Source organism: Equus asinus, chromosome 13 (assembly GCF_041296235.1).
Source record: "Equus asinus isolate D_3611 breed Donkey chromosome 13, EquAss-T2T_v2, whole genome shotgun sequence".
Taxonomy (NCBI): domain Eukaryota; kingdom Metazoa; phylum Chordata; class Mammalia; order Perissodactyla; family Equidae; genus Equus; species Equus asinus.
The window spans coordinates 56,697,234-56,829,184 of record NC_091802.1 but is presented as its reverse complement, the minus strand read 5'-3'; the positions used below and the strand labels follow the sequence as shown (position 1 = coordinate 56,829,184).

Sequence of the window (131,951 nt, the reverse complement as noted above, 5' to 3'; positions counted from 1 at the left end):
TGGGGAACACTAACTGAGAGACACACACAGGTACCAAAAGTACAAAGATATGGACTGGATGCAAGCACATTTATGATAGAGGGTGCTTCCGGGAAGAAAGGAGAAGAATGGAAATAGGAGGGGAACAGAGGATTTCAAGTTAAACTCTAAGGTGTGTTTATTTCTATAAAATGCATGTGTAGCTGAAGCAAAAATGACAAAATAGGGACATTTTAAATGTTGAGTATTACCACCTCACACCCACGAGGATGGCTATTATCCAAAAAAACAGAAAGCAAGTGTTGGTGAGAATGTGGAGAATTTGGAAATTGTTCTTTCCTGCTGGGATGGAAAATGGTGCAGCCGCTATGGAGAACAGTATGGCTGTTCCAAAAAAATTAAATGTAGAATTACCATATGATCCAACAATTCTACCTCTGGGCATATACTCAAAAGAATTGAAAGCAGGGACTCAAACAGATATTTGTACACTCGTGTTCATAGCAGCATTACTCACAGTAGCCAAGAGGTGGGAACAGCCCTAACATCCATCTGCAGATGAATGGATAAACAAAATGTTGTGTATCCACACAATGGGATATTATTCAGCCTTAAAAAGGAAGGAAATTCTGACATATGCTACAACATGGATGAACCTTGAGGACATTCTGCTAAGTGAAATAAGCCAGACACAAAAGGACAAATGTTGTCTGATTCCACTTTTATGAGGTTCCTAGAAGTCAGCTTCATAGAGACAGAATGTCGAACGGTGGGTGCCAGGCACTGGGGGTGGGGGCATGGGGAGTTATTGTTTAATGGACAGAGTTTCAGTTTGGGAGATGAAAAATGTCTAGAGATGGATGGGGGGATGGTTGCACAACAGTGTGAAGATGCTTAATGTCACTTGCTTAATATACTCATTCACAATACATATTAATATACTTAAATACATATACATAATAATATACTTAAAATGGTTAAAATGGTCAATTTTATGTTATGAATATTTTACCACAATAAAAAAGTTACACACAAAAAAATTCTGGGTATTATGTATCGAGATGTTTTATTCTCTATTTTGAATTGCAAAGTAATATCTCTTAATAAAAGAAAAGATCATGAAAAGTCTATGAAAATTTATGGAAGCAAAGGCAAATGGCCAATAAACACATGAAAAGATGCTCAAACGCACAAGCAATCAGAGAAATGTAAATGAAAGCAAGAATCCTTTTGCTTCTTTTACGTACTCAGAGTAGCAAAATATTTAAAGGTTGCACATTTTGCAAAGGTATGGGGAAAACAGTATTTTTACGTTCTGCTGGTGGAGATATAAATTGGTCGAGAAATTTGGTAAACTTTCTTAAAATTTAGACAAGATACTCTATAATGCAATAACCCTACTTCCTGATATGTACCCTAGAGAGATGTTGAGGGACACATGGATGTGTGCTCAGCAGCATCTGTGTGGTCACGGGACATTAGAAACAGCCAGGGACTAGGCAGTATTATGTAGAAGTTAAAAGGAATGAAGCCATTCTACGTACCGGCAAGGAAAGATCCCTAAGACACATGGTTAAGAGAAGCAAGCCATCGCAGCACAGTAGTATAGTGTGTTACACTCAGATATATTGCCCACAGAGTTCAATGGAGAGAGGGATGCATACCATACTATGAGCAGGTGGGATTGATATGGTCACTAAGAAGGGCTTCAGCTTTATCGTTAGTGTTTAAATGTTTTACTATGAGAATGTAATTCTGTCTTATTTCATCATTAAAATGAAGAAATTTCAAGTGTATTCTGTGCTCTCTCTGTCTCTTTGGAATATGCGTGGATTCCTGCACTGTGCAGTGGCCAATGAGTAAGGTATAAAATGACCCTTCCGTTGGAGACCCCTGGACACTGTGGGTTCTCTACCACCAGTAGGCCATCCCAGTTCACCACCAGTGAAAGCTTTAACGACTTTGGGCTATCGGTTTCCTACCTAGAATTAGGGATGGGGTCCTCGATGTCAGAGGGTGATCCAGCTCCTGATCCCACTTTATAGAGCCTGCTTCTCAGGTCCACTCCTGGTACCCAATTGCTTTTGCTTGAGTTCCTAGAAATGGACCCTGGGAAGGTGATTTGTGAGACAGGGTTTATTGGGGAGTGCACTTGAGAACAACACTGGTAAGGAGTAAGGCAAGCAGAACGGGGCAGAGGGAGAAGCTGGGCCTCCGTGTAGCTATAACAGAGGCCTCAGCCCAGCCCACCCCCTTCAAAGCTGGGATGGCCTCAGTTGTCCGCGCGGAGGAGAGAGGACCAGGTCTTTGAGATTCCTCTCAGACCAGTCCTTGAACACAGGCTGCTCCTAAGGAGGGAGCCATAACCTTGGGCAAGGCGATACCCTTGGGCAGAGGGGAACTTCCAGAGAATGCTTTTAGCAGCTAACCCCACAGCAGCGGGGGAGAGGGATGCCTCAGTCCTGAACGGGGATCTGGGCAGCCCCATGGTGACGCACTGCACTCTCACCACGTTTCGTGGGTGTGCTTTGTGGGGAGACCACTAGGTGAGCTTTACAACCGCCCAAATGCTCAGTAGGAAACACGTCCAGGACAAACACCTTCCTCCTGCTTTTTGTCTGTCTCTTTGGGTGTGACTGTCTCCAAGACAGTCTCTGTCTTTCTTCTCCCCTTCCCAAAGACTCCCAGCCGGGAAGGGGAGTGGAGAGAAAAGAAAATGGTGAGAAGAAACCTCCTGCTACAGGTGAACATTAAAAATCATTCTATGGCAAATAGATGATCAAAACTGAAGAACAAATTTTTGTTGTGCAAACGTTAGTAGAATTTAAATTTTCCTGCTTATGTCCAAACTATTACTTGAGACGTGAGTATAATGTTTAAAGCTTCTGTCCAGGGTTCATCTGGTTTTTCCAAATTTTTCATTATGAGTTTTCTGTTTTCTTTATTTGCTGTTTTATGTGAATAAGTTATAGGGTTTGGTAATAGATTTGTAGGAATTGATTTAAAGGCTTTTATACGGAGAATTACAAATGTGGAGGAAATCATGTAATAAAACCTTACACACTCGTTGCTCAGCCTCAGTGATGACCCACGGTTTGCCAACTTTATTTCATTTCCTCTCCTCACCCCTAGCCAGCCATTAAGCCCAAGCCAGACATTATGTCATTTCATCCATAAACACATCAATGTGCATCTTTAACTAATAAGAGCATTTGAAAAAAAACATAATCATGTAACATTGTCACTCAATAAAATTAATAATTCCTTAATATCATCTAATCTCTGATTGTCTAAATAGCTGGTTTGTTCAAATCAGAATCTAAACAAGAGCCACGCGTTGCAGTTAGTCATTGTGCCTCTGAATCTCTTATCATGTAACAGTCTTCACTCCTTTTTTTTTTTTTTTAGTGACATCGATTTGATAGAGAGACAAGGTCATTCATATGTCTTACAGGATATTCCACCTTCTGGATGTGGCTGATGGTGTCCTCAAGGTATGGTTTTCCTGTTCCCCTGTACCCCACATTTCCTAATACAGGTAGTTTGCTATAGAGCCTCAACCATATTCAAGTGCATCGTTTTGGGGCAGGAATTCTCCGTAGGGGGTGCCTCTCATCGAGAAGCACATTCATAGCTCCACATTAGTGGAATCAGGTGATGGCAGCCTGACCCCTCCATGACCTTCACCTCCACCTCATGGTTCTAGCGTTCATGGATGACCATTGCCTTTGGGGTTGCTAAAATGGTGGTTTTCTGATTCTACTATTTCTCCTGCACTTATTGTCGCAATTCTATAAAGAACTTCCCTAACAGCTCTGTGCTTCCTCTAAAATAGTTTTATAAGAAAGGGAGTCTTTTATATTGGCTCCTATGAGCTTTTATCTCCTTTGGTAATTTCTTACAGAATAGTTGCAAGAATGGTACAAAGAACTCCTGTATACCTTTCGTCCAGATTGCCCAACTGTCAGCATTTCATTACCGTGGCTGAATCATTTTCTTTCTCGTTGATATAACTTATCAACCACTTAGAGTGAACCGCACACATGATGATCATTCCCCTGAGAACACTATGGTGTATGTTCCTAAGAACAAGGACATGCTCTTAAATAATCACGAGAATGATCGATATCAGAAAACTAACACGGACACAATTCTATTGTTTAATCTATGACCTTATTCACACTTTGCCAGTTGTCCCAATAATATCTTTGATTTGAACAAATTCCATTTCAGGATCCCATCCAGGACTGAGCACTGTTTTTCCCTTCTGTCGTTCTCTTTAGTTTCCCTCATCTGGGATGGCTCCTCGGTCTCTTTGTCTTTTGTAACCTTGGCATTTGGAGGAGGACAGGCCAGTTATTGAGTCAATTCTGTGACCCTCTGACGTGAACTGTCTTTGACAGCTTCCTTGCTTTCTGGCACAACAAGGTGCCAAATTCATCTGTACATTTCCTGTTCCCAGTCTTAATCGGCCATTTCTCAAAGATCCCTGGTTTCCTTCAGTGGGAAATGATATTTAGAGAGAAGAGCTGAATTCCAATGATGCTGCTGTTGACTGGGACGAGAGGTGAGTGGGACTGGAGATGCACAGCACCGGGCTGGAGCAGGGCTGGCTCTCTGGCTGTACTCGAGACCCCTCCTCTGGAGGAATGGCAGTTTCAGGCTGGCCTTTGTGGACCAGTTTTTCTGAGCAGGAAAATCAGGGGGCCATGTGGACCTTGTCCACTGGAACGGCTTTGGGTATGACTCACCCAGCATAATCCCTGGGTTCTTTTCCGACTCATTTTTTTATGACAGACTTTATTTTATTTTATGGCTTGGGAGGTTTATTTGTTTTCTCTTATCAAACATTACTGATTTACTATAGTCTTGGAAATACAAACACAGAAGTGGAACGGCAGGAGGCAGTCAGGGAAATGTCAGGATCCCTGTATAAACATAAGGTGACTGAGTAAAACGGAACTCCGATTACAATTAAGCAGTAAATACACAACGCCACAGAGGACGCGCTCCGTCCCGGGCTGTCCAGTACTCCCGCTCACCCCAGAGGCAACTGTTCTGGCAGAGTCCTTCCCGCTGTGCTCAGAAGGGTCCCTGACTCGCGGAGAGAGCTACTCTTAACTCTCAGCAATCCTCCCTCTTGTTCTTATGAATTCTCTAAAAGAGCAAACTCCTTAAGTCATGTGCGATCTTGGGTCCTGGCTTCCTACCATTCCTCTGTCCCTGGGGCCACAACTCCCAGGAAATGGAAGTCTGAAGTAGAGGGACAAGAAGAGCAGTGCCTACCTCGTGGTGCACATTTGGCCTCTAAGCTTTCCAAATGTGTTGATATTTTAAGAATCTAGAGAAATAGCACTTTCTTCTTATTAGGCATGGCTCAAATGGGAAGCCTGAAGGGATCTTTCTCCTCTTTCATAGACGTCTTCCTATGGTAAAGGCCTTATCATATGTACAAGTATGTCAAATAAAAGACCCTTACTTATCCTTTATCTCCTCATGAGTCCTTGTTAAGGGTCTGGGGATAAGAAAGTTTAGCGTAACATGAAAAAAACCCTAGGGAATACCAGATGCATGGAATGGCCACATTGCTGCAGGTAATTCACATAGAATTTCCATCCTGTAGGAAGTTTTGGGTGTCCAAAGTAAATAACATACCCAGAGAGCTTTAGTTCATTCTCTCCCGAAGCCCTTTTCCTGGACTAGGCTGAGCGTCTCTTTGCTCACATCTGATTTTGGCATCTGGGTTGAAAAAGCGGTATCTGATATTACCATGTATTTGTTTTGTTTTCATTCAACTGATGTACCACACATTTACTAAACACCTACTATGTAAGAGCAAGTGTGCTAGGGGATGTACGAATGAGTTGTGGCCCCTGGGCTCAAAGAACTCACTGTACAATAGAAGCAGAAACAAATAAGACGTGTAATAAAATGTTATTGATCAAATCTTGGTAGGGTGCATGTGAGTGCAAAGGACAGAGAGGTCAACTCTACTTGGGGTGTAGAAGAGCTTAACTTACTTCGGTTTCATTTAACAACCCAAGAACCAGTCAATTCCAGAAGGTTTAGGGAGCTTATCTGACATGAGAGCTTTATCTAGTATACAAATGATGACACATGACAAGACGTTGACTGTCAGACATAGGAGAGCTCCAGGAAGATGAATCCCACTTGGTTTCTCCTGCCTTTAGTGGTTTCTGAAATTGTATGCTGGCATAAGTTTTGGTGGATGAACAGAGCTGATATGGGACATTCACACACTTAAAGCAGTGAGCCGCTGAGCACCACAGACATGTGCAGGGCCAGTTGGGGCCTAAGAGGTATGGTCAACCAGCTCGTGTTACAGATGATGACACTAAGGTTTAACTATTCCCTGTGGCCATATAGTGTAGTGGTGTGGGTGCCTAGACTCCCTGGGTTCAAATCCTGTCTGTGCTACTTCCTAGCTGAGTGGTCTTAGGCAAGTTACTGTGAGTCTCGCTTTCTTTATCTGTAAAGTAGGGATTTTAACGACCAACTTCATTGAGTTGTTATGAGGAATAAGACGAAATACGTGAGTGCTTAGCACAGAGTCTGCACCCTCGTGAACTATTATTATTATAACCATTATTGAATGATTTGCTAAAGGTATGCAGCTAAACCGTGGCAGGGTGTAATGAGGGAGACGGGAGGCAGAAGAAATGCACTCTGCATTGCTGGCAGAAGGAGCCTGCTCGCTGTAGAACCCACTGATGCCCGGTTAGAGCCACGGGCTGCAGAAAACAGCTTTCCCACCTTGAGAAGGGAGAGGATGGCCCAAGGATCAAAAGACTTTTGTTCCCAAAGACACTGGAAGGTCGCATTTGTTATATGGCTTGGTAAACAGTTGCCTTTATGAGTGGCAGTTGTGCCACTAATTAGGTGATAAATGTTTCCTTTGTAGAGAGTGAAATGTGCATTTCTGAGAGCCAAGGGCAGCTTAAAACAGAACAAATCTTTCTTGAGAGGGAGGGAGAAGATGCAATGAGCTTCTTGGCCAGTGCTCCAAAACAAGCAACAAAGAGCCGGAAAACGAACGAGAACAACGGAAACAAGCCCAAGGGGTGCTCGAATTCAGGGGAGCAGGTTGATCTCAACAGGGAGGAATTAGCTCTTGGCCTGGAAAGCGGGGAGAAGTCAGAGCACCGTCAGTGTCTCCTGCTCGTGACTCTATGCCGCACGCACGAAAGACGCTGGATGTAATTAGTTTGCTTCTTTTCAGAGACCTGTTTGTTGAAATGGAGTGTTCCACTGGCAAGCGGTTACATAAAGGACAACGTGGTCACAAAGGACCCAGGTGGAGAACCTGAACTAACCCTTCTTTGGGTCTGATTTGGGTAGCGCCCCCGTCTTTGTTCGCTGCGTCGGGAGCTGGTGCATGCCAAGCCTCGCCCTGCGGTTGCCCACGGCACCCGTTTCTGTCTATCTTAACTTGACTTTGCTGTGCCTCCGTTTGCATTAGCATCTCTTTACTCTTCCTGCATTGTGTTTGTGATTTTTTTTTTTGACATCGAAAAAAATAGCTCGTCAGAATTTGTTTCCCAAACCTTTACTTTACTTCCAAGTTTCACGGAGAAGTTTGAAATGTTTGAGAGACATTGTCCTGGAGAAAAGACCAGAAAAGCGGGAAAGCGATGGATGTGTTTCTATAATAACCACACGACACTCGTCGTACAGCAATTCAGGGCTCCAGGAACGACACAGAGAAACACATGTGCTTTCCGCCACCCGTGCTGTGTTTAGCACACCCACCTGGCTATTCGGCAAACCCCGTGAAAGGAAATCAGCACCATCCTCAACCTTCTGGAGCCTCCACGGTCCCCTCCTGGCTGTGGGGGCCAGGCCCCCATTCAACACCCAGACTGAGCCCTTAAAACCCTCTCCAGCTGAAGCCTTCCTGTGGCTTCTCAGCACACTCAGAATAGACCGAAGGTCCTCACCCAGACTTACAAGGCCACGAGCTCTGGTTTTCCACAGTTAGGGCAAATACAAGTGAGAAATAAGAGGCTTAATTCCCCCGTTGAAAATAAAGGACGAGAGTTCCCTCCCCTTCCCTTTTCTAAGAGCATTTGCTTTAGAAAATGTCTACATTTTCTCAGTCTCTTTGAGATGTATGTGAATCTTGTTAACGCTAAAGAATCGTCTTGCCAGAATGTCTTTCTCAAGGACTCAGGAAGCACCTCTTTGAAATGTCACCATCAAGGATGATAAGTGCCCCTGTCTCCCAGCCTCTCTGGGGGTGAAGTTAGGATGGACTCTGTGTGGCAAATGGTGCTGTCGAGTCCCCTTACTTGAGGACTACTCGTTATTTATCTTGCGAACGTGTTTGAAATGAGTTGTATCCACTGGGCTGCGTAGAAGGGCGAGAGTTCTTCCTGTCTGCAGGCTCTTGGTGGCTTGCCTGTGGTGCACCCTGAATTCTGGCTTAGTGCTTATTCATTAGTAAAATTGTTTTCTTTCTCTTCTACCTATGTAGAGAGGTTTTTTGGGTCGGAAGAAGATTTTCTTTTAATGCTATTTCTCCAAAGCTAGCTACCCCTCCACCCTCCTTGTTCGCTCAGCTCCAGCCACACTGGCTTCTGTATTCGTCTTAAAAAGCGTTAAGCATGCACCTCACTCGGGGCCTTGCGTTTCTTGTTCCTTAGGCTTAGCCTTGTCTCTGCCCACGTATTCCTTGTGGCTCGCTTGCTTCTTCCACCCGGTCCCTCCTCAGAGAGGCCGTCCCTGACCACAGCTCTCCGTCCTCTTCATGTTTCCTCCTGGCACAGTCACTGTTTACTTGATTCTAGTCCGTCTCTCCTCTAGCAGCTCGCCTCGTGTGGGCAGCACGTGGCCTGTGTGCTCATCGCTGTGTCTGCAGCCCTGACTGTGCCTGGTGTTGGAGAAACAAAATTAAAAATGTCTCCTGCCAACCCAGAACGCCTTTCCACAAAGGTGCCTTCCATATACCAATTATTAACATTGCAGGTGGACTATAGTACGATTTGGCCATTAATTCTTGAGCCTTCCTCTCTGGGTACTGGTGGAAATCTGAGCCAGATGTGGCCAGGGTGGAGTTTTCCTGCCTGAATCTCATCCTCAGCCTTCCTAGGGCTGCCTTGTATGTGTCGACGTCCCGCGTTATCCTGTGGGCCTCACTGGCCACGTCGAGAACACGGCATGGGACACCTTCTTGTACTCAGCTGCTCACATCCTCTTCCTGTGTATCTCCAGTGGCCCCAAATGTCTTCTTTGAGACAAGCACACACCCGTTTACAGTTCCTACTCCAGGAGGCCAGCATGTAGTAATCTCTCCATAAATGTAAAATAAACAAATTCACCAGCAAAAACTTTGCTTTCATGTCACATTTCTTTTCAATGGCACTTGTTGCCATGACACTGGGCTATGGTGCACATCTACCTTAGCTTCAGACTAATTCCTCCAAAAACAGAGTAGATGACTTCCCGTGTCCTGGGGAAGGGTAAGCTATGATCTTAGAGAATGAACCAGGGTTCTTTTGTTGATATTGGGGTCTTAAGAGAGCAGGAAATACTGTATCGAGATACTGAAGAAATGTCATCAAATAAGTCTATCAGGGACCACCTGGCCTTTCCAGCCGTCTCCAAGAAGAACACCACAGCTGCCCAGAGGGCTCTCAACAGGTTGTCCGGTCCAGATTGTGTTCCAAGACTAGCACACCTGCTGACCATGACCTCCAGGAAGTAGAATGTTCTGTACGAAAGAAGGGCTAGAAAGGCAACTTAATGTTGAGCCGTTGCCTAGGGCATCCTTACCCATCGACTCCTTCACTAAACTACAGAGTCATTCATTAAAGTTCTATTTTTTTCTTTTCGCCAAATGGCATTATTTTTGCCTTTGTGTTTTTGTGAGAGACTTCTATGAAATGAATATGTCCTTTGAGCCTGTTACAAAGACAAATACTGTGTCTTTAGGAACCAGAGACTTTCCAGCTTGAAAAAAAAAAGTTGGCCAAAGAGAAGTATAGGATGGTATCAGCTTGAGACATGGACAAGAAGAGCCCTTTCCCTGGACCCCACACTTTAGAAGGCTCCACATCGCAGACATATACGCCCAAACTTACTAAAGGCCTATGTCACTTGGATCTGGTCCTCAATGCTGGCGCAGCACGACCCATAATCGTCAGCATACACTTTTTTTTTAAAGATTGGTACCTGAGCTAACAACTGTTGCCAATCTTTTTTTTTTTCCTGCTTTTTCTCCCCAAATCCCCCCAGTACACAGTTGTATATTCTACTTGTGAGTACTTTAGTTGTGGCATGTGGGTCACCGCCTCAGCATGGCCGGGCGATTGGTGCCATGTTCGCGCCCAGGATACGAACAAGTGAAATCCTGGGCTGCCAAAGTGGAGAGCGAACACTTAACCACTTGGCCATGGGGCTGGCCCCAACATACACTTTTATGATTAACACAGTTCAGGCCCTAGAGAAAAGCTTCCCCACATCCTTTTCTCTATGTCTTCAAAATCAAAGGCAACAAAACCAAAGGCTATGAAGATGTATATGTTCTTCAGAGACGGCACAATCTGGAAAACAATTAAAAGGGGTGGTAGCTCCATGATAATAGTAGAAACAAGCAAAATGGCAGACCAGCCGGATGTTTAACAGAGAGAACCATGGAAAGAGGCAGACAAGAAGAATCCTGCCAGGATCCCACTCATTCCCAGGGTTCCTAAAGGCATATGTGTATGTGCCAGGCTGCACCCACGCAGGAGCAGTCAGAGAGGGACATGGAGCAGACTTGGGAGCACTCCCCACACTACACGGATCCATCAGGGGAGGGCGGGAGCACAATTCTGACCAAACACTGGCTGAACAGGCAGCTGCTCTGACCCAGGGTGACTCCTAAGAAGTCAGACTTAAAAATAAAACCACACGCATCCTTGGTGGTCTGGAAGACCGTGCAAATGCCCAAGGCTGCGCCCCCTCAGAAGGGGGAACTTTTGGGCTACCGGTCCTCGGACGCACATGGAGCAAAATTGTAAACTTCTGAACAGCCTCCAAGCCACACACCCATCCAATAGTAAAGAAATCAAAATCCAAATGGTTACAGGGGCTTAAGCACAACCTTTAATCAGTAAGTGACTTAAAAAAAGAAAAATTTGAGCAGAGACACCAGAAGCTGCCTGCAAACCAGGAAACAGACTTCACAGAGCTAGTTAAAAATTAAACAAACAAATGCCCAAACAGACAGCAGTTACAAGAACAAGTCCCCCTGGGTCTTGGAGGCCTGAAGGCAGTGGGACGACAGGAGGGGATTCAGTACGTCCTGTTGCTGAGGTATATCATTTAAAATGTCCGGTTTTCAACAAAAATTATAAGATGTGCAAAGAAACAGGAAAGTGTGATTCACACACAGGAAAAAATATCTAGCAATAGAAACTGCTTTGGAAGGGGGCCAAATGTTGAATATATTTGACAAAGACTTCAAAGCAGCTATTATGTGTGTTTTAAAAACCCATGGAAACTGTATTTAAAGAATTAAAGTAAGGTGTGATAGTGATGACTCATGAAGTAGAGTGTTAATAAAGAGATGGAAAATTTTTTCTTTTTTTTTTTTGCTGAGGAAGATTGGCCCTGAGCTAACATCAGGGCCAATCTTCCTTTATTTTGTATGTGGGCTGCCACCACAGCATGGCCTCCAACAAGTGGTGTAGGTCTGTGCCCAGGAACTGAACCCAGGCCACCAAAGTAGAGCACACCAAACTCAAGAGATGGAATTTTTTTTTAAAGGCCAAATGGAAATTCTGGAGTTGAAAAGTATAATAATCAAAACCAAAAATTCACTAGAGGGGTTCAATAATAGAGTTGAGTTAGCAGAAGAAAGAATCAGCCGACATAAAGATGGATCAATAGAGATCGTGCAACCTGAAGAACACTAAGAAAAACTAATGAGGACAAATGAACAGAGCCTTAGAGAAATGTGGAACACCATTAAGCACACCAAAACATGAGTAATGGGAAAGGATGCAGGAGCAGAGAGAAAAAGCATTTCAAGAAATAATGCCTGAAAACTTCCCAAATTTGATGAAAAACACCAATCCACACATCCAAAAAGCTCAACAAAGTTCAAGTAGGATAAATACAGAGAGATCCACACCCAGACGTGTCATAGTCAAAATGTTGAAAGCCAAAGATAAAGAAAATCTTGAAAGCATCAGACAAAAAACAGCTAGTCCAGTACAAGCATTAACAATGAGACTGACATCTGACTTCTCTTCAAAAACAATGGAGGCCAGAAGGCAGCGGGACAACATACACAAAGTACAGGAAGAAAAAAATAGCAACCAAAAATCCTACATTGGGCCAAGCTAATCTTTCAAAAATAAAGGTAAAATAAAGTCATTACACATTAAACAAAAACTGATAGAATTATTTGCCAGCAGACTTTATTTACAAGAAATACTAAAAGAAGTTCTTCAGGGGCCGACCTGGTGGCGTAGTGGTTAAGTTCACGCACTCTGCTTTGGCAGCCCGGGGTTTGCCAGTTTGGATCTTGGGCGCAGACCTACACACCACTCATCAAGCCATGCTGTGGCGGCATCCCACATAGAAGAACTAGAAAGACCTACAAATAAGATATACAACTATGTACTGGGGCTTTGGGAAGGAAAAAAAAAGAGAAAGATTGGCCACAGATGTTAGCTCAGGGCCAATCTTCCTCACCAAGAAATAAATAAATAAGTAAAAAGCTACTATGAATTCAGCAACAATTTCATTTAAAAAAAGAAAAAGTTGTTCAAGCAGAGGAAATGGACCCCAGACAGTAATTCAAATCCACATGAAAAACCAAGAGCACCAATAAAGGTAATTATGTACACAATAATTGAAGACAGCTTACTTACATATTTATTTTTATTCCTTCTCTTAACTGATTTAAAAAGCAATTGCACAAAATGATATCTATAAACTGTATTGTTGGTCCAATAACACATAGAGGTGTTAATATACTTGACAATAACCTCACAAAGGAAGGTGGTGTGAATGAAGCTATATTGATAAAAAGGAAATGACACCACCTGGCAATGCAGATCGACAAGGAGAAACAAAGAGAACTAGAAATGATTAAGAAGATTAAACTTTTTTAACTCCGTAAATACATTTGTGCTTTCTTTTTCCGCTTTGCTTCCTTAAAATACATGACTATATAAAACAATGATTATAATAATGTATTGTTGAGTTTGTAACGTACGTAGACATGAAATGTATAACAAGAAAATCACAAAAAGAGAGAGGAAAGGGGTCTATAGAGGAATAAAGTTTCTGTCACTCACTGGAATGAAGTTAGCATACATCTCAAGAAGTAGATTCTGATATGTTAAGATGTGCATTGTAGGCTGTAGAGCAATTTTAAGTCCTATATCAACCACTAGAAAAATAAAACAAACAAAAAATAGTTTAAGAGCATTAAAGGAATTAAAATGGTATGTTAGAAAATATCTACGTAAGTTGAAAGGAAGTGGTAAAGGAGGAATAGAGGAACAAAGTAATCATGAGACGCAGGAAAAAGCCAAAAGGCAAACGGCAGATATAAATCCACCATATCAATAATATCATTAAATGTGAGTGGTTTAAATAATCTAATCAGAGATTATCAGACTGGATTAAACAAATAAGATTCAACTATACACTGTCTGTAAGAGACACTCAGATTCGAAGACACAAATAGGTTGAAAATAAAAGGGTGAAAAAATTATGCAATGCACATAGCCACCGTGAGAGAGCTGGAGTCACTATGCTAATGTCAGACAGATAGGCTTTAAGATAAAAACTGTTCCTAGAGATAAAGAGGGACATTTTCTAATGAGGAAAAGGTCATTATACCAAGAAGATATAACAATTATAAACACATACACACCTAACAATAGACCTCCAAAAAATATGAAACAAAACCTGACAGAATTGAAGGGAGAAGTGGACAATTCAACAATAACAATTGGGAACTTCAAGATCCCACCTTCGACAATGGATAGAACTATTCAGCAGAAAATCAACAAGGATGGAGAAGATTATAAACCTACTCAACCCAACAGACATCTATAGAACCTTCCACCCAACAGGGCAGAATACATATTCTTCTTATGTGCACGTGGAACATTTTTTAGAACAGATCATATGCTAAGCCATAAACACCAATAGATTTAGCATTGAAATCATACAAACTGTATTCTTCAACCAGAAGGAATTAAGTCAAAAATTAATTATAGAGGGGCTGGCCCCGTGGCCAAGTGGTTGAGTTCGTGCGCTCCGCTGCAGGCGGCCCAGTGTTTTGTTGGTTCGAATCCTGGGCATGGACATGGCACTGCTCATCAAACCACGCTGAGGCAGCATCCCACATGCCACAACTAGAAGGACCCACAACGAAGAATATACAACTATGTGCCAGGGGGCTTTGGAGAGAACAAGGAAAAAAATAAAATCTTTAAAAAAAAAAAATTAACTGAGAAAAGAAAGTCTCTTCAACAAATGGTGCTGGGAAAACTGGACAGCCACATGCAAAAGATTGAAAATTGACCATTCTTTTTCACCACACACCAAAATAAACTCAAAATGGATCAAAGACCTAAAGATTAGGCCTGAGACAATAAGTCTTTTGGAAGAGAATATAGGCAGTACACTCTTGGACATCAGTTTCAAAAGAATCTTTTCGGACATTATAACTCCTCAGTTGAGGGAAACAATAGAAAGAATAAACAAATGGGACTTCATCAGACTAAAGAGCTTCTTCAAGGCAAGGGAAAACAGGATTGAAACAAAAAAACAGCTCGCTAATTGGGAAAAAATATTTACAAGCCACTTATCCGACAAAGGGTTAATCTCCATAATATACAAAGAACTCACACTGCTTAACAACAAAAAAACAAACAACCCGATCAAAAAATGGGCAGAGGACATGAACAGACATTTCTCAAAAGAAGATATGAATATGGCCAATAGACACACGAAAAGATGTTCATCATCGCTAATCATCAGGGAAATGCAAATCAAAACTACACTAAGATATCACCTTACACCCGTTAGATTGGCAAAAACATCCAAAACCAAGAGCGACAAATGTTGGAGAGGTTGTGGAGAAAAAGGAACCCTCACACACTGTTGGTGGGAATGCAAACTGGTACAGCCACTATGGAAAACAGTAGGGAGATTTCTCAAAAAGTTAAAAATAGAAATACCCTATGACCCAGCCATCCCATTACTGGGTATCTATCCTAAGAACCTGATATCAGAAATCTCAAGAGTCCGTTGCACCCCTATGTTCATCGCAGCATTATTTACAATAGCCAAGACGTGGAACCAGCCTACATGCCCAGAAACTGATGATTGGATAAAGAAGATGTGGTATATATACACAATGGAATACTACTCAGCCATAAAAAAAGACAAAATCGGCCCATTCACAACAACGTGGATGGACCTCGAGGGTATTATGTTAAGCGAAATAAGCCAGTCAGAGAAAGACGAACTCTATATGACTCCACTCATAGGTGGAAATTAGTATATTGATAAGGAGATCTGATCGGTGGTTACCAGGGAAAAGGGGGTGTGGGGGGAGGGCACGGAGGGGGAAATGGTGTACCCACAACATGACTAACAAAAATGTACAACTGAAATCTCACAAGGTTGTAATCTATCATAACATTAATAAAAAAAAAATTAACTATAGAAAGACATTTGGACATGTGGGGGATCAGAATTGGCCACCCCAAAATCTGTCTCTTTGCCTTGCCTTGATTATTTTTACAAACAAAAGACTCTGAAAGAAACTTTGACCTTCGCCCTAATTTCCTAAAAGAAATTTAAACTAAAGCCTATCTCCAGGACAGGGCATCACCGTAGATAATTCTGGGTGTGGGTAGACTGGGAGGGTCCTTGCTAAGCCCACTCTCATCAAAGTTCTATTTACCAAACATTTGCTTTTCCATCTCCATGTGAATTGCCTTCCTCCCCTTGGAAGCCCCAAACCACCACTGCCAACATCCTCCTCTGTCTTTACCTGAAGATGGCATTTAAGATGAGAACTTCTGCCGTTTTGGTGAGTTATTCAGTTTTCCTGAGTCTCTCCCATGTATACGTGTTATAAAGCTTGTTTGATTTTCTCCTGTTATGCTGTCTCATGTGAATTTCAGTTGTAGCCGGGTCAGAAAGACCTAGAGTGGATAGAGGAAATGTGCTTCCTCCCCTACAGGAAATTCTCAAATATGTGGAAATTAACACTGTTAAATAACCAATGGGTCAAAGAAGTCACAAGCGAAAATTAGAAAATATTTTCAGATAAGTAAAAATGAAAAGCAACAATTATGGGATGTAGCAAAAGGAGTGCTTATATTTAAAAAAGAAGAAATGTCTCCAAAAAAATAACCTAACCTTCCACATTAGGAAACTAGAAAAGAAGAGAACAATCTAAACCCAAAGCAAGTAGCAAGAAGGAAATAATAAAAATTAGAGTGGAAATAAATGAAATACAGAATAGAAAAACAATAGAGAATGACCTTGGGGTAGGCAATGATTTCTTAGATAAGACACATAAAGCACAAGTGAGAAATGAGATTGATAAATTGGACTCCATCAAAATTTTAAACTTTTGTGCTAAAAAAGGACACCATCAAGGAAGTGAAAAGACAACTCACAAACTGGGAGAAAATATTTGCAAATCATGTATCTGATAAGGGACTTGTATCCAGAATATATAAAGAATTACAACACTTCCAGCTCAACAGGTGGTCTAGTGGTTAAGATTGAGCCCTCTCACTCCCAGTCAGGGAACCACACCGCCCGTCTGTTGGTTGTCACACTGTGGTGGCTGCTTGTCGCTGTGATGCTGAAAGCTCTGCCCCTGGTTTTCAAATACTAGCAGGCTTGCCTATGGTGCACAGGTTTCATCAGAGTCTTCCAGACTAGACAGACTAAGAAGAAGTACCTGGCCACTGCCAACACAAACAATCCATAACTAACTTCTAAATCAAAATTGGGGTGAGTTTATTATGAGCCAGAGTGAGGATTATAGCACGCGGAAAGGCCTTAGAAGGCGTTCCAGAGAAGCATGGGTTTCACTACTGTCTTATATCTTTTTAGAACAAAGAGATACGTTAAACACACCCAGGACACATTTTCAAAGAGGTAGTCAGTTGCAAATTAGCAGGTCAACATGACTGTGATGCCAGGAAAGGGACTAATCCAGGTGTCGCCAATAGGGTGTTACCAAGAGGGCATAGGAGGGGAAGCATGCATTCTTTATCCTAAGAGTGCTTTCCTTACTTTAATGGACAAGCAGATCTACAGTGTATGTTTGGCAGGCCATAAGTCAGCCTTTCCAGTTCAAGCCGAATCAGTTTTGAACTCGAATAGTTACCCCGTATACCTCAATATGTGAAAATCTCTTGTCATTTTCTCCTTTTGATCAATAATATTTCGACAGAAAGCATAGCTGATCAAAATATTGTCCCTCGGTGCCAGGGTGGTTGCTGCCTGCCCTGGGCCCATCATGTCTCTCAGTGATAGGCTTTTATGTCATTGATTTGCCCAGTTATCCACGTTGGGGGGAAACAGATTTAGTGGACAAGCATAGAGGTAGATATTTTTTGGTTTGTTTGTTTGTTTGTTTTTTGAGGAAAATTAGCCCTGAGTTAACATCTGCTGCCAATCCTCTTCTTTTTACTGAGGAAGACTGGCCCTGTGCCAACATCCATGCCCATCTTCCTCTACTTTATATGTGGGACACCTACCACAGCATGGCTTGCCAAGTGGTGCCATGTCCGCACCCGGGGTCCAAACCAGCAAACCCCAGGCCTCTGAAGCGGAACATGCACACTTAACCCTTGAGCCACCAGGCCAGCCCCTTAGAGGTATATATTAACAGGGGAAGTGTTTCATAGGCTATGTAACTTGTCAACTATTTTTAGATTATCATACAAACATTGCACTCGTGCTTTTATGTGACTTCCTATAGTTACATTGTTTATAACAATCATAGAACAGGTAATCCGATACTTGAAATGATTAGCTTAAAAATGAACTCTTAGGCATAGCCTTAGTAAGAAAAGGGATTCGTCCAGGGTTGTAAGATCAGTCAATCATCTCAAATTGCTGAGCAATCGTTACTCTAGCTTGCATGCCAATCATACAACACTGAGAAAACAGTAATTAGTTTGAATATTATGACTAATACAAGAATTCCAAGGAGTAATAGAAATAGAAATTGCAATCTAGGTCGCAAATGGAAGCCAATACCAGAAGGGAGCCAACTAAACAAATCAAAACCAGATATAAGATTGCTTAAGGCATTTACCTGCTTTTTTTTTCTTTTAATGTGCTTTAGCAGAAATGATACATGGACGGACTCGTCAGGTATAAAAACACAGCATTCAGTTAAATGATATATGTATGTACCACCTTGGGATGCTGTAAGAATATCTAAGGTCATTCTATTTTGAAGGCCAGCCTTTCCTGCTTGACTACTGTTAAGGGCCTCTGTATGTGATATGACATCCTCCAGCCCCTAAGGAGGAAGAACTATGGCTGGCTTCTTGGTAGAACACTGAACGATTTCATCAGGCCTTAAAGAGAGGGAGATTGGCAACAGATGTTGCCTCAGTCTGAATCCTTCCTTGCATCCAAAGGAAACTCAGGGTGCAGTGTTTTAGCCATCCAGGCAGGAACCAAGGCCAGAGATTTGTTCCCTATAACCACTGAGTTCCATTATGAGCCACCCATAAATAAATGTCTGGCCTTCAAGACCAGTCTGTTCCAAATCAGTCAGTTTCTTCAAGTATGATAGTGTTTTGAAACCTTAAATGGAACAAATATAACATAGGTATACAGTTTAAGCATAACAAAGGTTTAAATGTGGAGACACAAGTTTGGGAATACAGGCCTGGTCTGGAGTCTTGGGACAGCTGTCTACAACAGATGCCGTCTTCTTCTCATCCTGGTATGGTCCTTTCCAACAGGCTGCGAAGACTCTTTTATTTGATGCCTGACAAATAAAAATGGCAAGCAATAGGATATATTGGAGCATATGAGGAAGCCATTTGGTGTAAACCTAATTCAGCCTGACCTTGTTTTTCCAAAAGGGCCTGACCGAGGCCGATGAGCATGCACTGTATATCTGCTTTAGATATTCCCTATGGCAAGAGCAAAGGCCCTTGAGACAAAGTGCAACTTCCATCCCCCTCCCAACGTTGGCATTTCTTTAAGGATTAAGCATCTTTCCTTAGGCTAGAAACTGATTGCTGCTGTACTCACCTGTGACCACCCAGCTCAAGACAATGGACTTGCCTCCTGCTATGCCCTCCGAGAGAGCAGCCCCACTACCTGCTGTGTCCATCAAGCGCTGTGCTGACAGGGCAATCTTGTGACTATTGTGGGAGGGACATTTCAATCATATGTGAAACGTCATGTATGGGGGTATATAACCACTCTGTACACCTCACTTCCTTGGTGCTCTTTCTTCCTTCGGGAAGAAAGGCCCCAGGCCATGGTCCTCAGATTTCAGCTCAGAATAAACTCACCCAAATTTTCATTTATAGATTGGTTATGGATTATTTTTGTCGACATGCCTCTTTTGGTAAATAAGTTCTTGGGGTTCTAGTCCATGATCCTTAAGGTCTGGGAGCTCTGTGAAAAGCATCAGCTACCAACCTGTCACTTAAGCGTCTCAATGGGACCCTGATAACAATGTAATATCTCCCTTAAGCAAAGTTGGTTCGTATATTTCCTCATCTAATTGCATAGGCTGTCCAGTTATCATCTCGAAAGGAGATAGTCAGTGCTAACCAAAGGGTGTAGATCTAAGATTGAGGAGCTTTTGGCCATGAGAGATTAAATGCTCTGAAAGCTTTGCCAATTACGTTTGATTATGCTGTTAGTTCCCTCCACCAATCCTGAGGGTCAGGGAGAGTAAGGGCAGTGGAAATGCTGCATTATTGGCCAAATGTTACAAATAGATTTAATTATCTGTCCAGTGAAAAGAGCTCCCTAGTCACCGTGTAACTCAGTAGGAATTCCTCAAACAAGAATTATCCTTTTCAATAATAATTTACCTAAAGCCGTGGCTCTTCTGACGGAAAAGCTTCAACTTAACATGAGAACACACAGATCATTACACGATGTTTATCCTCGAGATGGTGGCATTTGGACAAAGTCCAATTGTCACACCTCAAAGGTTTCCTTAGGAAGAGCAAAGTGGCCTTGTGACTCATGAAATCATTTCTCTAGATTATATTTTGGGCATGTAGCACAATGAGTATAGGCTTTATGAGCCACTGTGGGAAAAAGTTTCCAGAAATATTGTTTCCCCCCTTTCGTTGCCACCTTTATTTCTTCTCTTCCATGGTGATTTCTTGAGCCTGTAGAAGGAAACCTCTTAGTGGGTTAGCAGAGGTAATGGAAAGTAGCTGGCATTCTTGAGGCTGCACAACATATCCAGCTTGATAACATCCTTGCTTATAGTTTAAGTAAGGCTTACCTGTAAAGCAATTAAATAATAGAATGCAGCTGTGGTTTGTTCCCCTTGTGATGTTGGAAGCAAGGTAGCAGGGTTAAAATAGTGAATAATCTTTACCTACACAATATAACCGAAGAAGGTTTATCATCATTTACTTGGCAATGCTTCCCATGCAATTTAGCATTCCCAACAAGCCTAATTAGTATCCCCCCCTTTATAGGAAGAGAACAAATCTCTTTGAGAAGTCCCAGGGGCCCTCTGAAAACCCTCAGAGAAATTCTCTTCCTTCTTTCAGGTCAAAAGAAAGCCTTTATTCAGGATTTGAATATTTTTTTGAGGAAGAACCTTGTCAAAAATATCAAAAGGTTTTCAAACACTTGTTCAAATAGGAAACAACACGCTGTGAAACAATGCTCAGGTGTGCATTCAAAAGGACAGCAGAAACAGTCAAGAGCAAACGGTTAACACAGTCACAGAAATCTTTTGTTTTTTTAAAGATTGGCACCTGAGCTAACAACTGTTGCCAATCTTCTTTTTTTGTTTTTTCTCTTTCTGCTTTTTCTCCCCAAATCTCCCCAGTACATAGTTGTATATATATATTTTTTAGTGGTGGGTCCTTCTAGTTGTGGCATGTATGATGCCGCGTCAGCACATGACGAGTGGTGCCATGTCTGAACCCAAGATCTGAACCAGCAAAACCCTGGGCCACTGAAGCAGAGCACATGAACTTAACCACTTGGCCATGGGGCCAGCCCCGAAAGAATTTTAATAAAGAGACCTCAGTTCTTTTGAACATAGGAAATTATTTTAACAAAACATAGATTTTCTATCTTTTAGGTAGACTTTACTCAAAGAAAAACCTTTTATAACCTCTTTATCAGGAGCAGACCAAAAGTTCAAGAAAATGATCCTTTAGAGAGAGAAAACCAAATTTTAGTTTTTGCACCAGCTTATTTTTGACATTGAAACTCAGTTACTTAATTGGATTTCCTTTAATCTTAGCCAACTTGACCAGGCATAAAACTCTCTCAGAACTTCTCTTTCACAAACCTTCTATAAGTTTCTTTTTACATTCGGAATTTGTCCCATTCTTTCATTCTTCTGTTCTAGTACTTTAGTACAAATTTATCTTTCTTAACCCAACAAACAAAAATACTTCCATTCTGGGGTCTGCCCGGTGGTGCAGCGGTTAAGTGCGTACTTTCTGCTTCAGCAGCCCTGGGGTTCTCCAGTTCTGATCCCGGGTGCGGACACGGCACCGAGTGGCAAGCCACGCTGTGGCAGGCATCCTACATATAAAGTAGAGGAAGATGCACGGATGTTAGCTCAGGGCCAGTCTTCCTCAGCAAAAAGAGGAGGATTGGCAGCAGTTAGCTCAGGGCTAATCTTCCTCAAAAAAAAAAAAAACAAAAAACTTCCATTCTTTATACCTTCTTTACTGAAAACAAATTTTACTTTCCTTGTATACAGAGCTGTTTTCCTTACTAATTTTTAGTAGCTTTAATTACGTATATTAATTAGAACGTTTAACCCTTACAGACCTTAATTTCTAAGTAAAAACTAAGTAAGCAATTATAAACTTTCTTTTACATTAGCATTTTGGGGCAAATTTATAACTACCTTTTATAATTTCTAGAAACATGTTACCTTTGTAGTACAATCTTTCAGTAAAACACAAGACATGTTTCCTAATAGACCCAAACACTTTTTAGTTTCTCTGTAATAAGAAGCCAAAAGTAGATAAACTTAGATACATTTAGCAATAATGTTTCAGTATTTTATCTTATTTGAAAATGACCCAGACACTCAACAAGTTTTTATCATTTAACTGAATCCACCAAAACTCCAAAGTGTCAAGTTACCAAAAGGATTTGAAAGCTGGTTTTTTTTAAGTATTAAGACCATAAAACATAATTATTGTACCCACAAACTCTTACTCATTTTTATCTGTCTGAATCATTTGTTTCCAACAATTATATTCAGCTTACCCTCAAAAACTTCATGAGACATTAGACTAAATTAGCCATCATTTAAAGCTGTTATTTTGCTGATGAATTTGTAACAGACAACACGAGATTATTTGACTACTAAACCCTGGCTGCACGTCTGCATCATATCCAAATATTGTCTGAGGACAGCCTATTTCAATCAAACCAGCAAACTTAAACAAGTTTTCAGTTACCAAAGATTAATCTTTATCATGTTAACTTAAAAGACATTGGGTTAATTTCTATTACATTTAGAATTTATGTAAGCGCTTACTTTAAACCAATTAAACAGAGCTCTTGATGTTGGCCACACTGTCCAGAGGTAAAATATCACACGCGTGTAACATACACACAGACACACATACAGGGTCTCCACAGCTATTCTTTTAAAATCACTGCCATGAATCAGGTACAGTAATATAAAGTTCCCTAGTTGTGAATCCAAATTTTGTTTTACGCCTTTTTACAAATATTTGTGGAGAAGACACTAAAGATGCTAGATTTGGGGTGAGGCTGCTCTTATGGCCATTTTTCTGGTCTTTTTCGCTTTTTTTTTTCTTTAGTTTTAGGAATTGGTGATGAGCTAGATAACAGTTCCTAGAGAGGCAAGGCCGCAATCCTTTTTGAGATAAAGGAACCAGGTGGAATCTGAACTGCCTCTAGAACTGCTTTTCCAGTCTTACAGGGATTTGTAAGTTGAGGACACCTGTCCAACCCCATCATCCTAATTTGCTTTTTTTTTTCCCTTCTGGGTGCTTAGTTTTAATTTAACTTAGGGAAGAAGGCCTGGAAAGAAAATTGCTATCAGACTCTGAATATCAGCTTCCAGTTTGGCTAAATTTCTGATCCTAAGTTGCTTAAATCCTTTCAAACACCTTGTCGGTTTCAGCCACGACCAGCAGTAACTACCTGGCAGTGTGGAACAGCTCCAGTAATCTTTAGCATAGCAGTTTCCCAGAAAATCTCTCAGTTTCATTAACTCATAGATTACGGGGTTGTTGTAAAGTCATGGCCTAATATATTCCTTTGCTTACTACTTATAACATAGCTTTTTGCAACAAAACTTTCAATAAGATTATTGGAATGTTGAAGTTTTTGCTTTTTAAGTGCACTTTTTAAATGATCTTATCTAAGGGGAACATTCCTTTAAGGGCCAACGTAATTCCCCTGAGGCTGGCAGCAGCTCGGTAGGACTCTTAGCCACAAATGGAGTGCAATCCACATTTCTCTCTGACTATCTCTGACTGCAAAACGGGGTACAGTGCATTTTGTCTGACCATATTTCAGGACCTCTAATCTGACGATTATTAAGCGAAGCCCTCAGGACATGAAACAAGCTTGGTAAAATATTTTTTTGCAGTTCTTTGTAAATATTTACAGTTTACAGAACCTTTAGTTTTTGAGCAATTGTGCTGGAAGTTGGCAAGCTTGGCTTTTTAAAAATTTCTTTGTTTCCTTGCTCTTAAAAAGGAGCTCCACAGTGGCCACTGTAATTTCAAATTATCCCGGTTATCTTGCCAGCCATTTATAGCTATCCTTATTTCACTAAGTACTTGCGAGTCACAGCCTGAAGCCAGCCGGAGCTTGGAGGTGAGGCTGCCCATTTGGGAACTGGTCAGCTTTTAGAAGCTTGATTTCCCACTTTCCTATTAGTTTGTTTTGCTATAAAGTCTGAACAATTCCTAGGGACAGTGTAGTAGGTCAGAAATGTGCTGCTTGTGACTGTTACTCCCTAAAGAAAGATCGTAAACACTCTCTTGCATGCCTCGGTTTCTCCTGCTGGCATCCTAAAACCGTCGTGGGGGCTCAGAGCTCAGGTGACCAACCCTTTCTGAGCTTCCCCAGATGAGCCTGTAATTAATTAACGTGAATGATAGTGGAGCTCCCTATGGGGCCGCTGCACGTTGTGAGGATTTCACCCCCAATGCTCCTGCTAAGGTTCTTAGTCACTTGAGAACGCCTTTCGGCCTGGAGGAGCTGATGTCCCTTTTCTTCAGAGCTGAACACATTCAGTCTCTCATTTCTCTATCAAGCAGTTTGTTCAGACTTTAGATAAACACAATTCTTTACAATTTAAAGCCAAATTGAAAAGGTCAGCCTGCCCCGTTCACTCCAGACTTCCTTCTAGGTTCCCCTGGCCTAGGCATTCCCTCCAGGTTCCTCTTACCTACGGTATGTACTAGTACCCCCTTAAGACGCCTAGTCTTAAGGTTTGAAACAGCTCATATAAACTCTGGACCATCGACTTGAAATAGGGAGGTCTGGGTTTCAGGAGAGCTCACCAGGGTCGCCTGAAGAATGTCGTGATCCAGAGGTGCTCAATGGGCCCCTATCGGTACCGCATGCCAGTTCAGTCTAGATTTCAGGTGGTCTCCGGTGGGTTTCTCTGAAATCCTGCGGTGACTACACGAAGAAATGTTGATGCAAATAATCCATAACCAACCTATAAATCAAAACTGGGGTGAGTTTATTATGAGCCAGAGTGAGGATTATAGCACGCGGAAAGGCCTTAGAAGGCGTTCCAGAGAAGCATGGGTTTCACTACTGTCTTATATCTTTTTAGAACAAAGAAGATACATTAAACACACCCAGGACACATTTTCAAAGAGGTAGTCAGTTGCAAATTAGCAGGTCAACGTGACCGTGATGCCAGGAAAGGGACTAATCCAGGTGTCACCAATAGGGTGTTACCAAGAGGGCATAGGAGGGGAAGCATGCATTCTTTATCCTAAGAGTGCTTTCCTTACTTTAATGGACAAGCAGATCTACAGTGTATGTTTGGCAGGCCGTAAGTCAGCCTTTCCAGTTCAAGCCGAATCAGTTTTGAACTCATTAGTTACCCCATATATGTCAACATGTGAAAATCTCTTGTCACCACCCACTTCCAAAAAAATTGGCTATGAAAACCCTATGAGTAGCAGCAGAGCATTGTCTGATATAGCGCCAGAAGGTGAGAAGATGGCACAAAAAGACCAGGCAGGGTTCTCCTCTGCTGTCCACAGGAGTGGTACGAGTCAGAATCGACTCCACAGCACTAATGATAAATAAATGACAAGCAACAGGATACACCGAAGCATAAGAGAAAGCCAGGTGGGTTAAAACTAATCTGGCCCGACCTTGTTTTTCCAAAAGGTCCCATTGTGGCCTGTTGAGCATGCATTGTATATCTGCTTTAAGTATTTACTATGTCCCGAAGACGAGAACAATGCCCTTAAAGATAAGGATGTAACTTCCCCCACATTGGCATTTCTTTAAGGATAAGCATTTCTCCCTAGAGTAAGGATTAACTGCTGACTTGCTGTGCTCATCGGTGACCACTCATCTTGTGACCACCAGCCTGCTGTGCTCATCGTACCGCTGTGCCAGAAAAGCAGTCTCCTGACTAGCATAATAAGGGACCTTCCTCTCACACGTGATGCATGCTCTTGGATGGTGTATAACCACCTGTACACCCCCCTTCTTTGGAATGCTTCCTCCATTTGTGAAAGGACTCTCCCAGGCCGTATGGACATGGTCCTCAGAGTTGGCTCATAATGAACTCTCCCCCATTTTAATTTATAGATTGGTTATGGATTATTTGCATCAACACTAACAACAAACAGTTCAATAATAAGAAGACAAATAAATCAATTAAAATATGGTCAGAGGATTTGACTAGACATTTCTTCAAAGATGATCTTTGAATGGCTAATAAGCATATGAAGAGATGCTCAACGTCCTTAGCCATCAAGGAAACAAAAATCAAAACCACAACCATACCAGTTCACACACACATAGAATGGGTATAATAGAAAAGATAGACAACAAATTTTGGCGAGAATGTGGAAATTGAAACCCTCAGGTATTGCTGGTGGGAGTGTGAAATGGGCAGCCGCTCTGGAAAATACTTTGGCAGTTCCTCCAAAATTTAAACATAGAGTGACGTACAACCTGGTAATTAAACTTCTAGGTATTTACTCAAGAGAAATGAAAACATATGTCCACACAAAACTTGGATTCAAATGTTCGCAGCAGCGTTATTCATAATAGCCTAAAAGTGGAAACAACCCATAATATGAACTTATGAATGGAAAAGCAAAGTGCAGTATCTCCATACAATGGAGTGTTAATATTCAGCAATAAAAAGGAATGAAGCACTGATCCATGCTACAACAGGAAATATTGGAAATATTATCGTGAGAGGTAGAAGCCAGTCACAAAAGACCTTGTATGATATGATCTCATTTACATAAAGTGTCCAGAATATGCAAATCTGCAGAAACAGAACATAGATTGATGATTGCTGCCAGCTGGGAGGGGAAGGAGAGAGTTGGGCGAGGGGGTGACTATTAATGAGCATGATGAGAAGGTTTTAAAATTAGATTTTGAAGATGGTTATACTACTCTGTAAATATACTGAAATCCACTGAATTGTACGCTTAAGTGGGTGAGCTATATAGTAGACAAATTCTATCTCAATCAGACTGTTAGAAAAACAGTTAGAAGTGGGTCTGGTACAGAAAACAGAATTAGAGAAAACAAGGCATGTAGTGGGGGCATTGAATGCATTTCCCACCATCTCCAACAAAGTGACTTCTAGAAAGTTGAGCCTCTTTCCACTTAATCCAGCTAAGTCATCAAGTGGATTTTCCAGCAGAAGGATCCAATGAATGACACTTGTCAAGAATTCCAGTCCTGGAGCAGTTCCAAGGTGCGCACACTCTAGAAAACCATGGTGCTTCGATGGAAAAGTGTGCGTCGGCTAGAGGCCGCGCCTCCAGCTCTGCAGATTTTAGCCTTCCTTGTCTTTGCACTATTTTACCCCTCCGTAAATTATACGTTGTTGATAGACATGCAAATTCTGTCCTGTCTGTGATTTCCCTTCTCCCTGTGGAAAAACCAGTTTTGCTCTCATTTGCAATTCATCTTAACAATCCTTACTCTGTATTAATTTGGGCTTCTGTGCTTTTCTTTTGAACCGGTTATTACATCTGCCTAGTTCTCTCATGAGTAGACTAAAATCTTCAACACATTTTCATGTTTCCTATCTATATGACAGTCATGACTTTCCCTTTTACTGAAAATTGTCTTTTTACAACTCTTCTCTGCATGTAGGGTCTCGCACATGCTGCTGGCTGGGATATAAGGAAGACTAACGTCAAAAGCTTCAACTTAAAAAGGAGAGGTAAACAGACCTACCAAATGTGAAAATTGTGATATGTTTGAAAAACTATTGGAAAGTCAGTTTCCACTAAAACCTGTATTTCTCTGGGTCTCACATTCTGCCAGGCACACACGACAGCAGCATTGGGCTGGAACCTGAGAACTAAGAAACTAGAACCCTGGATTATCCCGCCGCCACCAGTTGGCTTCAAGAACTCCAAGTTCAGCTCATGCCCGAGGTGGTGAGAGGCACAGATTGCGTACAGGAGCTCAGTTTGCACCCAGGAGCTCAACTAGATCTCCACGCTCTGTGGAAGTCAGAGAGAACACTGGCAGCCAGTGCCTTCTTCAAAACACGGGGTGAGATGAAACCAACGCTGTGGGTAAGAAAATGCCTTCCCACTGTGCACTTCATCCGCCTAGCATTGCAGACAGGCACCAGGGCGTAGGGTAATTGCTTGTGCCAAGTGTGCAGGCGAACTCGGGCAAAGAGTGATGGCCTGACACAGGTCTGTTCAGAAAACGTTTCTAGAGTCAGCGTGTGAGCACTTACAGGTTAGGTGTGCTGAGAGAGAGAGCATGCGAGTGAGACTGAATCAGTACTAAGATGTTCCTCTGCTCTCAGCCCATCCCCTGAAGTAGCGCCACAAGTTACAGCGTGTGGGGTCGGGGGAAGGGAGCCCACAAGTTGTCTGTATGACTCCCAGCCTCTCAGAAACACGTTCTTACTTTTTTCATCATCCCTGGGGAAGGTGTTCTGAGCATTTATTGGTGCAAGCCCTGGGCGAAGACCAAGGACTTTGGGTACAGAAATGGAAGCTGTGCATTCGGAGGACAGCACACCTCATGTGTGAGCAACGAGGCCAGGTCCGAACCCTCCAAAGCCCCCCTCCTGCAAGCTGCCCCTTTCCCCTCCAGCTGCTGGAAAACCCCTGGGGGGTTCAACCTACTGTAGGCAATATTCTTAATACTGACAACCCATAGTACTTTATGAAGGGCTGCTTCTCTGACTTTTCTATTTTCTGCAACCGATCTTGATATCTTTTCTCCAAGTTGTACATTTCCCCCAAACATTGTGTTTTGTTTTGTTTTTCATATCAAGGCAGAGTTAATGATTTCTCAGAGGCGCTGCTGCGCAGCGGGGAAGAACACAGAGTCTCGGTCAGTCGGATCAGGTCCCCACGCCAGGGGCTCCCTCCGTGATCATGGGCAGGCTGCTCACTCACAGAGGCGATTTCCTCGACTGTAAAATGGAGTTGATAATAGGACCAGCTCCTCGAGGGGCTGCGAGGTCTGCGGCGCTGCGCGTGCAGCAGTTCACGGTGCTGGCTCAGAGCACAGGTACGGGTCGTTGTCGTCACGGTCGTGACTTCCGATGAGAAGGGTGAACACATGTCAGGTGCCTGCCGTGACCGACGGTCTCTTTAGTGGTGTCTTCCTAACAAGCCCCCAGGCTAGATGCCTCTGCTTTTCTCATTTTGCAGGTGAGGCAGGAAGGTTAAGCAACTTGTCCAAGGTCACGGTAGGAAGGTAGCAGCTCACAGAAGTCTGTGGAAAGTTCACAAAGTATATGTTTTTTGCACCAGGTTCTGACAAACACTGTATAACAGAATTTTGTTCATTTAAAAATACTGCTGTGGCAACCCTTAGTGCCTATAAATTAGTGGTTCTCAACTTGGCCACGCATCAGGAATTTAAAAATAACCCACGCCTGGAAAAATACCTGTCCCCAGAGATTCTAGTTTAATTGGCTGGGATGCAATGTGGGTATCGGGACTTTTGAAGCTTCCCAGGTGATTCTAATGTGCACCCAAGATTGAGAGAAGACGCTCTAAAAACCAAGGAAATGAGAGGTTCTCGTAGCTCCAGTCTGTGGTTGCACAATGGATGTTTTGGGAAAGATTGCTAGGGGGCCCCAAACCTAAATGGATTCCCTACATTTTCCTCAATAAAACTCGTGTTGAGCTTGGAGGCCATGCGAGGGTCTTCCAGTCCATGCACTTGCGCAGGGTCCCTAAGGGTTGGAACCTGATGAAAGTGAGGTTCTGTATAACGTGTGTATGTTTCTCATAAAGTTCTGCGTTCAGAAATTGGCTTCAGAGACAAAGGAAGGTGAACTTGTTTGGACAGAAGGAGTTTCTCTTCCTTTCAGCCACGCCAGCCTGTGAGCCTTCATAAAGCAGTGCAAGTGGCTCCTCCTTTCTTTGGCAGACACTGAGAGACTCAGCATTCACCAGTGGCCCGTTGCTAAGACAAAGGGTGTGCACTCCCTGGCCAGGAGACCCGCGCAGTGAAACTATTTCCTCTCTGCATCAAGGCCCCAGGATATGCAGAAATTTGCTGCAGGGCCCGAACCGCCACCATGGGGCCCTGCCTGCGGAGACTCAGCCGTCTGGGCCAGGCTGTCCAGTGGCTCTTGCTTCTGGCTGTGTTGATCTTCCTTCTCTTCACCCTGCCCTCCTTTATTAAGGAGCCCAGTACAAAGCCTGTCAGGTAAGACCGCGATCCTTTCCAAATTCTCCATAGTTTATCAGAGGAAATTGAAAATCTCTACCCCAGGGAGGATGGAAACTCGGAGACACTACTGTGTCCACGTGGTGGTGCTGGGAGCGAGGAAGCCCCGGGGGCCGTAGAGCCTGTCTAGAGAGGAAATGGAGGCAGGAGTTTGAGAACTATTGGACTGGGTCTCCAGGAGGCATAGATAGAGAACAAGGCTATTTCCCCCTCTGCAACTGTGAGTAATAAGAGCAGCTTTGGGGTTAGTTCTTACATGCCATTCTCTATGTCCTAAAGCAAAAGTCTTACCACGTGGGTTCCATTCATTTCAAAGTCACCCTCTCCCTGAGAAGTTTGCAAGTAAGACGGGAGGCCTCTCACCTAGGAAGGCGGCTTAAATTCCGGGCCCCAAGTAAATCCTTCAAAAGGACCTTCTCTGCCATTTTTCTTATAAAATAAACACATCCAGCAGTGAGAGGCCCCTTTCTTTCCAGACTCAATGTACTTTGAATGATTCGTTTCACTATTCTTAAAATGTGAAAGTAATACATGCTCTCACAAAATTAAAAATACAAAAAAGTGAAGCAAGGGGTGAGGGTCTCTCCAGTGTACTCCCATCTCTCCCCACTCTTCAGGGATGACCGCTCCATACTTTAGGGTACATATAATTATTATGCTATTGCGGCTAACACTTCTACAGCATTCGCTATATGCCAGGGACTATTCTAAATGCTGTATGTATATTAACCTACTAATGCTTATGCAGATGAGTGTTTTGAGACGTGGAGAGCTTACATGAATCACCCAGGTTCACCCCGCAAGTCAGGGCCAGGATTCAAACCCAGGTGCTTTGGTTCCATAGTCTGTGCTCTTCTGTCATACAAGCCCTTACAACAGATGGATAAACAGATAGGTAAATGGATGGATGGATGGATGGATGGATGGATAGATAGATAAATAGGTAATTACACTCTACACATTGTTCCACAGGTTGACTTTTTAAATCAACACTGTATCATGGATATCCTCCAGACTGGGCACATGCAGATCCACTCCCTTCTTTTTCATGGCTGTATAGCATTCTATAGAACGGATATAGTTTATTCAACCTGTCCCTCTCAATTGACACTTGGCTTGCCACTCATTGTTCACACATCTTGTGCACTTGTGTAAATATTTCTGTAGCTAGATTTCTAGAAGTGGAATTGCCAAGACAATGGATATATTCATATTAAATGTCAGTGGATACCATTAAATTGTCCTCTGAAAAAGCGACACCAGCAGGTGTGAGAGTTCACTTTCTGCCCCTCTGTGGCCACACCAGATATCATTTTTAGAGTTTGATCATCTGACAGGTAGAAGCGTGTTTCTCTTTTTAATTTGCATTTCTTAGGCCGCCGGTGAATCTGAGGATCCTCTTTAGTTTACTAACATTTGCATTTTTCTATGATGACCTGTTCACATCTCTTGCTCTTTTATAAAATTAAATTATTTACCTTTTTATTATTAGTAGGAGCTTTTGTGTATTAGGGATATTAACCCTTTTCTATTACATATGTTACAATACTTCAAGTGTTTTCTGCAGCCTGATATTTATTTCTTTTTATTGCCTTGTTTATGGTATCTTACGTCATACGTAAGTAATTTTTATGTAGATAAAATTTGTCTATCTTTTCCTTTATGGCCGCTGGACTTTGTGCAATCTTTAGAAAGTCTGTCTCACTCCAAAATTATATAAATTGCCTTCTACATTTTCTACTAATATTTTTGTACTTTTGTTCTTTAAGCTAAATAGTTAATCTATCTGAAAGTTATTTTTGTGTATGGTGTGAATATGGGTTTGTACATGTTGGAACTCTTTTGATAGCAAGAGACAAAAATCCAACTCAATCTAGCCTGGATAAGAGGAGAAGGGAGAGGGAGAAGCTCAGAGGATTACAGTACTCTTGGCGAGACACTTCAGCGGGGAGTGGGATGCGGGGGGAGGATAGCTCATTGTGACTGGGGAGCCTGGTCTCCTTCCCCAGTCCATGCCATGTGTCCCGGAGTTAAGGTGAGATGTAGGTAGACTGATGCCTGTTTCTGGTCTAAAGATTTCTGAAGGCGTGATGTAATGTATCTGGGAAGAAGACCGGAACCGCCCTGCCCCATCCCAGGGTCTTCACGGTCCAGCAGGCTGTGGAGGGCAGCTCAGTACTTCCTGAAGTGCCGTGGAAGGATCAGAGCTCCAGAACTGCCCAGTTACCTGCTGGAGCCAAGGAATGGGTCACCGACTCTAGGAAAGTGCTTTCCCGTGGTTTATGAAGGTTATCGTTCTGGTGGCATTTGCACTTTTATGGCACGTCAATATCATTTGGTAAAAGAATAAAAATACTAATCTTGGACAACAATTGTGAAGATCAGAAACAATGCAGGGAAAGCTCCCAGAGCATAGTTCTTACTCAGAAATCTTCTCCAACTCCCAAATGATATTGACGTGTCATAAAAGTGCAAACACCACCTGAACAATGACCTTCACAAACCACGGGAAAGCACGAGCCGGGTCTGTTTCGTTTCTGATTTGACTCTCGCCGGCTGCCCGGGCAGCACTGTGGCAAAGGTGGGCCACCACCCGTCTCCAAATCACAAAAATCCCATCGCTTTGGCCTCTTCCTCTCTCACTCCTCTCCTTCAGAATAGCTCTTGACTTTTCCCTTCCTCCCAGTCCACTGTCGCTGTCAGGCCAGATCCTCTTCACGTTATGTTTCAGTGGCCAAAGTTGCCTCCCACGGCATTCGTCAGCCTCGGTCCCTCCCTGGAGTCAGGATAATCTGCTGTGAGGTCTGTCCGTCTCTCACCCTTGGTTGCCGCCGCTGGTTAGGCCACAGTGGTGACTCACTCCTTCCAATCTATCCTGTTCACTGCTGACCGACCAATTGTCTTAAAATACGCTTTCCTGAGGCCGCCTCCCTGCCTCAAAGCCTTTCGTAGCCCCCGCGGCCCCACCTTCTTACCTTCTTACGTGCCCTCTGCTCCCCAGATAAGCCCTTCATTTCTGTGGGGCATCTTCTTCCATGGCTCAGCACAGAGGTCAGGTTTTCGGGTCGGCCTCCCTGTTTGTCTGTTCTCACCACACGCCTTTCCCCTAGACGCGCCTCTAAGCCCGGTCTGTCTCCCACACGCCATCTTCTCTTTGAAGCTTTCAACGGTCACAGACTCCTATCCTCTGAGTAAGAACTATGCTCTGGGAGCTTTCCCTGCATTATTTCTGATCTTCACAATTGTTGTCCAAGATTAGTATTTTTATTCTTTTACCAAAATGAAGCCTACAAGGCTCAATAAGTCAAAGCCAAGGGGCCAGCCTGGTGGTGCAGCGGCTAAGTTCACATGTTCCACGTCGGCAGCCCAGGGTTCGCCAGTTCAGATCCCGGGTGTTGACCCATGCACCCCTTGGCACGCCATGCTGTGGTAGGCGTCCCACATATGAAGTAGAGGAAGATGGGCACGGATGTTAGCTCAGGGCCAGTCTTCCTCAGCAAAAAGAGGATTGGCGGCAGATGTTAGCTCAGGGCTAATCTTCCTCCAAAAAAAAAGTTAAAGCCGAATTCCACCTAGCCAGGAAATAGCAAAACGGATGTTTAAATTCAGAGGATTTGGGTCCAAATCCATGCTTCTCTACTACGTCGTATGTGTTGACTCTCGAGAACTGAAAGCCTACTGGAGGAGAGAGGCAGACACCAAGCGCAAGCATGCGCGGATGTTATCAGTAGTGGTAACCACAGTGGAGTCAAATGCGACAACTGCTATGGGAGCAAACTGAGGATTCATTCCAACCGGAGGACGGGGGAGGGACAACAAGGTGGAGACGGTAGCATTTGCATAATGCCTGAAGGCTGTGTGACATTTCAGCAAGCAGGAACTAAAGAAACAGCATAAGCAGTGGTGCAGAAAAGGGACAAGGCAGGATGCGTTCAGAAATGAGAGGTGATTGACGACCAATGCAACGAACACTGGTACGGCGCTCACAGTGTGCCAGGTTACCAACGGCACATCAAGCCTTTCAGGTAGAAACTATTATCGTCATTAACCCCTCTTACAGAAAAAAGAGGTTGAGTAACTCACCCAAAGTCACCTGGTCACTCACGTTCAAACCCAGGCAGGCCAGCTGCGGAGTCCACACTCCCAGCCCAGAGAGCAGGCTACCACCCTCCGCCTCCCTCTACCACATCCATCGTGACATCACGTCACAAACCCAAAGGCTGATTTTTCTGCCAGACTATGAATTTTCTCGTGGGTAGGAATTGTCTCATTTGTCTCCATTTCTCCCGTAATTTAAACAGGTCCTGGACCGTGTAGGTGTAACACGGTGTAAACGCTTGCTCGTGAAAGAATGAACGTGTGGCCTTAAATAACACCCCAAAAGCTTAAACTTTATTCTATAGCTATTAAAAATTTTAGAGTAAGGGAGTAACTTGATTAAATTTGCGCTTTATGCAGATAACTCTGTTAATAGATTGTAGGGTAGATGGTGGGGGGAGGTGGTTTTGTGGGGGAGGTCAGAGGCCCTTGCAGTGGTTAACTCAATGAGGCCCTGGGCAGGGAGGTTATGGTGGCAGTGGGACTCGGAAGAAAGGACTGAGAATAAATCAAATCAGCTGGATTTGGCAACAAATAGGATGGAGGTGGGGCTGGGGACTCGAAGACAATTCTAGGATTTCAAACCGAGGTTACGGGGCCACTCCTCATATCACATTAAGACAAACCCAGGTGCACCAAAATGGCAAAAATTTTGGTCCCAGTCCCCAATTTACTCCCTGATACGTAGATATAATCTAAGACCATGTCTGCCTGTTTGGCTTTCCTAGTCTGGAATAACGTGTTTTGGAAGATTTTATGCCTTGTTTTGGCTTTAAAGATGATCATTAAGAGTGAACTGTAATGGGGCCAGCCTGGTGGTACAGCGCTAAGTGCCCACGTTCTGCTTTGGTGGCCTGGGGTTCGCCGGTTCGGATCCCGTGTGTGGACACGGCACTGCTTGGCAAGCCATGCTGTGGTAGGCGTCCCACACATAAAGTAGAGGAAAATGGGCACAGATGTTAGCTCAGGGCCAATCTTCCTTAGCAAAAAGAGGACAATTGGCAGAGACGTTAGCTCAGGGCTAATCTTCCTCAAAAAAAAAAAAAAAAAGAGCGAGCTGTAAAATCAGACCTATGGATTCTATTTTTTTTGAGGAAGATTAGCTGTGAGCTAACATCTGCTGCCAATCCTCCTCTTTTTGTTAAGGAAGACTGGCTCTGAGCTAACATCCGTGCCCATCTTCCTCTACTTTATACCTGGGACACCTGCCGCAGCATGGCTTGCCAAGCGGTGCCGTGTCCACATCCGGGATCCGAACCGGGGAACCCCAGGCCACTGAAGTGGAACGTGTGCACTTAACCACTGCGCCACGGGGCCGGCCCTTTTTATTTTGTTTTGGTGTAAGAAATACAACTTTATTTTCTATAACCTCCTAATTTCTGATTCTGGAGCCCCATTCACCAAGCTGCAGGAAAACGTAATCTCGGCCATTCTTCCTCCTCTGCTCCATCCCCGGGATGGCATAAAGGGCTCCAGGACAGCTGATGCTGTGCCGAGGCATGAGAGGGGACAGCTGATTCTTAGCCAGGAGCTGCTGCGAGACATCCGTCATCCCTGCCTTTTGGCTCTTCACGTCCCCCTGGCTTAGGTGTGGGAAGTGTCTGTGACGCTGTCCATGGTTCCACATTTCTAGGTTCAGCATGCCGCCATTCCCTTTCGGGGGTCTTGTTAGACCCTTGGAACACTACCAGGAAGTAAGGTCTCTGACCTTGGGACCCACAGATCCCTCTCTTCTCTCCCTATTCGCACTCCTCCCTTATAAATCTTCTAGGGAGGGGATGATGGTGGTAGGAAATGGAAAAGTCCTTCTCCAAGATATTTTCTCTTTTTCACCAAATCTCCCCTATTTAGGGCTTAGATACTTGGTGGGGAAAGCCAGAGGTCTTACACGGTCTTCTGTATTTTCCGGCTCTCATTTGCCTCATGTGTCCATGGAGGTAATGAAGGTGGAGCTGACTCTTAACACCTGGTGGTAGGTGGGAGGCAGGTAGCAACGGGGAAGGGAGAAAACACGGAGAGGAAAAGAATTAAATAAAGTTCCAAAATAGTATACAACTGCATTTGTGAGTATAACAGGCATAGACCAAGGGTCTGGATGTTCACACTCTAAGGTGCCAACAGCAGGTTCTTTGAGGGGGTGTGGTTCCAGGGGGACATCCTTTTAGGCTTAAATTCATGTTCTGCTTTTTCAGCAATGAGCACATTATCACCTTTATAAAAGGAAAACTAATTCAGAAGAGTTCGTTTCTGAAGAAAGACTCAGGAGAAAAAGACCCAGTTTAGGTCTCGCCTCCATATTGAAGTGCCCCTTGAAGCAGAACGGTCCCCCCGGGTTGGAATCCAGTGTCTCCCACACATACGACTGACATGGCCCTTCCCCTAACACCTTGTTGCAGCTCTTTATATTCGTGCCTGCTCCCCATTAGAGCGTGAGCTTCTTAAGATCAGTGATCACAGCCTTTTCATCTCTGATTCCTGACAGATAGCTCTAAAGGCCTCGCATATAAGTACCAATCAATAAATATTTGTGGAATAAATGTTGCACTGTGCTTTCAAATTCTCATAGAATTTCCAATAAGATGTCTCATTTAGTTTTCAGAGTTTTCCCTTTAACTTTTTACTTTTGTTAAGGAAATGTGCAAATTTTTAAGTCAAATAGTATTATGAGGCTTACGTCCAAACAGAGCAGTCCCCGTGTCCCCTCCCTGCTCCAGGATCCTGATTCCCAACGCAGCTGCTTCAGCTCTCTCTGCTGCTCTTTTTGGGACTTACTGCCATGTTTCTAAGTGCCATGCCTACCTCTAGTTCCTGATATCTAAATCAAGTGGTTAAGTGGCATAAATGAAATATGATTTACCTATGGCCTCGAAGCCTGTCACCCCTTTAGATTTTCCTCTCTAGGCACATGAACTGAGAGGCAAGCCAATGGGGCCTCTAACTGTTGCTGTGTGTCTTACAGTGTTAGCCCCCAATCCAGCTTGACCAGCTACATTTATAGGACATAGCATTTCTCAAAGTGCCTTTTAGCACCTGGCTTGTAAAATGCTCACAACTGTTTTGTGAGATGGGTATTGAGATTCTCATTTAATGGATGAGAAAACTGAGGCTCAAAGGGTTGTGCGACTTGCCCAAGATCACACGGCTGGCCAGCAGTGGATGGGGAAGGAATATTATTTTTCCCCCAAAGTCATTATCTCAAAAATGCCAAGATAAAAATGTCACTTAAGGGGCTGGCCCCGTGGCCGAGTGGTTAAGTTCGCGCGCTCCGCTGCAGGCGGCCCAGTGTTTCGTTGGTTCGAATCCTGGGCGCGGACATGGCACTGCTCATCAAGCCACGCTGAGGCAGCGTCCCACATACCACAACTAGATGGACCCACAACAAAGAATATACAACTATGTACTGGGGGGGCTCTGGGGAGAAAAAGGAAAAATATAAAATCTTAAAAAAAAAATATATCACTTAACCTTGGGATAACCCCTGAGACAAATTTTACTCTCAGGTCTGATCATCCCCCCTTAGGGGATTATCTAGGTGCCAGATGTAGGTGATCAAAATTGGCTTTGCTTTAAACAACCTTCATTTGAGAGTGAGAGTTCCTAGTCACGGGGCCACACAGGTCTCATCTCGTATCTGTGACTCTTGACCTATACCTGCCATTATTTTATTTAAAATGTCTTCTTACCTGCTTATCTTGGTCCCTCCCATCCGCCACCCCTTTCAAGGTCTTCCCTCAACGCCTTCGCCCTATAATTCTGTAGCTCCCTCTGTGAGTCACTCTTTAACGAGCCTGTGGGTCTGGGGAGAGCTGTGTGTTTCTGAATGTGAGTATTCTAGGGGGGGAGAATGTCCAACTTTTAAGCCAGTTTTCCATCCTCCTGGCCCACAGTGAGTCCGGCTGGGTGAATGGCATCGCAGACAGTGCTCGGGACTCCTCTGTTCAGGAGAAGCTTTGGAAATTGGATCCAGCCAGTGAACCGCGACTATATGCGTATCGCTCCCATTGGATTTAATTGGCCGAAAACAAAACAAAAAAAAGAATTGGCTTTAAATTGAAAAAAAAGAACACTCAGAATAACAACAGAATACAGATTTCTGCCTGTTTTTTTCAGCACACAAGAGAATGAAGGCAAATTAAAGGCAGAGTACAGCTTTTAGTCATCGAAGCAACTTGTAGATGCATCTGAAGTTTCAAAGTAGAGTGCGAAAACTTTCAGGATTTCCCAGGAAAAATAAACTTCAAAGTTTGAAAAGAAAAGCAGATACGACCGGAGACCCTGAAGAACTGTGTGGACACCAAGGAGTTTCGGGAACTCCAGGCCGGGCTGACGAGGTGGGGTGCTGGAGGCGAGAGCCGCCCCATGTGGAGGGTGCTCAGCAGGGAGTGAGAAAGGGCGCTACTGGGGAGCCAAGAGTTTGCCCCCCTTTCAGGGAGAAGCAGAAGGGAAGCTGGGGGACCCGGAAGTGTAACATGGAAGAGGAAAGCACGCTCTAACGGAGGGGCCGAGATACAGTGAGCGAGTGAGCAGCGAAGCTGATGGTGGGGATTGCTGAGAGAGTCCAAGACTGGAGGACGTGGAGTGGAAGCACACGTGTGACCAGCCACTCGCCATGGGGCAAGCACACCTGGCCTGGAGCCTCTTGCGGTGTCTGGACCAGAGAGACGCAGAGCCCAGAATTATTTAGGTGATCAAAGAGGTCTTCTGAGTTCTCTTCTCCTTAACAACACAATCTGCTAATCCTGCTGAGTTCATTAGTACCTTTGATTTGGGTGTTATTGCCAAAGTTTGTTTTGGACAACCTCTTATGAACTGTGGACTTCACAGTTCCCTGTTATTTCTATTATCTCTATCCCTATTAACTCTAGGGCTGTATTCTTGGGAAAACACTGCTTTCTTGCCAACAGTCGTTTCACAGCTTCAGGTATAAATGAACTTTGAACCTTTTGCCATTTCTCTGCTTCCAAATGCCCCCTGGTGATGTGTACTTAAGAATTTAGAGAGAGGAGGATGCCAGATAATTATTCTTTTGTTGTTTTTTTCATTTATTGAATAGGGCTGTATGATCTCTGCTAATGATAAACGTTAATGGCTTGGGTGCGATCCGTGACTGACCTGCCTGTACCTCTGACCTGGAGGCCCCTCATAGAAAACAGCTTGCCCTCCCGCCGCAGCCTGGCCTGCGGTGCACAAGTTCGGCGTTGCACAGGGTCTAGACAGGACAAACGCAGGGCATTCAGCATATGCACACAATTTGAGCATTCAGGAAATACCGTGTCTGAGCACAAGGAAATACATCAACGTCTGCATCCCCAGCAATCATAGGTGTCTTTAATTACAGGGACTTGAAACGAAACTTAATGACACAATTTTGTCTCAACCTGGGTCATTGCTGCAACTTCCTGTAAAATTGAACCGAGTCATCAATAACCCGCAGCATCTGCAGGCAGAACAGTCCTGCTGGCTGTCCTTGCACGACTCTTGCCTCTAGACAGGGCTGCAGAGAGGACAGCCGTGTGCTGCATCTTTCAGGGCCGCCGTGACCACTAGGCAGATGGCCAGCTGTCCACGCTGTATGTTTGAGGTGTGTTATGTTAAGACCACCCCTGCCTCATCATCTCCCCAGTCACCGCCACGTGAAGGTGCTTGCGGTTTGGAAGGAGAATGTCTCTAGGCCCCTGGAGGTTTGGGGTGGGGAGTGGAGGTAGGGATAATCCACCAGGAGTCAGAGCTGAGTAACAAGGGCTGTTTGCTAAGTAGGGTTGACACCTAGGCTTTTGTTTTGCCGAGCAGTGCATGCGAGTTTAGAGCTTAAGCTCAATTGTCAGATTAAAGAGGGGCAGAGTGAGTCTCACCCCAGGATCCCAGTGCTAGAACCTTCCTAGTGACAAACAAATCAATCAAGAAAATGCTCTGGACTAACCAGCTCTCCACTCTGCAAAGTGGTATTCTTTCAGAACGAATACTTTGGGGGTGTCTTCCCAGCTCATGAGCCAATAACCCCCTCTTTCTCTTGAAACCGTTCTCCTCCCATGCACAGTGTGGACCCCAGGATGTCATGAACTATGTGACCCAGATCCCTGGCCAAGGATGGAGAAGGGATCCAAGTGGGCCAGAATGTCTCCCCTGAAAATTAAAAGTTAGGAGCAAAAAGAGCCAACAGTTCCCAAAACAAGTGCTATGGGGTGGCCACCCTCTATCCCCATGTGGGCTGAAGAGTAGAGAGGGAAGGAAAGAGCAGAAGAAAGCAGACTCGGAGGGAGCGGAGGTAGGAACAGAGACAAAGTCTAGAGGGAGACTCCTGCTTCCAGGCCCTTCCGGAGGTTCAACCACTTCTTGCTCTTGGGTTCCTCGAGACACTTTCTATCCTTATAATAAATTTCCCTTTTTTTTCTTAGTTAAAAATGAAAAACAAAAAAGAATAAGAACTTGAAGGCTTGAAGGCTGTTACCCTTTCCAGGCTGTTCCATGTCACAGTCCAACCCTGTCCCATAGCCTTTCTCTCCTTTTTGCTCTGAAGTATCTCCCACTCAAGCTACTTCTTTGAGCCGTGGAATAAAGGCAGAGGCATTGGCTACATAAGGCCAGTTAAAAATGATGTGTGTTCCAAGGAGGAAGGACCCCTGGGAGATGAGAAGCAAGGACACCACAGCCAGCCCTTCCCAGCTACCTTCAGGGGATTTAGGTCCTCGCTCAGATTCAAGGTCAGAACAGAGAGTGTCCCTCCTGGATGACCTGAACAAATGTGTTTCCTTGGGGCCAAGGAAGGCAGGAAATACTGTCCCAACCAAAAGAGCTGGCCACAACTCAGGAAGGAGGCCGTAAAGGAGGAAGGGTTAGCAGAGGTAATCTGTGGAGGGTGTGTATCGCCTGGGCCAGCCCTGCATTTCTCCAGCAATGAAAGAGCGCCTTTGTCTCCCACCTTTCGTAACAATCACTGCGTATCCCATGGTCCAAGGTCTGTGACTAATTCAAATTTGTATTCCAAGGACCTACACATTGCACAGAGTAGACATTTAGTAAACATTTGTTGAATGAGACATTCTTCCGCATGTACATATTTCAGATTCTATTCCACTTCTGTTTAAATCCCTTTTCTTTTGGGCTCAGAAAGCCTGTGGAGAGCACTGATGTGACGTGGCACTGTGATAGGCTTAGTAGCAAGGGCTGCTTAGAATGACTTCTGCCTCCTTGGAGTTTGTACTTTAAGAAAGAGACGACATTGCCATCGAACAAACACAACCCACGAAACATAACTAATTCGATGACAAGTAGAATTTTAGCATCAACGTTGTCACAGGAAATAGAGCTTGGGTCAGGCCACCTCCCTGGCCTCTTCATGCTCACCCATTTCCTAGCACGTCTCCCAATTACAATTGACATTTATTTGTGTGACGACTTGTCATCCCCTTTGTATCTTGGGCTCCACGGGGAGAGGGATGTGTCTGGTTAAGCTCATCGCTGAAGCCCCAGTAACTAGCACATAGGACGTGCTCAATAAATATTTGCTGCATAAAAGAAGGGACGAGGAACTGCTGAGCTGGGCAGTGGGTAGAAGTCAAAGCAGCAACTGGAGGAACTGGAGACCGGGCCAAGTAGATCTCCAGCTTACACATGCTGTGTCAAGAACGATTGAGAACCAAGAGCCTCAGTGGGGGCGAGAAGGGATGGAACCTATATCGGGTGAGCATGTATTTTGTGCCAGGTGCTGAACGCACATCATCAGCTACCACTCACAGCAGACTTCTCTCAGAAGCAAAAGGCAGCAGCCCATTTTACAGATAAGAAAACCGGGGGTCAGCTACATTAAGAAGATTTCTCCCCATCACACCAGCTAATAAGCAGAAGGGCCAGCATTCTTGCTCAGGGCTATCTGGCTACACATTTCATGCTTTCTTTTTCTCTTCCTGTAGCCTCAGTACGTCTATTACGTATAGCTCAGAAGAAGACTGGTAGAAACAGAAAAAGGACAAGACTGACCAGGACAAGTCAGGGGGGCCTCGGGCACCAGGGGATTAGTACAGAGGCAGGAGTTAAGGACACCTGGAAATCCATCTGGGTCATGGCTAAATTATGAGAGAGGAAGATGCTTTTTCCAAAGCTCCCAGGGATCCCCCCCAAAACCAGTGTAGAACGGAGTCCCAACCCCAGATTCCAGTTAGAGAGCTATGCAGAGCAGAGAGTCCAGGCTCTTCTCAGCAGAACACCTGATGCTAATTTGCATAGATTGATATTTTCAAAACCTCACATAAAAGCAGAAAATATAAAGAAAATAAAGTCAATACAATCCCTGCGGGCAAAACCTTGAGTGCCAGAAGTCAGACCAGCCACCCTGAATCGATCTTCTACCACTGCCAGAAGCAGCATTCTAGGATGGGAATCAGCTTATGTGCCCCAACTCCCTTCTTTCAACAACACCCGTCCCCATCTCCTACTTGAAATCCTTCGATGGCTCCTCCTGGATGAGTAGACCAATGATGAAGTCCAAACTCCTTGGCCCAACATACAGTGCAAATAACAACTTGACCCTGCCCACCTGTTGGGACCGTCACCTGCCTCATGGCCCCCATCCGCACTCTGCTTTGTAATTACTCAACAGCTCCAGCGCCATGAGCTTTCACGCTTCTGGGACTCACACTTCCTCCTCCCTACTCCTAGTCGTCTTTGGAAAGGAGCCTTTCTGGGAAGCCTTGCTCACTCCCATGGTGGCCCTTTGTGCTTCCATCGAGCTTGCACATCCCCCGGGGCTATCCGTGTTTTGTATCATAATTCATGACAATCCCTTCACCAGAGTTCCTCTTGCCTGTGGCTGGGAAACAGGCCTTTCACTCGTGATCTCCAGCACCTAACATGAGATGTGGCACATACAGTGGGCCCCCCCCAAATATTTGCTGAGTATGTATATTTTTCCTAACAGTGCCAACAAGCAACAGTTTGCTTTTAAGTGGTGTTGGACTCATGACAGCGTTTAAAGTGAATCTTTAAGACAGATCTTTCAAAATCATTTCCCACTTCCTCATGAACAAGGTTAACTTTGTTACCTATACTTCATTTAAAAAAACAAAAAAAGGATCAGCTCACTCACACAGTTATTAGGTGGCAGGCCCAGGGTCACACAGACAACCCTAGAACTCACAGTCCAGAACACAGTGTACGCCGGGAGCCAGCACAGAGAGGTCTAGGGGTGCAACATTGGTGAGCATTTCAGCTCAGCTCTTGGCACCCGGTTCCAGCACCCGAAACTCCCTGCCACCACTAAGGTTTCTTTACGGGTCAGAGGTCAGTTTCCAGAGCGCTTGCCAACGGGGGCAGCTTAATTTTTGGTGGTGGACGGTAGTAGCCGTTGCCCTCATCGCTTAGGGAAACTGGTTGAAGTCTACCTGAGGCACAAGTCTAGATACTGGTCATGCTTCTGACCTGTGTCCACAATCTTCAGCTTCACCAAAAGTTATCTCTGTCCCTAGGCATCAATATATACAGAACATTAAAGAAAGGTCCCCAGAGTTGCTACAAAAGTCCGTGTCCCAGTCGCCGCCAATGGGAAGTAGGACCATCGTGCGTGTGGAGTCAGCGCAAGAGAAGAGCGTGCCGGACACGCGCCCCACGGCCAAGGCCCGCACCGCTGCCGATGGTGGAGGAACAGAGTCGGGCAGGGCCGCGGCGGAGCAGCGGGGCAGTGCGCCCAGCACAGCGAGGACGGGGGCACCGAAGAGTTGGGAGAGGAAGCACATCGCGGTGGACACACTGTCCCCGAGAAGTCAGGATGGCGGGGTGGCCTCTGACAGGACAGAGGCACTGAGGCTGAAGAGTCAGAACGCGAGGACAACCAAGGGAATGGGGGACCAGATGAAGAAGGCGGAAGCCGCAAAGACAGTGCCAGTGAAGCCTCAGGGCAAAGCAGCAGCGACAGCAAAGATACCCATTCGGGAAAGCGAGGCCAGGGCCCTGACCACCACGGCAGCAGGGTCAATGAGGAGGAGGACGAAAGGAGCGACCACGGCGCTTGTCCCGCCCAAGGAGAGAGCCCGGGCCACGCCAGCCTCTGCCGGTTCCCAGAGCCCCACCACTCAGAGAAGCCAAAGCCTGAAGGCCGCCAACTTCAAGTCTGAGCCTCGGTGGGATTTTGAGGAAAACTATAGTTTGGACGTGGGGGGCCTACAGACGGTGAGTTTTTCTGCCACAGCTGCCCTTACACCTCGGGCTCTGAAGCCTCTCCTGCAGACAGCCCACCCCACCCCTCCCTCACCTCCCAGGCTCCACTCCTCGGCTCTGCCTTGTCCCACCCTACACGGCTCTCGTCCCATCCTTCCTTCCGACAATGGCCGCAATGGGGGAGGAGGAGGCAGGCTCCAGAATCCTGGCCCCGGCAGCCCGGGGAGTTGTGAGTAAGAAGGGCCTGACCCGGAACCTCTAGAAGGCCTGGGGGTCCTCAATTGGGGTGCAAGAGTGGACCTGCTCTGGGACTTGACTCCTGAGCTCCCAGCCTCTGTCAGGGGGCAGAGGTGACAGCTGAAGGGTGGCATGGAGGGAGCAGGGACTAACAGACAAGATGCCCTGGGGATGCCTTGTCTCCCCTACATAGAAAAGCCTACAACTGTCACTCTCTTCCAACCCTAAGGAAAAGAGCCTGGGCCCACACCCAGAGGAAGGAAGGGTTCACAATTTGTATGTTTATGCACTAAGGAAAACAGCCTGGGCCCACACCCACAGGAAGGAGGCGTTCACAATATGTATGTTTACACACATAATTGTGACCATGCACCACGACAGCACACTGGGACGCATTCCACCTTCACAGGCTCTTCCATTCTTCTCTCGCTTACATGGGGGCATTCGCCTTGAGGGCCAAGAACCGCCCATTCCCTGGGGACCTCCAGGACCGCAGCGGGCCTGGACAACGGCAAGGGAGGGTCAAGGAACAGGAGGGAAGAGATAGCAGAGGCAGGGCCTTCCGAACTTTGAGGGCGCTTTCTGCCCCCTGCGCCCCGCCCAGCCCCCCGGCCATGGCCTTCCCGGGCCTCTCCCCGCCTGACCCATCCTCCTGCATGTAGACCTGCTCTGACTCGGTGAAGGTCAAAGCTTCCAAGTCACTCTGGCTCCAGAATCTCTTTCTGCCCAACCTCACCCTCTTCCTGGACTCCAGCCGCTTCAACCAGAGTGAGTGGGACCGCCTGGAACACTTCGCACCGCCCTTTGGCTTCATGGAGCTCAATCACTCCCGTGAGTCCTTGCCCCGGGGGTTGCCTGGCTCTGCACTAGGCCGTGGCTGAGGGCAGCTGGCTTTTGTCTCTGGTCTGCCTCTTCCCTGGGGCCGCCAGCCCTGGGAGAAATGATGGGCCCTTCCAGGGCTCTCAATGGAGCCCCTGCTTGTTCCAGTGGTGCAGAAGGTTGTGACACGCTTCCCTCCAGTGCCCCAGCAGCAGCTGCTCCTGGCCAGCCTCCCTCCTGGGAGCTCCCAGTGCATCACCTGTGCAGTGGTGGGCAATGGGGGCATCCTGAACGACTCCCGCATGGGCCAAGAGATAGACAGCCACGACCACGTGTTCCGGTAAGCTGCCCCTCCCCTGCGCCCCCTCCAGCCTCTCTCCTGCAGGGAAGGGCTCTCTGAGAGATCTGAGAGGGTGTTCCAGGCCTGTGTCTGGAAGAAATTCCAGAGAACTGCTGCAGAGAACTACTGCCTCCCCCGTTTCTCCTTCCTTTCCCCATCCTCCTCCACGCGTCTCCCTCCTGCGCCCAGGTGTGCTGTCTGGTTCTGTCTTTCTGTATAGGTTGAGCGGAGCTGTCATTAAGGGCTATGAACAGGACGTGGGCACTCGGACGTCCTTCTACGGCTTTACTGCCTTCTCCCTGACCCAGTCACTCCTTATATTGGGCAATCGGGGCTTCCGGCACCCACCTCTGGGGAAGGTGAGCAAAGAGGAGTGGGCCTGGCCACACACAGACTCTGGATAAGGGAGCACGCAGTGAGAAAGGGAGACGAGCATCCTGCGTCTGGAGTCTGGGGTTGGCACAGGCGCTGTTCCTACGAGGGCTGAGGACAGGGAGGACAGCCAGGCCAGGCTTGAGAAGAGCAAGCAGGCAGTCTGGAGTCAGAGCCGGGCCGCCCCAGCCGGTAGTCCTGAAGGCAGTACTCGTGGACCACTCGCTGTCCTTGGTCCGCAGGATGTCCGCTACCTGCACTTCCTGGAAGGCACCCGGGACTATGAGTGGCTGGAAGCACTGCTTCTGAATCAGACCCTGGTGAAACAGAACCTTTTCTGGTTCAGGTACCCAGTGCCCGCTCCCCTTTCCCCAGGCTGAGCTGTGTAGTGAGCAGCTGTGAAGGCTTGACAGGTGGGAACAGTGTTAGCTGTCACCTGGAGATGGGGTACCGGTTATGCCCATGACCCTGACCTGGCCCACATGGGAGGAGGTCAGAGAACCGAGCCTGCTGACCTGCTCCTGCCCACAGGCGCAGGCCCCAGGAAGCTTTTCAGGAAGCCCTGCAGCTGGACAGGTACCTGCTGCCGCACCCAGACTTGCTCCGATACATGAAGAACAGGTGAGAGCAGGGAGCTGTGGAAGGGGCCGGCCCTCTCATCCTTGCAGCTCCTGACAGCTGCGGGGGCTGGGATGTTTCACAGGTTTTTGAGGTCTAAGACCCTGGACTCTGTCCACTGGAGAATATACCGCCCCACCACTGGGGCCCTCCTGCTGCTCACTGCCCTGCAGCTCTGTGACCAGGTAAGACTCTGCTTCAGGAGCAGGAGTACCTGCAGAAACAGCTCTGGGGGACTCCTGGCCAGCTCAGCATGGCATGATGGCTGGACTGGGTGCCCACCCTTCTGGGGTGAGGAAAGTGGGTGTGTGTATGGATGCATGCATGCGTGCAAGTGTGCATCCAGGGGGGCCTGCACTGATCCCTAAGGATGGAACCAGGATAAAGGGACCCCCCAACCCCTCGACACACAGAGAGCTAGCCCATGAGAAGAAGCCTGGGAGAGAGCAACTACAGGCCTTATTTCTCCTCCAACCTTGACGTAGGTGAGTGCCTACGGCTTCATCACCGAGGGCCATGAGCGCTTCTCTGACCACTACTATGACAAGTCATGGAAACGAACCATCTTTTACATCAACCATGACTTCAAGTTGGAGAGAACACTCTGGAAACGGCTACATGATGAAGGTATCATCCGGCTGTACCAGCGTCCTGTAACTTCCAAACCTCAGCTCTGACTGGAGCCTGGGCTGCAGCAGTCTCCTTGACCATGCAAGGTGCAGTGGGAGCCTTGAGACTCTTCTGCCGTTTTCCCAGGGCTCAGACCAGGCTTCCAGCCCCTCCAGGCTTCCGCGGGGGCAGAGGAGGAGACGCCCTCAGGGCGGCAAATGACTGGCTGAGGTTTTGGAGACCTTGAAAAGTCGCTACCTTGGAAAGTTCTGTTCCCTGGAGGGGGATCTCCCTTCTTGAGACCCAGGAACTTTAACTAAATGGGGTAGTGAGCGGTCAATACCACAAACCTCTGTGGAAAATCCCCCTTCTCTGGCCCAAAGCTACTGGACACAGAGGAAAAAGCTGGAACTTACGGAGACATATAGATTTGCGTTTGAATTCCAGATCTTCTCCTTAGCAGCTGTGAAATCTTGAAGGTATTACTTAAGTTCCCCCTGGATTGAAGCTTCCAGGGGTTATTGATTCTAGAAGGGTCGGCACCTGTGTTTTGTCTTCGAGCTATTTGACGAGTCTCTGGGTTGTAAAAAACTGATAGTAATAAAAATGATTCTTGTCCATGGGAGATGCAAATAAATTTCGTGCAACGAAGACACAGGTAATTGTTCCCCTATGGATAGTGACCAGTTTTGTACCTATCAGCAAATTCGTTTATCGTTCCTGACTGCCTATATGCGTGTCCATACTTGGGGTTCTCAAGTGAACAGTTTTTACATCTTACTAGTTCCTTCATTAATTAATGAGCTAGATAAAATATTTGACATGTGGGGGCTGGCCCCATGGCCGAGCGGTTAAGTTCGCACCGCTCTGCTGCAGGCGGCCCAGTGTTTCGTTGGTTCGAATCCTGGGCACGGACATGGCACTGCTCATCAAGCCACGCTGAGGCAGTGTCCCACATGTCACAACTAGAAGGACTCACAACAAAGAATATACAACTATGTACTGGGGGGCTTTGGGGAGAAAAAGGAAAAAAATAAAATCTTAAAAAAAAAATATTTGACATGTGTTCATTTTATATCTGTAGCAGAGTCACAATTTTACCCTTTAAAAAAATTATCCTTTGGGGCTGGCCTGGTAGCACAGTGGTTAAGTTCACGCACTCCAGTTCAGCGGCCCGGGGTTCAAGGGTTTGGATTCTGGGCACAGACCTACACATCGCTCACCAAGCCAGGCTGTGGCAGTGTCCCACATACAAAACAGAGGAAGACTGTCACAGACGTCAGCTGTCAGCTCAGCGACAATGTTCCTCACCAGAAAACAAAAAAATTATCCTTCAATATTGCCTTAGGCCACCACTTTCTCATCTGTAAAATGACTTTTGGGGTATTCACTTCATAAAGATTTTTTAAAGTGCTGTATGTCAAAAGCCTGATGCAACAAGGAATTCGTTTTCCTCCTGCTTTTACTCTTCTATCCTCCCATCAATCTGCATTTTCTCAAACCCCACGATGAGAATTTGGGCTCAGCCAAAGACGTTTCAGTTCACCTTACCCCTTTGAGTTCTGTCTCCAGGATTTGAACTCTGAACTCTGAAGGTGCTAACAGAATAAAGACCCTCGGTGAGGGCATGGAAGGCAAAAAAAAAAAAAAAAAAGCAAATTTCCTTTTAGACCTAATGCTCGGGATTCAAAAGCTAATTAATACCGATAGGTCCGGATTTGCGTTGCTCAGAAAGGGTGCAGTACCAGCTCCGAGCAGCAGGTGGCGGCATCGTGGTGCCCAGCTTTCCTTTTTCAGGTTTTGCTAGCTATTTTTACACGTTCATTCTTACCTACGAATTTTAGTATCCCGTTAGGATCATTACTATCAGTAGAGGACCCCCAAATCCGCCTCCTCCGATTTAAGTTCAGGCCACCCAAACATGAAGGCTGAGCCTCAGTTATCTGGGTCTAAAATGGTCCTGGAGGTGTCAGTCAAAAGAACCAGAAAAGAGAAATCAGTTAGAGGCATATGAATTAGAAAAGAATCCCTGTGCATATGATACGATAGTATATGAAAGAATACACTATGTATTATCGATATAGTAAGGTAGCAGGGTATAAAATGAGCATACAGAAATCAATAGCCTTCATAAACATCAAAAATAGCCAGGGAGAGGATACAGTAATGAGGAGAAAACTCGCTTACAATAGCATCAATGAAAACAAAATATTTTGCAATAAATTTAACAAGAAATGTTCAAAATCTGTATGAGGAAAACATTAAAATCTTCCTGAAAGGCACAAAAGTAGTTTTGGACAAATGGAGAGTCATCTTTTGTCCTTGTAAAGGACGACTCAGTGTAATCAATTTGTTAGTTCTCCCCAAGAAAATGGATAAATACAAGGCAATGCCAATAAAAATACCAAAACATTTTTTCTAGATCCTAAACAGATACTAAAATTCGTATGGAAAAATAAACATGTAAGACTAACTGGGAAAACCTGAAAAAGGAAAGCCATGAGGAATGTCTAGCTCTACCAAGCATTGAGACATACTATAAAGTCTCTGTTACTGAAGCAGTGTGGGACCGCTGCGTGAAGAGACAGGTGACCAGCGGAGTGGAAGAGAAAGTCCGGAAGTCCACCCAGGTACACACAGAAATCACTGGGGCACTGGGTCAGACGACCTTGCGGCTAATGGTGCTCAGCCAGCCAGACAGCCATGTGGAAAGAGATCAGCCCGGATCTATAACTTACATAACCAAGAATAAACTCCAGATGGCTCAGAGCTCTGAATGTGAAAAATGAAATGATAAGAGAACTAAGAATTTAGAGGTGAATACCTCTTTGACTAGAGTGTAGGAAAAAGTTCTGTATATGACTCAAAATCCAGAGGCAATAAAAGATTGATAAATTCGACTACATAAAAATAATAAAATTTTGTGTGGCAAAAAATCACCATAAGCCTAAAAGCCAAATAAAAAGTTGGGAAAAAATATTTGCCACATATATCATAGATAAAGGGTTAATATCTCTAATATATACATAAAGGACTCATAAAAATGGAAGGACGTAAGACCCAAAACCCAATGGGCACAAAACACGAAAAGCAAGGCTCTTAAAAAAGATATAAAAACGACCCTTAACTGTGTGAAAAAATGTTCAACTTGACTCATAGTAAGAGAAATACCAATTGAAATTACTCTAAGACACCATTTTTCACCTATCAGATTGGCAAAAATTAAGCAGCTTGACAACCATTTTATTGGCAAGGTTGTAGGAGACAGGAACTTGTATGAGTAACTAGCGGGAATGCCAAGGGACCCAGCCCTTGTGGGGGAATTCGGCACCACCAACCAAAACCACCTGCGTGCTTATCTCTTGCCCAAAAAACCCCTTCTCTAGGAATTGACCCTGAAGGTGCATCTCCAACAACACAAAAGTAAATGTGCTCAAGGTTATTCAGGACAGTTCTGTTTGAAATTGCAGAATATCGGAAACTTGAGGGATGGAAATATAAGGAATGGTGCAGCTCACAGTGGAGTATTGCGCGGCTGAAATAGAATAGGGAGGATCCACATGAATTGACATAGTTGAAAGTTTAAAAAAGTAGACACAAAAGAGTTTTTATAGTATTTATACCTTTTATGTAGGAAAGAAGAAGAAATAAGAAAATATACATGTATCCGCTTATTTTTGCAAAAAGAAATATGAGGAAAAGATACCCAAAAGTAGAGAGATTGGTTACCTAAGGGGGGTGAAGAGAAACAGGGCGGAGGGGATGAGAGGGTAGGAAAGGATGGTGGGAGGGAGTGACGCTTCTGTGAATACCCTTTTTGCATAATTTTGCCTTTGTTCCTGATATACTAAAAAACAAATAAAATCAATAAAGGTGGGGGGAAAACGCTAAAATGGAATACAAAGAGAAACAAATGAACCTACCCATATTAAAATGTTATTCATAACCACACAGAAGGGGCAAAGCTACCTTTCAACTATAACATCTTCAGAATAAAGACAGAAAGAATTGCAAACAAACACTGGGTCTAATCGGTAGGTTGGTTTCATGTGTGCTGTGGCTTAGTAGTTCTGAAACCACTTTCAGTGCATTATAGGATTAAGCAAGTAAGCAAATATATTAAGGATAATGGGAACCAATTTTCTCATCAGAAAAGAAAGTTGCAAATATGGAAAGACGCAAGACTGGAATGAACAAGGAGCCTTCTGGTGTTGGACTGGGACTGGAGGCATCAGTATGAACCTGAAATTTAGGTAGAGAGAGAGACAGAGTTACCTGTAAGGGGGTGTGTGTGTGTGTGTGCATGCATATGTATATTTATTAGCTCTGTCAACTACTAGGGCCTAGAAGTAATGAAACTCCAGTAACAATGACCACATATGGTGCCCAGATCTTGGTACTACACGGTTCCTAAATACCATCCTAAATACCAGGGCTTTTTGGAAAAACGGCTGATTCCAGGGCTAGGGTAAGGAAGGGACAAGATGCACCTGGAATATTTTATTAACCCAGGAAGTAAGGAAGCACTTAAAAAATGGGAGACACATCAGAAGAACATAGAAGCCAGCCTTCTCGAAGGAGTTCCCACTGGCTAAATACAGGACGATTTGAGAATGAAAATAAATAATGATAGTAACGAATTTCAGCACATCGACTGTAACGGGAATCCATGAGTCCGTACTGCGGGAAGGAAGAAATGCTTTTTCTCATAGTGGAATACTACCAAATAATTGTAAATGGAACGAAGTTAGAAAATCGCTGTTTGACGAACGTCATACAGCTGGTCCCCGACTTCCAGTGGTCCCACTTCATTAGAAGTAGCATTCAGTAGAAATCGTGCTTCGCTTTTTGCGTTTCGATCTTTTCCAGGGCTAGCGATCTGCCGTCGGATCCTCTCTCGTGATGCTGGGCGGCAGCAGCACCCGCAGCTCCCCGTCAGCCACGCGATCACGAGGGTAAACAACCCATACACTGACAACCATTCTGCACCCACACGACCATTCTGTTTCTCACTTTCAGTCCAGTAATCAGTGAATTACATGAGACGTTCAGCACACGATCATAAAATAGACTTTGTGTTAGGTGACTTTGCCCAACCGCAGACTAACGTAAGGGTTCTGAGCACATTTAAGGCAGGCTGGGCTAAGCTGTGGCGCTCGGTGGGTTGCACATATTAAATGCATTTCAGCTTACGATATTTTCAAGTTACGATGGCTTCATTGGGACGTAACTCCATTTAAGTCGAGGAAGATCTGCATTTATAGATTCAAGCAAGATCATTAATGGATGCTGAAACTAATGGATGAAAGTCTGATGGGGAATAAGATATCTACATAGTCTCAAACTATCTCCCACAAAATACCTACCGGTTAAAGGGCGAACTAGTGCTTTGCAGTGGAGAAGGCTGCTAGACTCCACCTGTACCAAGGGATCAAAACCAACATCATTAGCAATGGAGCAAACCAACATCATGCGCTTCTGAGAAGGACACGACATCACTTTTGTGGAATTCCTGCTGAAAAGGCGTAATAACTTCTATCCAATCCCAAGGAAATCTCAAAAGAACCCAGATTGAGGAATATTCTAGAGAACGATTGACCTGTTATCTTAAAAGATGCTAGAGTCATGAAAAGCAAAGACAGACTGAGAAACTGCTCAAGACTGAGAGAGACCAAGAGCCATGAGGACTAAATGCAGTGTGTTATCTTGGAATGGACCCTGGACTGGATTTTTATTGTATTTTACTCGCTACTAAAAACTATTGGGACAATTGGCAAATATGAATAAAACCTGTAAATTAGACAATATTATTATGTCAATGCTAATCACCTGATTTTTAAAATAATTGTGTTGTGGTTGTATAAGAGAATATCCTTGTTCTTGGCAAATACAGACTGAAGTATTTAGGAATGAAGGGGCATTATGTCTGCAACTTGACTTAAAAATTGTTCAGGGAAAATCATGCAGGAAAGAGAATGATAAAGGAAATGTGGCAAAATATTAACACCTGGAGAATCCGGATGAAGTGAGTATGAGAGTTCTTTGTACTATTCTTGCAACTTCTCTGTAAATAGGAAATTGTTTCAAAATTAAAAATAAATAAAAGCAAGGATTTTAAAGGTACAGGATTTCCTCTATGGGCAGGATAGGGCCCTCCTACAACAAAACAATTATATCCTGGAGAACAGAAGTCTTTGAAATGCATCGCTGGGCTCTTAGTAAGGGAGATCTCCATTCCTGTGCTACCTCCCCCAAATCTCAGCTGAACCAGAGCTAGGAAAGGGAAGCATCCGGCCCTCAAGAAATACAGACTTGTTTTGAGGGCAAATGTCAATATCAGGACTGCAATCTACAGAAAGACTGAGTCCTGGGAGGGGCTGAACCTCGTGCTTTCATGTTAGCTGAGACCCTAGAAGGAGAAGAAAGTCTGCAGAGCTCCCTGGCTGCCAGCGGAGCCAATGGAAATCCTCTCAGGAAGGAGACGACTCCACGGCCCCAGGATTCCCTTCCATGAAGATCAGCAAAACCTGAGTCCCCATCCCCCGAGGGTTTCAGATACTGGAGTAATCAGATACAGACTATAGGGTACAGATGTGTGAAATCTTTAAAGGAGTTAAAGATGCAATACCCCGGGCCAGCCCAGTGGCACAGTGGTTAAGTTCACATGTTCCACTTCGGCAGCCCAGGGTTCACTGGTTTGGATCTTGGGTGTGGGCCTACCCACCGCTTAGCAAGCCATGCTGTGGCAGGTGCCCCACATATAAAGTAGAGGAAGATGGGCACGGATGTTAGCTCAGGGCCAGTCTTCTTTAGCAAAAAGAGGAGGAGGATTGGTGGCAGATGTTAGCTCAGGGCTAATCTTCCTCAAAAAAACCAAAACAAAATGCAGTTCCACAAATGAGTAAATGAGAGACTATAGAAACGATCAGACTGAGCTGATTAAGAACTAAATGGAACTTCTAGAAATAAGGGAATATGATTGTTGGGGGGAAAAACCCTCAGTGAATGAGTGAGACAACAGATTCTACACAGTTGAAGAGAAGAGTGAATTAGTGAACTGAGAGAGAGAGCTGAAGAAATTTCCCAGAGTAGACAAACAGAGATATAAGGACATTGAAATTAAGAGAGGTTAGGGGCCGGCCCTGTGGCCAAGTGGTTCAGTTCGTGGGCTCCACTTCGGTGGCCCGGGGTTTTGCTGGTTCGGATCCCAGGTGCAGACATGGCACCGTTTATCAGGCCACGCTGGGGCAGCGTCCCACATAGCACAACCAGAGGCACTCACCACCAGGTTCTACAAGTGTGTACCGGGGGCTTTGGGGAGAAGAACAAGAAAAAAAAAGAGAGAAGAGAGGTTAACGAATATAGAAGACGGAATAAAAAAGCTACTATAAGCCTAAACAGAGTCTCAGAAGAAAACAAAAGAAAGAGAATGGAGTTAAGATAATCTTATAGGAGACAAAGGCTGACCATCCTCGACATGTGACAGACGATCTGAATCTGCAGCACAGGAAGCACACATACTAAGCAGGATAAATGAAAAAGAAATCCACGCTTAGACACACTGTGGTGACCTGCACAGCACCAAAAGCAAAGAAAAGATCTTAAAAGTAGCCAGAGAGAAAAATACAAAACATCCGCAAAGGACCTATAGTTAGATTGATAGCCGACTTCTCAACAGTAATAACACAAGTTGGAAGGCAGTAGAATCACATCTTCAAAATGCCCAGAGAAGACGACCTGGACCTGTGTACCCAGGAAAACTATTAAGAACATGCTGACTCCACGATATTGTCAGATATCTAAAAGCTGTGTTTACCGCCGACAGGAAATTCACTATAAGAACTTCTACAGAATGCATTTCTGGAAGAAAGAAAATGATCCTAACAAGGTCTGAAAAGTGAGAAGGAGTGGCGAGTAAAGAAATTGGTGAATGTGAGATAATAGAAAATATGTTTTGGTCTCTGCCTCCGGTCCCTGGCACGGGGCTCCCAGAACTCTTGTAATCTTGTAAGTAATGAGAGCACGAGGAGCATCTTTTGTTCTAACGTTTGGCCTCTGCCCCCAGTTCCTGACTCCAAGCTCTTATGTCCCTTGGAATTTCCTGGGTGACAGGAGCATCTTTTGTTCTAAGGAGGTGACTTTGAGTGGGCTCCTGGATGGGGCTGGTCACCAGAAAGACCAAGCCGTGATTAGAGGCTTGGAAGTTTCAGCCCCACTGCTATCCTCCAAAGAGGGCAGAAGGGCTGGAAACAGAGTTGATAACTGACCGAGCCTGTGTGAGGAAGCCTCCATAGAGTACCAATAGGATGGGGTTGAGAGAGCTTCCAGGGGGTGAGCACATCCACACACCAGGAGGGTGACACCCCAACTCCAAGGGGATGGAAGCTCCTGTGCTTGGGACCCTCCCAGACCTCACCCTGCGTATCTCTTCATCTGCATCCTTTATCATATCCTTTAATAAACTGGTGATAATAAGCATTTCCTTGAGTTCTGTGAGCCATTCTAACAAATTAATCACACCTGAGGAGGGAGTCATGGGAACCTCAGATTTATAGCCGATCAGTCCGAAGCACAGGTGACAACCTCGACTTGCGATTGGCATCTGAAGTGAGCTGGGAGGAGTCTGGTGGGACTGAGCCCTTAACCTGTGGGATCTGCCGCTACCTCCAGGTAGATAATGTCAGAATTGAGTTAAATTGCAGGACACTCAGCTGGTGTAACAGAATTGCTCGGTGTGGGGAAAACCCCCCCACGTTTGGTGACCAGAAGTGTCAGAAGTGAAGTGTTCTGTGTGAAAGTGTAAGTGCACAAAAGTGAGGCCATCTTGTTTCGCTAAACGGCCCCAGCCCCTCTCCGTGTGACTACTCGCTGGTCTGCACACACTCTAAAAACTTCACCTGCTCTCCTAATTTACGGCCTCCACTTATGCATGTACTCCTCGATGGCTTGATAAATTAAAACTTTGTTCTATGAGTTTCTCTCCGGGAACAGGCTGACTACAGGCAGGAAACATACTTACAAGGGGTCCATCACAGTTGACAGAAGACTGGAACCATAAAAGACGCTGGAGACCGTCACGGCTGAAGGAAACCCCCTCCTTACTCCCATTTTCCCTGTATAGCTGCCTCAAGATTCTCTAATCTGTAATGACGAGTTTTTGAGACATTAATCACCTGTCTTCCAATTTGCAGGCTAATCTAATTAAACTTCCTTTCTCTGACTCGTGATTAATTTGCTCAGATCTCGGCGAGCAGAGCCAGCCCATTGCTCGGTATTGAAGGTAAAGGAGACACGCAGAGGTTGACTGGGTTTTTCTTTTTTTCTTTTTTTTTTTAATTTTTCTTTTTTTCGGATGTACATCATATTTCGAATTCTGTATACGTTACATCATGTTCACCACAAAAAAATTGGGTTTTTCTAATATAGTAAATATATAGGAAAATTTAACAATTTTGTGAATATGCCAAACCATATAGTAAAATCCACTGAATTGTACTCCTTAAAGGATTCAATAAAAATGTTATCTATCTTCCTGGGAAATAAGGAGAACCTTTAAAAATGCTCTAAGACCCATTCTAATAAAGATGCAGAGAATGGAGTTCCTCCACCCTCATCACACATCACTAGACACATCTAAAGATTATCCTACATTGCGGGTGGGAAAATATATATATATCACTTAGCATTCATCGATTAGAGTCATTTTTACAAACTTCTCCTTCAGAGGCTTACCAAAAATCATCGCTAGAGAAGAGCAAATGGTGTAACTGGGGGACAATTCGAGCCCCTCCCGGGACACTGTCCAAGAAGCACGCAGCAGGAGGAGGGATAAGACACATGCTTCTCAGAAAGATAACTGTCTCCCTCCTGAAGAAAGGTGAAGTCTCTTAGCTGGCATTTCTGGTGCTAGAGTTGTGCAGTCTCCTGATAGGCTATCAGAGGCAGAGTCTGGCTCGCCAGGAGTAACAGACTATTGCAGGGGGACCCACGCAAATCCGTGTCATGGGCCAATGCAACGGTCCCCAAGCTATTGGCTGACACCTGTGCCCCTCTCTGGGGGACTGCCCTTGGCTGATGGGAGCCCCTCGCCCTGACAATCTTGGGGCACTCCACCCCGCCCCCACGCCTGGAAGCCGATGCCTCACCAAAGGGGTGCGAGAGCCCACCCTCTTGCCTTAGGTCAGGACCATTCTGTGGTGTGATCTCCACTTGAATCCCCAAGGCTAGACTTCACCTGAGATCTCATCTTGGTTGTCCCTGTCCTCTCTGCCTTACATGTATTTTCTGAAGAGCCCTCCAGTGGCCACATGCCTCCAGATCCCTGCGTCAGGCTCCGCTTCTGGGAAGCCAGTCTAAGAGAAGCCTTTCTAGGTGGTCTTAACCCACCAGGGAGTAAGCCTAATGCATTTCACCAGACATTCCTTCCTTATACCTGGCTTCACAACAGTATCGAGTCATTCTTTCTTGCTGTAAACACTCTCGACCAGATATACATTTTGAACTCGTTTTCTTGGAAGCCTAGTTCTCTCATAAATTTGAAATGAAATTTTGACAGGAACACACAGTTCAGTGAGAGAAGTTGTCATACTAAATAGCTCCCACCCTTTTCCTTGATCCATTCCAGCTTGGACCAAGAACTCCAAGGGCAAGTTCAAGCTTCCAAACCCTAAGGCTCTTCCCACCAGGAGTGAACTTGTAAGGATTCAAAGCAGGGGCCAGGAATAGAGGACTTGACCAACGGGTGGAGCCATGATCCTCCGTTCAAGGTTGCAGCATCATTTGTCTTTCATTAATCCCGGTCTCTCTCTTTTCCTCCCTCCTTTCAGGAGTCACTGATCAGGTCCCCACTATTGCTAATCCATCTGCCTTTAATTAACATTGTTCCTCATTTTTCACATTCCTGGGGTTCATGTTTCTAAGTCGGCAGATGGAGAGGATTGAAAATGTTGAAGTGCGGCTAACACTGCTCGCGGTTTTCTGCTTTGTCCACCGCTGTTCTCCCAGTTGCTTCTGGGTCAGCAGATTTTGTTCTTGCTCTTTTGGTAATCAGGCATCATTTTGGGTTTTTTGAAGTGTATGAAAATGAGAGCAGGTAACAGCATTCAAAAGTTGTCCCTGGGTCGTGAGTGCGTTAGAGGGATTAAGAGGATTAAGCAGCAGGACGGATGTTGGTGTTAGTAATGGAAGTCTGAAGTTTACTTAGGAGAGGATGCTGGCGTGTTCACTCTGCTGTCGTGGCAGTCCTCACACATCCTGTTGACTGGCATAGAAAGGAAAGGCTGAAGTCAGACACTTATGTCTGCAGAAGGAGAAAAGTATACCTCACTAAGCCTGACGACTTACACTTATCCACAAAATTGTTTGCAAATTGGTTTGTGCTAAAACACAGGCTTCTCTGGATTATCATGTTCTGGGCAGGCGCACAGAGCAGCAGTGTGCTGGCTACCTGGCAGCCAGGAAACCAGAGGCCTTGCCCTGCCCTTCACACACGCACGCCCGCACGCGCACACACGCACACATGCACTAGCTGCCTCAAGATCTCAAAGCAAACAGCACGCCCAGGGTGATGCATGAGTTTCCACCATGAGCTGCGCTCGAGCGCAGGAGGAAACATGGCCCTACAGGTCCTTTCACGTCGTGTGGGCACCACGCTCCTCCTGAGTGTGAGGGTAAAGGAAAGAAAAGCTCTTGGCACAGCCAAACCCACGCCGTGTGGGAGCTCCTCTCCCACAGACGCAGCGTATTGACGCAGCACTGCCTGCTATTTTGGGGAGTCAGAAAATTGCAATGATTATCAGTGTCTCAGAGTTAGGGCCTAATGAAACCGGGCAAACCATCTCAGGCGATGTGATTAGGATTCTAAAGGGAGGCTTGGCGAGAAAGGTGTTTGGGGCGAGAGAATACGTAGGTTTCTGACTTAGATGGACACCGTTTCAACAACCAGAGCAGCGTCAATAATCACAGTACTTGGCTGGGTGTAGAGACACGCGTCACCTCTCCCTGGGGGAATTTATGAATCTATAAACACAGCCACCCAGCTTGCAGGAACCTCTTTCCCCTGCCCTATTGTCTTCTAGCCTCCAGTGCTGGAAACTAAAAAGAATCCAACATTAGGCTAACTCTCTTCCCTTTCTTTTTTATTTTTTTGAGGAAGATTGGCCCTGAGCTAACATCCATGCCCATCTTCCTCTACTTTATACGTGGGACGCCTGCCACAGCATGGCTTGATAGGCGGTGCCATGTCCGCACCCGGGATCCGAACCAGAGAACTCCGGGCCACCAAAGCAGAGGACACAAATTTAACTGCTATGCCACCGGCTGGCCCCTCTCTTTCCTTTCTAAGTGACCTGTTCTTGCCAAGCTCCTTTCTCCTTGGAATTCCCAAGTTTCACCAGGATAGGCCTGGAGGCCAACTGTTCAGAGGGAGTCCTACCTGGGCGTCCATGAGTCCCTCTGATCTGCAAACCCAATTCTCTTTTGGTCACAGGAGGAAGATCTTTACCATTTGCCTATTAATGTGTCTTTTCTTCATCTTCTCCTTGTGCTGCCTTCTCTCCTTGAGATGCATCCTCCAAGACTCTTGTTTGTTTTCTAATTTACATCTTAAAAAAAAATTTGTTTTTGCCCTGTGCATCAATGATTTGGATTTCAACAAAAACTACCCTCTTTTTCAGGCTGTCTAATGAATTTTTTAATTTAAAAATCATGGTTTTTGATTTTTTTTTTTTGGTCCCAGAGCAGTTTTTAAATGTTCTGATAGAAGTTCCTTGAGAGACTCTTGTTACCATTTGGTTAATGTTCCCCTCTGGCCCTTCCCTCCTTCCGCCTCAGTGGGTGAACTGGGTCTTCCTCCTCCTGGAGGCACGATCCTCCTCAACGAGCCCCTCTCTTTCGGCTGCTTAGAGCTTCGCATTTCCTCAGCGACCAGGCCCGGTGTCTGGGATCTGAGAAGAGATACCGTAGGAAATAACGGTTTCCACATGTGTGGGCAAGGGGTGAACAGACACCCTGCCCTGAGCCCTCTGCTGAAGCCCAGACAGCAGCGCCGCTGCTCCTGGGGCTCCAGGGTCCGAGCAGCTCTACCCCAAAGACGTGCTCCAAGATGGCCTCGCTCTCCTGGCTGGCGGTTCACGCTGGTGCTCACCTGGGTGCCTCGATTCTCCCCCACGCAGCCACTCATCCTCCAGGAGGCTAGACAAGCTCTAACCCGGACGTGGTGGCCAAGGGTTCCGAGAGAACAAGAGCGAAGCTACAAGGCCGCTCGAGGTCGATGGTCAGCAGGCACACAGTGCCATTTTGGCCACATTCTATTGGCCAGAGAAAGTCACAAGGCCAGTCCAGAGTTAAGGGGTGGGGAAATAGACTCAACCTCTTGTTGGTAGGAGTGTGTGCATTTCAGGACCAGAGGACTTTTGCAGGCACCTCTGCCAGCAACATATCCGGTGGCCGTGTGGGCAGATACAACGCTTCACCAGAAAGAGCCCAGTCTTTCTCACGGTCCAGTGTCTGTCGCCACACATCATATTTCAGTCTGCACGGTGCCGTAACAGCCAATATTTGTAAAGTGCTTCCTATGTTTCCAGAACTGCGGCAGGCACATTTCATGAGTGTGGCGATCCTTAGGAAGTTACACTTTTATCATTCCCATGTTACAGATGAGGACACTGAGGCACAGAGAGTTTAAGGAACTCGTCCCAGTCCACAGTCGTCGGTAAACAGGGTAGCTGAGACTGAGGGCTTTGCAACCTACTCTCTCGAGCTTTCTGCCCCGCTGCCTTTTGCACGTCTGCCTCACAGGCATCTGGAAGTGTCCTTGGTATTCCTCTCTCCTTCCTTGTCTAGTCCAAGGGGGCCACACTCAGGGATTTGGGCGGATAGTGGCTGGAGCACACATCCCTGCCTCTCTCTCTCCCCAGCTACCTCTCTGAAGTAACACCGCAGCCAGGGAGGCCAGCAGGCGGGGCTTGGCAAGGACATCTGAGCTCCAGGGTTCTCTGGGGAAGGAAGCAGGTAAGGACTTGATTTGTTTTGGTGCTCAGGTGGGGGACTGTCGCCAGGGACCAGCAGCAAAGAGGAGAGCTTGCCTGATCTTGCACTCTGGGAGAAAGTGCAGCCCAGGGGGTGCCCCAAAAGGACCCAGCCAGAGCAGACGGGAGGGTGGGGCAGGTGTGTGCAGTTCTCGGGTACCCACTGAAGGTCACTGGTTTGCACTTTGCTCGCCACACCCTGATGTGTACACACACACAAAATCTCATTTATGTCATCTTTTTTTGAGGCCAATTCTCAGACAGAGCTCTCACAAGGTATAAAATTAAATCAAAATAGGCAACCATATGACCAGGCAGCAAAGACTACATCCAAGATCTTGCCACTGGAACTATCCATCGGGGATGCCACTGTGTCGCTGCCACCAGGTATTTGCCAACACTCCAGTGAACTTGGATCCACCCACTGCATCACTTGCAAGAAATCCTTGTTTATTCCTACACTTCTGTCTCAGTCTTTCATGACACAAATTCCCAGGAGGAGCATTTGGGGGACATACTCTCCGCCTGTGCTTGTGCTCCAGCTGCCTGTGAGTGGGGAGAGGGCCGTCCGTCCTTTAGCTTCCACGATAGGAGGGAGACCTTTCCTGCTATGTACTTGACAATCGCAAAATAATCAGGTGTTTGGATCCTAGATAAATACCTGGCGAATTTCCTTTACATGTGGATTTTATTGTTTTTCTGCTCAGTATTGGCCCAGTAGATTTGTTCGTTTTTAAGACTTTATGTTTTTAGAGCAGTTTTAGGATCACAGCAAAATTGAGAGGAAGGTACAAAGATTTCCCGCATACCTACTGCCCCTGCACACGCACAGCCCCGGCCATTATCAACATCCCCCACCAGAGCAGTACCTTTGCTACAGTGGACAAGATAGACTTTTTTTTCTGAGGAAATTTCACCCTGAGTTAACATCTGTTGTAAATCTTCCTCTTTTTTTTGCTTGAGGAAGATTAGCCCTGAGCTAGTATCTGTGCCAGTCTTCCTCTAATTTGTATGTGGGTTGCCACCACAGCATGGCTGACAAGTGGTATAGGTCCGTGCCTGGGATCCAAACCTGTGAACCTGTGCTGCAAAGCAGAGCATGCCGAATTTAACCACTATGCCACGGGGCTGGCTCCAAGATAGGTCTGTTTTTAAATTAAGAAAATCAATTTCAGATTTGCAGATTTAAAATGTAAAGGACACTTTTAACAGTGGCTTTATTTTCCATAGATGAGCAGATTTCAATTGTGAACTTGCAAAGGCCCTGTTTCTGCATAGGGACCTGTATCTGCATCACAGGGACGCTCAACGACATAGAAACACACCAGGGGCTCGCTACTGTTAAAGAGAAAAGCAAAGAGAAGAAGATGGGCTGCTCCCATGCCTGCTCTTATGGGAATCGATTACTCTACCTCCTCAGTTCAGAAACACAGACGCAGAATTGAAGTCCATCTACAACCCAAGGCAAAGTTTTTGAGGGCATTGCTTTATGTTGAACATTAAACAGCAGTTAACAAATTTGAATACAGCAAGGTGTACAGAATAGTAAAGCAGTCTTGACACGATTTAAACTCTCCAAGAACTCAGGCTGCACATTAGGACTTTGAAGTGCCTCTCATTCTAAACATAAATTACTATTGTAAATTCTCTATCAGTATTTTGATTCCCTTTTATGATTTTTTAGAGTATAGATAAATGGTAACATATTTTGTTCTGGGTCGTATATAAACTTGGATGGATAGGAAAGAGTAAAGATAGGTCGTAAGACAGAAAGGGAAAGGAAGAATGTACACGGTATGTATCCACTAAAACACAGACAGACATACATGCCACAAACATCCACCATTTCAAGGACACCTCAGTCTGTGAATGACTAGGACAGATATTGGATAACATTAAGAATTTCCATGGAATCACCATATCAGAGTGACTAGAGTCAGGCTCTGCTGACTTGCAAGCTTTTCATTCGCAGAGTAATAACCTTGAGAAGCCAAAAAGAAAGAAAAGGCCAGGGTACTGGAGACAAGGAGTTGAGCAGGAAAGGAGGCAGAAATCTGGACAGGGCTCCTCTCAAGTCTGGGGCTGAATACCCACTTGAGCAAGTGGAGGGCAAGTCTCCACAAAGCCAAGCAAAGGAAAACCACCAGAGAAAGAATAATTACCAGGAATCTGGGAGCTGAACATCTACCAGACATCATGCAACTAAAAAATCCCTGGCCAGCAGACCCGCACTACAAGAAATGTTAGAGGAAGTTCTTAAGGCTGAAGGAAATGATAGCAGGTGGAAACTCAGATCTACGAAGAAAGGAAGACTTCTGGAAATGATAAATGTAACATAATTTTCTCTCATTTCTCAATGTTTTTAAAAGATAAGTGACTTTAAAGGAAAAATAATGTCAGTGAGTTGTAGGATGTTTAACATATGTAGAAATAAAATACAATAATATTAGCACAAAGGATGGGAAGGGGAAATGGAAGTACACAGTTTTTACATTATAAGTGAAATGGTATGCTATTATTTGAAAGTAGACTATGATAAGCTAAAGATGAATAGTGTAAACCTTAGAATAACCATTTAAAAAATAACTCAAATAAATATAGCTAATACGCCAATAGAGGAGATAAAATAGAACATGAGAAAAAAAAGAACAAAAAACAGATGAGACTAATAGAAAACATGCAGTGATATGGTGCGCATAACCCAATCATATCAATAATTACATTACATGTAAATGTACTAAATACTCTAAAAGACAGAGGTCATGAGGCTGGACAAAGAAGCAAAACCAACCATATGCTGTTTACAAGAGATGTACACTAAATATAAAGATGAAGATAGATTAAAAGTAAAAGAATGGAAAAGAATTACACCATGCAAACACTAATGATAAAAAAGCTGGAGCGGTTATATTAATATCAAAGAAGATAGACTTCAAGACAGGAGTACAATCAGAAATAGACAAGGACATTTTGTAATGATAAGATGATTAATACATCGATAAATTAGAACAATCCTAAATGCATACACAACTAATAACAGAGCTTCAAATTACATGAAGCAAGAACTGACAAAACTGAAGAGATGGGGCCGGCCCCGTGGCCGAGCAGTTAAGGTCACGCGCTCTGCTTCACTGGTCCGGGGTTTCGCTGGTTCAGATCCCGGGCGCGGACATGGCACCGCTCATCAGGCCATGCTGGGGTGGCGTCCCACCTGCCACAACCAGAAGGACCTACAACTAGAATATACAAAGTGTGCCAGGGGGCCTTGGGGAGAAGAAGAAGAAGAAAAGAGAAGATTGGCAACAGATGTTAGCTCAGGTGCTGGTCTTTGAAAGAAGAGAGAAATAGACAAATTCGAACCTGTTTTGGAAATAGTCAGATGTTTTCTTCTAAAGTTAAAGATATGCTTCCTCATGACACAGCAATTCAACCTCTAGTCATTCACCCAAGAGAAATAAAAACGTGGACATGAAAAGACATGCACAGCAATATTCGGAGCAGAATCAGTCGCAACAGCCAGAAACCAGAACTACCCGAATGTCCACCAACAAGAGAATGGATAAAAAATGTGTGGTATATTCATAAAATGGAATAATAAATACTTACAATGCACACAATCACAAAGAATACATACTGTATGATTATATTTTTATGAAGTTTGAGAAAATCAAAGCTAATTTATACTGAAAGAAATCAGAATAGTAGTGACCGTCTCTAGAGGGAATGGCAGGTCGACTGGAAGGGTAATAAGGGAACTTTCTTAGGTATTGGAAATGTCTATACTTTGTTGGGGCGTGAGTTACACAGGTGATGCAATTATCAGAATTCATTGAACTGTACACTAAGCCCCCTGTATGTAAATTACTCCTCAATTTAAAAATACGGAATGGCTAAAAGCAATGTAATTCACATTAACTGAGGAGAAAGAGAAAATTAATATGATTATCTCAATTGGTGCAGGAAATGCATTTGATGAAATTCAACCCCTATTTATGATTTGCAAAATTTTTAGGAAACTAGGAACATAGGAATAGAAGGGAGCTTCTTTAACCTGATAAAGAACAGCTACCAAAAAAATTAAGTTGGCAACAAATATCATCCTGATATGGCAAAATATTGAAAACTTTCCCCCTGAGATTGCAAAAAAGATAAAGATGCCAGCTATCACTATTACTATTCAACATTAAAATGGGTATTCTAGCCACCACAATAAGGCAGGAAAAAGACATAAAATGCATAAGAACTGGAAAGTCATCATTGCCTAGTGACACGATTACACACATAAAAAATCCAAAATAATCTATAAGCTATTATGCTTTCTAAGTGAACTTAGCAACTTCTCTAGATGCAAAGTCAATTAAACAGACTATTGTGTTTCCATATGTCAGTAACAAACAAATAAGAAAGGAAATTTTAAAACAACATTATTTATAATGACATCGAAAAGCACCAAACACCTATGAATAAATCTAAGGGGAAATGTGCACCTCTCTATACTGAAAACTATGAAACATTATTGAGAAATTGAAGAACCCAAACAGCTGGAACGATATACAGCATTGGTGAATTGGAAGATTCAATATTGTTAAGACATCACATCTACCCAAATAAATCTACAGATTTCAGGTGCTCTCAAATCCCAGGGCATTTTTGTAGAAATCAACAGCTGATTCTAAAGTGCATGCGGAAATGCAAAAGGCCAAGAAAAACCAAGAAGGAACACCACGAAGTTGGAGGCCTCACACTACCTGGTATCCAGACGTTTACAGAGCTACAGAACTTAAGGCCACATGCTATTGGCACGAGGATAGACTGACCAAAGTAACAGAGTAACAGAGTACAGTTCAGACCTGATGAGGGAAACTAAGAGGATTCCTCACCAGCAGAACTACCCCGAAGGAATGGCTACAGGAAGTTCTCCAAACAGAAAGGAAATGATAAAAGAAGGAAAGATGGAACGTGGAATGAAGAACGAACAATGGAAAGCGTCAAAATATGAGTAAACATAATAGACTATCCTTCTCTTCTTGAGTTTTCTAAATTATGTTGATTAAAGCAAAAATTGTAGTCTGATGTGGTTCTAAATGTATGTAGAGGAAATATTGAAGACAATTGTATCATAAATGGGAAAGGATAATGGGGTCTAAATAGAGGTAAGGTTTGTACACGTCACTCAAACTGGTCAAATGTGGAAAGCAATAGACTATAACGAGTTACATATATATAATATAATACCTAGATATAAAGGCCTATAATATAAAGCTCTACAAAGAGATACACTCAAAAATGCTACAGATAGATAAAAATGGAATGCTGAAAATAAAATAGCCCACAGGAAGGCAGAAAAAAGGTGAGGCAGGTGGGAGTTGGAGGGAGTGAGGGAAAAACAGCAAGCCAGGCAAAGAGGCGTGTAGAGGCAGGGGCGCCAGTGCCAGAACAACACGCATATATGAAGCCTACAAGAAGACAGGTGACGCTGTCACAGAAAATATAAGACAGGAGCATTACTAAAGCAGTAAGCGAGGTCCAGACCAGTGACAGCCTGGAAGGAGAAGAATCAGAGCTCGGGCTAGTTCTGTAGGCACTGGGTCTGAGGATAAAATTCAACTTGTACATTGCCCGGGAGAATTCTGTTTTCCAGAATCAGTAGTCCCCAGCCACTCTCCCTCTGCTATTTCCTCTTGCCCGGAGTCAGCCACTTTCAAGTCTTCCAGCTGAGCCCTTTGGCATTTACCTCCAAACTTCTAAATTACACTCTTACATCGATGCTTCTTATGTTTTCGGTTTTAGGCATTACCCACTGACGTGCACAAGGAAGATGAGGATCTGGCTGCCTATCCCACATCTGCCCCATTGCCTACATGCATGCTTCCCACCCCTCAACCTAATTGTATCGTAATTTTGGTTAGCTCCAGATTCAGTGTTCACATTACTACAGTTATGGAAATGCTATCCACAGCTGGGCCGTGCTGTAAACTATAATTACTTTTTCTTTGTTGCACAACTTCCATCGTTCTGCCCCAGCATTAATACTTGTTATATTCTGGGGTTTGCTTTGTTTTCCATATAGTTATAAGCAATTCTACCCCAAATTTTTGGCCAGTTGCCTAATTATCTATTCAGGCTGTTTATTTACACTAGAGAGTCCATCAGTTTCATCATTTTGAGGAATAAGTCTTTCTCTGAGCTTCTGACCTCCTGCAATCTGGCCTGGTTGCCCTCTTCGCCTGGTTCATGTTTTTGCTGTCATCCTAGCAACTCTTTTCTGTGTTGAATCTCTTTTCTTTAGCCCATGTCTTCTTCTTCCTAGTAGAGAAAGTTCTCTAGCAGCTTCCTTTTGAAAAGGAGTAGGAGAGAGGAAAAGTTTTGAAGACGTTAATGCTGAAAAAGCATTATTCCTCCATTGCATCAATAGTTTGGCTAGGTATAGAATTCACGATCGAAAATAATGTTTTCTCATGGTTTCAAAGCATTGCTCTGTTGCTTTCTAGCCTCCACTTTTGCATTTGAGAAACCTAAAGCCATTCTTGATCTTTCTCATGTGACCTGTTTTTGTCTTTCTGGAATCTTACGGAATCTTCTCTGGGCATCGTGGGCCCTTTCATTATAAAAGCTTATGTCCTTCAATGCTGGGAAATTTTATGGAATTACTTTCATTGGATGATTTGCACCCTTCCATTTTTCTCTCTCTTTCCGGAACTTCTATGATTTAGGCATTGGGCCTCCTACACTTACCCTATAATTTTTTTAAAATTTTTTCTCCTATTTTCCATCCACGTATCTTATTTGCCCTCCTTTCTGGAAGCATTCAGAATTTATACATTCCCTTAATATGCCTAACTTCCTTAACGTGCCACATCTTCAACTGTACCTGGTATCCTCGAGGCCAAGACTCTATTTAATACTCCAGAAAAAACCCTAAAAAACAAAAAACACCTCTGGTCTTTTGCCAAGGTTGGGAGGGGCAGTCAAGTGTCTGAAGAGTGTGTGGAAGGGAACCATCTTAAACAGATTTCTACCAGTCCTTATTATAGTTCACCCCCTCATCCTATTTCCAGAGGTACAAAATGCCAAAAATCTCTAACCCTTTTGAAGTTTCTATAGTATAAATCGGGTTGGTTCTTGACTCCCCATTAAAAGCATAGTATTCAGCTATCTCAAGATGCTAAATCCTCTTATCCTTCTGCTTTCCATTTCCAGAATTGCGTTGCTGTGATCTCTACTCCTCTCCTCCTCAACCTTGTGGGTTTATGCTTTAAAAAAAAAAAATCCCTTTATTATCATCATAATGAGGTTTCAGGAGGAAACATAATTAGATGCATGTGTTCAGTGTGTCATATTTCTCCAGAAGCCTACAAGGAATGTTTAGTCCAGTGTGTTTATTTTTAATGATGTTCTTTTAAAAGTTTAATATACACCTTCTTGGTCATCTGGACCCTTATAATGAAGTATTGCCATGTGGTTTCAGTGCCCACATTTGTATTTAGGATTATCTAGCAATCTCCTAAACTGTCATATTTTAACTAACTTCTGACACAGCATTTCTCACCCTGGAGGGCAGGGCTTCCCTCCCTAGTTACGTGTTCTCACTCTTGTCGGTAATATGGACACACTGAAAATTTTTAAACAGAAGAGAGATACGGTCAGATCTTCATTTTATATCAGTCACATTGGCAGCTAATGGAGTGAAAGGTGAATTTGACAGGACAAGGTAGAAGGCAGGGAGGTGAATTAGAAGACAGTTGTAACCTAAGTGGATTTGGGAGGCTTAAGTAGGGTGGAAGTGAGCACAGATCTGAAAAATATTTAGGATCAAGATGGCAAATGCGTTCAATTTGGATTCCAAACTAATTGAAAAAGTTGCTGTGGACAGTTTTAAGCATCATAGACAGAAAAATAATAAATTGCTATCATTCATTTTGAACTAGTGAATGGATTATAATAAATACATTATGTATTATGGCAGCACAATTGAGATTAATGATAAAATTGTTTTAAGTTTCGTAATTTTAACATTTTTGTTTCCTACTGTTACCAGCACCAATTATAATTGTGCAAAATTTTATCAGTTGCACTGTGTGATACAAATAGGCAAATAGATTATCTATTGTTGGAACTAGTGTTTCATTTCTGACAAAATAACATTTATTTTTTCAAGAAATTGACATTTCTAAGAGGTTGAAAAAAATCTTCCCACTAATAGGTCTATAGGAAAAAATATATAAAAAGAAGCCTTTTGAATCTTGAAAATCATTAGATGCTAATTGTTTGCATCACAAGTGCTAATCCATATTCTAACTGATCCAGAACACCCCAGCTGATATTCAAAATCTAGTCATCAACTGTATTTTCTTTTTGCAAGCTCAGTATCTATTCAGCTTCAATTCAGTGCAGAAATTTGTCTTTTGACAAATTTTTGAAATACAACTGGAACAATTTTCATCATGGCTTTTTTTTTCATAAAATCACTAATCATCTAAAAATGATTTTGATTGAAATGACAAAACCAGCCTCTGACACATAATTAGAACACCTAATAAGTTTTGATTAGGAACTTGCTTGAAATTCACGCCACTTCAGATACTGAAAAATAAACTGATTTTAGTAAAAATATATTTTTACAAAGATGCTTACACAAGCTTGTCTCAGAACATAGAGAACTTTAAGTTTTGATCTCTCAGTTTTGTAAAACCATAATCCACAGTGCACCTTAAGTGAAAAGGATGTGTTTTTACTTTTCAAGATTTTAATTCAACTTAATGACGATCTTATATATCTAAAAAATCTAATGAAGTATACTTCACATGTAGACAAGAGGAAAGAAGTTCGCTTTTTATTATGGAAAATTTCAAATACATACAAACGTAGAAAGAATAGTGTAATGGGCTCCCATCGTGCAGCTTATATTAATAATAATGAATAATTATTATTACAGTAATGTAATAATTATCAAGTCATAGCCATTTTTGCTTCATCTGTATCCCCCACCCCCTCCCCACTTATAGCCCAGATTTGATTATTTTAACAAATCCCATGCATCACATTTTTCATATGTGAATTGATGAATAAATCAAAAGCAATAGTATATATTGGAGTATATGAGGAAGCCATTTGGTTCAAAACTAACTTGGCCTGACTTTTTTTCCAGAAAGCCCTGACGTGCATGACCTGTTGAGCATGTATCATACAACTGCTTTAAAGATTTACGATGTCCCAAAGACAGGAATGATGCCCTGAAAGATAGGGATCTTCCCCCCATGTCGGCATTTCTTTAAGGATAAGCATCTCTTCCTGGAAACTAATACCCACCTGCTGTGCTCACCTTGTGACCACTCACCTGCCGTGCCAGCTAAGCATCTCATGACAGAAATAAAAGGGACATTCCTGGGGCCACCCTGTGGCATAGTGCTTAAGTTCAGCATGCTCTCGATATTTGTGTTGACAAAATACTTCAGTATGTATTACTGATAGGTAAGAACTCTTTAAAATAATAACCATAATACTATTATCACACCTAAAAAAGTTAACAATTGCTTAGATTCACTGAATGCCCAGTTCATATTGCCCTGGTTCAAACAATAGAATTTTAAAATAACAAATCAGTAGCGAAACCAACAGTAAGTTAAAAACCGCTCCAGGAGGGCCCGGCCCCATGGCCGAGTGGTTAAGTTTGCTCGCTGTGCTTTGGCGGCCCCTGGTTCACCGGTTCGGATCCTGGGCATTGACCTACACACTACTCATCAAGCCATGCTGTGGCGGCGTAGAAAAAACAGAATGACCTACAACTAGAACATACAACCATGCACTGGGGGACTTTGGGGAGGAAAAGAAAAAACATATTTAGAAACAAAAATAAAAGTTACAAATGCTTTAAAAAAAAAAAACCCACTGCAAGAGATGGACTTCCAATGTGATGGCATCAGGCACTCCACAGACCCACTCTCCAGTGAAAGTGGAGAAAAGTCTAACAAGACAACCATTTAAATATCTGGAGATGGTCCGAAGGGCATACAGCAAATGAAGAAATATCTATTCAAGAAAATCTACTAAAATTTGATAAGAGTCTGTGGTATTTGAGCCAAGGATGCTTCCTCTCTCCTTACTCCCAGCTCACCGAGAAAAAAGTCCACTCCAGACTGCAACCGAGAGCACAGGGCTCACTCTCCCCTCAGCTCCCCGTGAGGGGCTTTCTTCCGGGGAGGAGCCGGACATCAGCATTTCTCATGCTGCCCCAGCTACCTGTGGCTGAGGCTGAGTTCCGGGCAAGTATGGCCAAGAGGTGGGGACTCCTGCTCCGCAGTGGAGGCTCTCTCATGGCGTGATGTCACAATTATGCCTGACCTGGGTTAGAAAGTGCTGGTTTCACACCAGGAGAGGCAAGCTGAGAAGACCTGAGGCTAATTCCTCCCTTCCACCACATGTTCCACTCCTAAACAGGGGTATCACTCTGAAAGAAGCATACAATTGTCCCCACCCCAGCTCCAGAGCCCTGGCTGGGGGATTTTGCCCGGGACAGAAGCAGGCTGTAAAACAGATAGGTCCTAATCTCTTTCCAAAGGAAGTGACTATCTGCAACAGAGGGTGGAGAAGTTCAAGCCTAAGGCTGCTCTCAAAAACTGGAGTTTGTGAAAGGGAACTTGGAGGAGGTTGGTAGAGCCGACGAAGATGCAGTCTAAAGTGTAAACCGGCTAGTTTGCAGGGGAGAACCAGGGAAAGAGTCAGCTGGGAGGAGCCCTCCTGAGGTCAGAATACTACAGGGGCTACTCCTTCAAAGGAGCCTAAGCCTGTAGAGCCATTGATGCCCCTGAGCCTTGCTGTAAACAATAGAGCGATCAGCTGGCAATTAATGGAGCTTAATAGCTGGATGTGGTCAGGGAAAGAGATGAAGGGCGCCTAGCCCAAATCATTGCCATCCCAGGGCGTCTGTGGGCATACCCTGAACTGCGCTCCCTGCAGAGCAACACCAGGGGGTTAACACTTCAAGTGAGGGGAGGGAAGGCTTCACCAAAATAAGCCAGCCAGTCACCAAACATACAAGCAAATAACAAGCCTGGGGCAGTGGGGGGCAGAGGAGGGGGGGCAGGGCATGAACCAGGACCGAGAGTTGCTACAATACATTATCTAAAGTGCCCAGTTTCCAAGAAAAATTTATGAGACAAGCAAAGAAGCAGGAAAGCCCGACTCTTACACTGGAAAATGGAGTCAGCAGGAACTGCCCTGTGCCAGTGGCCGTATGTCGGATATAAGAAAGCCTAAAAGCAGCCCTGAGGAGGACACTGTCAAATTCAAATACAGAGGCAGACACAGCAGGATTAGTGCTGGAAAGCATCTGCTCCACCGGGAATGATGAAGGCCCCTGGTGGCCTCGGTGGGGACAGTTTCAGTGGTGCAGTAGGAGAAGAAACCAGACGAAGAGAGAAATGGAGACAGCACAGACTTCCCCTACCAAGAACTCGGATGAAAAGAAAAGAGAGTAGCTAAGAAAGTGCCTGCTGTGGCCCAGCTTCCTTACCAGGTCAGGGAACCACACCACCTGTCTGGGGGTCATCATACTGTGGCAGCTGTGTGTTGCTGTGATGCTGAAAGCTATGCCACCACTATCTCAAATACCAGCAGGGTCACCCATGGTGGACAGGTTTCAGCAGAGCTTCCCACCTCTGGAAAAGTTGGTCATGAAAACCCTATGAACAGCACCAGAGCATCGTCTGACAGAGTGCTGGAAGGTGAGAGGATGGCGCAAAAAGACCGGAAAGGGTCCAGCCCTGGTGTCCACAGGGTTGCTAGGAGTCTGAATCGACTGACAGCTCCAAAAACAAGAGTGCCAGCTCAACAGAGGTTTGCGTTTGTGTGACTTTGTTTTGCTGTGCTTTTTAGGATGAGATACTTGGGGGCATATTCATAAACTGGGATAAGGACCCAGTTGGGGGGGGGGTGGAATGGCAGCCAAAGCAAGGCCGGAAGAGGTGGGAGGACACAGCAGAGAGGCTGGCTTTCACTGGAGGAGAAGAGCCTGGAGGAGGAGAGCCTGGAGGAATGCAGGCGAAGATGTGTGGGCAGGAATATGTTAGGAGACAATTCTGGGTGGGTCTGTCGCATTTCTGCACAGGAGCAGAGGCACTAACTGCCCTTTTGTTCCAGATTATCTTTTCAAGAATGTTGGTATAGCAAACTGCCTTGGAAGATAAAGATAGTGCTCCCTCTGGAGCGCAGGGCAGATTTTCTTACAGTCCAGTATCATAGATAATGTCTCTCTCACCCTCACGGGGCTTGAGGGGCAAGGAGCAGTGACACAATCATGAAGCCTACGCTGTTAGCTGATCCTTGAGTAATAAAGTCCTTTGTCTCTGACCCAGGAGTCTCGTGTCTCCCGCCAGCATCCATAAAGCTGCACCAGGCTGACCGGTTAGTTTGCACCCTGGGTAAATCTCAGACCCTTCGCAGTTCCTGACAGGAGACAACTTTGTAGTCAGGGGCCTGGGAAGCTGAAGCTCCCCTCTCAGAGGTATGGCAGTGAGAAGAGGAGTCTTGAGGAAAGAGGTGATGTTCTGGAATCATTGTTGGCGGGATGGAAGCAGGAGCTCAGCAAGGACAAGGAAAAGGCTGGTGTAGAGAGCCCGGCTGAAGCTGACCGTGTGGTGGTATCCTTCTGCTCTGGAATGAGAGACTGGCCAGCACAGCTCTCAGCCAGGCCAGGGAGTGGGCAGCATGGAGGAGGGGACGCTGCACAGGCAGCTCAGAGCGTGAATCCGGGTCTGAGCTCTGCTGGGCGGAAAGCCAGGAACACAAGAGAATCTGGGTTATGATGAGAGAGCAGCTCAGATTATGACCATAGGGTCCTGCCTGGATAGGAAAGAAAGCTGTGGGGAGAGGGCTGAGACACTGGGAGGCAATGGGGGGGTGGAGAGAGGAGGCCTCGTGAGGCTGCAGACTAGGAACAGAGCTTTGGGGACGAAGCTTTGGTCTAAACAGGGTGTTGCCCCTGAAGGCACTGGAGGTGGACAGGAATCATTAAGACAGGTGGTGGGGGGTCAACCCACACAGGAGGAGAGTGCCCTCCCCACCTTGAGGCTGGAGTCTGGGCAGGTGGAGGCTGGGCTGCTGTGAGGGCCAAGTTCATAGGTTTGAAAATGGAAAGTTGAAGAAATTGATAATTAGTGATTCCCTTTTTTTTCACGCAGTAAGTGAGCCTTTTTCTGAGAGCGAGGGGTATGCGTGGGATTGGGGGGGTTTCAGAAAAAAGTCTGATGTTTTATTAACCACTGAGGAAACGGGAGAAGGTGCTGATCAAGGGAGAAGTAACCTCTACAGGGACTTTCACAAGTGAAAACCATAAAGATTGAAATAAAAGACGTGAAACCACCAATTCTAAGTAGTGTCTATCAGCAGGGTAGCAAAGCGTGGCATTTTTAAAAGTTTCGAGAACTGAGCCGGAATGACCCATTCCTGTCCACAGAGGCAGGCCCCAGGGAGCTTTTCCGGAGGCCTTGCAGTCGGACAAAGAGAGACCTGCTGCTGCGTCCAGACTTGCTCCGAGGATCAGGGTCTGAGCTGGCCGGGTTTGCTCTTCCATCCTCCCCTCCCCTCCTCAGCTGTCCTGGTGAACTGGCCCCTCATTACGCCCGCATTCTGAAAGGACTCGCGGTGCCAGGGCCAAACCGACGGGTCTTGAAAGTCCTTCCCAGGGGAGCCTCCCCGCCGCCGCTCCACCTGCTTCGGGCGTCCAGAGGGCGCAGTGCGCGTGGCAGCGTCCCCCGCGCCCCGCCGACTCCCCGGACGGCGCGCGCCCGCCCTTGACCGCACGGGGAAGGCGGCCTGCCCACCCCCAGACTCGCGGCGTCCTGGGGGGCTGGGCGCCGACAGGAGCGCAGCGGCTGGGGGCCCACTCTCCAAGACCCGGGGGCGACACTCCCGCCTCCGGAGCCGCCGTGCAGCCCCCGAGGGTGCCGGCCTTGGGAGGCCGGGCCCGGGAGAGCAGGAGCGGCAGGGTGGGGAGGGGCCGCGGGGGCAGAGGGCGGGCAGGGCCTGGCGGGGCGGGGCGGGGCGGGGCAGGTCAGGGCGGCCGCCTCCGGGAGCCCGGCCCGGCCCACCCAAGCCTCTCCCCTCCGCCCGGGACGGCGGCGGACAGGGCGCCCGCGGGTCGGGGCTGCATGGGGCTCCCGCGCGGCCCGTTCTTCTGGCTGCTGCTCCTGATCGCGGCTGCCAGCTCCGGGATCCTCTTCGCCCTGTACTTGTCGGCGGGGCAGCGGTACCCGGGGCCCCGGTCCAGAGCCAGGTAGGGGCTGCCGCGCGGGACCCGAGCGGGAGGCGCAGGGGCCGCGCAGGGCGCCCAGCCCAGGGTCCTCGGGCCGCCCTCCGCCCCGGCCTCTCCGGGGTGGCTGGCAGCGGGGACTCGGGCTGCCGCCCTTTGTCCCCAGAGCCTCCAGCCGGCGTGCAACTCGCGCTGCCGGGCCGCACAGCCGCTGCCCGGGTCCGAGAGGGACTTGGCCCCTTGCGCACCGGCGAGCCGCTCTCGGCACTGTCGCGGGTTAATTCCCTCGGGCCCTGATTAGAAACACTTTCTCTTGTCGAAAGTCGGCTCGGTCAAGCGAGTTAGATAAAAACAGTTCCGTTTTTGTCGGGAACTCTCCCTTGGGAACGTCACACTTCTCTGATTCTACTTTTAAGGCAGGGACCCAAGGCTCCCGATTCCCGTTTCGCCGGGCTCGGCAGCTCGAGCGTGGCGGGCGCCTTTCTAGCTCGCCCGGCTCCCTGCTTTCCCGGCGCTCTGTTTGCCCCCTTGTTTATTTTGATAAGTAGCGTGTGGGCGCGACCTGCCCAAGAGGCAGGTTCCCTGGGGAACAGGGGCCGATTCGGGGCTCCCTCCAGGTTCCCCTGCCTGAGCCCCCTCTGCGCTCGGCTCCCACCCGCTCGCCCTGGGCACCTTCCTTTCATTCCTGCCCCATGAGGAGAAACCTGAGAGCCTGCCTTTGGTGGGTGATGGTTCCAGTTACTGAAGAAGCCTCAAAAGGACTTAGCTTTACTTCTGGAAGGCAGACCGAGCTGTGCCCAGAGTCTGGATTCGGGAGGCCGCAAGGCACCCCCGCCCCCGCCCCCGCCACCTCATGGAGGGTCCTTTGGGCCCAGGGGTTCCCTTCCCGGCGCTTTCCCACACGCGCACTCCTCACCAAACCTTGCTCCAGGTATAACAGGGTGAAAGCAAAATTAGTATCTGTTCTCAGGAAACAAGGTCAAAGGGCATCCAAAGTTGCAAAACAATATGAACCTGCTTGCCACTGATTGAGTCCGGTGGCTTTAGAAGGAAGGGTGTTCTAGCAAGTGATACCTGAAGTCAATTTCCTTGTAGTCAGAAACTGCACAAGGAGGACTAAAAACGATTGAGGGTGTGAAGAAAGATCTTTGTCAATTTCATGTAAAAATGTTTTAAAACACATTTTACACTTTCTTTGAAAGCATCTAATACAACTTTAAATATGAGGTTTGTTCGACGTTCATTATACCTCAACAAAGTTTTTTTTGTTTTTGTTTTTTTGAGGAAGATTAGCCCTGAGCTAACATCAGCCACCAATCCTCCTCTTTTTGCTGAGGAAGACTGGCCCTGAGCTAACATCCGTGCCCATCTTCCTCCACTTTATGTGTGGGACGCCTGCCACAGCATGGCTTGCCAAGCAGTGCCATGTCTGCACCCGGGATCGGAACCAGTGAAGCCCGGGCAGCTGAAGTGGAACGTGTGAACTTAACCACTGCGCCACTGGGCGGGCCCCCAAAGCTTTTTTAAAAAGATCTAATCTCTTAAAAATCTACAACTCAAGAACCTGTCCATTTCCTTGTTGCTTCCCTGATAATCTGTGCTATAGCTAAACCCCAGGGGGCAGGTCAGGACTGGCCTCCTTATAGGAGGTGGATATTTAGTGCCCAGAAAAGCAGGGTGGGAGGCAGGATGGCATTCTGGGCTGGGAGAGCTGGCTGTGCGACCTCTCCAGCTGGGGACAGAAAACAGATTTGCCTGGCTACAGTGGAAAGTCCAGGGGAGAAGGGTGCTGGGACCAGGGCTACCGTGCCCAAGGTGGGACGAGACTGTCCTTGCAGGTTAGAGAGTGGAACCTAGTCTGGGGATTTAATCCGGATCAGCAGTTCCCAGGCATGGGGATTTCTAGACTTATGAAAGATTTTTTTTTATGGAGGAGGAGGTGACGATAGATACAGGGTGCCAGTTACTTGCCAGATACCATCTATTGTCAACATTATTTTGTAAAGGAAAGGACATTTTAGGGCCAAGAAGTCCTAAGAATATGATTTGAGTAAATTTAGTTTTACGAAAAATGCACTATATTGTCCTTATTTCTCCTCAGGCTGGTAAAAGTTGCCGGAGGGGCATAGGTGGGCTGGTCCCCTCCCCACTCCTTCCAGGCTCCCCAGGCAGGTGTCCAGAAGCCCTTGGATTCCTAAGAGGGAGGGGCTGGGAGAAGTCACTGAACACTGGGGGGTGCTCTGGAGATGAGCAGGCCTTGCCGAGGAGGCTAGAGTTCAGGGCCGCAAAGCTGAATTGGGGGGTTCCATCATCTCCCCTGCAGCTCCCCCCTCCTGTCTCTAGTCTGCCCTGTTGCTCGGTTCTGCCATCAGGGCTCTCAAGCCTGGCTGCACAGAAGAATCACCTGGGGAGGGGCCCAGACCGATCAAATCAGCATCTCAGGGGTGGGGCCTTGGCATGGGTGGTTTTCAAAAGCTCCCTGGGAGTTCTCGCCTTGGGGGTTCTCGCTGCAGCGGAGGCTGAGCACCGGGATCCCAGTACCTCCTCAAACAGGGTCCTATTGAGCTGCGGGAGAGGAAATACAGGATTGTGTGGGTGAACAGGTGGCCAGTCTGAGAGGGAAAGGGAGGGTTGGGGAGGGATCAGCCCTGCTCTTTCTGCCTGCCCCTCCAGGCTCTTGGAAACCTGAAGGGAGGCGGGTCACAGGCTCAGCTGGCTCAGCACTAGAAGCAAGTAACAAGAGGCCTTTGTTTCCCTTGCAAACTGCTGATCCCCAGTCCTGCCCGCTGCTCCCGTGTGGCCAGTGGGGAGAGGGCAGGAGCCTGGGAGAAGCCTGACACCCGGCTGAACGGGCAAGAGCCCCTATTCCTTCCTTTCTGGCTGCCCTCGGCTCTGATGCTGGGGCCACCTGGCAGGTGGGGGTGGGCATGGGGTGGTAACATCAGCCCCTTACCTCCCTCCAGAAGGGACACTGTCAGAGATGCTGTCCCCACAGGGTCCTTTCCCTTCTTCCTGTAGGTCAGGATAGCTAACATTTAGAGAACACTTTTTGTGTGAGATAACATAGACTCTTTATTCGAATCCCGCCAACAACTGGATGCTATGTGATGTGACTTTCAATCCTATCAGCATGATTATCCCGCTGTACAGATACAAGACCGAGGTTCTGAGAAGTTCAGTGCCTTCCTGAGATCATGCCATACAAACCCAGGGAGTCAGCTGCAGACTCATGCCCCTCACCAGGACCTGTAGGGCAGGAGCCAGGAGTGGCAGGATGGCTGATGCCAAGGTGAAGGGGGCCCAAGGCATCTGGGACCTAACGAACGCCTGCCTCTGGGACCTCGGCAGGGAGAGACCTCAGATGGTCACAATTCCAGGGGACTGGCAAGGTTTCCTATTTTATATTTTCATCTTTTTTTTTTTTTTCCTACTGAGGAAGATTAGCCCTGAGCCAACATCTGTTGCCAATCTTCCTCTTTTTTTTTTTTGCTTGAGGAAGATTAGCCTTAAGCTAACATCTGTGCCAATCTTCCTCTACTATATATGTGCGTCACCACCACAGCATGGCTGACGAATGGTGTAGGTTTGCACCCAGGATCCGAACCCGTGAACCTGGGCCGCCAAAGCGGAGTGCACTGAACTTAACCACTACTCCATGGGGCCAGCCCCTGATGTTTTCATCTTTTAGCCACCATCTCACTGATGCTACAAACTGCACATTTCTGCTGCTTGCCAAGGGGCTTCTTGATTTCTGGGTTTATACAGCTGGGCGGAACATAATAATGTGACGGTATTTTGTGCCTAAAGAGAGAGATGTGGGCAAGGATCAGAGCATAGAAATAGAAGAAGCAAAGGATCGGACACTTTTGACCCTGGCGGGCAGCGTCAGCCCCTGGAGCTCACTGAGTCAGACAGAAGGCTCCCAGGGACAGGTCAGACCCCTGCTTTACTTCAGCTTTCTTCCCCAGGAATAGTGCATCCTCTCAAGCATTCATTGGACCCAAGGCATCGAATTCTGGGACAAGAAAGGTACAGTGGCTGGCTTCTCTGTGGCGGTTTTGAGCATCTTCAAGTTAGTGAGGACAAGGGGAAAGAGAAGAGCAAACCAGAACGTGCTTGTGAGATGCCGAGGGCCGGGGGGTGCGGGTGCTCTTTGGAACCGCCAAGCTTGAATCATAGAGCCGAGCAGCCAGCCAGTCAGGGCTTCTCAGGCCTGGCCAATAGGTCCTGTACCCCAATAGCAGAGAAGGACGGATCACTGTGTACCTTTGGGGTATAGCCAGCTGAAAAGTTCTTGGAAATCTTGTGATTTATTTTATTTTTATTTATGTATTTCTTTATTTTGCTGAGGAAGATTAGCCTTGAGCTAACATCCACCACCAATCCTCCTCTTTTTGCTGAGGAAGACTGGCTCTGAGCTAACATCCGTGCCCATCTTCCTCTACTTTATCCGTGGGATGCCTGCCACAGCATGGCTTGATAAGCAATGTGTAGCTCCATGCCCGGGATCTGAACTGGCGAACCCTGGGCCCCCAAGCAGAGCGCGTGAACTTAAGTGCTACGCCACCAGTCGGCCCCTGATTTCTCTTAAAGTCCTGCGAATTTTACATTCTACTCCTGAAAATGTCATTTTACTGTAAAAGTCACATTTAAACCGCTCACCATAGAGTAAACACCAAACCCTGGGGAGATGCTGCATGTTTACCCAGAGGGTTTGAGACTCTTCTGGGCCTTGCTCCATAACTAATAGTCACCATTGACTGTGGGCTGATGAGCCAACTCAAGCACTTTCACTTAAGCGACCCTGTCAGGTAGCTTTTACAGACGAGCAAAATTAGGCACAAAGAGATCAGGTCCCTTGTTTAGGGTCACTCAGGGAAGAGGTGGTACTGGGATTTGTGCCTCCTGTTTGACCCCAGAGCCTGGCTCTGAACCACCACAAGGTGTAAGAGACGGGCCATATATCTGGCTCTGAGCTTCCTGGTGGCCACAGCGAAGAAAGCAGCTTTGCCATCATGTCCATGAGATAAAAGCAAGCCAGCTGCCCAAGTGAAGTACAGCCTTCCCTGATATGCAGACCTGAAGATTTTTCTCCTGGAGCCTGGTAAAGAAGGCCCTGGAAAACACCCCTATGATAAACTGAATAGTAGTGAAATTAGTACAGTGTGATCTGCTGTAATGCTTGCTTTGAAAATGTGAATTTGTTCCAACAAGATTCATATCTTAGGAAACAATTTGAGCATAACACAAATTCTCTGTTTGCTTATGAATGATTTTGTCAGCAAGAACACTAGGTTAAATGCAGAAAACCACACCCAACCAAAGGGGGCCTCATAGGATACACAGAATGCACACACATGCAGGCTTCAGATATGCAGCCATTTCATCACGTGTTATAACTTCCTTCCCACCACTTCGCAATAACTCACAAGCCACCACCCTTCAGACACCCACTGCCACAAGCAAATGTCAAGTCTTTCCCAAGGTCAAGTGCCGTATTTTTAGTAGTACATATTTATTTCTTAACCATTGAATGTGTGCAAAACTGTGCTTCCCTCCTCCGTAGGTTCCTCTCTGTTTCATGCATCACTGACAGAGCTTTTGAATGTCATACCACTCCTCCCATTTTCACCAAAGTCCTGTGGTTTCGAGTGCAAATTTTGCCTATTGTGGTGGTTTTTACGCACTCTTACGTCACATTATAGCAGAAATGACTGTACAGCTCTTTCCTGCCTTGCCCTTTGATCAAACCAGCGGCTTAACCAAGAGCCCCCTTCAGTGCTGTGAGCAGCCCTGCACGGGCAAAGGCTGTGTGGGAGTCTGATGTCGAAATCGCAGGCAGACGGGGCTGGGCGCTGCTCAGTACTTCACTCTCGCTCAAGGTCCCTGTGAGCAGAGGCACTGTATAGTTTCCTAGGGCTGCTGGGACAACTGACCATAAACCGGTGGCTTAAAACGAGAGAACTTAATTCTCTCACAGTTCTCAGCCCCGGAAGTTTGAAATCAAGGCGCTGGCAGGGCCGTCCTCTCTCCAGAAGCTCTAAGGAACAATCCTGCCCTGCCTCTTCCAGCTTCTAGGGGCTCCAGGTCTTCCTTGGCTTGTAGCTGCATCCCTCAGTCTTCGCCTCCATCAGGACATGGCCTTCTTAAAAGGACACCAGTCATTGAATTTAGGGCCCACCATAACCAAGTATGACTTCATCTTAAAATTACATCTGCAAAGACCCTATTTTCAAATAAGGTCACATTCTGAGGTTCAGGGCAGACATGAATTTTGGGGCAACACTGTTCAACCCTGTTCAGGCGCCACCTGGAAGAAAGATGATCATAATCTTCCCGGAAGCCCTTTCCACGCAAATCCTACAGCGAGGACTGCCAGAGCTGGGATCTGCATCCAGGCTGATGGGTTCTGAAGCCCAGGCTGGAACTCCTCCACCCAAGGGCAGGCAGGTCATACCCACTGGTGGGAAGATGCCCCAGAGTTTCCCCAAGGGTGAGGTGAAGGAGTAGGAGGCCAGAGCCATCAGGCCACGGAGATGTGGCATCCAGGAAAGGAAGAGCTGGGCCGGGGAAATCCAGAAAGCTCTCTGATGCCCACCGGGCTGCTGCACCACAGGCCAGCTTGGCTCCCAGCTCTGTGGGTGGCCCAGGTCTGGATGGGGAAGGGCGGCTCTTCCCTTCCAACCCTCCTGTGGGGTCTGCAGGCTCCCGGGAAGGCTCCCACCCGCCCCAGCCCCAGCTAACAGAACTCAGCCCTCTTGTCTTCTTGCTCAGAGCCTGCGCTGCCGACACCCACTTTCTCTCAACATCCGGCGGCACCCCCACTTCCGAGGCCTGTTCAATCTCTCCACTCCAGTGCTGCTCTCGTGGCCACTCTTCACCCAGGAGCTCTGGGACAGCCTGAGCCAGCACAAAGCCCCCTACGGCTGGCAGGGCCTCTCCCGCCAAGGTAACCTGCAGCCGCTGCCTCTCGCCCAGCCCTCTGGCCTCAGCTAGTCCCTTCCTCCCACTTTTGGCCCCGGTGCAGGCCAGGCCTCCCTGCCCTACAGCAGCGTGATGTGGGACCCCCGTACCCCTTTCCTCCCAGAAGGGCCTCAGGGCTCAACCCCCCAGCTGTGCGACTCCTGCCTTACCTCCCTGCCCCTGTGAGCACCACCGGTCAGTGAGGGGGGCTTGGCCGCCCTGGCAGAGAAGCTCTCACCATCCCGGGGCCTCCCTGGCGTGAAAGGTACCAGTGTCCAAAGGTGGCCGAGGACAGGGGCTGTGGGGCCCCTGATGGTTGCTGCTGTGGGAAACCAACCAGAGCCCCCTCCACTGGGTTAGATGGCCCCTCCACCCCGACCCCTGCATGCCTCAGACTACTTTCTTTTGGAATAGACAGTCTTGAGAGGACTAGTTATTCGAGTTCTTGAGGCCTTTCAGGGCCCAGCCACACCCCCTCCCCCACCATCCTCTTTTCAGTTCTCCTGGCTCACTGACATTTCATTCCCCACCCACCCTCCGTGCCTCCTGGGAGGGGCTGGTGTCAGGCCTCTGGTGAGGTGGGGTACCAGAAACAGTCTGGGAAGGCTCCAGATGACCCCACACAGCCCTCCTCATAGTGTCCCACCTTGCCCTGCACCCACAGCCATCACCTCCACCCTGAGACTTCTGAATGGCTCCGAGAGCACTGAGCTGTTCACTGGCTCCAGGGAGCCACGTCCCCACTGCATTCGCTGTGCCGTGGTGGGTAATGGAGGCATTCTGAATGGTTCCCGCCAGGGTCGGAACATCGATGCCCACGACTATGTGTTCAGGTATGTGCGGCAGGGCCCAGGGAGGAGGTGGGAGGGGAGCTGGGCAGAGAGCTGGTCTGGAGCCAGCCCCTGGGGAAGCATCTTCCGTGAAGGCTGCAGCCCAAGGCAGCAGTGGCCTCAGGCAGCTCGGCAGTTGTAATGGGCAGACAGGCATGGACGAATGCACATGCAAACAGACCCTGAAGACAGAGCGTGGGTGCCACATGCCAAGGGGACCCGGGAGGAAGGAGCTGCCAGAGCCAGTTGTGCCCATTTCACAGGGCATCCCCTGAGTTTGGAAGAGTGGGGATGGCACCTGTGCACTGGTGCTGCCATGGGCAGAGGGAGTGGTCCGTATAGAGGCATGGGGACAGGCGTGGCACAATCCTGGGGATGGAAGTACAGAGACGCAGCATGGTGTAACCACAAGAAGGCTGATGGGCCTCTGTTCGGACCAGACTCAATGGTGCTGTGATCAAAGGCTTCGAGGACGATGTGGGCACCAAGACCTCCTTCTACGGTTTCACTGTGAACACGATGAAGAACTCCCTCATCTCCTACTGGACGCTGGGCTTCACCTCTGTGCCACAAGGACAGGTGAGGCCTCTGATAGGCATGCCATTGTTGTGGACAGTTCGTGCCTTTCTTCCCAGAGCCCCTTCCATGGGGTGAGCCACAGGGTTCCCAAGCCCTGGTCCAGTGGATGGAGAGGTTGTGCCAGGATCTCGGACGCATGTGACAGAGCCATTGAGGAGGATGTGGGCAGGGACACCCTGTTGTTCCAGGCTTCACAGGACAAGTCTGGAGTGGAGCGTGAATGGCTAATATTAACTGAAAGCTGCTGGGTGCTGGGCAATTTACAGTGCCTCATCAGCCCTGGTTTCCTGCAGAGGAGACGACGGCTCAGTGCCCTTCATTCAGCAAACCAGCCAAGGGCCAGCGCTCAAGTCCAGACTCCCACCCCAGAGCTGTCCACAGGGAAGGGCATTTATAGAGTGCCTCCTCTGTTCCCAGCGTTGGACACGGTCATCACAGTAGCCCGTTTCCAGATGGCATCATGTCCAAGGCCACCACCCAGCTAGAATCATCAAAATCTAGGCCCTCTGCCCGCTAGCGTTGTTTCCATTGCCCCATGCTGCCCACCAGAATAATGATGTGTGCCCTCCTGAATCCCCACTGCAGCCCTGTGCAGGCAGCTGACATTCAAGAGACAGGGGAACATGCCCAGTCCCCGCTGGGGAGTGGGGGAGCCAGAACTTGAGCCCGTCTGCCGCCTCCAGGTCCTTTCAACTACACCCAGTTGCCCTAAGACCTCGCTTTCCCTCCAGCGTAGTCTGGGTGCCACATGCAGCGTTAGGGAGACCCCAGGATAAGAGGTTCTGTGGTGCTCCACAGGGCTACTTGGGTTTCTAGAAGCTTCCTCCACTGAGCAGGGAATGCAGGAGTGTCCTAGCCACAGTGACTGTGTGCCAGGGCCTCACGGTAGAACCTCCCTTAGCTCATGATAGGACAAAATGGGGCAGCTTTATTTCTGGGCTAGCCACAGCACCTGTGTGAGTTACCTATTACTGCATAACAAAATACCCCAAAACTTAGTAGCTTTCAATGACAAACATTTATTATCTTCCAGTCTCAATGGGTCAGGAAGTTGGGAGCAGCTTAGCAGAGTGATTTTGGCTCAGCGTCTCTCAGGTGGCTGCAGTCAGGATCGACAGGGGCTGTAGTCATCAGAAGGCTTGACTGGGGCCAGAGTCAAGATGCCTCCCTCACAGGCCCTTGCCATGTGGGCCACTCTGTAGGCTCCTCCAGCGTCCTCACAACACGGCGCCTAACTTCACCAAGAGCACGTGATCCCAGAGACCAAGGACTAGCTGCAGTGCCTCTTACGACCACAGTCACACACTGTCACTTCCATTTTTTTCCTAATCATTAGAAAACTCTATTCTTTAGTCAGTATGTCCAGCCCATACTCAAGGGAATGGCAAGTAAGCGTCCCCTGTTGAAGGAAGGAGAATCAAAGAATTTGTGAATGAGTCTTGAAACCATCACACACACTAGCTGGGAATGGGAATACAGGCAGATACGGGAAATTCTCCCACCAGGACAGGTGGCAGGACTGGGTGGAAGGATGTCCATTCTGAGCAGGAGCTGGATGTAGTCTTGTTTCCCCCTGGGGCTCAGTGTCTCTGTCGCCCCCACAGGACCTGCACTATATCTTCATCCCCTCAGACATCCGTGACTATGTGATGCTGAGATCGGCCATTCTGGGTGTGCGTGTCCCGGAGGGCCCTGATAAAGGGGACAGGTGAGCAGCCAAGCAGGGGCAGGGCATGGTAATGCTGCGGTCATCTCTCCTTGCTCCCGGGGCCCACTGTTGGGTGGGGAAGGTGGAGGGCGGCAAGAAAACCCCCAAGAATTCAACAGTGCATTGGGGAATCATGCTCTTTTGTCCAACACCCAGGAAAGCCCAGGTAACTGCACTGGTCCCCAGGAATGCTCCTGAAGAGGTGGGCTGCAGGCTCACGGGGCCGCTTTTCTGAATGGAGCAGGCAGGCTCCTCAGCTTCGAGCTGCTGTCCCCACAACCAGCCTCGCCACCCAGCCAACAGCATTCATGGGGTCTGTCCACAGCGGGGCTGCTGTGCTGTTGAGGACGCTGGTTCTGGAAACTAAGAGCAAGAGCCAGAATCCATGCCCCTCGTGCTGGTCGGCACCCCCCCCCCCCCCCGGGGCTGTGCCGGTGAAATGGGAAACGCAGGCAACATGGGCCCAGTGTTCTAGGAAGTGGGAACAAAGGATACTCTGTCTTTTCTCCCCCACCTTCTGGGCAGCAGGCCCGTGTCCAGCTCTTTTGAACCACGTCCTGGCCTTATCTGAACCTTCTCCCCGTAGTGCTGACAATTTCTTGTCCCTGAGGCAGGTCCTTAGAAATCTATGCCACCCCTGTAGTCACGATGACCAGTTCTCCTATCTCAGTGCTCCTGGAACATCTTGCCCACCCCCTGAGAGAGCAGCTTCTGAGGTGGTCCTTAGGGATTAAGCCCTCAAAGGCCAGGCCAGGGTCCACTGGCCACCCTGTGCCCCACCCCCACCTTGTGATTACCCAACAATTGCTCACAATGCTGCTGCTGGTCATGAGGGTGGGCTTTGTGACACTGGCGGAACTGGGCTCTTGGGGGGGGCTGGCTCAGAGACATCGGGTGGACACAAGCCTCCCCAACACCAATGAGCTCCCCCTCCCATACCCCTAATCCGTCCCCTACCCAGTCCCCCTCCCAGTCCCGTTCCAACAATATCATCACCTCTTCCAACCAGCAGCCCTACTCTGGCTCTGGGGGCCCGGCCCCTTCCCCATCCCCCACCCGGGGGCCTTCCTCTCGGCCCCTCTCTCACCCTCCCACCCCAAATGCCTCACAGCCCTCTTCCCGGGCTTCCTCCCTGACCCCCAGCCCTCATACCCAACATGTGCCTCGAGGGTCTGCCCAAAACCCCACTCCGCCCACCTCCAAATCTCCCTCCCAATCTGGCTTGAAAACCCTCTCTAGAAACTCTTCCCAAACTCCTGCTCAGCCTATCGGCAGGTCCCCCTCCCAAAGCCCTGTCCCCTCGGCCTCCTACATCGGGCCGGTTCGGGGCATCCCGTCCTACATCGCCCCCTACGTGCCCCGCTTCCTGAAGGAGCCCCCCTTCTTCCAGCCCCCTACATCACCGCTTCCCCTAGGCCAGTGCTGCCCCTGCCCCTGCCCCTGCCCCTGCCCCGCCCGCAAGCGCCCTCCGCCCCCGGAGTCGCTCTACTTACCTCTGCTGCCGCCCCCTCCGGCCCACTACAGCAGCAGCTGCTCCTACCCAACTCCCCCCGCCCTGTTCACGCCGCCTTCCTCGCTCTCCTACAGCCCGCCCCCCGAGGTCCTGGTGAGCGGGAAGCCGCACGTGGTCCCCACCGTGCTGCCGGCCACCTTCTACACCCCCTTCTCCCGCTACTACGCCCAGCCCCGCCCCTACCGGCCCCTGCGCCGCCGCCGCCCCAGTGTCCTGCCCCTCCCCACGCCCCCCAACGTGCAGTACGACGGCATGGGCCGCTCTGTCCACTTCTTTCGTGGGTCCTAGGCCTTGGACCTACTTTGGACCAGAAGCCTCTGCCAGTAAATTCAAGCTACTACACCCAGACTTCATCAGCTACCTGACGGAGAGGTAGGTGGTGGGGGGTGCCGGGAAGAACAGCTGCCCTTCCCCTCTCTCCTCCACACCCACCCCCCAGTAGCGCAGGCCCTCCCTTAGGAGGATGTCTCCCTTAGGAGACCCGATGTCTCCCCGCACTGTAGCCCGCAGCCGAGCTGAGCTGTATCGAGTGCCACGTGCCAAGTAGGGGGCCAAGCACTTAATATCAGTTCGTTCACTACTTTAAGACCTCCACGGAGGCGGTGTTCCGTCAGGGCCAACAGGAAGTGGGCAGAAAACTCAGGAGCACTCAAGGTTTATTTACCAGGGATGTTTAGGAAAGCACAGGCTGTGGGGGGACCACAGGGGTTGAGCAGTAAGGGGGCTAGTAGAAGCAGTCTTGTCATCACCCTGAGGCCCCAACACAGCCAGCCCAAGGCGACCAGAGGGGAGGGGCCTGGGGAACAATCAGCCTGATCATCTCACTTGCCTCTCTCCCTCCTATCAGTAGGGTCAGTTGTCCCTGTCTAGAGACATTTTTGGTTGTCACTAGGCAAGTGTGAGTGTCACTAGTGGGCAGAGGCCAGGGATGCTGCTTAACAGCCCATAATGCAGACGATGACCCTGGTAATAAACAATTATCTGGCCCCAAATGTCAGTTCCTGCAGTTGAGAAACCCTGCTGGAGCCCATAGGAGCCAACATCCCAAGACAGAGAGCAGGTGGAGGAGGGGGCAAGTGGCTCTGGGGAGGGACACTGAAGACCGGGCACAGCTACTGCTCCCTTTGACAGAGGAAATAGGCTGAGAGGCTTGATTTGCCTGGCAAAGCTTAGATGTGAATCCAGGGCTGCGGTCCAGGCCCGTGATCACCATCCCGTGGCCTCACTTTTGGGCTGTGGTTGCATGTGCACACATGTGCCTGCACACACGCACCATCTCACCAGTGACTCCAGTCACAGGACCTGCGCACTCTGTCCCTCGTACACGATTCCTGCTTGGCCAGTCTGGGGGTGGAGAGAAACTTAGGTCTCAGGCTCCATAGGCCACCTGTGCATTGTGGTTACTTAGTGGCCTGCAGTGAAGGCAGGGGGTCTCAGGGAGGAAAGGCGAGTTAGGCTGGGCTCAGGCTTCTAGAGAGCGGGAGGAAGCGGGGAGGCTCTTACCTGTGCTGCTTCCAGATGGGCCTATTCTTTCTCATCCCCACTCTGTTACTTAAGGTGGTGTTTCAACTGAAGATTTTTGCATTAAGCCCATTTGGTCTTTTCCCAAATACGGAGTGGACTGGTGTAGAAGGGCCAGAAGTTCTGGATGGTTTTCCAACCTGTTTTAATTTGCTAGTCGTAAAGCATACAGGCACAACCATCAAGCTAGCATGTGAGACCTAAACGTCTTGAGTTTGAATGCCTCTTTTTGCTTCCAGGTTTTTGAAATCAAAGTTGATTAACACAACTTTTGGAGACCTATATATGCCCAGTACTGGGGCCCTCATGCTGCTGACAGCTTTGCATACCTGTGACCAGGTAAGAGGTCTTCCCTTTCAGCAGCACACAGCAGTAGAGTACAGGTGTGAATGGAACCTAATTTGATCCATGATATCCCCTACATGAGGCCTGTCACCCCCAATGGGACTCTGGGCCTCTATCCTGCAGAGGAAAGGATCCCTCAGCCGCAGGAGTGACTTGGTCAAGGGAAGTGGTGTACGCGTTATCCAGGGTCCTTTAGAGGACAGCTCCCGGGCCAGCCCTGCCTTCCCTCCCTCAGCCACCTGCCCCACCACTTCCTTCTTCCACTCCCTCTTCCCCAGAGCAGCCACTCTCTCTGGCATTGAAGGCACACATTATCAAATTGCCCTTGTGAAAGCAAAATCTTCTCAACAGAACTAGGTAGGGACACTCTTTTAGGAGGACATTCTAGAACTGCGGTGGGACAGCAATTTAGCCTCCCAGGCACAGAATCTTTAAAATTCCCATATGAGATGGTCCCGAAGGGAAGTTGCCTGCATGAGCCGCGTGAAGGCAGAGGTTGAGTAGCAGTTTCCAGGGAAAGGCAGGGACCCATGCTAAAGCCAGCACAAGAGCTGGGCCTACACCTTTTCTGTATTTTAAAGCAGGAATCTCTCGTCTGCGGTCACCACTAGAATGGGAAACAGACAGTAATGGGCTTTTGCCTCCATCTTCAGCTTAATGATCACCATGGCCCTGAAATCACAGACCTGAGTTCAAAACCTGGCCTGGCCACGAGCTTGTGACTGGGGACACGTTTGGTTACTTCCCTGAGCCTCTTTCCCCACTTCTAAGATGGGGATGACAGCCACCTAAGATTATTGTAAAGCTGGGGTGAGAAAATGTGTGCAAAGAGCACAGTGCTGGGTGTGGGTGTGAGCTAGAACTGCTATGCATCTGCATCTTCACCACGCTCCCGAGGAGAGGGGCCCTGCCTTTCCAAACTCCTGTCACTTCCCACGAGTCTGTGTGCACGGAGCTGCTCAGTAAATGCTAACTCCATGACTGTTCTTGTCCAGGTTAGTGCCTATGGATTCATCACAAGGAACTACTGGAAATTTTCTGACCACTATTTCGAACGAATAAAGAAGCCACTGATATTCTATGCGAACCACGACCTGTCCCTGGAAGCCACGCTGTGGCGGGACCTGCACAAGGCTGGCATCCTTTGGCTGTACCAGCGCTGACCCTGAAGCACCAGAGCCTTTGTTCTTACAGAGCTGTGGCCCTTGTCCCAAGTGGCCAAAGCCGCCTTCTTGTCTTTTCAGCTTTTGAGAGGGGCTCCAACTCCGCCCGGCCATCCCCTTCTTCCCTACAGAGGACATCAGGAGGTGGATTCGTGACTGTCACTGAAGCCCGTTCACTATGGGACACTCCATCTCATCCTTGGCTCATCCAAGAAAAGTCCCCTCTGGGTCTGAGATAGATGTCCCACCCTTGGTCAAGGAGAACTGGACTGCTCTGCTAGATTTGTTTGAAAACTTTGACACTCCCAAGATGACTGTGACGCTCACCAGCAAGGGGCAGGCACACTTCAGACCTAAGCAGCTCAAAGGCAGCAGTGGTACTGAGCGACTTCAGGAAGTCAGGGCAGTGACTCGGGGCCTGTCGGTCAACCAGGGTCAAGCAGCAGTTCCAGGCAGACACACTCCCCAGCCAAAACCCTCCTCCTGGCATGTCCAGCCTCATACAAACTCCAAAGCAATTCAACTCAAGGACACGTCCTAAGAACCCTTCTGAGAACATGACCTACCTACTTCTGCCCCATGATAAAGTAGGAGCACACAAGGCAGAATGTAACTTGAAACTAGGTAATCACATAAATGATGGAGGGCCATTTTGTCTTGTGTGTGTGTGTTGGGGGGGGGAGTGCTCCGTGCAGGGTGTTTAGCACGGAGATCACGCAGAAGTCACGGACGGACCATGGGAAGGTTCTGTTCTTTGATGGGGTCACCTGCACAGAAGGCAGCCTGCCTGAGGGAAGTCCTATGAGAGATGGATTACCACTTTGTCACCAAAAGGATGACATTATCAGGGATTGAACCCTCACTGGGTATTAAATATCGTGGCTTCAATAAATGTGAACTTAGTTGACAGGCAGTTTCATTTCAGACAGATACGGGCTTCTGTTGGAAGTATAAGGAAGTCTCAACCGACCAAGTTACCACCGGCCGGCCCTTAAGCAAGCCCAGGATTTCCTGTCCTGATGACTAGTGGCTTTTGACAATCTGATGGGTGGGGTGGGGATCTCTCTCCAAAGGGCTGGCTGGCAAGAGCCTTCCCAAGGCATCACCCATCACCGATGATCAATACACCAAGGCCCAGGACCTGGCCTCTGGTTCTGTGGTTTTGAAAGATGATCATATCAGCATGTTTAACAAGAGGGATGAACTGTCACCAGAATCAAAACACTTCTTTAGGAATTCAGAGATGTGATCAACAGAATGGAGACTTGGGCTTTAATGACTAAAGCAGCTACCTGAGGGAACCATGGCTTCCTGGGGAGCAGGGTTTGGTTTAGACGAGAGGGAAGGAGTGATGAGTTCAGTTACTGCAACAGGCCAAGGCCTCTCACCCACTTTACCCTAGCAACACCAAACTGTCCCTTGGTCTTGAGGAAAGCAGTGTCCCAAGTATGTTTCTCTGGATAGAATAATTGATCTAATTATTCTGTTGACATTTGAAAAATGTCAAATGTGGGAACATGGTACTGCCGATAGTCAGTCCACTCTGGTCTATCTTAGAGTGACAGTGAAGAAACCCAACTGTCTTGATAACCCAGCGTTGCCCAGACTTGGGACTCCTGACTCCCTTGTATCCATAATACTTTTTACTTTCCCCTATTCCCATCACAGCCTTAGTTATCAGAATCCATCAGACTTCAGAAGTGCTAAGGTTATGTTGTGGGTGGCAACCCATTAGAGGGGTATGAAATCAACTTGGTGCGAAACAAAATCGGATTGCATCCTGTGTAACTGTTAACCTCAATTTTTCTTATTCTGTGAAACTTTCATTTATATAAGAATGTGTAGGGGCCAGCCCTGTGGCCCAGTGGTTAAGTTCACGCGCTGCGCTTCAGCGGCCCAGCGTTTTGCCAGTTCGGATCCTGGGCGCAGACATGGCACCGCTCGTCAGGCCACACTGAGGCGGCATGTCACAACTAGAAGGATCCACAACTAAAAATATACAACAATGTATCAGGGGGCTTTGGGGAGAAGGAGGAAAAATAAAATCTTAAAAAAAAAAAATGTGTTTACCGAGTCACAGAATAAAATACTGTTCTCACAAGTGGGTGTCTATCTGAAATCCACGATACCAGTGAGTCAATTTTTTTACAATTTTATTTGTGCTTCAAAATTTAAGCCTAAGACACAGTGACTTCACAGGAAATGAACTGAGAAATGTTTTCCAGGCTGAGCACCTGTTTCCCCTCAGTCTCCCCCAACAGAGCATGTACATATTAATTACTTTCTATTTACAATCACTGATTCTCGCCAATACAGGAGTTGTACCCAGATCACCCAAACTGGAGTTCTGAGTGTTGTTAGTTCTCCTCTAACTTCACTAACTACCCAAGATCTTCTGGGATAAGCTCACTGTCACTTGAATCCTTTGGCTACTTGTGAAGATGAAGTGCAAACAACCCTCTAAGTGATTCTCCTTTTGGGGGCTGATTTTACAGGTGTGAGCAATTAGCAGCAGAGGCTGTGCAATCCCGCCTGGCATCGCTGGGAGACAACCTGTAAAGCCAAAGGAGAGTCATTTGATCTAACAGCCAACCAAGTGACTCAAAACAGAAGTGTCAATCTAACGGACAGACTACCTTAGAGGAGAAAAAGGCCATCAGAGACACTGGTTCTAACCGACCGCTAGGCCTATGGTGTGCTGGAGGCACGACCAGTCGGCTCCAACACAGGCTGCTGAGGCTCCCAGCAGACCTGGCAGCACAGCTCCTCTTCAGGAGGCAGTGCTTGGGGGGAGTAGGGAGGAGTGTCTGGAAAGTGGCCAGGAGAGAACCACCATGGAGCACTGGGGACATTGATATTCAACCCCCCTCTGGATGTCACAATTTCAAAGTCAAACCTAAGATTTTCTCGAGTCCAGCAGAGCAGCCAAGTCTACTGAAGCCAACTCTGACCCAGGAAGGAGATCCCCCGCTTGCCGACACCTCCGTTCACCTGGTTTGACTTACAGGTTGTAAGCTGCTGTGGCCAGTTTCCAGGATCATTAAATCTGACCCCAAATACAGCTTCCATGGTGACCAAACACATGACCTTAAACATAAAGAGCCTGCACATACCTCCCAATTTCAACAGAAAAGGCAACCTGTGCCCACTTCGAGACTGACACTTGAACGGGAACACAGCCAGACGCCCTCCCTGCCCGGCGCCACTTCGCTACTTTCTTGCTCGTATGCCAGCCGAGCCCTCTGCTGCCCAAGGAGCAGCCCCGTGACAGTCAGCCATTCAGACAGGAACTGAGCTAAGCTGAGAGGCCCGAGGCCCTGGTGTGAACAAAGCACCTGGAAACCAAGTAGCTCTGCTAGCGCCCTGGTGCCTCTTCTTTCCCGAATGTCAGCACACACACAGAGGCAAGAGGTCAGAAAGCCCTTCAGTTTTCTCACTGCCACAGCTGGCAAACATTCTACATTCCTGTTGGTTTCAGAGAGCACATTCATTTCCCTGAAATATGTGACAAGCACTCTTTCATTCCACAATAAGAGTATAAACTGAATCTGGGCCACTTGCCCGTTTCTGCCACCTCTTATAGCCTGTACCCTCAGAGCCATTAATCAAAGGGCTTAGAGCGTGACAGGGCAGCCACAGCACTGGCTTCCGAGTTGCAGATGGATGATGCACTCGACTGGGGTCTCGACAGGGTATGAGCAATTCCCTTTGGAGTCCACTCAATTCGAGCCCTTATAAAGCCTGCACTTCTTTTAAGAGCAAAAGACAAACGCTTAAGCCTCAGAATAGATTGTCTTCCCTCAGTCGAGATCTTCAGACAGGGATAACTGAGCATCACAGGCTTGTGGGGCTTCTTAGGGACGTGTAAGATGGGAACAGAAAGCTTACAAACAACAGGAGGAATCCTTGCACCTGCTTCAGGCAAAGCAGCAGCTCAGTTCTGTCCCACACGCCGCAGACACCTGGTAAAGACGACAAACCTACGTTACAGTCTCCCTGCCACTGAGCACAACCCTCGTCCAGGGCAGCGGAAGCGAAAAGGACATCCCACCCAAGCCCACTCCAGGTCTCTCTATTACATGCACGAGCGAAGTCCCACTTCGGGCTCAGGGCAGCTGACACCACGCGGCTAGCTAGTGTCTCCTTCCAGAGGATCCTTTGGAGCCTCAGAAATCGTGGCTGAGACTGTCCCTGGCAAGGAGAAACTGAGAAAGAAAAACCTATTCAAGAAGATAGACACGCCTCTCTCTCAAATAGCTCGCTTCTAAATCAGGCCTCAATTTTCTATAAAGCAAACTTGGGAAACTGAGTCTCAGACATCCCAATTCCACACAGAAAGGCCTTTCTTTGCCTTCAGACAGGGATAACTCGACATCATCATGGACTCAGCTCCCACCAATCTGCCAGCCAACAGCACTGACAAAACTATTTTTTCCTTACCAGATTCTGCTTTCCTTCCGTCCTGAGAACTCTCCTTCGACCTTGTCTACTTTACTAGAATGCGCTTTCCCTCAAAGGCAAAAACTGTTCCTATCTAGTGCCTAGGTGTACCAGTATCCCAGACCCGACACTGACAGTGCCTGCCCTTTTAAAGACGAGGTCTGTCACGGTACAAAGCGGCTGACAGCTGAGTATGGAGCATACTAGCCTCTTTCTAGTGTTGGTAAAATGCCCAAGACAGTGCAAGCCACTGAAGGCCGGCTGCACAGAAGGTACCTGATGCCAAGGGGTAACGACATCACAGAAGGTCACTTCTCCTTCACTCACCTCTGTGTACAAAAGATCCTACAGAGCAAGCATGTGGCTTTCAGTTTTCTAAGAGAGGATTATAAATCTACCCTGAGAGATACCTAAAAATAGCCAGTACTATAATCTTGCTGTAATAAAAATCCCTGAGCTAAAAGTAGATCAGATCATCTACTCGTTCCCAAATGCTCGCTCCTGAACTGCTACACGATTCTCGGGCCCCACTTCAGAGTCCTTCTCATCCATGCCACAGGTGGGGTCCAGGACTGCATCTATTTTAACACTCTGCAGGTAGCTCTGATGTACAGCCAGGTTTGAAAGCACTAACTTCATTTATTTCACAAATGAAGAATAAGACTCTGGTGCCATGATCCGATAAGAGGCTGAGGCTAGAGCCCAGATCTCTCAAGTGAGTCTAAGAGGGTTTCAACCTCAGCTCTCCTGACATTTTGGGGGACAATTCTTTGACACAGGGGCTGTCTCATGCACTGCAGGATACTTAGCAGCCTCTACTCTCAGTTGAGAACCACTGGTCTATCTAACTAGCTGTTCAGTTATATATCAATAAAGCTGAAAAAAGTAACAATAATATTAATAATGCCCCCCCAAACAAATCAATTAGCCATATTTTTATGGCTCTTAAAAAAAGCAACTTACTTGTGTAACTCTGGGCAAGTGAACTCTAAGCCTCAGTTTATCCACTCAGCAGCAGAGTGGGGAAAATATCTACCTCACATAGTGTTGTGGCAAAAAATACTCTTTGTGAGACCACTTGGCAAGGAGCCTAGCAAAGAGTTCCGTACTAATTCCCTTCTCTGTGCTGTAACAATCCTGGAAGACCCTCACACCCTTGAAATCTTAACAGACCAATGCTTAGAGGGATCCCAACCTACGCACTTCTGTGAAAGAGCTAAAATCTCACCATCTGTAGAAACTTCATCACAAAGATCCTTACACCCAGCATCCTAAGATGATGGTTTTCCCGTGACTTTTTTCAAAGTCCACAGCCAACGCCTTTAATCTAAAAGAGAAATATGGATAACACAATTCATTCTAACAGAAACAATCTTAAGTATTCATTCTCAAGATTGGTATTTAAAAAGCTGAGCCTCAGCAAGTCAGAACTCCTCACAAAAGATGTCCCTTCAGACAGGGATAACTTTAAATCATCCTTGGCTCAAGCAGCAACAAACACCTCTAAATCCCAGCCAACCAAAACTCATTTTCCAGTCTCCCGTTCATCCCTGTATGCAGTGGCATCCATTTTGGTTTCAAACACTGACACCTAGCGGCGCCAATTACACTGGGACAGACCCTCCTCTTTTCAGGATTCTGGGTCGATTTCTTACCCTAACTGAACTTAGGGGTCAACACGTTTTCACAGAATTTGAACCGTACTGAGAGGCCTTCACACTGCCTGGCTTTCCCATTGCCGGCGCCCACCCAGGTCCTGCCTGCTCCCATTCTTACTCATGCCGGGGCTCCATTCATTACTTTTAAGCTTGAACCTGCAGGTTTGCTTCTCATTGTCTCTGCAGATGCCAAAGAAAGGCCTGTGGGGAAAGAAAAAAGTGAGCATGTAAAACGACGGCTTTCCAAAGTCCACAATCCCATGACTGCTCTCTGTGAACTAAATAAAACTGCTGATCGGGGCCGTCCTCCGGGCACTCCAGGAGGAGTCAAGCACCCAGCCGTCGACACTGTCGATGTGAATTAAGAACCGCACCGTCAGCCTGCCCGTGGGCGGACCGGGGAGACACGCGTGGCTGTGCGGCGCACCGGGCGGCGCAGGTTGGAAGGACCGCTCTCCCCCGGGAGGGGCCCTCCGACGCCAAGGGTGGGCCTGGGCTCCCTCCCCTCAATCGGCAACACTCGCGCAGTTCACGAAGCCTTTTCTCACCCAGCATCTCAGCGAATCCCAACCACCCTATGAGGACGGAGACCGGCCTATCGTCACCGTTTCGCCTCTTGGGGGGAGGCCAAACGTACTAGCGCCGTTCAAGGAAGACCCCGTCCCTCCACCTCCGCAGCCTTGCCATCGCCAAAGGCCAGTGACAGCTCGCTGCGCATGGCCCAGACATAAGGCGCCATGACTTCCAGCCACGCGGCCGGCCTCGGAGAGAGAGCGAGGTTGCGCCTGCGCGCAAGTCTTCTCGGCGGTCTCGCCGGAACTCTCGCGATGATGAGAAAACGCTGATGGGAAATGTAGTCAAAACACCGGTGCTGGGGTCGGTCGCGTCCTCAGCTAGACTCTGGAGCCAGGGGTAAGATGGTGGCCGCCGCCAGGGACAGTAGCGAGCCTAGGGTAGGAACCCTGATCTGTGAAGAGCCACGGGCGTTAGAAAAGGAAGATGGACGGGCGCTGCAGCCAGTCATTTATCTACTGAGGGCACAGGTTGTTCCTGGCCGGGACTAGGGGCGCGCAGAAAGTTCGAGGGGTCCTCATGCGGGGAACGGATGAGAAAATCGAGGCCGAGCTGAATTTCGTTCTTAATTGCTCTGCGGATTTCATTTGGAGTAGTTGGTTGCGTTCGTGAAGAACGGGGGAGATTCCGGGGAGTTGTTCGAGGTCCCCCGCTCGGCTGCTTTTCAAGTTGGGGCGAGAGCGGTGAGGCCGGGGCGCGGCGGCAGGGGGCGCGGCGGCAGAGGGCGCCCGAGAGCGCGGGCCGGCTCCGGACGCCCCGGCGGCTCGCAAGTCCCTGGAACCCGGGTGTCAGCCCCTCGCCGCAGGTCCCACCGGGTGGCTTTAATTCCCATGAGGAAAGAAGAAATTAAAGTATGAAAAGAACAGAGAATAATGTAATACCCACTGCTGCTTCTCACTATTATTTTTCTGGCAACCACCCTGGCTTCATTTTTGAGCTGAATTTTGGGCAAAACAACAACTAGAGTCAGGGCCAGAGTTTACGTCTATTTGGAAATTGGTTTCAATTTGCAAGACCACGAAGCCTTTTCTGCATTACCCTCTCCCCATTCTCATCAGCCGGTGGCATTTCGTCTGGTTTGCATTATTCTGTATATGGTAATATGTTGCACGTGCCTCTTTTCGAGTTACCGCGTTCCTTTGTTTGCCTCCCTTGAGTGTAAGCTCTTCAAGGCAGAAGTCTCTTGTAATTATTATTTTTCCTTTTTAATTTCCTCACAGTGCCTAGCTGTGTACTCTGCTGCCTCTGCTCACAGTAAGTACTCAAATAATCATTGACTCACTTAGCATGAAGTGTTAAGTTTCTCTATTTTATTTCATATAATTTTTATTTTGTATAATCTCGAAAGAAAATAATGGGTTCCCTGCCTGCAAACTAGGTGCCTTTCGTTCTGACTTGTCGAGGGAATCTCAAGTGTGGAATTTGCCGAAAGCTCCTTGTGAAGCTGGTAGGCGGGTGACCTGTTGCAGTAACGACAGCTCAGACCTCACTTAGTATGTGCCAGCACTGCTTGACGACCTTCCGTGTATTCATTCTTTTCCTCCCCGCCACTGCACAGTGAAGTGCACTATCGCTGTCCTCACTTTACACATGAGGAAATGGAAGCGTCGAGAGATTAGGTAACTTGCCCGAATTCACACAACTAGTAACTGGTGGAGCAGGGTTTGACCCCAGCCTGTAAAGTCCGTGCTTTTACCACTAAGTTGTCCTGCCCTGTATCTATATAACTCCCTGTGTATGTAAGGGCTTTGGGTTTGAGGGAGGCAGGAAGGGGCGGGAAGAGGGGTTTTGTGTGTTTGCAGGGGTGGTTAGGGATGAAGTTGTAGAAGGAATGAAAGAGCCCCTTTGTGGCAGGAAGAGTGAGGATAAGAGGCTACGAGAGCTGCTCCGTGAAGGACTGTGAGGCAGGGCCCCAGCAGGGCTCTCCTGGGTCCCAGACTAGGTTGCCACCCAGTATGCGGTGAGAGCCATTCTTCACAGCTCCAGAAGGGCCATGGTGCTGTAAGCCACAGTGTAGCTTTTACGCCTGCCTGGGCACTTAGGGGAACAGCAGCAGGCTCACGGCGGATGGGGTGTCATGGGCTGCTGGGCAGTGGCCAAGAGGCCAGAGCAAAACGCAGTGGGAGGCCACGTGCCTGAGCACATGTCAGGTACACTGCTTAGGCAATCCAGAAATAACTGGGAGAGACTTCCAGGAATTCATCAGAATTCCTGAATGAGTAGGCAAGGGCTCAGAGCTGCTGGCACTGAAGTATAAATGTCGTTGTGATTTCATTTGCCCTCATTGCTGGTGAGGTCTAGGACATTTGAGTTTTATGTACGGTGGAATTATATTTATTGAATGGAAAGAGTGACACAGTCTAGTGCTAAGTGACGGAAGTAGATCACAAGCTGAACAGGGCAGGAGTCCCCTGCTGTCCAGGGACCTGGCTCTGAGTGCAAAGGGGAAATCCAGCCAGCTTTCCTGCTGTGTTCAGGTGGCCAGTTCCCTGGGTTCCGTTCATGACAGGGTCTAAGACATGGTATGGAAACCCACAGAACAGAAAACAGTCTTTGCAATATTGAAGTTCATTTCTTAACCTGGAAAGGACTCTTTAATTTTATTAGGAAGACCATGAAGGAGGGTAGGTATGTCCCAGGCAGTTGGCCGCTTACATCGGGAGCAGCTGCCCCAGGCCTTCACCGGAAGTTCATCCGACGGCCAGCACTGTTAGCTGCCAGCCTGCGGCTGTTCTTCCTCTGTCTTACACAGAGAGCACTGCTGGGCAGCTGTGCGCTTCAGGGGAGGGAAGCCCCTCCACAGCCCTAAGGGGCTAATCTTGGTTAGTCTGCACCAGACCCGTAAGAAAAATCTCTTCCCTTTGCCGGGAATTGTTCTAGGAAAAAGTCTGTGATGCAATTCTGCTAAGTTTGGGAAAGTTTTCTTGTTTTTAAAAACAACAGCCTCTCTTCTGGCTTTGGGACATCATGAAGATGCGATGCTTGAGACTGCTGCAGCCTTCTTGCATCTGTGAGGCTTGCTTCAAAGCAAGAGCCGAAGGTCTGCGATGGCAGAGCAGAAAGAAGAAAGAGCGAGTCCTTGATGATGCTTTTGAACCGAGGCCTAACCAGTCCTGAAGCTCCCCACCTTCAGACCTTTTGTTTTGATTGGAAACACATCTATTTTTACATTTTAATATTTCTGAATGTGGGATGCATCTTCTGAGCAATGGCATCTTAGTTTCAGTGCAATACAGAATGTGACATTTAAAAAAGAAATCTCCTTCCTGTTTAAGCTTTCTTAAGTTGAATGTTCTGTTAGAGTCAAAATCATCCTAAATGATATGATCAGTATTTCGCGAAGCTTTTTTTTCCGTTACTAATAATTCCCTGGAAGAATGGGCCATGGCAAAATAAAGAAAATGAACTGATGTGTGCAGGTTACCCTTCTCAAAAAATAACAGCTAGTGTATATGAAATATTTACTCCTTTCCAGACACTTCTCTACACACCTCTTTTTTTAAACCACTTTATTGAGGTCTGCTTGACATACGAAAAGCTGTACATTTTTACTGTATAAAATGTGATGAGCCTAGGCCCCTTTTATGTGCTAACTCACTTGATTCTCACAAGAGCACTGTTACTATCCCCCGTCTTTCAGCCAAAGCGCAGAACAGGGAAAGCAATTAGCAAGTGGAAGCACTGAGATCTGAACTCAGACAACCCAGTCTCCAAACCTCTGGTCTTAACCACTGTGCTGGGTTTCCTGAAAAAATACACTATGACAGTGGAACGTGTTTGGCTTAATTTCAGTGATTTTAATTCATCCAGCTAGGAAGCCCATCATGAAAGCACAGAGGAGTTTTCTTCTGTGATTTCTCAGGACCATGAAAAAGTGCCACAAGTCCCATTTAGCAGAAATCAGGATCCTTGAATGTGGCTTTAATTCTCTCCAGGAGAAATATAACGATGAGTACCCTCTTTAATGAGAATAGACGCCCTTGGGGTTGCAGTGGCTTCTTTCCTGGGTTTACCAGTAGCGCACATTTCACTTGCCTGCTGTGCAGAGCTCTTGCCTCTCGTAAAATTATATTACTTAAAAATGGATTTTAAAAACATAAAAATAAGTGAACTGGAAGAATATGTAACATTCCATTGACCTCTTCTGCTGTCTGGACGCATCTCTGTTCTCAGAAGCCCCGCCTGCTCCCAACTGTTGCACACCTTTGCTCGTGTTGTTTGCTCTCTTCACCTTGAAATTCCCTTCCCCTCGTCCTCTCCTCTGCTCAGCAAATCCCAGCCCGCACTTCAGTCCCTTCTCTGCAAAGTCTAGCTGAGATGCCAGAACAGTCCCTGGACTTTCTTCAGTGTGCCTCTGGCAGGCCGGTTTAGCACCTGCCCTGCAACAAGGCCGGCTCTGCTGAGTGGAGCTGAGTAACCTCGGGCAGCGAATCTCTCTCTAAGCCTGATTTCCTTATCAGTAACCTGAGGGTGATCATGCATGCAAAGCCCTTAGCACGTGCCTGGCACAAGGGAAGCACTCAGTAAACGGGACTCTTGTTATTTCAGCATATAGTCATGCGCCGCATAATGACGTTTCAGTCAGCGTTGGGCGACATCTACAACTGCGGTCCCATAAGGTTAGTACCATACAGCCTAGGTGTGGAGTGGGCTACACCATCTAGGTTTGTGTAAGTGCACTCTGTGATGTCCGCACAACGATGAAATCGCCTAATGATGCATTCCTCAGAACATATTCCCGCCGTTACGCTACGCATGGCTGGCCTGGTAATGTCCACTGTTTTACACTTGTTTTCATGTCTGGCTTTTCCACTAGACTGTGAGCAAGACAAGAATCAGGTCTTCATTCTTGCTGGGTTTTTTTTAACTCTTTAACTCATCTTTATTGAGGTATAATTCACATACTGTAAAATGAATCCAGGTAAGCTGTACAGTGCGGCAGTCAAAGAAATGCACATACCCACGCAACGACAACCCCAATCCTGATTTCAGAACATTTCCATCACCCCAAAAGCACCTTCACGCCCTTCCACAGACAGTCTCCACGTCCAGCCCTGGCCCCGGGCAACCAGTGGTCTGCTTTCCGTCTCTGTAGTTAGTTTTTTTTTTTTTTTTTTTGAGTTAATGATAGGTTACAATCTTGTGAAATTTCAGTTGTACATTAATGTTTGTCAGTCATGTTGTAGGTGCACCACTTCACCCTTTCTGCCCAGCCCCCACCCCACCTTTCCCTTGGTAGCCACTAAACTGTTCTTAGTCCATAATTTTAAATTCCTCATATGAGTGGTCTGTAGTTAGTTTTGTGTGTTCTGGAATTTCATATCCACAGATTCATACAGTAGGTGTGCTTTGGTGTCTGGCTTCCCTCCGTTACCATGCGGTGGCTTACATCAGGAGTTCATTTCTTCTTTATTGCTGAATATTAGTCCATCATATGAACAGACCACAGTGTGTCTATCCTGCCACATGTTGATGGAGATTTGGGTGGTTTCTGGTTTGGAGCTATTATAATAAAGCTGCTGTGAACATTTTGGTGCAGATCTTTTCTTGGATGTAAGTTTTCATTTCTCTTGGATCACTTCATAGGAAACTACCAAACTCCTTTCCCATGTGGTTGTAACTCCTTCCATCCCCCCAGCCACGCGTTCCAGGGTTACGGTTGCTCCACATCCTCAACAACACCAGTATGGTCAGTCTTTAATTTTAACCATTCTGGTGGGTGTGTAGTCATATCTTGTTGTGGTTTTGATTTGCATTTCCCTAATGATTTATAACATTGAGTGTCTTTCTATGTGTTTATTGGCCATATGTATGCTTTTTGTGAAATAGCTATTAAAACCCTCCTTTTTTCTTATTGAGCTGTCTTCTTATTATTGAGTTGTAAAAGTTCTTTATATATTCTGGATCCAGGTCCTTTCACAGATATTTGCCTGGCAAATATTTTTTTCCTAGTCTTTCCAAGAATTTTGATAAAGTCAAATTTATCTGTCTTTCTTTTACGGTTAGTGCTTCCTGTATTCTGTTGATAGGACTTTTCTTTCTCCACTGAATCACTTTCCTTGTGTCTATTTCTGGATCCCTTTAATCTGTGTATATATCCTTAGGAACACCACACTGTCTGGAACTCTGATCTTGTCTCCTTACCTTAGTGAGGCCACCATGGTCTGCCTGGTGTCCCCTCCCCAGGACACAGGCAGGGGACTATCCGAGGCAGGCGTGGGGTCCCTGTCCTGGGTGCTGCCCATTGTCAAGTGTCTGTTTCTTAGATTTGCCCAGTTTTCTGGTCGTTTGTGGCAGGAAGTCTTAATTCATTTCTGTATCCACAGTACCCGGCACATGGGCACCCCATAAATGTTTGCTGAGTGGGCGAGTCTTTGTTAGCACCTCCAAACACAGTCCATTTTAGTCTCTTTTGATTGGGAGGATCTTGGGGGCCCGTGGAGGCCATCTGGTCCATCCCCTTCATTTTAGTAGACAGTTCTTTTCCTGAGGATGGTCATTAGTCCTTTATGTCCTCAGCACCAGCCCACCTGGGTTCAACACATGCTTATTAAATGGGGAAACGGAGGTCCAGAGAAGGGAAGGCCAGAGGAGCAGGCCACGGCTGAGCTGGCAGCACTGGGCTTCCTAGGCCGGATCTCACTGCTGTGCTGGCTGGCAGGGCAGGCACTGTCTCCCATCGCTGTATCGTTCCCAACACCTAACGCGGGATGGGCACATTGGAGGCTCCCAGCGCATGCCTGTTAAATGACCAAGTGAGTGAGTTAAATAATTTCTTTTAATGCTGAGTTCAGGTGGCTTCTGCATATGGTATCGTGTGTGTGTGTGTGTGTGTGTGTGTGTTCACATAGGGACAGGACTGGCCATTCCTACTCAGGTTCATAGGTCATAGTCGGCCAGTAAATCTTCCTTTAATTTAATTTTCTCAGCCACCCTCTAGACTTCATCCCCACTAGGGGGCATGGTATCCCACAGAGAGGGTCTGTAGTCCTTAGGTGCAAGGACTTGTTTCCCAGCTTAAGTCAGTGGGTCCCTCCTGAAGCCACCTCCTTGGTCCCCATGCCCTGTGCCCTCCCCCTGCAAAAACAAACAAAGCCTTCCTCCTCAAGCTCTGGCATCTCCAGCTGGGCTGCTGGCTGCCATCCTCTCCTCTCCCTGGGGCTCTGTCCCTGGTTGAAGGAGGCAACAGAGTGGCAGTGGCTGTGAGTGATGACTTCACTGTGTGTCACCCCTGCCAGTGGCCACTGCTTCCTTCCTGAGGGGGATGACAGATCCTGGAGAGGCAGCTCTCTTCACTCCCCTCACCTGGCAGACAAGGACTAGCCTTTCGGGGCCCAGAGTCTGGTCTGCTCTTGAATGATGAGTTCCTGAAGAGAGCAGTGGAATAGCCCTGGCCCACCTGGCCCACCTGGCCCACCTGCAAGGGCAGTGCCGGTGGGGCCCAGCTCTCCTTCCTTGTGCTGCGGCAAACGGGTCACACCCGGGATCTCCTCACAGCCTGCGACTCCAGGCTGAGGTCCTCCTTGCCCCAACAGCTTCACGCGCTTAGGCCTTACGTTGCCCAGGCACAGGTCCTGGCTTCACTACCAGCTGTGGGTGACCTTGAGCAGGTTCTGTGAACTTGGGTAAATGAGGATAACAACAGTTCCTGCCTCGTAAACCAGACAAGGCTTATAAATAAAGCGCATGGCACAGTGCCCAGCACGTGATTGGTGTTTGAAACATGTTAGCCATTATTAATCATATTATCATTATATTAGTGTAAGCCACTTGGCCGTTCCCTTTCAAGGCTCCCAAGGAAGCGTGACTTTCCTCTAGCTCAAGGTCTTGAGCTTCTTCCTACCAGTGAGGCCCCTTCAGAGGGGCCCTGGGGGCCTGCGGGACCAGTGGGGTACCCTACTCTGGTGCCATCGTGCCTGCCTCAGATCAGGCACCATGCCCACCTCATCTTGGACCAGGGCCTCTGCTGTATGCCCTGGCCCAAGACCGCCCTGCCACACACACACCACACCATTTGGGATGGGCTGGTACTCCCCGCAGTCGCAGCTGCATCCTAAGGTGATGCAGGATAGTGGCAGCTGCTGCAGCTGCTACAGCTGCTTCCCTTGCTCCCCCCCCCCCCCACGCCACCTCATTAGCTCTCTGGTCATGTTCCAATCTCCAGGAAAGACTGGCAGCTACCCTGAGTCTCAGCCCCAGAAGTAGCAGACAGCAGCACCCCCTGCTCCTGGCTGCTGCCCTTGGCCGCCCTGCAGCTCAGAGCAGCCTTCCCTGTCACTCAGGCTCCCACCAGCAGAGAGATTAGCATTCAGACGGAGGATGGAAAAGCATCGGGGCAGGCACCTCCTGTCTTCCTGAGGAGCTGAGATTCATTCGGGGACACAGAGCCAGTGAGGGGGCAGGTGTCCAGGCCATGACCCCCAGTGGAGCTTGGGGCAGGGGTCAGGCCAACAGAGGCAATGGTGGTGCCTTCTCGTACAGTCTTACTGGTGCTGGGTCTTACTAGGTGCCCCCACCTAGCAGTCCCTGCTCTGCTGTCCTCTAGTTTGTTTCAAACTGCCCATCGCCCACCTCGTGAGTATGTGGAAAGACCGAGCAGGAAGGGCCACGGGGTGAGGAAGCGAGGGCCTCTACTCATTGTTCTGAAATTACTAATTGTTCAGTAACAGTTCACAAACAGTCACAGCAGCTCGCATAGAGTGAACACTTAACTAAGCCTGCTAAGCACATTACACACATTACCTAATTTAACCTGTCTGGTAACTCTGTAAGATAGGTTTGCTGTTACCGCCATCTTATAGATGAGCAAATTAAGGCACAGAGATGTTCAGTAACCTACCCAAGGCCACAGAGGTAGGAAGTGGTGGTGGAGTCAAAATTCCAATCCAGTGCTCTGGCTCTGGCCTCCCTGCTCTTAGACGCTTTATGGTTATTTCATAACAGCCAGCACCCTGGACCAGGACTGACCCAGCCTCAGCCTCAGCTCTGTCTCTCCGGTTGCCCTTAATCCCCTCCCTCCTATTATGGTCAGTCTCCCAAGCCCCTGAACTTTCCTGCTCCCGTTTTCAAACAGCAGCTTTTACCAAGGAAATGGGAAGGGAGGACTCAGCTTCACGGGGACATTGGGCCCGCCCCCGCCATGGGCTCCACGCCAGTCCCCGGGATGGGAGATAGTGGGCCGAGGAAGGGGCGCCTTGGTCCCAGGCAGCCTTCTGTAGAGGAGTTCTAGGCCGAGGGCGGCAACTTTCTGCAGCAGGAGCTGCAGATGCGCAGATTGTGCAGAGAGCCCTGGGTGGGGGAGCCCCGGGAATAAGCTGCGAGCGGGGGCTGCGTGTGTGGGGAAGGTGTAAACACAATCTGCTCCCACCAAAGCCAGCCTGCTCCCTGGGGAGAGAGCCCCTCCCTCCCAGCCCACATGGCACCCCAGCTGCCAGGGCCCAGGCACCTCCAAGCCCGGGCAGACACATCCCCCCGTTGCCAGCAGCCCCTTCCTCTCGCTTTCCCTCCCTTCACCCGGAACAGATCCTTGGAGGAGCCATGGTCTCCTGAGCAGGTTCTTAGAACAGTGCTGCAAAGGGGTGTCACTTTGTGGATGTGTGTCTGGGCTGTGAGCCAGCCCCGGTACAGCTCGGTGACCTTGGCCTGACAATTCCTCGGACCAGAGGAAGGAGACAGGCAACTTGGAAAAGGCAGAGAGCAGCGGCAAGGATGAAGTGACAGGAACATGGCAAATAGATTAGAGAATGAATGCAGATAGGATCGGGGGACACAGACTGGGGCTCAGGAACAGTGCCCTCTGGCCCCCAGCCTGTCAGTCCTGTCACCAGGAAGGCCCATGCCTCCCAGGAGACAGACAGGCTGACAGGAGTTGAGACAGGTGGTCACAAACTCATGGCCCGTGTCAAGTGGGCAGTGGGGCTTGGACGCGCTTCCAGCACAGAGCTCCTTCCCCTGGTGCGACCCTTCCTCTGCCTCCGCCCTGCCCTACTTAGCGAGGCTCCCACAGAACTGCCAGGCTCCTCGCAGGGTACAGCCTCCGCCCCCTGGCTTCAGAGTGGGTTCCCTCAATCTGCATCTCACCCTCCCCTCCTTCCCTCGGATGTGGAGTGGTGGCTGCGGGGCTGCTGTCTAGAGAACTCCTCCATGTCCTGCTTCCTGAAAGTCAGGGGCAGGGGCCAGCCAGGCACGGACCTGGCCACTGAGTGGGAAGAGGGGGCTGGATGGGATGGAGAGATGCACGTGCATGTGGGGGGCGGGGGGCTTTGGAAGATGAATGGCTGTGAGACAGTCGGAGCAGCTGCCTGCAGGGTCTGCGCCTGGATCTCAGGGAGCAGAAGCGGAAATCTGCTTTTATCTCTGCTCCAGATCGGGCAGGATTGTAAAGAGAGAGAACTGGCAGAGCAGCTGGGGGCAAAGAGGCTGCGCCGCTGTTACTGAGCAGTCAGCAGATTGACAAAAACAAGTGTCATGCTTTTTCCCTTCCCACATGCTACTGCCCATTTGGAACACACGCACGCGCGCACACACACACAGAAAACACAGAGGACAAGCTGTAGGTTGCTTCCATCCAGCCACAGGCAGACATGTCACAAATCCAACTGGCATTTCTTACTGATAATCTCAGCAGAGCAGCCAGTGACAGGGTGAGCTCTGGGGACCAGGGAGAGGCAAATGCCACAGGAAGTGAGTGCCACCACCACAGACTGACACCGCACTGCCCTGGACCACAAGCCAAGGTTTAACGGGATAGCTCCAGAGCTGCCAGAACAGGTGGCCAGGCCAGTGAAACCCCTTCTGTCACCTGCAAACTTCCAGGTGGTTTCAGGCTAAGAACATGGGTTCTGCAGCCTCCATATGAGCCTGGGGTCCCCCACTTACCAGACGGGCGATGCCGGGCAAGTTAGTTAACCTCCCTCTGTGCTTCTCGTTTCTGAAATGTGCATAACATGTCCAGTGTCCGTGTATTACTGTGGCGAGGATTAGACTAGAGAATGAATGGGAGCCCTTCCTTAGTAAACACAAGCTCCCAGCTGCCCCTCGGTTCTGGAGTCTCCTCGCCCCTGTTTGTTCCTCCCCGTCTCCTGGGGTGCTGCGCTGGCCCAGAGTTAACCTGGTGCATCCCACCCAGTCCCTCTCTCTGGGGCTGCCTCAGATGAGCCTCAGGAACTCAGAGGATGGGAGCCTGTCCCAGAGCAATGAGCACCTCTGTCCCTCCTGCCTGCCCTGGCCAGGCCTTGCTGCAGGAGCCCGGCAGCCAGGGCCTGGGGAGAAGCAGGACCGGCAGGGGCTGAGGCGAGGAGCCTACCTTCTCGATTGCCTCTTTTTCCCATTCTCCCTCTTGCTCCTGCCTCTTCCACCACAGCATCCTTCTGGGGTAGGGGGCAAACCACGACTTGAGCTGAAAAGAAAACCAGACCAGATCGGCACTTTCTCCCATGCCAAGATGGGGGCTGCTGTTGCAGAGCGGATGTTGCAGAACACCACTTCTCCCTTGGAAGTCCTCTAGCACTGCCCTCAGTCCCCCAGCGTAACCACTGCCTTATCCCAAGTCTAGAAAATGCTCTAAAGATCACACGTGGTTCTCTGAAAACTAACCTTGGGCCCGCAGCCTGGAACAGAACAGGCTCAAGGTAGGGGCTCATGGAAGGAGTCCACTTCCCACTCCTCACCTCTGTCGATGATCACAGAGCTGAAGATGGCCTGCTCTGCTCCCCCGTGGCCAGGCCTTACATATCCTTCCTTCCTTGTCCCGAGCCTTGCCCTCTGCCCTCCCGGGCTCCCGGCCCTGCCCCGCTTGCCTCGCAGCTGATCCCGGTCCCTGGGCTGAGCTCGGCCTGCAGAGGTGAGGGCTTACTTCAGGGGCTCTTTCTCCCTAAACAGAGAAAGCACAGGAGACGGAGAACTGGAGAGGATGGCCTTCCCGTGTTTCCGGACTTCTTCCTCCACCCCATGCCTAGCAGTTCACCCCACCGCAAGGGGCAGGAGCACCCAAGGAACCGTAAAGTTGGAATTTATGACTGTGGAGTTGGCGAGCAGACGTTTCACCCCTACCATCACCCTGGGCCCGCCCTCCATGGCAGCCACCATCAGCAGGAGGTGTTAAATGGTAAGCCAGTTTTTCTAGTTAACTGGGTTCCAAGGAGTTAATAGGCAACTGCTTCCTTCTGGCTGGGCCACACCAGGCCAGGCCTGGCCAGATGGTCCCAGATTTGGCCTTTCATTTCCCGACAGGAGGTCCAGGCCCATTTCACATAGAGGAGACGGACTGCCTGAAGTCAGGGACCTGTCAGTCCCACGTCAGCCACAAATTGCATGGATGACCTTGAGCAAGGAATTTACGTCTCCCTGCCCTGGCCGTTAACAAGAGATAGAAGCAGTTGTCCTCCCAACCCTTCAAGGCTATTGAGACTGGGGGTGAGTAAAGACGGGTCAAGTGTCAGATCCCAACGAGAGAAGAGCCAGCCTGCACTGAGTGGTCACTCTGTGCCCACTGCTTCACACACACTCAGTTAAACCTCACAAAACCCTCGCAACCACTCTCTTAGGAATCCCAGTTTCCACACAGGTAAAAAGTTACATAATTTGCCCCAAGTCTCTCAGTTAGTAAGAGGGGAGCCAGGATTTAAACTCTGGCTGCCCAAATCTAGATCCAAACTCAACAGTGAGGACCACTTGGCATTTGAGGGCCTCCTCTGTGGGAGGCCCAGGGATGGTCATTTAAATATGCCAGCCCATTGCACTAGTAGTAGTAATTAGGCACTTTTGTGACCATCTCAGCTAGCCTAGATGTGGAGGGAGGGCATGACAGAAATGCCTCTGTTCCCCCGCACACACCCAGGGCTTCCCCGTGGGACTTGTGACATTCAGAACCTGGGGGAATCCCTGGACTGAGAAATCCGGGGCAGAGACATAGAGAAAGCCTCAGGTTCTCTCAGCCTGCCAGTCTCCACATAGCAAGGGGGCACATGGCAGGCAAGTGCCCCACCCTGAGAGATTGGTGGGGTGCACAGGATGCATGCATGCTGACTCAGCCTTCTGAGCCCTGCGGGCAGACACCCTCCTTCCAGGGGTCCGAGCCGAGTGCGCCACACTCTTTGTTTCACTAGGAACTACGCTCTTTGTTTCACTAGGAGCTAGAGAAGCAGCGCCGGGGAGCTAGTAGACACTCCTGCAGGGGAGAATGTCACTCTTCAGATAGAGCTTCAGCACTAGCTGGGTCCATAGGCATAAAGGAACACTTCAAACAGTACGTTCTTAATAAGCATTTGTTTATTTTTCAGTATTTGAGGGGGGCAAAGGTGCCTCTATCATCAAAGGACACTGGTCACCCAGGGAAAGAAAAGTCTGTAAGTTCCCAAAACTTCACCCCTCGTAAAGGCCACATGGCTTCCACCTAGGGAAGAGTTAACTTTCTGGCCACTGGAGACAGTGTCCTACCCGCAGGGGCTGCCCAGCCAATGGCGCTCAGTGCCGATGATGTCATGCTTCTCCTGCGCCTCCTATTGGGGCCTGGACAGCGAATCCTGCTGGAGGCTCAGGCAGTGGAGCCGCTGAGGCTGGGCGGGGGCAGTGGGAGAGGGAGGGGGGAGGGAAGACGAGCAAAGCAACGCTGAGCTGCGTCTGCCTCATCCCTCTCTCCACTGCCCCTGAGCCTTCCTTCTGACAGAAGGGACCCTGGGGACCACCCTGCACTCAGACAAGCAAGGCAGAGCAGCTTTGGTCCAGAGAGGCTGGGGGCTCCCATTCCCAACTGGAGAATACATTCAGCATGCCCACCAGGCATACAGGGAACAGGGTAGCTGGGGCGAGGGCCAGCATACACCCCTGCTCATCACAGACAGGGTCAGGGGACAGCGGCACCTTCCTTGGCAGCACCCTCCCTCCTCCACCCCAGACTCCCCTCTGCCTTACCTGCCCGAGGACTGGAGGTCTGTTTCCGTGCTGCTGCCTGTAACTGCCCCATCCACTCCGCTGGGCTCTCTGTGGGAGGGAAGAACAGGCAGGAAGCGCTGTGGGCAGCGCTCAGACCCCAGACCTCTTCTCCCGCTTTTCTGCAAGATTTAGCCACACTGGGCTGTGGGACTGCAGGCTGCAGCCAGTGTCTTTAAAGAGCTCCAAGTTCCCCCTGCTCTGTGGGGGAGACCCTCAGGGATTTCTTGCAAATCCCTCCCAAGCCTCCCGGGAGGTCCAGGCAGCCCCTGGCCACCTTCAGCTCTGCTGTAGCCCAGCCCCGTGGTTCTCCCCGCACCCCAGCCCATGGCCTAGTCAGTTTCTCACGGTTGGACCCGGTTGGCGAATCGGCGGCGCCAGAGCATGGCCAAGGTGCTAAGCAGGAAGAGGGTGGTGCACATGGCTCAACCGCCCCATCCCCTCCCGGACCGAGTCTGCAGAGGAGGCCAAAATGGCCCCGCCAGCTCTCCCAAGCCACCACTGTCTGTCCTGAGGTTCCTGCTGGCGCTGGATTAGGAGGCTCAAGCTGATTAGTGGGGTCAGCAGACCTGACCTTGTGAAGACTGATTAACCTCACTGGGCCTGGGTTGTCCCCCTCTGTGGCAGGGTAAATCGACCTCAATCTATGCTGGATGTAGATACGACCAAGACCTGAGTCTGGCCCTCAGGGGGCTTATAGTGTAGACAAATGCATTGGCAAGTTAAACGGATGACCACAGTCGAGTGACTTAGGCAATTACCGGCACCTGTAGAGCACTCTGGGCGTTGCAAGCATCAGGGGAAGCTTCAAAGAGGAGATGGGGGCACCTGAAATTGCAGGTGCTGGAGGAAGGACGGGCCGTCAGAGGACTGCCAGGGCTGCAGATGTGAAAACACAGGGCATGTTCCAGCAACTGGAAGTTGAGTGGCAGCAGAGCAATGATGTCACGGGAGGCATGGGGAGGGGAGGAGGACAGGGGAAGAATATTAGATAATGAAGCCAGAAAGACAGGGGAGGCCAGGGAGTGAAGGGCCAGCTAAGTGGTTCAGGTCTGCACTCTGGACATTCCTCTCCAAACTTTTCTGATTCCATACCCTCTTCAGTAAAAGGCACTCATGAAATAGATATATGCATCCACTCACAAATTATGTATTATACTAATGTGCAAATACAGTCCTGCACCATAGACATACGTAAACCTGGTAAAGGGTGACAAAGTAAACAGAAATAAGATTTCTCCTACTTTCTTTCCACATCCCAGTGGACCTCTTGGGCACCCAATTTGAAGGCCACTGCCACTGGCTTTGGGAAGCTATCACAGGAGTTTTGTGAAGCAGCCCAGGATGGTGTGCTCAGTCTTGGCCTAGGCAGCAATGGCAGGGAGGACCAAAGTGAAGACATGGGTCTGAGAGTGATGTAAGAAGCTGAACCCTTGCACTCTCCTCCATCCCCGCTAAAGACCCCCAGGAGAAGGCATTTGGTTTTTCTTCCCTCAGCTGAGATGGAGGCAGTGTGAGAGGCCTCCTGCCCGGGATTCCAGTAAGGTACCTGAACCCCGAGCTCCAGGGAGGGCCTGCACTGGGGCTGCGCTGGGGCTCTCTACTTTGAAATATGATTTTTAAAATAAACACATAAACCAAAACTGAAGAGGAGAGCCAACCTCTTGCAGTACTTAAGCAGTGGGACACAAAGTCTTGAGAAGGTCAGGGTCACCACGGAGTCTTAGAGAGAACTGGACGCACTCCACGCGTGCTGCTATGCGTTTCAGATGCTGCAGCCCTGGTCTGGCATCAGGCTTCGACTGGGAGTCAGAGGTGGCACCTGGCTTTCCCAGTACTGAGTAGCTGCTGGCAGAGTGGGGCCCCTGTGGCTCTCAGAGGTATAGTCCCCACCTCTGGTCCAACGGCACTCACACCTCCCTGAGCAGGGCCACTAGGACAAGAATTTGTCTCCTCCATCCACAGCACCCCTCCCTAATCCGGGCCTTGGTGATTGAGATGTCTCCAACGGCCTGGGTCTCCCCAAGACTTCTTTACCTTCCCAGGTCCCCTTTGCCCTGCCCGGCTGCCTCCTTTGGACTTTTTCTCCACCAGGGCTGGAATTCGGGGCAGTGCCTGTTTTTTGCCGGCCTGTGTCGTTAATAAGCCCTCAGGGACTTCTTTCCGACGCCATGTGAGTGCACCGAGTTGCGGGGGGGGGGGGGGGGTGCTGGCCGGAAGGAAAGCGGGGCTCAGGCCTCTGGCGCTCAAGTTCTGCTCCCCCCGTCCTCTCAGCGGTGGGTTCTAGTAAGGTACTGCAGCAGGCAACTCGAGCAGGGAGACGACCCCAGCCTTAAACCCTCCAGAGCCTGGGGTCCAGAACTCTGGGAGCGGCGCCGCGGCCCCCAGCGGCTGGCTGGGGGAGGCCTGGAGCGGGCGGGAGCTCCGTTCTCACCGCGGCGCCGCTGGAGGGGCTCGCGTCCGCCCCCTCGGGCGGGCGGCCACGCCGCAGCTGTCTGGGAGTGTTTGACTTTGAGTCAGTTCCCCGCCGCGTGAAGGGTGCACACACGCACCCGCCCCGGCACCGCCCGCAGCGTGAGCCGGGACACGGTGCCCCCAGACCCGCACGCGCCGGGGCGCACTCCTGTGCGGCGCGCGCCACCCCGCCCCAGGTGACTGCCCCCTCCTCCCGAGACCCCCAGCACACCCGCCACACCTACACCCCAGCCCCGCCCGGCGGTCAAACTCCGCGGTGGCCTTGCGGGTGGGCGGGAGCCAGCCGCGTCCCCCCCCCCCCCCCAGCCTTCACCTTGCCAGAATTGGCTCACGGACACGGGGTTGGGGGTTTGGAGCCGATTTATTTTTTTTTTACATTTTTCCAGCAGACCACATTCCCGCCCCCCGCTCGCGGTCCCCCGCCCCCCCCGCACATATACCCTGCACACACACACACACACACATACACACACCCGGCGCGCACAGACAGACACGCTCCCTCCCTCCGGCGCGCTCTACCCCTCGCTCGCCCGCCCGCCGCGCACGCAGCCGGCCCCGGCTCCCCGCGCCCCGCCGCCACCGAGCGAAGCCGGGCTGGGCTTGGAGCTGCTCATGGAGAAAGTGCCGGGCGAGATGGAGATTGAGCGCAGGGAGCGGAGCGAGGAGCTGTCCGAGGCGGAGAGGAAGGCGGTGCAGGCTACGTGGGCCCGGCTCTATGCCAACTGCGAGGACGTGGGGGTGGCCATCCTGGTGAGGTAGGTGTCGCCCCGGCTTGGCCGGGCCCGGAGGAGGGAGGGCGGCAGCGGCTCCGGGCAGGGGCGGGCTCGGCCCGGGTCCGAGCTCCGGCGCCACCTCCCCAGCCGTGATTGGGGCCGGGCTGGCGGCGGCGCGGGCAGCGTGGGGCGCCTTAGGGTGGGTGAAACCCTAGCTGAGCCCTGCCTGGCTTTGGGCGCGGGGCTCACGAGGAACTATGAGCCAGGCGCAGAAGGAAGGCACCTCCGTTCCCCGCCTCTCCCCGGCCTCAGAACTCCGTGCTCAGCCAGCCATGCCTTCCTCACCAGCGACCCCAGCCAAGCTGTCGTGGACACACATCTTACCAGCCCTTCACATGGGGGTAGTGGGGGCTCCCCATTTCAGAGACAGAAACACTGAGGCTCAGCCAGGAAGGGGGACAAAGAGGAGCAGACCACTGTCTCCATCTCAACCCCTTTCCATAGTCAAAGCCCCTTCGAAGCACAGAGCAAAGGGCGAGAGAATGGAGCTCAGAAGGAGTAGATGCTGAGGTCCAGTTTCCCAGCTGGCTGCTTCCTGCCCCAGGTAGGTGGGCCAGCAGGCAGCTCAGGGCCAGACACAGGTGAGTGGAGAAGCAGACGGTCCCTAGGATACAATCCCTGCCCAGTTTGGTGGAGGGAAAGAGAGATGCTTCAGGAGACAGGGCCCCACCCTGAAACTCCACCTGGACAGGAAAGGCCATGTGTCATTCAGGCACCAGATGCCCCCAAGGGACACACACACAGAGGCAGTGATGTGATTCACACCTCCACCCTGGTACACATACACCGTTCCTGTGGTTAATGTTGATGTCCCGAAGCCCTACAAGCTAGTAACGGACTATAGCTACACATCGATGCTCTCTTCCCACGTGTGCTGGTCCCTGGGGGTGCGGGCAGAGAGGCCCCAGACCACACTCTCGCTCAACCCCCTGTCCTCGGCAGAGGCAAGCTGTCAAATCTAGGACAGAGCAGGGCAATCTTACTATTTGAAGACGGGTGAAACCTCGCTTGTGGAAAGGACAGTTGAAGTGCACGGCTGTCTCCCAGGCCTGGCCCCATCTCTGGCTCCTCTTTCTCCCCCATACTCTCTCCCTTCTACCAAGCTCCATAGTGAGACACCCTGATTCTAACTTAGAAACAGATTTTGGAGGAAAAAGAACAAGCAGCACTCTTGAGGAGTTTCAGGACGATTCCTGAGGAAGGGGCAGCTATTTTGGCAGCTCCCAGGCCCAGAAACACAGCCAGGGGTGACGGGGAAGCTAAGAGGGGATTTCAAATCCCACAGCCATCAGACGTTGGGAGACGCAGATCCGCACGAGCGAGCACCCACGCAAGCTCCCGGTGGGTAGTGGAGTCACAGATGCGCCAGACTGCATCCCTCGAGTGCTGCTGTCGCCGTGTGTTGGCACACACAGGTGTGCCGGGCCTCGGGACGCACCCAGGTGTGCACATACGCCACCAAGAGGAAAGGAGGCAGAGTCCACAGGACCTGGGAGATTTTCTGTCCCAAACCCTGTCATTTGTCAATGAGGACATGTAGGAGATGTGTCCAAGATCTGGCTCCTGGGGCACCATCCAGCCTCCCCAGGAATGGGGGATACAGAGGAAGGAACTGAACACTGAGGGCAGAGCTGTTTCTGGAGAGTCTGAGCTTTCAGCAGGTCTTCTTTCTCTCTCTGCTCCTCTCTAGTTCCCTATGCCTGACTCTTAGAGGGGGCTGGGTGTGGGCTGGGGGAGGCATCAGGCCTGAGATAGCAATTAGATCTGGCCTGCTGATAACCTCACACTTCACCTGACCGCACCTGTGTGTTAGCCTGAGCCCAGCCTGGCCCAGTGGGGGAGAACCCAGCCAGAGCCGGCTCAGCTCCTCCAGGCCAGCCCCAAGTCGCACCAGCCTTCCTTTCCTGTTTCTCCTCTTCCTGTCCCAGGACCTGACCAGTTGGTGAGGGGAGCGTTAAATTGGGGGTAAGGGAAAGATAAGCTTCTCTGCAGTCCCAAAGGCCACTCCCCAGATCCTCTGCCCCTCAGTTTGGTCGCAACTCCCACCTATCTTCACACACACATCTACGAGGACAGGCCCCAGTGAGAGCCTGAGGCACAAGCCCTCTGACCCATCACTCTCACCTCCTCTCTCCCTACTGGGCTGAGGCCAGCCGCACCCACACCCCCCATCCCCCACCCCCCATGGAGGAGTCAGCAGCCACGATGGTGGTGGTGGTGGTGGAGCTGCCCGTGGGTCTGAGCTAGACCCACACCTCCACTCCCTGCCGGGGAGGAGACCCAGAGGGAACACCCGTGCTCTAGGAAGGCTCCCCTCCCGGTTGTAACTCTGCTGCCTTCCCCCTCACACTCAGACAAGCCTATTTCAGGCTCTCCTGGAAGCCTGGATGCCTCTGGGAGCTGAGGAACTCCCAAGGCTGGCTGCTGAGGCTTCTCCCTGGCAGCACAGGCCTGGCTTGGGTGGGTCAGGAGTAAACACGAAGGGGCTGGGAGAGAAGCCAGGCGGGAGGAGCAGAGCGCATGGCCCCTAGACTCCCCCGGTCCAGGAGAGAGACTCCCTGGGTCTGTCATTCCTCAGGGCCATAACCTGGAGCTGGGTGTCCAGGCAGGAGACTGGCAGGAAGCCATCAAGTAAGGGTGGTCTGGGCTCCTTCCTGGCCCCACCGCCTACTTTGCTGGGCAACCTTGGGCATCAATTCCTAATCCAGAATGTGTAGACAAAAGCAGTGCCACCCTCAGGAGAGCGTTGCAGGGACTAATGAGATCATATGGTAAGTGCTCAGTAAGTGTCCCCTGTTCTTTCCTCATCAGTAAAATGGGTATAGTACCTGCTTAGTTTTGGCAATTAGATGAAGTAACAGGTGGACATGCTCTGCACATTGTAACGCACCAGGCAAATAGAAATCAGTATTTTTATTTCAGTGTAAAACCCCCGAAGTCTGAGATCCTCATTTAAGTCCGGATTGGGTTTTTCACATTTGTCCCTCATTACAGCGCTTCTCCACAAAACCCAGTGTATTTGCAGACTCCTCACCTCATTTATCCTCACCAGTATACCTGTGAAGCAGCGAGCGGGAGGGACTCCTCTCACATTTCTGCAGACAGGAGGCTGTGAAGTGGTTTGCCCAAGGTCACACTTGGCCTCCTAGTGGGGCCCTCCTGGGTCTCCACATGGACTGTGTCCTGGTCACTCCCCTGCCACAGCACCTTTGTCACCCAGACGGATGGCCTGGGCCAGATGCTCTTTCTGCATGTGTTCCAGCTCTCAGTTCTGAGACTCAACGCCTGGCCAAAGGGCTGTTTTGGCAAATTCTCAGCTCTCTCTGGTATCAGAAAGGGGGACACTCCAAAGGTGTGAAACAACCTGAAAAAGTAGGTCCCAGACATTCCACACATTTCCTGAGGCTTCAGTTCGTAAGTTTGATCGAGTCTGCGTGGACGTCCCGTGACATCCAGCCCCAGCTAGAAAGAGGGAGTGCAGATGTCATCATATCATCCTGTAAACAGCAGGGCCCGGGGCCGGGCGATGGGGCAGAGGCTCCGTGAGACCTGGGCTTGGTTGGGTCCCACAACCCAGTCCAACAGGCAGAGAGGGAAGAAGCAGTAGATGGTGGCAGGGAACCCACGAATGGCCTGGAGGGGAAAGCAGTAGCCCTGGGCCAGCCTGGGTGCTCAAGGAGAGGCAAGGCTGTTATGGGCAAGAGCAAGGAAGGCCTTCCACCGGGAGGAAAGGACGGCTAGCATGCCCGAGGAATGTTTTACCAATGGTGAGTGAAGCTGTTGGCTGGAGCGAGATGGGTCACGTGTAGGGGGGAGTGTGGACATGATGGTGGAGAAGTGGGTGTGGGACAGTTTTAGAGGCCTGGACTGACAGGGTAAGGAGTTTTGACTTTGATGGTAGACAATGGGGAGCCACTGAATGTTTTTGAGCACGAGAGTCACCTAATGAAAGTGATATTTGGGGGAATTAGACAGTTTCAGATAAACTGGAGAGGGGAGGAGGAGAGCTATAAAGACCTGAGTCTGTCCCAAGAAGTGCACAGGCTGGTCGGAGAGGTGAGATGTACTGGCCCGAAGTAATTACAGAACCACACCAGGCAGGTCCGATCAATCAGTATCTTTAATTAAATCAATCATTCTATAGTTGCTGCCGGCTGAGGAGGGAAGCAGGGTAGCGAAGAGGGAAGAGACTGAGCCTGGAAGAGAAGGACCAAGTCTCGTTTCTTCTCTAGGAGGCTGGGTGACCCTTACTTTGTTTCTAAAGAGAGCCCTAACTGTATCATAATAAAGGCCAGCCATTACTGACACCCCAGTGTCCATACCGTGCTGAGGACTCCACGTGCAGTTTCTCATTTCATCCTTGCAACAACCCACAGCAACTTACAACAAGATAGGAACGATGATGCGATTTCACGGATGAGGAAACTGAGGCTCAGAAAAGTTAAATAACTTGCCTAAGGTCACACCAGCCCGTGATTCCAGAACTGAAGCTCTTAGCCTCTCGGCTGTGACTGCAGCAGGCTTTGAAGGGTGTGTCAGGTTTGGAAAGGAGGCAAGAAGTACGGAAGGCAGAGGCCTGGAGACGAAGCTGCAAGCCTGAGCAAGCCTGGTGGATAGAAACGGCCGGGACCTGGGGAGGGGGCTGTGGGAAGCCAGCTCGGCCAGAGGGAGGGTCTGTGTTAAGGACAGCTACACACAGTGATGAAAACAATGATTGTGGTGTGGGTGGGGGTGTGGGTGGGACTGGGTCCTGCCTCTCCCACCCCCGAACCCCCACATTGTCCTGGCCACTTCAGGGTGGGGCCCAAGGCAGCCCCCTGCTTCAGCGTCCCCCACCTCCCTCCTGCCAGGTTCTTTGTGAACTTCCCGTCGGCCAAGCAGTACTTCAGCCAGTTCAAGCACATGGAAGAGCCCCTGGAAATGGAACGGAGCCCCCAGCTGCGGAAGCACGCCTGCCGGGTCATGGGGGCCCTCAACACTGTTGTGGAGAACCTGCACGACCCCGAGAAGGTGTCCTCTGTGCTCGCCCTCGTGGGCAAAGCCCATGCCCTCAAGCACAAGGTGGAGCCCGTGTACTTCAAGGTATGTCACCCGGTGGGTGCCGCCAGCCCACCGCCCACCCTGCTCCACCCCAGAGCCCCCCAGGGCCCACTCACTACAGCCACCTGCAGCCAGAAGAGACCACTGGGCCACCCAGCTTCTTCCCCTGGCGTGGCTGTGACAGGGACAGGCAGCAGGGTGGGGGGGCTGGGTCCAGGGCAGCTTTTGTCTTGAGGGCGTTTGGTTCCCAAAGCTGCTGGGCCGTTCTGTCATGAAGGGTCCCTTTGGCCAAACACCAGATAGAAGGGATGCAGGGGGTGCTGTTGGGGGCAGGCACCCAGGCATTTACTCCTCCTTCCTCCCTCTGCCCCCAGATCCTCTCTGGGGTTATTCTGGAGGTGATCGCTGAGGAATTTGCCGATGACTTCCCAGCTGAGACGCAGAGAGCCTGGGCCAAGCTCCGCAGCCTCATCTACAGCCACGTGACAGCTGCCTACAAGGAAGTGGGCTGGGTACAGCAGGTCCCCAACGCCACCACGTGAGGAGGGGTGAGGGTGGGCCGGGCAGCTCCCTGCCGTGTCCTCCCCTGTCCTGGTCTCCTATCTCTCCCGGGGCCCAGGGGCTGACTGCCAGGGCAGGAACACTTCCAGCAGGCTGGGTCTGGGGTCTGGCACCATAGGAAAAGACCCAGGGGCCCCACTCCCATCCACACAGAGCTGCGAGCCCTGGGACAGGGCCATCCCGTTCCCTAGAACAAGGGAGTGCTCAGAGCACCCCAAGACTGTGGCCTCCCCGGCAGAGAGGCGCCGAAGGTTGCTGGCGGGAAGGCTGGCTAATCGGGCCCAGAGGCAGCCCAGGCCAGCTCCGGCCACTTCCTCCCTGGGTATCAATCACATGGGGCTGTTTTTCATCTAATGCTGACCAGTGCTCCCTCCCACCTCTGCCTCAACAGGCTGGAGCCAGGAGCATCACAAGGACATGTGCACATGTGTGCACATGCACGAGCCCACCCGGGGTCTGCGGGGGCGTCACTCTCACACACACCAGCAAGGGCGGTTACTTCTGGGCTGACCCCGGAGGCCGGGTTCCCAGTTCTGGAGTGAGGGCCCGGAAGATGGGCTCAAGGAGGGTGGCCAGCCTCAGTGACTCAGAGCACGAGGGGAGGGCTGGCCCCCAGACATGGCGGCTGGGAACACTCCGGCCTCCCTGGGCCCCCAAGGGGCGGCTGGCTCTGGGAGCTCAATGGAGGGGGGAGGCAGGGCTGGAGTAGGAAGGAGAGAAAGAAGCAGAGGCGGGAATGGGAAGCAGGGGTCAGCCAGCAGCTCGGGACACGCGTTTGTAGAGAAACATTCCCAGCAGTTTCCCATGGAAAAGGCGGGTCTCCTTCCCGGGCTTGCAGCTGGCCCGCGGAGGCTACCGACCGCCTGCCATAGGCCTTGCTTCATGCAGCTCTGCGGAGGAGGTCCCCTGAGGGCAGCCCTGGGAGGCCAGGCCTCCTGACCTTCCTGCCGCTGACCACACTGGGCCCGGCTTGCTCCTGCTCCCTTCCCCCGCATCGGCACCACCCCAGGAGAGCAGAGTCCCAGGAACTGCTGGCTGCAGCCAGGCAGCGACGCCAGATGTGCGCAGCTGGGCCCTGACCTGCCCGGACCCCGGGGTGGATGGGAAGCAGGCAGGAGATTTTTACGTGCCCGAGGAGGCGCTGGCAGAGCCGGGATGGCTGCCGGAAGCAGCCAGAGGGGCCAGGGAGGGGTCAGTGGGGGGAAGGGGGCTTGCCCTCCCACGCCTCTCCCCAGGCAGGCTCTGCCGCCAAAGATGAGTTTGTTTACAGCCAGGAGACAAGACTTCCTGCTTCTAGAGAAAAGGGCTTTTTTACAGGGGCCTAGAGGGACTGGTGAGAGAGAGAGCTGGCCGGCACAAGCCCCAGTGAATCAGAAACACATGGACAACGTTTCCCGACACGAAGCCCCATCCCCTCCCCTCTCTTGCCCCAGCTGGACCCCTGGGACTTAAATCTCGCCAAACCCCAAACATTAGGAAACCGATGAAATCTTCTCCTCTGCTCGTTTCTGCTCTTGTGGACTGAATGGAGATGGGCAACAGTGGGTAGGGACTGGCTGGGGCCCTGCTCCCACCGGGGCCTAGGCACCTGGCATTTGGGTTACCCCCCAGCTGTGACGTCGTGGGGATCGTCCCCTCATCCCTTTGCACTCTCTCCCACCCCCTGGTCCCCCTGAGGGCACGGTGTGGCCCCGAAGAAGGCATATCTCCCTAGGCCTGCAGACCCGACTTGCTGCCAAGGTCCAAATGGGCTCAGAGGGTGGAGAGGGTTACAGAGCAGAGTTCTGGAAGGTCTCCCTCCGACTTCTCTTATCAGGGGAGCAGTGGTGGGCCAGATGCCACTGTTTACTGAACTGTCTCTGCTTAGGGGGCTGTGTGTGTTTTTGTGGGTCAGGGAATTGGGAGGTTGGGGGCGCTGCATGTGCCGAGAATGCCTGTGGGTGGCCGGAAGGGGTACCCAGACAGGCCAACCAGAGTGCATGGGTCTCAGAATTAATAGAAAAAGAGCTCACATTTGTACGGCTTTTGGCAGTTTGTGAAACGCTTTCACATAGTTGATGTCATAGAATTCTCACAGAGGTAGGCGAGGCAGACATTATTCACATTTTAGAGAAAAAGATCTGGGGTTCAGAGGGGCCAAATAGCTGGCCTGAAGTCACACAGCAGGTTCCTAGCAGAAGGGGAATTGGAACTTGGGTCTAGTGGGTTGCTTTCAACTGCTCTGCACCGGGTAGCTGGCAGATAGGGTGCTGCCTTGCCGTTCCCTCCCCTTCTCCCCTCCCAGCCAGGATCCCGGGTCCCTCCGTGCCCCTTGTAACCTGTTACCTCCATCTCCATCTCATCCACAGCCCACCGCCCACGCTGCCCTCCTCAGGGCCATAGGACTTCCTCTCTCCTCCCCCCTCCCTGGCAGCACCTTGAGCAGAAGGCCGAGTTCTGAAGACCCTCCTTGACCCTCCATTTCTGGGTGCCAAGGAAGCTGGAGGAATCCCTGACTCGTCTTCCCAGGAAGAAGCTCCCTCTGCCGCTGCCACAGTCCCCCTGCAGCCGCCGGGAGGTGGCGCTGGCTGCCTGGATGCTGACCCCAGCTCGGCGGCAGGTGGCCTGCTGGGTGGGGGAACCTTCCTCCTTGAAGAGCCAGGCCCACTCTGCTTAGCTTTTCTACTCACGGTTAGGGACCTGGCTGAGCGGCTGGCAGGAATCGGGACAGGTCTGTGAGTCCGGAAGTAAAGCAGCCCCGTTTCTATCTGCCCGACCAGCATGCGGGTCTCCACACCACCTATCTAGAGTATCACACACACATCTACCGTATATACAGATATATTCTATATACAATCTATATATAAATACATATATATATATACACGTACATATCTATAATGTCTATCTGCAGGGCCCAGAGGCACCTGTGAAGCCTCAGTTCTGCCCATATGCGTGTGGGGAAGGGAGGGGTCCTGGTCATGCTTCTGGGCAGAGGACAGAATATTCTGGCAGAGATGGGGCTCCCATATCAGCACAGAGAGGATCCGGGCCTGTGGGCAGGGTTGGGGTGACCCAGCTTGCCAGCAAAGCCCAGCCCTTTCTCTCTGACCAGCTCTCCACATTCCTGCTTTCCACTTCCAGGCAAAAAGTGTTTGCCTCTCCCACCTCTGCCCCCTCCAAAAGGATGTAGGTCCTTGACTTGCCCCAAAATGGGCAAGGGCAGACAGAGGGGGCCAGAAGTTCTGGACAGGATGACTGCGCTGAGGAGGGACCATGGTAAAGAGACCTCCAGTGCCAGCCCCATCTGCCTTGGCCACTAAGACAGCCCCTGTGGGAAGGGGGATCCAGGCTGCTCTTCAGCAGGGCAAAGATGACAGGACCAGATGCCTCCATCTCATCCTGGAGCTCTGGGGGCCCAGGGCCTTTCCTCACTTGCCCCTCCTGGCTGGCGGTTGGTCCTGTCCATACATCTGGGTCAGCGTTGCTGGGGACCCCTGTGTGTGCCCCTTGGTCATGTGTGTCATCCTCAAGGATGTTTTGCTGCTGTGGCTACTGTGCCTGTGTCCCCTCCTGTACTGTCTCCGTGCAGCCATCCCGGTAACTGCCTGTCCTCCTTTTGTAGTTTCTGATGTTTGTAACCAGACCCAGCCGCTGTCATTAAACAGACTCATTCTTCCTGTTCTGTGTGTTTGGTCTTTTCCTGCCACCTGCCCCTCGCCTCTGTCTCCCCCTCTTTGTTCAGAGCTCAGGCCTTTTCCTGAAAGCCCTCTCCTGCAAGGGCCCCCTTCTGTTCCTGGGCCCCTCTGAGTTGGGGCTTACGACTGTGGTGGGCCTCGCCTGTTTAATCAGGAGCGCAGGGCTGGGAACTGGAAGCTGGGCCGGTGAGGCAGGAAGGGTGTCTGTGCTTGTTAAAAAAAGTTGGGGGGGGGGGGCTGGCCCCGTGGCCGAGTGGTTAAGTTCGCGCGCTCCGCTGCAGGCGGCCCAGTGTTTCGTCGGTTCGAATCCTGGGCGCGGACATGGCACTGCTCGTCAGACCACGCTGAGGCAGCGTCCCACATGCCACAACTAGAGGAACCCACAACGAAGAATACACAACTATGTACCGGGGGGCTTTGGGGAGAAAAAGGAAAAAATAAAATCTTTAAAAAAAAAAAAAAAAAGTCAGGGGGCTTTTAGTCTTTCGTTCTGGAAATCTCCTCCCTGGTGAGGATAGAATAAGTGAGGGGGGAGTCAAGGGAGAGATGTTCAAAAGGAAGGGCCCTGCTTGTCCAGTGATCTAGTGAGAGCCAAGGATGGGGCCTCGGCCTTGTAGACCTGGCACTGGGCGTCCACCACCTGGAGAGCTAAGTGCCGGCCTGCTACTCAAGTTATGTGTGGTGGGTCAGCCCCTGCGTGTTTGAGAAAGGAAGTATGCTCTTACCAGCCTCTATCCCCAACATCTTCCCTGAGCTCTCAGCTCCCAGACCCCGACTCCCAAGCCCTCTATCCTGCACCCTACAGCCTCAGGCCAGGTCTGCCCAGCCCCCACCCACGAGGGAGGCAGGAGTCAGCAGCATCAACTCCTGGAGGAAGGACCAGGAGGTCACCACCCACGATGGAGGCGAGAGTCAGCAGCATCAACTCCTGGAAGAAGGACCAGGAGGTCACCACCCCCAGGAGGTCACCACCCCCTGGCTGCAGGAAAAGCAGGAAGCAGCCTCTGCCCCTTGGGAGGGCTCTCGGCTGCCTGGGAAGATTCAGCTGACACACAGGAAAAGTCTTGTCTCCCAGACCGTGAACTTGAACGCAGGCTGCGCGTTCATCTCCTGGGCCCGGCACAGCAAAGATGCTGGCTAGAAATCCAAAGAATAAATAAATACCACTCTTAGAAAGCAACCAGTACACGGGGCCAAGAGTAAGCTGTGCAAACTGAGACATAAGTGCAGAGTGGAGAGGACAGTACAGCCAGGGCCCTTCCAGGGGGCAGCGCTGCAAGATACAGTGCCAGGCTCTGGAGTCAGACTGTCTCCTAATACTGTGTGACCTTGGGCAAGTCACTCAGCCTTTCTGAGCCACGGTTGCCTCTAATTTAAAATAAGGTGAACATGAGGCCTGCCTTGCAAAGCAGATACCAGGAGGAGAAGGATGTATGCCACTATGCTGGGGATGTGGGAGTGCTCAGGACAGAGTGACCGTCAGGCCGCTGGAAGAGCGAATGGGGGGGAGGCTGGACTGGGCCAAGATGAGCCGTGAGTCTTGAAAGAGAAGGGGCAGAGAAGGAAAGAGGAAGGGAGGTGAATGAACGAGGGCAGTCTCAGGAGGCAGAGGGCAAAGGAAAGGGAGGTGGAAGCAACCCGGGGGTCCTGCCAGGTCCTGGGCATCATGGCCTCTGGTGAGCTCAGGCCAAGCAGGAGCCAGAGTGGGTGGGGCTGTGGGGCCACAGGGACTGTGAGAAGAGAAGGGGCATCTGTGGTCGGGGGCAAGGGGTGGTCTCTGGGAAGAGAGACCCCCTCCCCATTTCCCTTCACTTGGCTTCAGAGTGGTGAACAAGCTTCTGAAGCAGGCAAAACTGGAATCGTTTTGGCATGCAGCCCTTGAGAAAGGTTCTCTCCACTCCCCTCCTAGAGAGAGGGCATTGGCAATCAGCGATTCACCCCGAACCTGGGCTAGCGAAGCTGCTTGAGGAGAGGGGGGATGAGGTCCAACCAGAGGGGATGCTGGGCAGGGCTCAGGTGTCCTCCGTTGGGGGGCAGGCCAGGCGCAGGGGGCTACGGGGTAGGGAAGCAATGTCTGGGGTTTTGTTTTGTGCTCTACACTCAGGAATAGCCTTGTCACCGAAGAGCTGAGCAACTGGGTCAGCTCCCCGTGGCGTGCTCGCGCTGGGGTGTCAGCAACGGGGGTGCGGAGGCTGCGGGTCCTTCCCGGCCAGACGGCCCCGGCCGCGCAGCCCCACAGCGACCCCTGCTGGCCGTGGCGGGAACCGCACCCGGAGAGCCCGGGCCGCGGCGCGGGAGAAGGTACCTGCCTGCTCAGCTGCCTGGGGGCGACCTTCCTCCCTGGCTTCAAAGCGGGGAGCGCCCGTAACGCAGCCTGAGGCACAGGGGGACAGTGTGCGCCCCTTACATACTTACGAAAATATCCTCCCGTGTTTTGAGCCAAGGGGAAAAAAAATAAATGCTCTATTTTTAAAATGACTGTACATAAAGCCCCACATTTCCCAGGCTGTTGGCTCGCCTTTGTCAACAACTATAAACTCGGTTTGGGACACCAGAGCCACGTGGAATCATTAAAACAAACAACAGCCTGTCTTTGTTTAAAATTTCGATTTTTTTTTGTTCATCATGGATATTTTTGTTTTAATACAGATTTTTTAAAATATTGTACTTAAATATTATTTCTCTTGATTACCATCCCCCTTAAATTTTGTGCCCCAGCCAAGAGCCTCACCCACTTCACCCTATTCCAGGCTGTTTCCCAGTATATCCTGTTTGAGGGACCCCAGCGGAAAAACCCTCATTTTTGACCTCAAGGAAGTCCCCCAGCCACACCTACCAGGGCCGTGGGTTTCATTGTGGCTCATTTCATATCTTTGGTAAAGGAATTTATCTCACCAGTTTGGACTTGGGCAGTCCCTTAGGGTTGGTGACAGGAGCTCAGAAGCTTCTGGTGGCAGGAACAGAAGCCCACTGAGGCTCCCAAAGTGCAGGGGGCTGCATCGTCAAGTTCATGCACTGCATCGTCAAGTTCATGCTTGGAATACGCGAGTCAGGCCTCTGGGATCAGGAAGAACCACAGGGCCCAGGCTCGCTGGAAGGACCGGCCCCGGGCAGCCGCCCAGGAGCCTGGGAACTGGAGGGCGGACTAGGCGAGTGTGGCTCCAGGCCCGGTCATCTCCCGAGCCTCAGCCGCGAGGCTGGGCGCCCCCCACCGCAGCGTGCACAGGCTCTGAGACTCCACTCCTCTCCGCCCAGCTTCTCAGCCTTCCACTTCTTCCCACCACTGAGTAACCAGTTCCCAACTCCGCATAGAGACGCTGTGTCATCCAGCCTTTCTCAGTGTCTGTGGGTGGACAAGGCTCTCATCTGAGGCCACCATACAAGCTACTGCTGCCCTGGGTGAGGTCCAATCAGCCATGGCCACATGATACGGAACATGGCTACTGCTACAGTACTAGCACCAAGGGCCTAAAGGACAGAGACATCATCCCCAGATGACTTCCTGTCAGCTTCAACTTCTTGGTCTTAGGTGCTCTCTCCCACACTCGAAACCCCCGCCCCACAGCCCCCAGTCCTATGGGCGCAGCCCCCATATCTGACCTTTTCTTCAGCTGCCCTGTTGCTTCTGGCCTGACTCCGCAGCCGCCTCCCCACCTTCTCCAGTCCGTCCTTCACGTGGACGCCAGCTCAGTCTGCTGGGGACAAAAGTGGCCCTGTTCCTGTTCCAGAATCTCCAGTGGTTCCAGATTACCTCACAGAGACAGTCTGGGATCCTCAGCCATTGAGAGCCCACAGTCTGGCACCAACATACATCCCTCATCTTACTTGGCAAGTCCAAACTGTTAGTCATTCTCCATCACAGATCTGACTTTCTCCAGCTTCGGGCCTTTGCTCACTCACCCCCACTCTGGAGCGGTCCTCTCCTCCCCACCCCAGCATCTCCACCTATTGAAATGGTACCCCCTCCTCCAGGCTGCTCCAAGCCTGTCCTTGCCAGAACCTTCCTGGAAGAGCCCTCTCTTTGTGCAACTGAGACTACCTCCCACCTGAGCACTGTGGTGTCCACACCATACACAACCTCTCTCTCCTCCCTGGGACAGGTTTGAGAGTTGACGCGACATCTTCGAAATCACAGCCAGGCGGCCGTGTGGACGGTGCGTGCGTAGATGGTGGATGCAGGAGGAGAGGACGGAGTCTTGAACGGGGGTGGGGGTGGGGATAGTGGAGGTGGTGGGAGGTGATAGATTCGGGATTTATTTTTGAAGTAGGTCCAACACGATTTATTGGTGGATTCGACGTGGGGGGTGGAAGAGAGGACATCTGAGGGTGACTTCAAGGTTTCTGGTCTGCTTGGTTTGATGAGCGGAGTGGCCATTTTCTCGGGGGAAATAGCCTGGGAAGAACAGGTGTTGGCAGGAGGAAAAGCAAGAGCTCTGCTTTGTCCACGTGAGACACGGGGCATCCAGGAGGCAGCTGTATGCTGCAGCCTGAAGCGTGACAACACTGTCAGGGCTGGGACTTAAATTTGGGACTGGATGAGATCACTGGAGAGAGTGTGGGAAGAGAAGAGAGGCCAGGCCAGAGCCCTGGAGCGCTTGACCCTGAGGTCAGGGGTAAGAGAGGAGCCAGCGAGGGAGTGGGGTCAGGGGATGGGACAAAATCTAGAGCTGCCCAGAAGCCTTTCCTGGTGGCCTGCCCAGCTGTGTCAGCACTGCTGCAGGGTCCAGAGCTGTGAGGACAGAGGCAAGGTGTGCCCAGCATGGCTGGAGGGGAGGGAAGCCTGACGGGGGGCAGGGGGAGGGTGTGGAGGAGTGGATGGGGAGGGAGACAGGGACAGAGGAGATGGGGAACATGGAGTCAGGGGAGAGAGGGGCCAGCGCATTTGCGAAGGAGGCTGCGAGGGTGCACGCGGGGCAGGGGGCAGGATTGCAGGAGCGAAGTCCTCCAGAAGGAGGAGGTGGCCTTACAGGACCTGCTTGGGAAGGTGGGGAGGCGGCTGGGGAGATGTAATGGGGGGGGGGGGCGTGGAGAGCACCAGGCTGACTCAGTGAAGTATGAGTCAAGGTCATTACCTGATTACCTGAGGAGCTGGTGGGTGGGGGTGCAGGGGGGTTGAGGAGAGAAGGGAGCTGAGAAGGTCTCAGCTGTGGAACTGGGCAGAATGATGAGGAAGGTGTGAGATTCCAGAGACGTGCACCAAGAACTTGAAGTGAGAGCAGCCAGCGCCCCCCTGGGGTAACTTTTGTCAAAGAAAAACTAGAGCTGGACGGTAGTTACAGTGGTCAAACCAGACTTTATTCAGGACTATTTCAACAGGAAAGAGACCTGAGTACAGAACCAGGCTCGACTCCGAACACAGTGTGGACAAGCGGGGATTTACAGCCAAGGAGCAGGGTAGGGGCAGTGGATGGAAAATTACTAAGAGGAAACACCAGGAGGGAGGCGGCTTCTGGCTAAACCCACCTGCCAGGATTCTTGCTGGAGGCAGCCCGGGGTGGGGGGGGATCAGACATCACCTGGGCTGGGGGCGGGGGAGGATTGTGAAGGACGAGGAATCGGATGGGGGATTCTAGCTAAACCAACTGAGCAGGATTCTTGCTAAAACTGGACAATGCAGATGAACACGCAAGTCCGGAAGTCAGGCCTAGTGGGAAAGATCAGAGGATCCTTGTCCCTTTCTCCCCCGGGGCTCAGGGGAGGGTGGAGCAGGGTGTGCTGAAGGACTACACAGGGGCAGGCAGGCCGGCCTAGCCCTGGGGCCTCCGAATGAACCGTCATGTGGAACAGACACGCCCAGAGGGTCCCCAAGAGGCCACCCAGTCACACAGGGGCCTGAGGAGCCCACCCCTCCGTCCTGCTCTTCCAGCCTTTTCTGCAGCCGATGTGGGGCCTGTGGACCTGCGGTGGGGGGGGGGGGCCGGGGAGGGGGGGCCGGGAGGGAGGGCTGGGGGGGTGGGACCTCTCAGGGCAGGTGGCGAAGTGAGCCCTTGACCTTGTCTAAGTCCAAAGACAGAATGTGAAATACTGTTAATTGCTAAAAACAATAATTTTGTTATGTAAAAACAAAAATTCTTTAACTGCATTTCAGAAAATTTAGAAAAGAGCACCACCGGTCATCCATCACCCTCACCAATCTTCCAGATGTCTTTTGTATGCACTAAAACTTTTATAATGCTTTAAATTTTTAGACATAGTCTTAAAAATAGCATTCACAGGAGTTTTGCATGGTTACAAAAGCAATCTGTGATCTTTGCGGGGAATTTGGGGAAAAGGAAACACACAAAGAAGGAATAAAACTCACCTGCGATCCCTCCCACCAGACGCGGGCCGGCGGTGTTCGGTGCGGATGCTCAGCTGCCCGCCGCCTTCCCGGGGCCGCGCATGGCGCACCCGGCACGTCCACGTCACTTTTGCACTAAGATGGGGTCGGATGGTCCGCCCCGGTTTTGTGCGATCCCTGTGCAGCGGGAAGCCTTCTGAAGCTTGCACAAGTAAGTCGCTTATGTCACGCAGGGACAGCAAGAGCCGTGGACTCCGAGAATGTGTGCCTGACTCGCTCCCCGGGTGTTTGGCTGGCCCCTCTCCGCCCCATCAAGACCCTCCCACAGTTTCGCACAGTCACACGCACACAGGGCCGGCACCATTGGGTCCAGAGCCCACCTCTCCAGCCTCGCTTCCCTCGTGCCCCCTGCTATCTTGCTCCAGCCCCTCTTGCCCTCGCCTCCTTGCTGTTCCTTGCATGTTCCTGCCCCGGAGCTGCTGTTCCTGTTGCAGCTGCTGTTTCCTGTTCCCAGAATGCTCTTCCCCTGCATCATCTTGCAGCTTCCCCCCTCCCTTCGCTCAGGTCTCTGTGCAAATATCACCTCCTCAGAGAAGCCTTCCCTGACTACCTCTCCGACACAGCAGCCCCAGTCCCTCTCTCTTTGCCCTGGTTTGGTTCCTCTGGCTCTGACCTTGACCTGACCTTGCACTTTTGGATGTCTGCCTCCTTCATTAGCACATCTCCTTCAGGAGGACATGGACCTCACCTATGGCAGCTGGGACCAGGGTGAGGTGAGTGAATTTTGCCCTCAGGGGCAAAATTTCAGGGGGCGTTAAAAATCCCAGGAATCAAGAGAAATAATATTTGAATGCAATATTTAAAAAAATTGAAATTAATGCCCACAAAAACCATTATGGAAAAAATATCAAAATTTTAACTGAAGACAGGATCTGTTTTCCTTGCTCCTCTATCGTGAGTGTCCAGAGCCGCCTGGCCACAGCTGATGCTGGCAGATGTTCGCTGAAGGAGTTAAGGAGAGCAGGGGAGGGGGCAGACAGAGCTGGGTGGAGGCAAAAGACCAGAATGGAGGGGACAGAGGGACAGAGGGACAGAGGGGCCCCTGCCCTGGGAAGTAGGGAGGTGAGAGGCCAGCGAGTCCCCTGGAACAGGGCAGAGACCAGAGGCAGTGAGTTGGGGTTCTGCTTTCAGGGGAGTGGGGAGCACTGATGAGGAAAGTCTGAGTTAGAGTAGATGCCGGTGGTGGTAGTTGTTGGGGAGAAATTTGAATTACTCACTGTGTTAGCTTCCTGTGGCTGCCATAACAAATTATCACAGAGCAAGTGGCTTAAAACAACAGAGATTTATTTCCTCACGGTTTGCAGGCCAGAAGTTTGAAATCAAGGTGTGAGCGGGGCTGCGCTCCCTGTGATGGCTCTTGGGCAGTATCCTTCCACCGTGGACTGGTTGTTTGTGTCCCCCCCAAATTCATATGTTGAAACCTGATCCTCAAGGTGACGGTATTCAGAGGTGGGGCCTTTGGGAGGTGATTAAGTCACGAGGGTGGAGCCCTCATGATGTGATTAGTGCCCTTGTAAAAGAGACCCCCCCCAAGACCCCCCTCATCCTTCCGCCGTGGAAAGACACAGCAAGAAGATGCCTTCTATGACTCAGGGAGCAGGTCCTCACCAGACATGGAATCTGCCGGCATCTTCGTCTTGGACTTCCAGCCTCCAGGACTGTGAGAAATAAATGTGTGTTGCTTACAAGCTACCCAGTCTGTTGTATTTTTGTTATAGTAGGTCAAATGGACTAAGATACCTTTGTCCCTTCCAGCTTCTGGTGGCACCAGGCGTCCCTTGGCTTACGGCTGCATCATTCCAGTCTCTGCCTCTGTGGTCACATGGCTTCCCTGTGTCTGTCTCAAATCTCCCTCTGCCTTTCTCTTTTAAGGAGATGTCGTTGGATTTGGGGCCCATCCTAAATCTAGGATGACCTCATCTCGAAATCTTTAACTTAATTACATCTGCAAAGACCCTTTCCCAAATAAGCCCGCATTCACAGATCCCCAGTAGATGTGAATTTGGGGGTGTCCATTTCAGGCCACTACACCCATCGTGGGAGGAAGGAGCCGTGGAAGAGGCAGGGACCTGCCGTGACCGTGAGCCTAGGCCCTGCTCCTTCTTCTGTGAGCCCGACAGTCGCTGGGCCCTGCCCTGGAACTGTCCATCCCCAGGGAGGAAGAACACGGTAATGATCATGTGAACAGCAGGGTAATTTCAGCCAGGTGAGGACAGAGTCGCATGGGCCGGTGGGGGTGGGGGC

At 49.1% G+C, this 131,951-nt stretch overlaps 4 protein-coding genes, 2 long non-coding RNA genes and 2 other non-coding genes across 31 annotated transcripts; 4 read left to right on the top strand and 4 right to left on the bottom strand.

The window, feature by feature from the left end:
• Positions 1 to 29,776: 29,776 nt before the first annotated feature.
• Positions 29,777 to 48,382, top strand: ST6GALNAC1 (ST6 N-acetylgalactosaminide alpha-2,6-sialyltransferase 1). Of its 3 annotated transcripts, none has more exons than XM_014839911.3 (9): positions 29,777 to 30,081; positions 43,662 to 44,361; positions 45,249 to 45,417; positions 45,574 to 45,745; positions 45,966 to 46,104; positions 46,360 to 46,463; positions 46,649 to 46,738; positions 46,821 to 46,920; positions 47,221 to 48,382. In XM_014839911.3, exons 1-9 carry the CDS (start codon positions 29,951 to 29,953, stop codon positions 47,410 to 47,412), a joined length of 1,797 nt encoding a protein of 598 aa, XP_014695397.1. In that variant the 5' UTR covers positions 29,777 to 29,950; the 3' UTR covers positions 47,413 to 48,382. The 3 variants fall into 3 exon arrangements, with proteins under 3 accessions (XP_014695397.1, XP_044601533.1, XP_070339787.1); XM_044745598.2 differs by lacking the exon at positions 29,777 to 30,081 and adding an exon at positions 38,218 to 38,884; XM_070483686.1 differs by lacking the exons at positions 29,777 to 30,081; positions 45,966 to 46,104; positions 46,360 to 46,463 and adding an exon at positions 38,218 to 38,884.
• A 27,046-nt stretch (positions 48,383 to 75,428) lies between these two features.
• ST6GALNAC2 (ST6 N-acetylgalactosaminide alpha-2,6-sialyltransferase 2) lies at positions 75,429 to 91,148 on the top strand. 3 transcript variants are annotated; one of them, XR_011493943.1, is made up of 9 exons: positions 75,433 to 75,643; positions 79,588 to 79,648; positions 82,394 to 82,568; positions 83,247 to 83,415; positions 83,853 to 83,991; positions 85,596 to 85,699; positions 87,287 to 87,584; positions 88,973 to 89,072; positions 90,074 to 91,148. XR_011493943.1 is itself a non-coding variant. In XM_014839907.3 (9 exons), the coding sequence occupies exons 1-9, from the start codon at positions 75,519 to 75,521 to the stop codon at positions 90,239 to 90,241; spliced, it is 1,125 nt and encodes a 374-aa protein (XP_014695393.1). In that variant the 5' UTR covers positions 75,437 to 75,518; the 3' UTR covers positions 90,242 to 91,148. The 3 variants fall into 3 exon arrangements, 2 of the variants coding, with proteins under 2 accessions (XP_014695395.1, XP_014695393.1); XM_014839907.3 differs by having other exon boundaries at positions 75,437 to 75,643; positions 87,501 to 87,584; XM_014839909.3 differs by lacking the exon at positions 87,287 to 87,584 and having other exon boundaries at positions 75,429 to 75,643.
• Positions 91,149 to 92,377: 1,229 nt separating this feature from the next.
• LOC106830337 (uncharacterized) lies at positions 92,378 to 97,114 on the bottom strand. Of its 4 annotated transcripts, none has more exons than XR_001397890.3 (6): positions 96,977 to 97,114; positions 96,458 to 96,540; positions 95,910 to 96,008; positions 94,321 to 94,446; positions 94,130 to 94,203; positions 92,378 to 92,794 (listed from the first exon to the last, which is right to left on the bottom strand). It is a non-coding gene; the product is annotated as an uncharacterized lncRNA (long non-coding RNA). The 4 variants fall into 4 exon arrangements; XR_001397889.3 differs by having other exon boundaries at positions 96,888 to 97,027; XR_006512836.2 differs by having other exon boundaries at positions 94,321 to 94,432; positions 96,888 to 97,027.
• On the bottom strand, positions 94,547 to 94,630 carry LOC123276560 (small nucleolar RNA R38). Its single transcript, XR_006513064.1, has one exon. It is a non-coding gene; the product is annotated as a small nucleolar RNA R38 (small nucleolar RNA).
• On the bottom strand, positions 96,091 to 96,168 carry LOC123276559 (small nucleolar RNA R38). The gene has a single exon (XR_006513063.1). It is a non-coding gene; the product is annotated as a small nucleolar RNA R38 (small nucleolar RNA).
• Positions 97,115 to 97,124: 10 nt separating the features above from the next.
• Positions 97,125 to 123,352, top strand: CYGB (cytoglobin). Of its 14 annotated transcripts, none has more exons than XM_070483680.1 (11): positions 97,215 to 97,251; positions 98,133 to 98,166; positions 101,461 to 101,531; positions 108,793 to 109,018; positions 109,144 to 109,326; positions 110,193 to 110,258; positions 112,887 to 113,014; positions 113,706 to 114,071; positions 118,940 to 119,171; positions 119,504 to 119,667; positions 122,039 to 123,352. In XM_070483680.1, the coding sequence occupies exons 5-11, from the start codon at positions 109,225 to 109,227 to the stop codon at positions 122,070 to 122,072; spliced, it is 1,092 nt and encodes a 363-aa protein (XP_070339781.1). In that variant the 5' UTR covers positions 97,215 to 97,251; positions 98,133 to 98,166; positions 101,461 to 101,531; positions 108,793 to 109,018; positions 109,144 to 109,224; the 3' UTR covers positions 122,073 to 123,352. The 14 variants fall into 14 exon arrangements, 12 of the variants coding, with proteins under 12 accessions (XP_070339778.1, XP_070339777.1, XP_070339782.1 ...); XM_070483673.1 differs by lacking the exon at positions 97,215 to 97,251 and adding an exon at positions 97,667 to 97,763 and having other exon boundaries at positions 113,703 to 114,071; XM_070483676.1 differs by lacking the exon at positions 101,461 to 101,531 and having other exon boundaries at positions 97,174 to 97,251; positions 113,703 to 114,071.
• Positions 101,770 to 111,400, bottom strand: PRCD (photoreceptor disc component). Of its 4 annotated transcripts, XM_070483684.1 has the most exons (5): positions 111,190 to 111,400; positions 110,824 to 110,892; positions 108,218 to 108,310; positions 107,791 to 107,842; positions 102,031 to 103,652 (listed from the first exon to the last, which is right to left on the bottom strand). In XM_070483684.1, the coding sequence occupies exons 1-5, from the start codon at positions 111,261 to 111,263 to the stop codon at positions 103,449 to 103,451; spliced, it is 492 nt and encodes a 163-aa protein (XP_070339785.1). In that variant the 5' UTR covers positions 111,264 to 111,400; the 3' UTR covers positions 102,031 to 103,448. The 4 variants fall into 4 exon arrangements, 3 of the variants coding, with proteins under 3 accessions (XP_070339786.1, XP_070339785.1, XP_044601936.1); XM_070483685.1 differs by lacking the exon at positions 107,791 to 107,842 and having other exon boundaries at positions 101,770 to 103,652; XM_044746001.2 differs by lacking the exons at positions 102,031 to 103,652; positions 107,791 to 107,842; positions 108,218 to 108,310 and adding an exon at positions 108,627 to 108,784.
• A 4,686-nt stretch (positions 123,353 to 128,038) lies between the features above and the next one.
• On the top strand, positions 128,039 to 131,398 carry LOC123276280 (uncharacterized). Its single transcript, XR_006512627.2, has 5 exons — positions 128,039 to 128,115; positions 128,684 to 128,761; positions 129,688 to 129,858; positions 130,365 to 130,420; positions 131,012 to 131,398. It is a non-coding gene; the product is annotated as an uncharacterized lncRNA (long non-coding RNA).
• Positions 131,399 to 131,951: the final 553 nt, after the last annotated feature.

Bases quoted from the DNA above. Each gene is read 5' to 3' on its own strand.
- ST6GALNAC1 (XM_044745598.2), top strand. From the start codon at position 38,736: ATGGTGGGGATTGCTGAGAGAGTCCAAGACTGGAGGACGTGGAGTGGA. The intron at 44,362-45,248 runs GTGAGTTTTTCT...TCCTGCATGTAG, and splicing joins ACGTGGGGGGCCTACAGACG to ACCTGCTCTGACTCGGTGAA. The intron at 45,418-45,573 runs GTGAGTCCTTGC...TGCTTGTTCCAG, and splicing joins CATGGAGCTCAATCACTCCC to TGGTGCAGAAGGTTGTGACA.
- ST6GALNAC2 (XM_014839907.3), top strand. From the start codon at position 75,519: ATGGGGCTCCCGCGCGGCCCGTTCTTCTGGCTGCTGCTCCTGATCGCG. The intron at 83,416-83,852 runs GTATGTGCGGCA...TGTTCGGACCAG, and splicing joins GCCCACGACTATGTGTTCAG to ACTCAATGGTGCTGTGATCA. The intron at 85,700-87,500 runs GTGAGCAGCCAA...CGTGGGTCCTAG, and splicing joins GGCCCTGATAAAGGGGACAG to GCCTTGGACCTACTTTGGAC.
- CYGB (XM_070483676.1), top strand. From the start codon at position 109,225: ATGGATGACCTTGAGCAAGGAATTTACGTCTCCCTGCCCTGGCCGTTA. The intron at 119,172-119,503 runs GTATGTCACCCG...CTCTGCCCCCAG, and splicing joins TGGAGCCCGTGTACTTCAAG to ATCCTCTCTGGGGTTATTCT. The intron at 119,668-122,038 runs GTGAGGAGGGGT...TCTCATCCACAG, and splicing joins CAGGTCCCCAACGCCACCAC to CCCACCGCCCACGCTGCCCT.
- PRCD (XM_070483684.1), bottom strand. From the start codon at position 111,263: ATGTGCACCACCCTCTTCCTGCTTAGCACCTTGGCCATGCTCTGGCGC. The intron at 110,893-111,189 runs GTGAGAAACTGA...TCCCTCCCACAG, and splicing joins TTCGCCAACCGGGTCCAACC to AGAGCCCAGCGGAGTGGATG. The intron at 108,311-110,823 runs GTAAGGCAGAGG...TTTTCTTTTCAG, and splicing joins GACCTCCAGTCCTCGGGCAG to CTCAAGTCGTGGTTTGCCCC.